The 113458-nt window shown below is 33.8% G+C and overlaps 2 protein-coding genes across 5 annotated transcripts; one reads left to right on the top strand and one right to left on the bottom strand.

Moving 5' to 3' along the window:
- Positions 1 to 11590: 11590 nt before the first annotated feature.
- LOC123563193 (fibrillin-1-like) lies at positions 11591 to 54014 on the bottom strand. 4 transcript variants are annotated; one of them, XM_053530006.1, is made up of 31 exons: positions 53848 to 54014; positions 49166 to 49282; positions 46809 to 46888; positions 45925 to 46023; positions 45218 to 45316; positions 44628 to 44726; positions 43528 to 43626; positions 42938 to 43036; positions 41742 to 41840; positions 40989 to 41087; positions 40125 to 40223; positions 38429 to 38527; positions 37519 to 37617; positions 37033 to 37131; positions 31456 to 31554; positions 30678 to 30800; positions 29832 to 29954; positions 28415 to 28537; positions 27422 to 27541; positions 26937 to 27059; positions 23338 to 23460; positions 20708 to 21811; positions 20011 to 20136; positions 18720 to 19826; positions 18262 to 18377; positions 17453 to 17514; positions 16301 to 16470; positions 15973 to 16078; positions 15686 to 15717; positions 14061 to 14184; positions 11591 to 13674 (listed from the first exon to the last, which is right to left on the bottom strand). In XM_053530006.1, the coding sequence occupies exons 1-31, from the start codon at positions 53883 to 53885 to the stop codon at positions 13347 to 13349; spliced, it is 5433 nt and encodes a 1810-aa protein (XP_053385981.1). In that variant the 5' UTR covers positions 53886 to 54014; the 3' UTR covers positions 11591 to 13346. The 4 variants fall into 4 exon arrangements, with proteins under 4 accessions (XP_053385981.1, XP_053385989.1, XP_053385983.1 ...); XM_053530014.1 differs by lacking the exon at positions 45925 to 46023; XM_053530008.1 differs by lacking the exon at positions 38429 to 38527.
- Positions 54015 to 57565: 3551 nt separating this feature from the next.
- Positions 57566 to 91141, top strand: LOC123563207 (uncharacterized). Its single transcript, XM_045355882.2, has 41 exons — positions 57566 to 57691; positions 58046 to 58059; positions 58669 to 58846; positions 59115 to 59290; positions 60464 to 60602; positions 62172 to 62350; positions 62611 to 62749; positions 63085 to 63257; positions 63643 to 63781; positions 64044 to 64222; positions 64511 to 64705; positions 64936 to 65058; positions 65739 to 66845; positions 68695 to 68810; positions 69099 to 69160; positions 69492 to 69667; positions 70671 to 70811; positions 71395 to 71494; positions 71753 to 71804; positions 72486 to 72705; positions 72948 to 73085; positions 73287 to 73385; positions 73677 to 73768; positions 74202 to 74381; positions 76496 to 76567; positions 76924 to 77032; positions 77324 to 77449; positions 77730 to 77808; positions 78089 to 78197; positions 78562 to 78608; positions 81082 to 81208; positions 81479 to 81582; positions 82122 to 82224; positions 82844 to 82994; positions 83500 to 83569; positions 84110 to 84176; positions 85326 to 85411; positions 85650 to 85776; positions 86537 to 86578; positions 87370 to 87453; positions 87829 to 91141. Exons 1-41 carry the CDS (start codon positions 57654 to 57656, stop codon positions 87868 to 87870), a joined length of 5700 nt encoding a protein of 1899 aa, XP_045211817.2. The 5' UTR covers positions 57566 to 57653; the 3' UTR covers positions 87871 to 91141.
- Positions 91142 to 113458: the final 22317 nt, after the last annotated feature.

Below are 113458 nucleotides of genomic sequence, written 5' to 3' on the forward strand. Positions count from 1 at the left end.
AAATGAGGCTTAAAGTGTTCTGATATGTACTCGAGGATTTTCCACCTTTATCTTAAGGTCGTGAAGAAGCATATTTTGTTATAATCTTTAAAAATTAGTATATGTGACTTGTGTGAAAAGGACCCTTATTAAAAGTAAAACATCGGAGCAAAACAAATTTGCATAATATAATATTACATCATAAAATGTCCGTAATGGAAAGAACGTTGCAAACGAGAACCTTAATATGCTCCAACCGTGTGGCAAGTAAATGTGTTTGGCCTGACATTGCACTGATATACAGCTTCGTGTAACTTTATTCAGTTGACAGCTTCTTGGACAAAGACGCATATCTACACTTCATACGTTGCAGTTGCTACCAGGTTTGTAGTATTTCTTGGAACGGAAACTTATCTTATACCAGAAAATGAAAAATATAATCCTATTATAGACACTTGCACAATTAGAACTGTGTATAAGGCCAACGTGAGTAAGGTAGGAATGCTTATTATACCTCTATACACCAGTTTTCTTGTCGTTGCAAATGTGACTGGCCTCTTTTTGTATTAGAATAAGTAGACGCAATATTGACCTAAATGCTCCATGTCGAAACCAGCAATAATTTTGAGAAATACCACCTGCTTCTGTGAACCGTGAATATGACCACTATTCAAGTACATCTAGCGGAGAGTATAATCAGCAGTATGCTCATGAACATACATCTGTATTTACGGCTGTTAAACACATCAAACAAAGAAAAGTTTCGTTCAAGTACGTCTTAACAGAATCAGAGATTTTAGCAATGTCTTTTGTATCTGAATATGCACAAGAAGTTTCTGTACCAAAAACAGGTTCTGAAAACAAGTATGAAGAGATATAAGTAAAAATGAAAGCGTTGCAAACCTGTCAACACCAACAAATAAAAAGGATTGCAACACGAATCGTTTAAAGCCCAAAAGAACAATACGTGAAATGATGGAAAATCGAGCTGTGATATCGCTTGTATGTGTTCTTTTTTCATAAATGTGTGCATGCTTCCATCATTTGTCTCTATATAACTGGTGGAAACCAAAGGGGTAACAATGCCACGATGTTGTTTTTTTTTTTAATTTGTAGCCTTAAGCTCGTTTCTTAACTCACTTTCAACCATTTTATTTCGTAACAGATATAAAAGCTTCCAGGCTTTTCATATGCGGTAATACATAGATGTTCTTTAAAATTTTATGACGTTGCGAAAGCATTCGGAGAGAAAGTATACTGTACTCCATGATTGTAGTGGAAGAAACATCATTATATTCTGTGCTAATGGCATAGCACTGTAAATGATAAAAATATTTTATATTTGAATGTTTCTCTGTTATAAAACAATTTCGACCGCCAATATGATGGATAATATCTAGGAATATTATTTATACAATGGAGAGGTATAGTTGGCCTTGTAAATGTTGAGTCCTGCTTAACCCAGGGCAAGAGGGCGTTGACGGTAGCTAACATTTCCACTGTCGTTAATGATCAGGCTCAATCAAAGTGAGCAATATTTTCATTTATGTCGTGTTGGGCGACCTGTGGTTTTCCACTTTCTATTCTATTGTATTAGTAACTTACTCTTTATAAATCTTGTTGTTTTGAACTGTTTTTGACCACTTACAGCACATATTTACAAATATTTCTGGTTAGCCGGTTGAATATTGCAATGGACCGAAACAGACTACACAATATCTTATTTATTCATATCCTGTACTTTGTAAATAAAGTTCCGGCATTTCTCTGACAGGATATTTTAACTTAATGTAGTTTTTAATAACCTTAAACATTATTTTTATTTTTACGTATTAACTATAGACTAAAATGAACAGGCTGTTGGAAGAAATGCATTATAATTATTTCAAATTGTTTTTTTCAAAATGAACGTATTGCTGTCATGTAATTCTGCTAATTGTTAATTATTTATATTTAAGCCATCATGTAATGTTACTTGAGAGAAAATATGTACATTCGTACTTAAAAATATATGTATAAATTGTTTTGTAGTTTGCAATATAAAATATCTGTAATTTGCTCTGGATGGCATCTATTTAATAGAACCCCGAATACTTTCTAGTGATTGTCTATTAACACGGACTAGTGATTTTTTCTTTATTCTATATTTGCTGTATAAGTGCACTTTTATTTTTAAATTGGGAAGTATATAAAGATTTAAACTGAAGTGATGGCAAGTCAAATACAATTTTGGCAAAATAACTTAAAAAAGTATACATGTTTATCTCAAATTCACTTTATTGGGGTTTGTACATCTATTTTACAGTGCAGAAGAGTATGACATATATTAAGATATAATGGATGGTATAATAGATGTGACATTCAATTATCAAGATATAGTTGCGAGAAAAAGGAAATATAATTTTGTGTAAATATAAATAGGTGTATTGGAAAGTTTTAATTTATCAAATGAAAGTATATATACTTTGATACTGCACTGTATACAAACTAATTCCATATAAATATACACGGCTACTCTAAACACCCTTGATTTCTATAATGAAATAACCGATATGAATAATCAGCCTAAGGTCAACCATCGCGGTCAAGTTGCGTCTACTATACTTGTGAAAATTTCCATCAAATAGGCCTGAGGGTCGTTATATCAATAGATTCCTACACCTATTGGATAAAAATTGGATATATTGGACAGATAGCAAGAAACATTTTCTATTCATATCTTGGAGGCTATTACCTCCCTTTATTATATAATTTTGCAAATAATTCTAATAGAAAGCTACACTTACATATAGGATTATTCAAAAACATAAGTAATTTTGAATATATAATAAATACGCTTCCTTCAAAAGAAAATAGTGGTAAAATATTTTAATTGTTGATCGGACGCGATGTTGAATAAAACAGTTTATATATATTCGCAAAACTGCTACCAGCTATACGCGTGAAATAAGATATATCAAATATCCTTCAAAGTTTCGAGCTTTCGATAGAAGTAAAATAGAAGGATAGACAGATTGTTTATATGCAACATAGTCTGTAAAGACGTAATAATAACTGATTTGTGTTACTTTAAACAATTTGTAAGAAAACATGTAGCAATCTTCGTAGTAACCAAAACCTGTACACAGTATGCAGGTATAAGTACTGATATTGACATTCGTATCATTTGTTTCTTTTTGTTTATTTGTCAAAATGATAGTTGATGTTTGCTGTATATAGATATATGTATATACATAATCAACGTTAATGTGGTTATATTTAATATACATAGTCTCTCGATTTTTTTTCTTCTTACTTTTGTGTCGGAAGAAGAAAAAAGAACATGGATTGACAACTTACAATTATATTTCCTTTTAAGCTTTGAATTGTAACCTTTCTCATTAGATGTATGTGTATTAGAAGTAGGTCTCTATGTTGTTGTTTTTCTGTATGATGACTAGAATTACGTCAGTAGTGATGAATATTCTCAGACACTTAATTAAGGTTGTATAGATTATGAAATTCTGATTGTTTTTAAACATTCATGTAGATATTTTTTTTCTAAAACTTAACACACGAGTATCCAATAAAATATGTAATTTACGTACTGTTAAAATGGCGACCGGATAATTTACTACTTTCTTATCCTTATAAGAAATTCTATCCTTTATTTTTGATAGTTTTTTTTTCTTCTTGCGTTTAGTCTCGCACTTGAAATCTTGCTTTAAAGGAACTGCTTTGGTAGTATAGGTTTATCTAAAAAGTCATTTGAATGACTAATACTACAGATTTTACATATAATGTAAATGGAATATCAGGTAAAGAGAAGAGAAATGCTGTTTTACAATGGTTAAAAACTCAAAACGTTGATATTTGTTTACTCCAAGAGGTACATTTTAGAGAAACAGAAAAAGAAAAATGGAAAAAAGAATGGGGTGGGACAATTATTTGCAGTGGAAACTCTAGTAACCAGGCAGGCGTGGCTATTTTGTTCAGGTGTGGTTTAAATGTTCAGTTGGTAAACACGTATGAAATTGAAATAGGACGAATATTAGCAGCGGAGGTAAAGATTGAAAATAAGGAGGTTGTAATTATAAATGTTTATGGACCAAATAAAGATGATGTTTTATTTTTTACAAAACTCGAAAAATTTATACAAGAGAGAAATGACCAGGTGTTTATAACAGGAGGCGATTTTAATGTTGTTATGGACCCTTATATTGACAAACAAGGTGGAAACACACAAACACATTTGAAATGTCGTAAAAAGATAAAAGATATAACTGAAACATATCATTTCTCAGATACATTCAGGATCCAGAACCCTGAAACAAAAAGATTTACTTGGCGTTCGAAAGTACGTTCAAATATGGCGTGTAGGTTAGATTATTTTCTTGTTTCAAATGATTTGATGAATCTCGTTAAAAAATCGGGTATAAGGTCAAGTTTTAAATCTGATCACTCGATTGCATACATTACTTTCAATTTCGATCCAGTAGAGAGAGGGCCAGGTGTTTTTAAAATGAATAGTTTACTTTTGGATACAGACTATAAGGAAAAGATCACAAAAACTATAACTGAAATACGTTTATTAAATCTAGACACAAATCCTCAAATTCGATGGGAAGTTATTAAAAGCACCATTCGTAATGAAACAATTAAATTCGCAAGACATAAAAAGAAAAGTGAAAAAGAACAAATTAACAAACTTGAAAGGGATATTGAAGAAATTGAAATTAAGTTAGCAAACAATTTTGACGAAAATCTTACAAGAAATCTAAATATGAAAAAAACAGAATTAGATCGATATTTCGATGAAAATATAAACGGTATAATAATGAGAACTAAAAGTAGTAAAGTAGAAAATGGTGAAAGGAATATCAAATTACTAAAACAATTAGAGAAAAGAAATGCTGAGAGCAAACTGATAAAGAACTTAAATGTAAATGGCTCGGTTACATCAAACCAAAACAAAATTTTATTGGAACAAAAGAAATACTATGAAAATCTCTATGAAAAAGAAAAACAAAGTACTTCAGAATATAACTTTTATGACGAAACAAAAATACCAAAGTTGAGCCAAGTTGAACAAACAATTTGCGAAGGAATAATTACAGAAAAAGAATGCGCAGAGGCAATTAAAGACATGAAAAATGGGAAAAGCCCAGGATCAGATGGTATAAATGTTGAGTTTTACAAAATATTTTGGAACGAAATAAAAAATGATGTCATTAATTCTTTCAACTACTCTTTCCAAAATAATTATTTAAGCCAATTGCAAGCACAAAGTTTGATAACATTAATTCCAAAACCAAATAAAGATTTATCTCTGTTGTCAAACTGGAGACCTATAAGCTTGTTAAATGTTGATTACAAAATATTAACTAAAGTAATTGCTAACAGAATAAAATTAGTGTTAAATAATTTAATTGATAACAGTCAAACGGGTTTTATCAAAGGAAGATACATCGGTGAAAACATAAGACTGATATATGACGTAATAGAGTATGCAGAAAAAAAATGATAAACCGGGCATTTTATTTTTTGCTGACTTTGAAAAAGCTTTTGATAGCCTAAATCACGCATTTATTGCTAAAACACTGGATCTTTTTAATTTTGGTCCAAATTTAAAAACTTGGGTAAATGTACTTTATAAAAACCCGACAAGTTGTATACTATATAACGGTTTCTTGTCTGATTCCTTTAATATTAAACGAGGAGTGAGACAAGGCTGTCCTTTGTCCCCTTACATATTTATTTTAGCTATTGAACTACTCTCTTTAGCCATTAGAGAAAATAAGAATATTAAAGGATTCAAGATATTTGATATAGAAGTTAAAAACAGCATGTTTGCAGACGATGCCACTCTGCTTTTAGACAGTTCTGAAAACACTTTTAAAGAAACGATAAACATCTTTGAACAATTTTCGTTTATCTCAGGCCTTAAACTAAACTATAATAAATGTACAGTTCTTAGGATAGGCTCGCTCCGAAATCAACATGACCTAGTATACTGTAGAAAAAAATATGAAAACATTACATGGACTTCAGAAAGTGTAAAAACCCTAGGTGTAACTTTTCATTCAAGTACTGATGAAATACTTAGACTAAATTATGATAATAGATTATCACAATTTCAATCGGACATTAATAGATGGAAAGCTAGACACCTTACAACTATAGGTAATATTTCAGTATTGAAATCACTAATTCTTCCAAAGTTAACTTTTTTGTTTTCTGTTCTACCTAATCCTTCGGATGAAATTATAAAACGAATTACTCAAAGTTGTTATGAATTCATATGGAACTCAAAAAGGGATAAAGTTAAAAGGGACATAATAATACAAGAATTTGAAAATGGGGGCCTGAATATGATCGACATACCAATATTTTTAAACTCCTTAAAATCAAGCTGGATTAAAAGAATAATAAGCGACTCAAATAATGGACTGTGGAAAGAAGTAATAAAGAAACACATGCAACACTTAGGAGGAATATCTTTATTCAAATGCAATATAAATACAAAAGACATATTAAAACTAAAGTTAAAAAACAAATTCATAAATGATATATTAATTGCATGGAGTAAAATAAATTTTATTGAAAATCCTCAAAACATATTAGAACAAATCGTTTGGCAAAATTCATATGTGAAGAATAATAACTCTCTACTTTTGTTCCCGCTATGGAAAATTAAAAACATAAACCGTATTAAAGATGTTTATGATACAGACACAAATAATTTCAAAACTTTCAATCAGTTACAAATAGAATACAATATTCCTAATAATGAGTTCTTAAACTATCACATACTTATTTCATCAGTTCCAAAAGAATGGAAACGAAAGTTAAAAAACATTATACCCCCTATAATATCTGACAAAACAAATACGTATGAAATTCTAGAAAAAACAGAGTCATACGTTTTAAACAAAAAATTAACGCAAATACAGAAACAAAAAAGGCTAATGATTCAAAATGTAAAACCAAAGTCCCAATTAAAATGGGAGAATTACTTCCCAAACAGATCCTTTAACTGGCACGAAATATATAAGAATGCGTTTGTTATCTGTCAAGATAACGTTCTACAAAATTTTCATTACAACTTTTTGCACAGAAATATTGCAACAAATAAGTTTCTTTTTAACTGCAGGTTAAATGAGTCCAGTCTTTGTGATTTTTGTAATATGGAAATAGAGAGTCAAGAACATCTATTTTGGAGTTGCCAAAAAACACAAATTTTTTGGAACGAATTGTTTCAATGGCTTATTGAAGTTGGTATAGATGTTACTCAAGATAAATTTATATCCTTTTTTCATTCAAGAAATAAAATAATATCATTCATTCTCATGTTTTCCAAATATTAAATATATAATTGTAAAACGAAGAAAACAATACCAAACATATCTATCTTTAAACAAAAACTGTCTAACAGATTAAAAATCGAAAAGTATAGAGCTTTTCAAAACTCCTCTCTTGACATTTTCAACAATGATTGGAGAAATTTTATACCAATGTTGAATATGTAATATGTACAAACGATGTTTACTACCAAGGCCGTTACTATTTTTTTTTTTCTTTACATTATTCCTGTTCATACTCTTCTTGTTTGTTTCCCTTTTTTCTAGCTATATAGTGCATTCAAAATTATAATATTGTATAAATTTCTGTATATGATGTATTGATGTATTGATGTACTTACGAAATAAACGGGCCTTAAAAGTGGTTCAAAAAAAAAAAAAAAAAAAAAATTTATAAAGATGTGTAACTCTACCCCTTCAGGTTAAGTAGTAAATTCACTTTGAACACCAAGAAAAAAAAAAAAGATATAGTTGCTAGATATAGCAATAAAGCAATCAATCAATTTTTTGCTTTGAACTGTAGACATCTAATTAAAGCACTTACCTAAATTAACAATTGTGTTGTTTTGTTTTTTTTATTTGATTTGAATTTATTCATATTATTCCATACACATTGATATCTATGAAATAGAAAAAGTGGAAACTCCACAGGTCGCTCAACGCGACAAAAACGAAGACATGTTTTCCTCAAATCTGTATAAAGTGGACGTACTTATTCATATTATAATCAGTTTCAACTTGATTTAGTGGAGGAGGATGGGGAACTCAACGGACGAGCCGCTGACTTCCATTCACTGCCCCCTCACCGCTGTTCGCTTTGGGTGTAGAATTATTTCATATGACGAGGCCGTCAAGCTGGCTTACGGACGGTGGAAGTACCTACTCAGGTGGTCGCTTGTGCCTGAAATAATGCATGAAAGGTCATCATATTCCATCAAAAGCAGGAATGTCGCCGTATAGCCTAACTTGTATTGATGTGGCGTTTAACCCAATACAAACAAAACCATAAACAACTTGATTTATATTACATTTGGGCCATAAACGTGAACGTCTTTCAGTATTTCTACGGTTAAATCAATCCTCCGTGATAAAATATTGATGAGAAGAATATTCAGAGGATGATAATGCTTCGCAATTTCCACAATGAATTTATTCCCTCTTAGGACCTTCTAATCAATAAAAAGATTAAATCGGCACTGCTGCAATGGTTAATATATCATATCGCAAGTAGTGTCATGTACATTTGAACTTTGCCGTTATCTAATGTCAGTGTTTATATTTATTTTGGATTACTGAAAAAAATCACTTAAATAAAAATATTTGTAGTGTCTAGTACCTTTGGAAAACAAATCAATAACATTGGCTTATGTCTGACATGTATGTACGGACTGGTAGAATCATGCTTATATATCATTACATCTTTGCTGTAATAGTCAAAGCAGTTATATCAATTAAATAATAAAATATAAACGTACAATGCAGACAAAACCTTTCGATCTTGATAAAAATTCCATTGTACGATCATTTGGAGCCAGTATATGTGAATGCCTTAACATCCTTTAATGGTACACGTTATTTCAGACTTGGTGAAAGGAATTTTGCTCACTAGATTCAAATTTCGTGCTACAGCATGTGTTGAAATCAAAATACATATATAAATTAGGATATTTAATATACCGTAATTTTTTGTAAGTTATATCCATAACAGCACGATATGAAGGTTATGAAAGATTCATCAAACAGCAAAATAATAGGTACTGAAATTAAATGCGTAACAACACTCACGGTTCCTTATGGTACCCTTTGAACAATTATATATTCGCGAAGAACTATTTGATCAAAGTATTGACAATAAAATCGATAAGAATATTCTTTGGAAGTATGGAACGCAACCAAGCGAAATAATACTGAACTTTGACTAATTGTGTTCATGTGTCAAAAAAAGTGAACGTTGGATAAGATGTTTACTAGCAAAAGATATTTTGATTTTACTTGTAAAGCAACGACTAGAGAAGAGCACGTGTGACTATTGCCTAAATCCGCAAGTTAGGTTCGTTTTTCCACATTTATATTTACACAGAATGGTCTGTAAAATGTTAGTTTACAGACTTTATTTTTCGTTATATTAGTCAGGAATCCGTACATTTTGTTATATTTAGGAAACATGAAGGCCCTAGCTACTGTGACGAACTGTGGGTTTTGTCCAATTTCTAGTGCAGTAATTGTGGAACACGTCAGTATAAACAAATGTCACAGGTAGCGAAGTAGCCCTCGTACACTTGCCATCAACTTAAATTTTAACTTGGGCTGTAATGTTTACAGTTTATTTTAGTTCACTAAATGGTTTACCCCTGAAACAATAATTTCTGTATGTGTAAATTATTTGTATTGTGTGTATTTGCTGTCACAATAGTTACCTCGATCACCCCTAGTGAAGAAATCGGAAATTGTCCCATAGGCTGACAATATGGTATTGTGATTACTTGCAATGCGACAGTTTAATATCGGATGTTAATGAATGTTGCAAATAATTATGTTAACATAATTTTGAAATTAGATATTTTGCATGCACATGGTGTAGTGATTCTCTACCAAATTCCCTGTGGTCAAAATTAGTACCACCCTGGGGTTTACTGGTTCTACATACACATAAATAGGAAAAACATTAAAAATCGTCTTGTCTAAATTCTCATGCTCGTTGAGACTTTGTCTATGGGGTAAAAAATGAGCCTGCAAATGGCGGTCAATTGTTTAGCAGATCCGTCTCAAAATTAAATACATAGCGATTTGTCTTATATTTTTTCACATAACCCTATGTTGTCTCAATTAATTTTTATTTATTTATTTGGGTTTTTCGGCGCACCAACACAGTATAGGTTAAATGGCGCCAAACAGGACTACAAATTTTGGTTCCACATCTCATTTACATCGAAATAAAAACATGAGGTATGGAATCAAAATTTGCATACCTGCTGGAATCACAGAGTTACTGCAAAACCAAGTGTTAAGACCCTATTAGTCGCCTCTTACGATCATGCAAGGGTAAGGCAGTGGTTCCAATTCTTTTCATACACAGATCGTCCCAGAACCACATGGGGCTGTCTCAATTAAGATTACGTTGAAACGCATATATTATACAGAATCACGTTTTATTTGCAAAAAATAATATATGCGTTTCAACGTAATGTCTGAATTAAGATTACGTTGAAACGCATATATTATTTTTGCAAATAAAACGTGATTCTGTATTATTAATGAGTTTCAGTGGTACATCATATTAAACTGATGAATATTTTAAGCGATTTATCGATATTCACATATCAGAAACGTCACAAATTAGAAAGCAGACAGCAGTAATAATATAATATAATGACCGATGCAGACCGGACAATAATATTATCATATAATAAAATAGAAGATGGTTTTTTTTGGTCAAAAAATATCTAATCAAGTTTTTTTGTGTTTCCTAGTTATGAAAGTAAAACCGTATAGCGTCTCAACAAAGATAATCTTCCACACAAAATAAACCCAGAAACAGTGCACTAAAGCATGTTTTCTTTTGCAAAGATATGGTATGCCCTTAAATGTGATTATTATTCAGCCAACAAAGGGGTATACGAAAAATTATAAGACAAATTGCTATATAGTTAACTTTTGAGACGGACCTGTATCAGAAAACTTATAAAAAGATTTTCTGTCTATAACATCAAGAGGTAGACCATATACATGTAGCATTGTAAGACGTCCTCTGCCGAGAAATCAAATACACATTTGAGTCACACGAGCAATATAGTGCCATCATGGCCCTCCTATTTAAAGTTAAATATGAATTGTACATATTTACACATTATGTAAGTACGGCATTCCGTGAGCAATGTACTTTGGTTTGGTTTAAGACTTCACGGTATTATTACTGAACGACAAAAAAATGCAGACTGAGAATGTGCAAATACGTTCTTCATGGTCCTAGTTGAATAAATTGGTGATTGAAACTAAAGGCTGCTCGATTGACAATGAAATGGCTATAATAATTATTTAATACGCTCAGCAAAAAACAATTTTCCTGTAGTTTTGATCTAGGAAGTAGGAACTTTTTAATGCAAATTTGATTCCTAATTTTGATAAAACATATTTGTCTATTTGTCTTTTTTTTCCCCTTTAGATTACACCCTTATCTAATATTTAAAATAAGAAAAAACAGAAGGGGGGATTAAACGGTGTGCTTCTGCTCGAAATAAATCATTTAATAGCAAAAGGAAACAAAACAAAACAATGGATTAAGATTTATTTCACAAAAGCTAGTAATTGTTATTGCTCAAACAATGTTTATTTTCTTATAGTTAATAACTGTTATTGCACAAAACTATACAAAACATGTTATATCGGATAAAAAGAATTTCAGTTACCAAAAAAAGAAAATATCACTTGCTAGTATGAAATTATGAGATAGTTTTGCTTTTGATCTGTTCTTATGTAAAATAATATCCATGAAACAACATTTACAAACTAGAGTACAAAGTGTTATGTATAACGCTCTCAGTAGTCCATTTGCCTCATAATTGTCTTCCTACTTTTGTATGAAACGAAAAACTATCATAAGAAAAACTGTCTCTATTCTGTTATGTTATTATTAATATAGATCTATATCATCATTATGCCTTTGGTTGACTTTGTTTTTCTACTTACTCAGCTTCACAGAATCTACTGTAGCCTACAGAGTGGAACATGAACAGTTGGATTGAAAGAATGCAATGTGATTGAATACTAAGAAATCAAACGATAACATTCGAGATTTACAATTTTGACTGTAGCTGAAATGTCTGTAAATAAAGTGGCACTGCTCAGCTCGGCATGCTTACTTCAAGCATATGATTCATTGTTGAGATAGCTCAAGCACAATATTAAAATGCCGGAACTTTTTCAAGAAAGATAAAAATTCATCAAAAAGTGTCTTATTTTTCATTCGGCAAGAAAGAAACAGTGACAGTCAAACTTGATCGAACATGGCCACCATCGTTTTATTCAGATACTTCATGACAAAGCAATATCAAAACAAATATAAAAAGTATAATGCAACAAAAATGACCTAAACATGCAGTTATATGTAGAACATAGTTATCTGAACTAAGCTAAATGAGGAATTGACCGCTCTGACCTCTGGCTTAAGCGGAATCCTGTTATATAGAGACATTGAATGGACTCAAAATGAATGTTACAACTCCACTATAAGACAGAACCAAGTTAACTAACGACTCTTATAAACTACAAACGATAACCGATTAGCATAATATAATGCAGTTGGTATTTAGTTTTTCCATCGAAACACGCGCGCGCGCGCGCACACACACACACACACACACACATACTGTAATTTCAAGAAGGTTGGGCCATTATAACCTCATCCAAACAGTAACACATGAACACGTTTATCGAAATCAGTTTGCGTCATTATATGAGCGGTTGACCTATATATATTTTTTCAATACAAATTTATTTAACGGCACCCTAAAGCGTATTACTTTTTACTTCAAATTATTCATGGTTTAACATTTAACACTTCATTTTGCTACTTAAAGGGGGCATATATTCACAAAAAGTGCTATACCAATAGGGGGAGCATCGAAGAAACGCTAAATCATTAAACGACCAGTTGTATTAAAAAGTAATAACTTACATAACACATCTACAAAAACATCGCAATTAATTCTTATATCATACTCGTAAAGTAATTCATACAGATTGATTATACTTTGGTTTATCTACAATTTGATATGAAACAATAGCATTAGTAAACACTCAAACCAAATTTATTAACAAATAAGAAAGCTTATAGTTTATTTAGCACAATCCTGCATCAGAGAGTACTTCATTTTTTCCCTGGTTATATTCTAAACGGAGTTAAATTGCTTTCTCTCATACCTCTCCGTATGTTTTATTAACAGCATGATACTTTTAGATATACGAGTACATTGTATATTTGTAACACTGAACTTTCATAGTAACATTTCGTCTGGTCACTTATGTTTGTTATGCATGCGACTCATGTAGTTCCTCTTTAAACAGAAGAATGGATTTGTCTTCTTTCTTGTCTTTGGTTGATTTTGTTTCCTTTACTTCTGATTGTGAGGAAACCCTTTTCATATTGTCACTTGAGATCTCTTTGGATGACCCCTTGACTTTATCATCGGATAGTTCTGAAGAGTTTCGTATCTCCTCGCCGCCTGCAAGATCCGACGTGATTGATGATGGCGCACTTGCGGAAAATCTTGATGTAGCCTCCTCTGTACATTTCATTTCTTGGCAGGTGTTCTCTCCTTCTGGAAGTTCGCTCAGTAGTGTTGCCGATCGTTCCCTTCTGAAATTAAAATCAAATACAACAAAATAAAAAACAATTCAGGATGTGTTAACTTGCGATATATTTGCTAACTCCCCGTGTTCACGAAATAAATACTCGTGCAGAAGTTTTATTGTTATAAACAGCTCTATATATATCACATATTGGCATTCATTGTGCATAGTGAATTAATTCAAATTGTAATCATAGCAAAACTGAGTCTTGCAAATATATCAGAATTTACAGCAGTAGCAAAACTGCCAAACTGTGATAATTCTTTTTAGCAGTTTAGTGCCTGGAAGAACATAAAATGCTACTGTATCATGATTCAGCTATTAAATTATTAATCTGTATCATGTATAAATATTCTCCATTTACCATTTTACTAAGACATAAATACAACGTACTTATATTTAACACCTGAATCACTAGTGTGTTTCCTTTTCTTCCTTATATACCAGAAGGCAATTATTCCAGCCGCTACCAATAATATAACAACCAGAACAGGAGCAATGTAGACAATGGATCCACCTGTTGTAAATATGATTGTATTTAATTATATCGTTTTTACTATAGCAGGAAAAGTGAACCTTTCATTAACTAATTATAGTGTGAAACAGCTCCAGATAAGTATCTGTGTTAACCCTGACCTATTGCTAATCTTAACTCAGTGTAGGGCTTAAGAAGAAGAAGAAGAAGCTTATCTTTAATATTTTAGTAGTCTTAGATTTAATAGAAATAAAAATTAAGTATGTAACATTTTAAGATCAAGTATTCATGAAATGGCAAGTATTATACATGTGACAATGTAACTGCCTAAACATAGAGGCAGTGCCTCTGTTTTCAAAACTAAGGCATGAAATTAAAAACTTTTAAAAATACATGCAATTGTTTATATATTTCTCGAAATAAAATTAGTTATGATATTTTAACAAATGGTGCATATGAACATTTAATACTTTTTGTATTTGAGAGAATTTTGTTATCAAAGAAATGTAACTTCTCCTCTTCAAAGTCATATAAACGAGAAACATAAAACGGACATAATATAGCTGATCATTTATATTTGGTTTTACATTCAACAGTGATCTGAACTGCTTAATAATGGCCAAATATACTGACCGCTACAAATATAGAACAGTTAAACAGTCCGATATACTTCACATGCATACTGTACTGTAACAGACTGCAACCGTTTAAGTCGTGTCCGGGACTCAAGCCTAGGACATCTCACATGTAAGGTGGACTCCCCATCACATCGCTATAACAACAGGTTCTATAGCTAGACAGTGTATGGTGTACCCTTACACTCTACCCGATATTACGTGAACTAGAGTAATATGTTTGGAGTACACTGAATCATCAATGTATTGACTATGTTAGCTGACGGCAATTTCCGTGTAAACCAAAAATATAATATAAAATAAAAATCAATATAATTTTAATCAGTCAAAACAGTTCAGATTTCTCAAATCTGTTTTAGAGTATGAACGTACTAATTGGCAGTGCCACTTAACATAATGCACTCAAATCTTTCATATTTTGCCCTTGTCGCAGTAGGAGAACGACGAAATCACAGAACTTTGTCCATTTTCAACTTTGATTTTATGAGTTTCAGTACTTTCAGTGTTCAACTTAATACCTCACTTCATCAAACGATTGTTTAGTATTCGCTGTCACTATCCCGACTGACCTTAATTCATTCCTAAAAGTCCATTGTTTACGCATACTCTTTACTGTTGCACAAAAAAATGAAATCACAAAAGTCAAAGTACGCGAAGAACTTTAAGTACGGTATCTACTTAATGCCAAGGTCTTGGCGAATCTTGTTCTGCTTATGATTTTAAGAAACTTTTCTATAGAACAAATTGCAATAGTAGATGAATTATTATGTTACAGTCTTAAATTCATTCCCTTTGTCAATGCATACATTTTTAATTGGACGAAACGATTTGTAAAACTGAAAACTGATTTTTTTAGTTTCGTTGGAAATTGAATGCGTAAGCATGCAAATGTACGTAATAAATCTTACCTTTTTGACGTGATTCTGTAGGCTGAGCTTTTCTAAAATTAAAAACAAAATGAAAGTAGTAATCATTTTGTTTAAGTAAACAAACAATGTGGTTGCTTATGCGCTTAAGTAATAACTTTGTTGTCTCAGCTTTTTGTAATGAACAACTGAAATTTTGCCGAATCTGACTAGATCTAACGATGTAGTCATTGTGTCGAACATCTTAATAACTAATATAAAACGCAGTTATTTCTACCATTCATAACAGCAAACAATAGTCTTAAAACGATAGCAAAATTATGACGTACACGCAGCGAGGGATGTTTCCTTTAATTCTGCAATCAAACCCTGGTTCACAGTTTCCATAAAGCATTTTGTGTACCTCACAAAGCCCACTTCTGTTCTCCGGCATATCTGTAAAGAACAATATCGATTTTATTTCAAGTCCGAATAAATACATGGAATAAGTATCACTAGCAATGTTTTCCAAAGACTTTGACATTATCTGCGCGTTTACAGTGGTGTCCACATCATATTTTTAATAATTAATAATCTAATGACATGTGTCCATTAGAAAAAAGTACGACTTTATTAACTGTGGAATGATACGAGCACTGCTAACTTTTGTCGTTGTACCTAATTTTGCGCGTACAGACTTTCCATTGTACAGCAAAGTAGTCCCGTCAACGAGATCAGTAGATCCACGAAGTAGTCTGTCTTTTTCTTTATTACTCATCCCGCTTTCGTTGTACCAAACCGTATAATTTGCTACAATAACAATTTTCCCATCTTTGTCCTGGAATTTTCTACAAACAACAACAAATTGAATATTAGGCAAATGTCAGTCGTGTATTTTTAATCGTAGGTGTGTGCGTGAGATCTGAAGGTATTCTGTTGTATTCTCATTACCGGTGCACACCCCCGATGAGGACTGGGAAACATTTTAAATGTACCCGCTACATATCAAAAATATTTTTTCACAAAATCTATGTTTTAGATCGAAGTCCGTTTTTTATATTTTGTTACCAATATTCAATTATGGCAGACCTTTAACGGCTTTTTATTTCAATTATAATCTATAGGAAGATACTTTAGAAGTAAAAAAACGCAACCTAGCAATATTAAAGGAAACATGGGTTGATTAATACGTTGAATGGTCTCCATGATTCTAAAGAACCAGAAAATATAACAATATCTTGATTACATTTATTTATAGTTTGATAAAGTCACATATACAAATTTTAAGAATAAAACTGTTTTGGGGCTTTATATCTTGTATTATTAGATTGTAATACAATGTTTTGTTATATCGCGAAATAGGGTGATGTTTCTGGGATCTTATACGGTATTTATACGATTGAATAATTTCTTCCTACATTTGATAAAGCCTCCTTTTTAAATGAAAACAATTTTCCACAGTGTTCATAACGAACATTTAAACTGATCTTAGGCCTTTTATCACTTTTAAAACAGAAGTTGCCATCACTTATTACACGGAATACGATCTCTTGTCTCACATAACATAAAGAAGTATTGCTATCGTTTTATTTCATATTTCCTATGTGGACAGTCTCATTTCAAAGATTAAAGTTAAGTTCAAAGAACGACACATGCACAAACCTTATATGAAGTATACATACCTAATCTGATGTATACATACCTTATCTGATGTATACATGTATACATACCTTATCTGATGTATACATACCTCATCTGATGTATACATACCTAATCTGATGTATACATACCTAATCTTATGTATACATACCTTATCTGATGTATACATACCTAATCTGGTGTACGGCCACAGTGATAGGATTCTTGATGAATTTCTTAAAGTATGTGTCAAGCTGCAAGGGACATTACAAAAGGGTTCGTATTTGTATTACAATAAGTCAAGATATTCATGCATGATAAATTGTTAATAGAAAACAAATTTTCTTTTATTGATTAGTAAAATTAAATAAACACTTTTTGTGCTATGTAACAGAACATATATATAGTATTCTTGTGTTATGTTCTTTGTTCCACTTTATGTTAGATATTTTATGAAAGCGCTCGAAAACAACTCGTCTTAAATGTCTGCCCCATTGAAAAGTGGTTTGTCAAACTTTGTGTACTAGTGTATTGCTACAACATCTTTTTGGTTCGTTTCATAAGTAACTTTTGCTACAAATGGATAAACAGACGATATTACATGAGTGTCTTTTCATAATGAATTTATTATACGATTACGAATTGACTAAAATGATAAAATTCGAGCCTCTGCCAGGCATTTTATTAATTTTATTCAACGAGTTTAATAAATTCAATGTGGAAATACGCAAATGTAATATTCTTTTAATCGCATTTACACTTTTCCTGCTGAAACATCAAAATATATTCTTTCTTTGCCTACCATAGACCAAGTCAATTCGAATAACATCGTACTTAAAACGACGTCAACTCACAAAGCTTTATTACACAAGTGAAATTCCAAATTAATGTAGTGGCTTTATTTCACTCCCACGACGTCAAACAAGTGATAAATATTAGTCTGTTACCTAAATCCATGGTAGGTCAATCTTGTTGCAAAAAAAAAACGAAAATGTACGTACTGACTCTTCCAATTTTTCAAAAATATTGTCATTTGCTGATTCATTGTGTAGTCCGTTTCCAAATGATTCTTCAATTACGAGTCTCAATGTTGAGGAAATTGAAGGGAGCTTTGTATCTGAAATTGCGGAACACTTTGTTTTTGGGGTAATCTGGTGTAAACTTCTAACGGACATTAAACGTTTCAAATAGAAATATAATACACGGAGGAATTCAGCCATGTATACAATTTTGTCCATGCGCCTATAACAGAATTTTTTTAATAATATAAATGTCCGAGAGAATGTCAAACTATTGTATAAAGTTGAACCTTGGGAATTATGGCAATGACTTGTCAGTATATATTACTAATTGTTTGAATATATTATTAGATGAACTAACAAGTTTTTTTAAATGATCGTGTTTTGCTGAGTAGTATGTTATTTCTTCTCTAAACATTACAAATTGGCAAATAACTTACTGTCACAGGTAAACCCATCATCATTTAGATTCTTGCCCGTGTCACAACCGCAGTGAAATGTACCTTCGAAATTCGTACACTTCTCCTGGCACCCTCCGTTACTTATTTCACATTCATCAATATCGAAGCATGTTTTCCCATCATCTAGGAGAAAATAGCCATCATGACATCCGCATGAGAAGGATCCGATTTCATTCACGCAGTTTTGGGTACAGGCACCGTTGTTGGCATTGCATTCATTTACGTCCTCGCATGTCAAATTATTCGCCATTAAAGAAAAGCCGGCTTTACATCCACAGTTGAAGGATCCATTTGAGTTGACACAAATCTGCCCACAACCACCATTCTCGGTGTTACATTCATCCACGTCTTCGCATGACTGGTTGTTTCCTTGTAGCAAGAAACCGTCTGAGCAAGAGCAATAATATGTTCCATCGGAATTGAAACAATGATGATCACAAAGTCCATTATTTGTTTCACATTCGTTTATGTCTTTGCATGTTCCATTTTCGGAATGTAAGGAAAATCCATTGGTGCAGCCGCAAATGAAAGATCCGTTTGTGTTCTGACAAGTTTGTTCGCATCCACCATTATAGTTTTTGCATTCATTGACGTCTGTACAAGTTGTGTTGTCACTTTCAAGCGAGAATCCATCTGAACAGACGCAAGAGAAACTCCCTTCTTCATTTCTACAAAGTTGTTCACAGGTTCTATTGTTTACCTCACACTCATCGACGTCATCGCAAGTATGAGCGTCATCATTCAATGAGTATCCAGTTGTACACACGCAAGTGTATGTTCCATTTTCGTTGGTACATATTTGATCACATCCACCATTATTAGCTTCACATTCGTTTAAGTCTTTGCAATTTACACTGTCATTCTCCAGGACAAACCCGTCAGAACAACTGCAAGAAAATGACCCGTCTGTGTTGATGCATAATTGGTCACAACTGCCGTTCTCGTCCGCACATTCATCAACATCTTTGCATGATGTCGAGTCGTTCTGTAAACTATATCCTTCGTTACAGCTACATTCAAATGTCCCTTTTATGTTGGTACAGTTATGATCGCATCCGCCATTATCGACCGAGCATTCATCAATATCTAAAATTAAGGATTTTTTACTGATACAGAACTCTCATTTTAGATTTCTCTTAGATAACTTTTCAATGTAACGTTTTAAAATGTTTTGAAATATAGACTACAATAGCATACAATAGAAATGTTTCATTGATAGTATATTTGACAGTGAAATCAATTCTTTTGATATAGTTAACTCAAAAGGTACCTGAGCAAGTTTTGTTGTTGGAGTCAAGAGAAAATCCAGCATTACAGAAGCAAACAAAGGAACCTGGTATGTTTGCACAGTTTTGGTTGCATCCGTGGATCTCAGCACTCTTACACTCATCGGTACCTGAAAATACCATGTGTTCTTTTAGATAATAAGCAAATACAGTAAAAGGCATAACAAATAATTGAAATTAAAGTAAAAAAAACATAACTATGATAAAAATAGTATTGGCGTTTTAATTTGTCGGTATGTCATCAAACAATAGTTCATTCACAACTATGTAAAGTATTTATAATCATGCTTCCAGTTTTCAATGTAACGAGATCAAACATTTTGCTGATGACGTATTTAAAGAGATTTTTTAAGCATTCTAAAACCTCGAACAAAAAGTACTGAAAGGGATTCGCAATAAACACCTCTATAGTAGGTTTACTATGCCATTTAAATCAGCAGACTGTTTAAATGAAAATAGCAACTGGCGTTTTGTTTTTACTTCCGTATATTTAGTTTAGATATATATAAAATACAAACAACACGTAAACAAGAGCAAAATGCGCCTTCGTCGGAATTCCTTAGAATACTTACTACTTAATATCATATTTGTTTACTTCCTGAAGAAGACTAATAAAAATAGTCGAAACGTTGAATGAAAATGGAGTTGGCTTTGTAATTCTCCTGTACTTAGAATACTTACTATCACACGTAAACCCATCTTTATTTAAAGTGTGATCCACATCGCAACTGCAGTAGAATGAGCCTTCGGTATTTGTACACTGCTCCTCACATCCTCCGTTGTTTACCACACATTCATTCACATCAAGGCATGTTATAGCATCATCTTGGAGAATATATCCATCCAAGCATCCACAAAAGAAAGATGCCTCTTCGTTTACGCAAATCTGGCTACAGTTGCCATTGTCATAGATGCATTCATTCACGTCTTCGCACGAAATGTTATCTTGCGATATCAAATACCCTTTGTTGCATTCGCATTTGAAAGATCCATTGACATTGACACAAGTCTGATTACAACCCCCATTTTGAATTTCACATTCATTTATATCTTCGCAAGTTTCATTGTCAATCTGTAGCGTGAAGCCTTCAGAACAGTAGCAGAAATAAGACCCTTCCGAATTATTGCAATTTTGATCGCAGCGTCCATTAAATATTTCGCATTCGTTTATGTCAGTGCATGTCATATTGTTAGACTGCAAGGCAAACCCTTCGAAACAGCTGCAAAAGTAAGATCCGTTCGTATTTGTGCAAACGTGTTCACAATCCCCATTGTTTGTGTCGCATTCATTTACCTCTTTACACGATCTTCTATCGCTTTCAGGTGAGAATCCAGTTGAACAAGAACAAGAAAATTTCCCAGCCTCATTTCTGCAAAACTGTTCACATCCCCCATTATCTGTTTCGCACTCATTTATATCAGCGCACGTTTTACTGTCATTCTGCAGAAAATATCCCTCTTCACACATACAGCTAAATGTCCCATTCTTATTTTCACAAATTTGCCCACAGCCGCCATTGTTGTTTTCGCATTCATCCAAGTCTTCACAAGTTATATTATCATTATCTAGAACGTATCCACCGGAACAACTGCAAGAAAAGGACCCTTCTGAGTTGTTACACTGTTGGTCACATCCTCCATTCTCGGTAGCACATTCATCTATATCATTGCACGACACTCCGTCCTTAGCTAACGCATATCCATCATTACAGCTACATTCGAATATACCCGTCTTATTCACACAACTATGCTCGCATCCTCCATTATCAATATCACAGTCGATTCCTAAAGTGAATATTTTGTATATGTATCATGCCTTTAATGAATATTTCACTTATCTAATGTACCACGTTATGTACAGTCCTTTTCAAGCTTTTACTACATAGCGATTTTTCTAAAAAAAAAAATCGCATTCCCCTATGACGTTTCAATAAAAAAAAATAGGCAAAGTCCCTAAAGATATCTGCATAGTTTATATTTGTTTGTATGTTTGTATATGGTTATAGATATTTTTAATCACATAGAAATTTTATACTGAATTAAAAGGTTTGATATTTTTTACTGAAACAGGCAAAACCTCAACTGTGCTAACCCGTCTTCAAGGTCATGTTATATCAAACTCATACAGCCGTTTTTAACACAAAGTGCACCGGCCGTTAAGAAATGCTTTGTAAGTCTATATAACCTGTTTTGTTGCAAAATAAAAAAAAGTGGAAAACCACAGGTCGCCTAACACGACATAAACGATTGAGCTTGTTCATGGACGGTAGTGGAAATACAAGCCACCGTCCCGGGCTGAGCAGAACTCAACATTTTCACATGTTATAAGTAATGCGTTTGAGAATATTACAGTGCAATAATACAAATAATACATATAAATTATTTTGTTTTAATTTAAAGACAATTTATAAGCAAAAAGCTAAAATTATCACTTTCTGATATATTTTCAGGCTTCGCTTGCTAATCATACTGGTACAATATCGTTGTCATAGTTTGCGTGAGAAAATATCTTTAGGGATTTTGACAAAATTTTCACTGCATCGTCATTGGGGCGGGCCTCCGTGGCCGAGTGGTTAAGGCCGCTGACTTCAAATCACTTGCCCCTCATCGATGTGGGTTCGAGCCTCACTTGGGGCGTTGAATTCTTCATGTGAGGAAGCCACCCAGCTGGCTTACGGAAGGTCGGTGGTTCTACCCAGGTGCCCGCTCGTGATGAAATAATGCACGGAGGGGCACCTGGAAAGCTGGAAAGTCGCCATATGACCTATCATGTGTCGGTGCGACGTTAAATCCAAAAAAAATCGTCATTGGGGTATGCGAAAAATTATGAGATCAATCGGTAAATAATAAGATTTTGAAACGGGCTTGAACATTATAAAGAAACATATTATGTTAAAAAGACATACGAGGTGAAATAGATGACAAAATTGTTTATTTCTTTAACGTCACACCAATACAGTTATAGGTCAAACGGTAACTTCCCAGCATTTACATAATATTCGTCGCCCGAGTAAATTATAAATAAATTCTTTGATAACAAATCAAAATTTCCTTATAGATTCCTTAAGTCGTACATAATATAATTGCTTTACAATAACTCTTGCTTATCAAGAGTAACACAAAGAGACGGCTTGACAAGATGACGTCTGACATCATTTCACGGTGCTAATGGTCCTTTAGAACTTGTGTAGTCTTATCTAGTTCTGCACATCTTATTGGGGAAAAAACAGAAACAACATGGATGAATTGCGACTGCTTAATATTATGGGACACAAATCTGATGAATTATTTGTAAAGTGAGAGTAACGTACCACCACACGTTCTGTTATCAGAGTCTATAGTAAATCCAGTATTGCAATAACAAGTGTAGGACTCCGGTGTGTTTTCGCAAATGTGCTCACATTCATGAATGTTGCTCTCACACTCATCGATATCTGTAAAAAGTAACATCAGTTAGAAAAATTTATTTTCAGCCAAGTACAAATGATTGCAGTTTAGTAGATTAGATTTGTTTAAAAATTGTAAAAGCCGAAAGTTTTCGGTAAAATAAATGAATCTAATAAGAAGACTTATTACATACTCAATTACAAACTCCCTTAAGTTGCAATGAAACCTGAAACGTCAATATTTTTCCATATTGACGTTCAAATTTCATATCGGGTGCGTGACGTCATCTGTGACGTCAGTTTCATGCGTGTCGTCGCGTTTGAAAGTACTTTATTGACGGTACTTTCAATTTTTATCAAGTTAAAAAACAAATTAATATCAGTTATATAATAATTGTATGGGTAGTATGTGTATGTAATAAAAAGATTATTAGATTTGCATCGAGAAATATGCACTTGTTCTTTCGCGGAAGAATATAGCGCTCCTAAAGTCGCGCAATATTTTCGCTGTAGAACTCGTGCATATTTCTCGATACAAATCCAATAACCTCTTATTATTGCATATGTTACTAAACACATTTGCACAAAATTTAAATGTATATGAACAGCGTGAGGCCGATATTAGTGTGTGCCTGATATCTGGCACACTTCCGGTGATATCAGGCACACTTCTGGCTACGCACAACATTCAGATTTTAATACTTTCACTGACAGGATGCCAAGTAAATACAAACTAACATTTATATTACCAAATAAAGCATGGTAAATCAACATGATTTCGCTAGCTTCAACTTCTATCGTGGTTGAGAAAGGCTGACAGGAAACTACGACGTTGAATGCATGGATTCATAACAAATGTTTAAAATGATATGACGTCAAAGTTATCAGACAACGTTGCCGTTCCCGCGTGAACATTCAACGACGCTGTGCAACATTATATTATTTAAATCACGTTTTCACTTTATAAATAGAGTGGAACATATGCAATAAAAAGGTTATAAAACAGGGCTGGTGTGCCTTAAGGCGATATTGGCATACTAGACCGGTATTAGGCCTCAGGCTAATACCTATTGTCAGGGACTCTAACTCATACACAAGCGAAATATGCGGCTTCTTCTATCATTTATTTTCTGACAATCGTGCATTCCTATAAATTTCGTAAATACCTTAAATGCCGATTCTCTACAATAAATTTGAAAACAGATATTCAAACAAACGTAAAAGAAATTCATACAAAACAGCATTCATACAAACATTCAAAATATTACATTTAATAAAAATAATAAAGCAGTTCTTTACTGCAAAAATGGAAGTTTTAAATAACAACAATAATTGCTTTATGATACCAATTAATTCTGAATAAGAAATAAAAACAAGAGCTGTCGGAGGACAGCAAATCTCGACAGTTCAACAACCTTGTCAATTGAATGAATAAAAAAAGTTGAAAAAAGGGGCATATTTTTTACACTTGTAAAACAGGGTTATGGAACCTGTACAATGCATATCAACTCATAACAATGGACAATTGTATGAAGTTCCAATCCATTCCCATTAGTAGGTACTGAGATACTAGTACCAGCTAGCTTACATACAAAAACTTAACCAAAAACTGCTATGTCAAAAAAGCGCATAATTTTGTAAAAATGCAAATTAGATTTATGAAAACTGTGCACTGCATATCAGATCATGACAGTGAACAAGTGTGTGAAGTTTCAATCCATTCCCATTAGTGGGTATTGGGATACCAGCTTACATACAAAAAAAATAACCAAGAACTGCTAAGTCGAAAAAGGGGCATAATTTTGTAAAAATGCAATGTAGAGTTATGGAACCTCTGCATTACATGTCAGATCATCGCAGTGAACGAGGTGTGAAGTTTCAATCCATTACCTTAGTTGGTACTGAGATACCAGCTTACATATAAAACCTTAACCAGAAATTTCTAAGTAGAAAAGGGGGGATAATTTTGTAAAAAAGCAAAATAGAGTTATGGAACCTGTGCAATGTAAGTCAGTTTATCACAATGAATAAGTGTATGAAGTTTCAATCCATTTCCACATGTGGTTACTGAGATACCAGCCTACATACAAAAACTTAACCAAATCGGGATGCCGACGCAGACGCAGACGCCGTCCAATAGCTCTACCTATTATTTGAATAGTCGAGCTAAAAACCTTACAAACTTTGGTATCTCAAATCAAATTTACTTTAACAAAGCAAATTACACCCAAGCTCCTTAACTCACGATTAAATGCATACGTACAATTAATAAAAAGCACCTGTATGTATAACGGACAGACGAACATGTAAGGACGGAACAAAGCGATTTCAATAAATCCCAGCCCCGACTCGTTTGTTCAGGGTAAATTTATGTCTGCAAATATATACATTTAAACCGCTAAATTTTATCTGACATATCCATTTTACTGAATGCAATTTGTATTTTGAGAATTTTTGAAAGTTATTCTGTAGAACGTGGATGTACAGAAAAATGTCTAGGTACTAATTAAAGAGCAGAGCCTACCAAAACATATAAAACATTTCTATGCATTCAAAAAGAACTACGCAATACCTTTGCTTTTTAATGGATTGCACACTGTTACTGTTTATATCAATCAGTTAGCATTGGTAATACTTCAAGATATGTTATATTTATTTATTATACCTCACTTTTGTCTACAATGATAAAATCCCAATACCAAAGAAAGAAATATTTTTACTATCAAAAACATTTTCAACCTTTTTGACACGTGACCAAGTGACTGTCAGGTCATGTGACTTCGCTGATAGTTTGAATGTCATATAAGAGCAAATAACTGCTTCAATGTTTTAGCCAAATCATGAAATGATTGCCTCCCTTGTACATATATGGTAGTGACGTCACTATTCAATGTGTATTTTGTTTATCTTATTGAATTTGTTAATGAGGATGTTGAAAAGATGAAACTGTTGAATTATATTAATTAAAACTATTTTGTTACTCGGCTTTCGCCTCGGGTGACATTCTGTCCTCGGGATGACAATATCAACGTCACACACGCTGCCATATGATATTTATATAATGTTCTAGCAACGCGATACGATCCATGGGAGGAAACGAATAAAACCATTAAAGGGAATATGTATCTCTTGTTATCATAGGACAGGTATGTTGTTTTGTTTACTGCAATGCGTACATTTTTGTCAACCGTCTAGACAAATAAAAGACAGCATCAGCTTTTGTTTACCTGTACACCTGTAATAATCAGTGGTGAGCTCATATCCGATATTGCAGGAAAGCTATGTAAAGATTTTACACTGTTTTTTTTTCTATTAATGTCAATTTATTAGAACTGACAATACTTCAAGACATGTCATGTTTCTATACTCCTGCAACACGATGCATGACATGAAAGGAATAAAACAATTACTGGGAATGTATTACTCTTGGTATCATAAGACAGATATGCTGTTTTGTTTACTGCGATGCGTACATTATAGTCAACCGTTTAGACAAATATATGATGATAGCATGTTTTGTTTACCTGTACACGTGTAATTATCAGTGGTGAGTTCATATCCGATATTACAGGAACAGCTATAGGAACCGATTGAGTTAAGGCAAATTTGCTGACATTCATGGGTACTGTTACTGCATTCATCCACGTCTACATGTATAAATAAAAGCATTTTAACTGTAAAACTGCAAAACAATATGCATTTAGTATGTTAGTAAATGATTTCTTCGGTGAATAAGATTTATTACAGCATGGAGTATAATATCTTGAGAAAAGATATGTAGTCTATACAGTCTATATATGTTCAAAGCTCAAACTAATATTTGTTCTTGATTTCAAATACGTCAAAAGTTATCATATGATATAAAACATACAAGTACAAGGCTTTGATAATATTTTACACAATCATTCTTGAAGAAATTCAAATGCGAGAAATGTTTCCTTATCTATCAAGGAACCATGCCTGAAGGAAAATATTAGTCATTTCCATTTCAACATATATTAGTACCTACCATTACATGACTTTTTGTCTTCATCCAGCGTGTACCCAAGTTCACATTCACAGACATAGGAACCTGGTATTTCTCGGCAATTTTGCTGACATCCATGGTCACTTTCACATTCCCTAATGTCTATATACATATTGTAAAATAGAAATTTGCTAAATAAACCGATTATCAAAATAGAATATATACAACACTAACATAAATAATATCCGTAAGTCCATAAAAAAATTTAAGTAAGCATGATTTAATTAATGAGAAAAAATATAGTTCTGTCAGCTTTAGTTGTTGCATTTACGTTAAATTTACTTGCTGAACACGTTTACCGTTTGTTTTGATAAAAGTAAATATCTTTACTTTTGCGTCCATGTAATAAAGATTCGCTCATTTAAAATTACTCGCGATTTCGTTTGCTATTGTGCAAATTCTTATATATTCATATGATATTGTAGTATCTCTGAGGTTTGGAAATAATAAAAGAAGTCAAATCCCATAATGATTTGTTGTTAAGCATACGCAAAAATTCATTTTATTCATCCTTTCAAATGTGCCTTGTGATAAGTTACACTTTCCTTTTTTCGTAAAATTTATCTCACATGTCTCTTTTTTTAAAAAAAAAACACAGTTTTAAACAAACGTTTAGATAACTTGATTTTTTTTCGCAATCTATTTTTTACGAATTTATTAAAATGGGTCCATGTAACTAAATCGTGTGATTGCATATTCAGTCGATTATGCTGTAATTTTGAAATGTTTTCAACACTAGGGTTGTTTTCTCTAAATTTAAAAGAAATTGGCAAACATTAAGTAAATGTTGTGAAGAAGATATTTTCAAGTGTAGTTCAAAGTCTTAAACTAAATTTACCCACACTACGAAAAAGTGCGATAAAAAGTTGAAACTTGTTACGCTATTGTGTCCATTTCTTTGAGAGAAAAAAATGGATTTGTACGCAACAAGAAATAAAGTTCTTAGTCACTCTCGTCTGTAGCCATAAAGCTTACCATTACACGTTTTGTTGTCAGAGTCCAGATAATATCCCCCATAACATGAGCAGAAATATGAGCCTGGCGTGTTTTGACATCGTTGTTTACATCCATGATTACTGTTTTTACATTCATCTATGTCTACAATTTGATTGCTTTTAAATTAGTTTCTACAAACTACAATAATTATGAAAGTAGGTCATTTATTTAAGGTTCAGAGTTTTACATGAAAAATAAACATCATCAAATCATCGTCATTTTCAAAAAAGTAGGGAATGCAACTTCTATTGATGATTATTATTACTATCAGAATACGGTACATCCATCAAGATAGTGTCCAAGAGTCAAGTGCTTGCACCTAAAGCTAGACGTTGCAGACACCTAAAGCTAGACGTTGCACCAATAGGCCCGGTAGCTGATTAATTCGATAAAATACCGTACTGTAACTCGAATTGATTAAGCAAGGCAAAGTCTTGTAATTTGTCTAACAGAGTTTATAACCCTTTTTATTCCACAATTGACGACCTCCGAAAACAAAACTTCCAACAGGCAAATTGGTTAAAAGCTAGATTTAACTTCATTTTGTGCAATTGTTCCAATTGAACATTATTGAAATACATCAAAGTAAGACGTGAGACAGTGTTAAGAACATTGTGAGATACAGAAGGTGTTGAACTATCCGTACTCGGAGCCTCTTCATAGGTCCCTATTAGTTAATACACTGGCATCACAAACAGATGACACTCTTTTAAGAAAGACATTCATGTTTTATATGATGTTAAATGTTTTTGTAAACAACATTTTCTTTACATGATTTAAACGAAGTTCATTTTCATGTGAAAAATATCCGTTTCATTATTTTAATGCGTTTTAATAACAAAAACGAGAATCCTAAAATAGTTTGTCAGTTAGGATAATATTCACGTAACCTTAAGCCTGCTTTGGCGGATAATGATTCTGCCTTAGCGATCAATGTAGACCGTGCATGGTGACTAGGCCAGCAATGTTTGCTATTCAGTCAACACCCCTTTGAATTATAAGTGACACTGCCCAAATTGAAACGCTGGACCATTCCATTTTAAAAATTTAGCAGGGTAAAGGATAAATATTGCACTTATGCGAATGTGAAGTAAAGTAAATAACCCAGTTATGAATGAACGCATTTGTATAAACAATTAGTCACCAGTTTCTTGCTGTGCTAAACTATGTACAGTACTAACAAAAACGCTTTACAAAAACTTTAAGGTATACAACAAAATATTAATCTGATACTACGATCTATAAAGTTTTTAAAAACAGCACATTTACGACAGCAAAATATATTTGTAAATACATATAAGATCTCCTACATTTAGCAAAAAAAAAACACGAGTACGAATAAACCAAAAACGGAGTATCTATGTTTTCAATAGAGTTTTATTTCTTACATACTTACCGAAACACGCCTCCTTATCCTTACCAAGAGAATACCCTGAGTTACAAAAGCAGTCGTATGAACCGGGTGTATTACGACAGTTTTGTTTACATTTATGGTCACCACTTTTACATTCGTCTATATCTAGCAACAAGAAATATCAAATCTCGAATAATAAAAAGTTTGAAATAAATTATATCAGTTTCGTAATAAAGTAAAGCTATTAGAAGCCAGTTTACATAGTGTGCACTTGTCGGGGTGAGGACATATTATGAACGCAAAGAAAGATATAAATTTAACAGAAGAATGCTGTCAACGTAGAATTACCACTTCCCCTGAAAAAAGGATTTAACAGCAGATGTATTGGGACATAAAACTCTTGCATACATGTAATGCTTATGTCCAAATGTGACCAGTTTCATTTGAATTGAATGTAAATTCTATGAGGAATTGTGTACATAAGGTACAGATATAGTTTAAATATTAGTAAATCTAAAGTTGGACATAGCTCGATACAGCTTAACGTCCGAACAATATGCACATGTCCGCTTAATGTTGATGATGTAGACTAACTATCATTTGAATTTGACGGAAACTGTAGAAGTAGTTGAGTACACAAGAACATTAAAACAATATATGCTTTCCTAGTCTTTGACACCAGGAGTATAAAAGCATTATTTACAGAATAAATATGTGTAAAACATGCTAACGACTTCGTTTATAACAGTTGTAGCTAAAATAATCTTAAAATCTAGTATGAAGATTAATGCCATCTTGTCGCATGTTTTAAATTTTATCATTTTTAAATGGGCTCTTTTACAAATACATTGTACTATCAAATTTATCACTACATGTCTACTAACGTACCTGTACACGTTTTCATGTTATTTTCAAGCAGGTAGCCATGATAGCAACTACACGTATACGATCCTTGTGTGTTTTGACATTTTTGTGTACAATTGTGTGTACCGTCTTTACATTCATCTATGTCTGAAGAAATGGTATAACGATATTTTAAACTTAGTTGACTAATACTCTTAAGAACATATAAACCAACTTGATAAAAACAAATAGGAAAGGTTTTTGGAAAGGAGTAACTGTTTGCTTTGGAAAGGTCAACTTACTTTGACTGACCATAATCTAAAAAAACTCTTTTCTTATAATTTTGTGTTTGGAATTCAGATTTTACTTACCCACGTATTACGGGCAACGAAAAAGAATAAACGTGTAACTTGGTGAAATATAATGAACTGATATAGTAAAACTGTAACTTGACCTACTTACGCACCTGATAATATAAAGAAAACTTACAATATACAAAATTTCAAAACTATATCTATTATAGTATTCAAGTGTAAAAGACATAAACAAAAAAAGAAAAACTAGTTTTCTGAGCTATTGTTCTTGCAAAAGCCTAGGGAGAGATGCGAAACCCAGCTTTTTACTCGCTTATTGATATAGTCACAGCTCACCAAATTTGTGAATACCATTACACCAGAAAAATAACAGGAATTAAAAGAATTATGGTTTAAAGGTTTTTCAAGACAGCTGAAACTAGTTATGATAATTAGAACTAATATTAACTGTAACCATTATATGTTCAATTTTATGTTTTGAAAGGATTACTTAAATACATAGATATTACCATCACATTTTGCTCCACTAAATCCTGATAGACATTGGCATTTGTCAGGAGATAAACATGTTCCTCCGTTTGGACAAGAATGTGATCCGTAACATACAGCTGTGAAATATAAAATAGGAAACATTTGTGTCCGAATGCGACTGCAGAAAATGTGTCCAAACAGTATAGAATCGCGTTGATTTTAAGGTAAGAATCTTTCTTAACTATCAGATCCAATGAATTAGCTTGAAAGTTTAGATGCTATTTATTCTGCTAAGTGGCGGAATATTTAAGCTTATTTACATTTTGCATTAGTTTGTAAAATTGCAGACAGGATATACCAACGGTCAATATCTGGTTAATTTCTTAAGCATATATTTCTTGCATAACATCAAAGAATATTTTGATAAACTTGAAAAATGCGGAAATTCTAATTGTACTGTGTCATGTGATAACTATTCAAATAATATTATAGCCGATAGTATATCAATATTTTGAAATTAGAAATCAATGGGGATAATAAGAACAGAGTTACCTCTGGTTATCTCCACAGAGGGCGCTGGTGAAATAAAGGGTAAACATCATCTCGCCTGACCTTAGATTTACTATGGAATATAGTAGAGATTCTGCATTATAAACACTAATTAATTTGTAATTTCCTAGGTATTTGACCCTAAACATTAATTAATTTGCAATTTCCTAGATATTTGACCCAGAACAAAATAAAGTCTTAGAAAATAGTCAAATGAATTACTTAAACACATTTATTTAAAGGATTGAATTTGATTATGGTTCAGTATTGTTGTGTACCTCTATGTAAGGGTTATGAAGGAATTCATTTTCCAAAAAAAACAACATTTAAAAGGATTGATGGAGAGTAGCAGTAAACTAGAAGATCCTGGGAATAAGACAAAACTGTGGCAACCTAGTAAACATGATATTGTTTCAAAATATTAAGATCTGACTTGCCAAAAACAAAACTTAATCTTGGGTCAAGGATTACATTTGTGTGCTTCAACATAGCTAATTTCCGCAGGTGTATTGTTGGCAAACTTGCATAACTATTATTGTTTTGCGCAGAAATACTAAGAAATATGAACTATTAATGCTGGGCTGTTATATATTTATTTCAACTACATACAATTATTTATCATAGAATGAACATCATATTGTACTGCAAATGTCTACATATATCATCATCAATGTTATTTCACAGATGATCAGCTATTTATTTCCGCAGATACTTTTTGTAGAACAGTTCTAGCTTTGTGTTACAGTACTCATGATCTAGTTCAATTTTTTGTACAAAAATATCCTTGAATATATACATAATGAAAAAGCAATATTGTCTTTTACTTATATACATCTGTCCCAGTATCTGATAATAGTAGTTTGAAGTTTTCTTTAGCTCAATTTCTCCGTCCGTATACTCCAAGTATGGAAACAATTTCCCAGGTTCGATCATTTCTTCTTTCCCAGCATATGGACATTTAACCTCAACTATTGCTTGTTCATTGATGACTCCGTCGGGTGTTGCAGCCAGATATGGTCTTTCTCTACATATGAATAAACTACAGTTGTTGACACTATATCCCGTTTGCTTTTCAAATTTCTTAACTGCTGTTTTGTTTTTTTTTCATATTGCTTCCCAATTTAGGGAAGTGGATCCTATGGTCTGCTTGCAGTTGATGAAACCCTTCAGTGGACCAGTCGGAATCCAGAGGTTCTGGTAGGAGAATATATGTTCATCCCTGAAGTCTTGATTTCTGTCATATGCTTAAAGTCTGAAAGTAAGAAAAAGATAGACACCATAAATTCCTCAAACAAGATATAGTGCTAGCATAAGTCATTAACCTGTAAAATGTTATTCAAAGGGCTACTCTCTGGTATTATTGCTTTGTATAAGCAACACTAAATCTACAAATAATAAGATGCAATAAAGAAAGCATCAATAAAACTTGCAATATACACCATGGCCTACATGTACTGGTTTCTCAAGGTTTGAATGGATTAATACTATTTTTCTGAGAATTATTTAATTATAACAACATAAAAACATACCTTGTTAACAAATCTTCCTTTCTGCCTTTGATTGATGCCCCTCTTTTTATTAATTTTCTCTGTAATTGTATAACTTTCCATCCAAAATATTTTGATTTCTTCTCAGAATCCATTGCAAAGTGTAGTGAGATAAGAATCTGGGTCAGCATTGTTTACCCCTTATTTTACTAGCGCCACCTAGCGAGTAGCTGGCTTATTATCCCCATTCTTAGACTTTATTTAATGTCTTTCGATCTTTTAGGTTCTATCTCTAACATCTGTCATCCTGTTTTTTTGTAGATATGGATATTAATAATGAAGTCATGTTTTTTTCGTTAGTAACTGTCCCTTTCTTCCAAGCTCTCATATGTGAATCCTTTTTTCTTTAAACCAGGTCTGATGTGTACTGGTTTGAGAAGGAGGGTTAATGAAGCAACACTATGGAGAAACACGGGAAAATAAAAGAAAAAGTAGCAGGTTATTTTCTTTTAATTTTGAATAGGAATGCAATGGGGGCGGGCTTCGGTAAAGGGTTATTAGCAAAAATTTAGAGATACGTCTGACAGCGAGAGGAATAATCATATAAATTACATTCACTGGGCTGAAGTTCGTAATGGGACTGGGTTTGAAATAATTAGAGTATTAAGAAACTTTATTGGAAAACATAATAAATTGAAAGAGGAAAGGCTATTGTAAAAATAAAATATTAATATAATACTTGCGGGAACATCTTAAATGATATATAATGACTTCCTTATTTACAAAAGTAACTAATACAAAAGTCAACAATAGGTCTTTGAGCGCTCTCCTGAGTTTTACAGTTTAAACAGCTTGCAACTGAAGTGAGAGGTCTCCAATAAATATTTAAAATATTTTCAAACTACTTTGACACTAATCAAACAAGATTTTCAAAGATGTCTTAACAGTCCTTAGTTCCGGAAATCATTTTTGACAAATAATTAATATGGCTTTATTAGTGCAGGGTCACCCTAGGAAGGTGTCTGTGGTATTATTTCAAAGCCTTGGCCAATAGTTCATGAGGATTTTAGCTCTGGTGGTTCTTTGACAAGAATACTTGGAATGTTCACATTACATACATTTATAGAAAAATTAACACACCCTACGGCTGCCAGTGTTTTGTACAAATACGGTTAATTCTAAAAGTCTTGTAGACAGACATCCTAGAAACATTTCTGTGAAATTATTTCGAAACCATGCCCATTAGCGGCCATGCAAATTTAAATTTTTAAACGGTATTGGTAGAAGTTCACAAATAACATTTCTGCGAAACTGTTTTTAAAAAATCGCCTAGCGGTTTATGAGAAAATGTCGCTGAAAGATTTTCATAAACAAATTAGAATAATAAAACACTACTGATAATGTATTAACAACAAACAAGCACTTTCTGGCATGATTTTGAAAGTTACCACTATATAAATGTTGCAAAAAGTGAACACGCCTTCTAGCGGCCTATATTGTTTCATATTTTTATACGCCCATTTTGTGCATCTGCCTGTCTGTGTGTCTGTCCGTCAGTCATAATTCGTGTCCGCAGTATAACTTTTTATAACTATTAAAGGTACTGACTTTAAAACTTTTTATATAGGTAGATGGCGATATGACAATGTGCAGAGCGCTTGAACCGGCTCTGTAGGTCAAAGGTCAAGGTCAAAAAATGTGCTAAAATGTCAAAATTGGCCATCATATTTCGTTTCCGGAGCATAACTAAATGTATTGATTTCAAACTTGGATTGTAGTTAGGTGGCGATGAGATGATGTGCAGAGCACATGAACCTGGTCTGTATGTTTAAGGTAAAGGTCACCAATTGAGCTTAGAGATCAAAACTTTTTATCATATTTAGTGTCAGGAGCATAACTTAATAAGCATTCAAGGTATTGACTTCCAACTTGGGATGTAGAAAGGTGGAGAAGAAGATGTACAGAGTGCATGGGCGGTAGTTTCAATGTCTAGGTCACAGCAAGGTCAAATCTGCCTATCATATTTCGTGTCCAGGGCAAAACTTAAAAGCTATTAAGGTATTGACTTGAAATTTGGAATATAGGCAGATTGTGATGAGACGACGTTAAGACTGCAACAGTCTTCATTACACCCCCTCCCGCCAATTAACTCCCCATAACCTCCCCCATCCCACCCCCAAAACATTGTTCAGTTTTTTACGCTTTAGTGTCCTGTCACCACCACCATTGCGCGCGCGCACACACACACCACACACACGCGCACATATACACACACTCGCACAAGCACACGCACACGCACACACACTGCTTCCTTCCCCCGATCACCACGGTCCCACCAGATATTTATTCATTTAGTTTTCTGCCCACGTACATATACTGCTTCCACCCTTCCCGCACCCATAAACCCCACCCCCCCCCCTACAGCCCCACCCACCCCTTTAGTAGCCTGTCACCACTGCACACACATTCACCCTGCTTCCTCCCCCTACACACACACGTACACCTCCCACCAACAAAAATTAAAAATTTAACTTTAAATATTGCTTTTTCTTAAATTTTGCTTCCGTCCTCTTCTGAAGTAACCCTTCAGCTAGGCGTTTATTGCCCCGCTTGGCGGAACTCTTGTTAAAAAAGGGACAATTTGAACAATCTTGGTAGACAGTCAACAGGTAAAAAGACTGTGTGAAGTCAGGCCGGTCGTTTCTGACAGGGCGAAATTTAATTTTCCTACTGGCTACATATAGGGAGAACACCCATGGTACCGTAGAGAATAACACTACAAATACTTCTGTAATAAGTCATTAATTCGAGAATAAATGTCATTTAAAGGTTTCAGCTATGGTGGCCGTATTTTTTAATTAAAATGATTTGAACATTTGGTGATGGATATCAAGAAAAAGAAAAACACTGTGTTAAAACTGAGCGAGCTTTTCCTGACAAGAAAGTCAATTTTATACATATAGGAAACAACGTCCGTAAGTTGCCCTGCCTTTTGAGGAATTGGGCAATATTTTTTAGGGTAACCCAAAGAACATTTCTGTAAATTTAAATAAAATTGGTCCGGGAGTTCAGGTTCAAGTGTTGTTCTTTTAGTTCTTTTAGTTCTTCTGTTGCGGTAAAGAAGGTCCGCATGAACAACTGTGACAGGGGATCATCGAAAGAAGATGCAGTACAAGTATCAACTTCCGTCATATAGTTTGAGGAGATGTTGTTTGAAGAAAAATGGCTAACGGACGTCGGACTGAATTTTCTCAACAGGTTATCTCGTTTCTAATACATTTGTTAGTTATAACTTACATTCCCACTATCGTCTATTAACAGGCTGTAGCAAACCGAGCCAGAAACATATTCAAGTATTAATAGTTGCCAAAACAATCAAGGACAACGATAAAATAGGAGCAAAGCATATTCGACGATATCACAAATTGATATCTATATTTACAAGGCAACCGAAATCTAACACTTCGCCTGGGATTTTGATACATGTTATTGGCTGAGTTCTTGAAATACATAACCTTTAAACAAATAAGACGTAATTTTTATTATTGTGTATGTGCTTTTTCTGTAAATAGAACTCACGAGAACATCTTGATCCAGCGTAACCTGAACGACACTGACATTTGTTCGGAGAGATACACGTACCACCGTTCGGACAAGATGTTGAGCCCTGACATACAGCTGTAATACATTTATCAAAATAGAAGCATAAATTATCCATTTAATTCATCATCTTAAATTGTTCAAGCATCGCACATCATTTTATCAATTAAAGCTAAAGAATAGGTGTTAAATATGCGGCAATTCACATTATTTGATAACAAAACAACCCTAAGAGTATTGATAGAATTTATGGGAACAAAGTACATTGGTGCGATAACAATGTTTCAATAGCTCTTAGACATGTTTATAAATTTTGATGCCAATTAATCCGAACTTTTCAACTGTGTTTTGGACACAGATTTATGCACTGTGGATTCTCCTGTAATTAATAAAATACTTGTCATAAATTAGAATTTTCTAAGCAGAGTATTTGTACTACTAGAAAAACAAAAACAAAAAACTCACGGGAACATTTTGATCCAGTATATCCTGAACGACATTGACAATTGTTCGGAGAGACACACGTGCCACCGTTTGGGCAGGATGTTGATCCGTAACATACAGCTGTTTTCAAGGATTAAATATTATTTGGTATGTAAAAGTACCATTAAGGCTTTAGACAAAGCAATTTATATAAAAGCAGTACATTATTTGGATAGAAAGGCAAATAAGATCCAACCACTTTAAATTATTATACGTCTTCCGAAAAGACATTCCCTGATTTAAAGGTGGTCAACCAATGTTAATTTACACTTGTTTTTATTCACAGATTTCTTAATACATGTCAGATTTACACTGAAGGTACCCTTAAAATTTCCCTATCCTGGTGGCGTAAGTATAACTTAAATAAACATATTTTGCCTACGGAATAATAAGAGGATTAGCACTACTGTATTAAAGTTGCCAAAGATTTGCATTAACAAGTACATATTTGCGAAACGTAATTAGAAATGCAAGTTTATTAAATTATTATTACCCCCCTTTGCCTATCACGTTGGGCGATCAAGACAGATTGAAAATAGATAAAGCTATACGATGTTTTAAAACTTGCCTTTTGTTTCAAATTGTTGAAATATCCCATTATTGATCAAAGGCAAATGTAACTGAAAATTGTATTGAAATCAAAGGAAAGAATTTTTTAAATACTGTTTTTTTTAACAGGGAGATAATTACCAAATTTTATTACAAGTTATAAGATATACATTTCCAATATGTAATTGGTCGTTTTGTTACACCTCTTACAGAATTTATGGAAACTGAAAAATGTAATAAGATGTTGCTCAAAATTGACCAATCTTATGTTTACAATATCATTCAATCGATTAAATCACATAGTTGTAATATAACTTTCTTTTCATGAAAAAAACGTACTCACGGGAACATTTTGATCCAGTATAACCTGAACGACATTGACACCTGTTCGGAGAGATACACGTACCACCGTTAGGGCAGGATGTTGAACCGTAACATACAGCTGTAAAACGTTTATTGAAATTAGAGCTTAAATTGTCCTACACACTGTCCCAAGAAAGAATTACCAAACCAAAGCGGGTACTTTTGTAATTACGACATAATAAGAAACTTACAAATTTTTGACAAACATATATTTTCATTGAAAATGTATTTGATTTAAAACGGCAAAAGACTGTACCATGCCCAGAGCATTTAATATGTCAAACGAAAACTGTGTGCATAAAGGTATAACTGAAACGACACACCTAGAGAAGCTAGTACAAAAAATGTAATATTAATTTATAAAATATCATCTCTTTATCACAGTCCATCACAATATTCTAAATTACAACATTAAAATAAAACACCTTTATGTGGTATTCTCTTCACTGTGTCAAAAATAGACGAGTTTAAAACACTGACCTCCAGTTTTGGGCGTAAAATGATTTACAATTAAGATTGAAGTTTTGTCATATAATGAACATCAGAACAAGGTTTTGTTTCTAAACTGTCTTAAAAATGCAAAAAAAACATACCCGCCTTGGCTATAAAAACTTCCCTACTTTCTTGGCCAATACACCACGAAAGAATTTATTCTTCGCAACCGTTAAATATTAAGCTTTATAATTAAGACAGTTTCCCTCCGGTACCCCGTTATAAACGCTTTTCAATAATAAATGGAAAATTAATAAAAAAGCTGTTCTCATGTGTTTCCATAACATATACTGTGTCAGAAACTAAGTTTCAAAGCCTTCTTAAGAAATATATAAATAATTATTTCCTTATACCGAAAATAAATCTCTCTTTTGTGTCTGTTATCGCACGATCTAGATGTCAGTGCCTTAAAGATTTGAAAACAAATCTGGTTTTGAATAAAGATTTGGCTAAGATATGATGTAAATTCTTCACAGTTGATGTCTTTGCTGAGGGTAGTTTTGTTTGGGCAAGATGTTGATCCGTAACATACAGCTGTATTATATTAATTAAAATAAATGTAAAAATTGTTCTTATATAAACTCTTATTTTTTCATATATCACACATCACTGCATCATTTAAAACTAAAATAGTGATTAAAATATGGAAGTTTTTATTGTTTGAAAACACATCAACCCTTAGAGTACTGATAAATGGTTATGGGAATAAAGTAAATTGGCTATGAGATAATTAAGTTTCAGTAGCAGTCTTTTCTTAGATATGTTAGTATATTTTAATATAAATTAAATTCGAATGTTTCATATGTATTAATTATCTTTCTTCATGTAATTGCTGACCCCTTAAAGTAGAATTATCTAATATTTTGTTTAGTGTCTAAAGATAATGTTGAAGGGACCTTTGTGGCCGAGTAGTTAAATTTGCTAACTTCAATTCCCTTGCCCCTCATTGATGCGGATTCGAGCCTCACTCGGGGCGTTGAATTCTTCATGTTAGGAAGCCATCCCGCTGACTTACGGAAGGTCGGTGGTTCTACCCAGATGCCTGCTCATGATGAAATAATGCACGGAGGGACACTAGGGGTCTTCCTCACCAACAAAGCTGGTGTGTCACCATATGACCTATAATTGTGTCGGTGTGACGTTAAACCCAACAAACCAAAAAAAAAAGATAATATTGAACTCACGGGAACATTTTGCTCCAGTATATCCTGTACGACACTGACACCTGTTCGGAGATATACACGTGCCACCGTTTGGGCAGGATGTTGATCCGTAACATACAGCTGTAAAACGTTTATTGAAATTAGAGCTTAGATTGTCCTTCAATAAAATGTCACAAGTCAAGGGTTCAAGGGTTGAATATTATTTTGTATGTAGAAACATGATTTAGACTTCTAGCAAATCAATTAATATTTAATGTAACTTTATACAAAAATAGGGCGATACTTTCCACCAGTATCAAAACATAACAAATGCTACACTATTGATCTTTACAACATCATCATAGAACACCCAATTAGACTGTCGACGTTAAATTGTTACCCGCCTCCAGTTCCTGATTTGAATTATTTTTTTCCTTAAATTCAATCACAAGTCAAAAAGCCGTACGTAATGTTCTCTATAATTGAATCATCTTTTTAAATATGATTTGCCAGTTGTAAAACAAAAATTCGAACGACAACATTTTGTTTAAGTTTTAATAAATGTCGTCAGATCTCGCATGCAGTGCGAAGGAAAGGGTTGTCCTGAATGCAGTTGTACCAGCTTTGTTTGAATGAAAATAACTTTTTCTATAAAAATGAATTAATATATTAAAGTAAAACATTAATTACAAATATACCAACAAAATTGTTTCACACAAAACTGCAATTTTTAAGAGTCTAACATATGTATTTTATGTGGGTCAATGACCCGTACTAAGATATGATGAAATTTCTTCATAACTGTGGTCTTCTTACAGGAAGATTTATTGCGAGTAATGATGTCAATGGAATAAATAATTTCTAAATGTTAATGCAATATTTTCTTAAATGTTAAAATGGACTCACGGGAACATCTTGGTCCAGTATATCCGGAACGACACTGGCATTTGTTCGGGGAGAGACACGTACCACCATTTGGGCAAGATGTTGATCCGTAACATACAGCTGTAAAATATTTATTTCAGTAAAAGCATAAACTCTCCAGATATCAGCTATGTTTTTCACACATCACACAACACTGTTATCATTAATATATATTAAATATTGGCATCTGTTCCTTGCGTGTATCAGTGCTATACACTGGACAAGTTAAAGAACCAGGCTGTCTATTCGAAACGAGCTAGGCTAAGTTAGCCGGACAAGCCTGTATCTGATTTCTGATCTCTCTGTCGTGGGGGCTTTGTCTCACTCTGTCCTTCTGGTCAGATCGCTCTGTGTCTGTACTAGTAGAGGATGAATTATGCGCTCTGTGTTGTTGCATTTGAACTATGTAAAGCGCCTTTGAACGTGAAATTGATCATAAAAAGGGCGCTATATAAATCTGGTATGATAATAATAATAAATATAAGGCAATTTCCAGCAGCCATTATAGAGTATTGATTAGATTTACGATAATATAGTACATTAGCGAAATAACAATATTTCAGTAGTTCTTAGACATATTAATATATTTTGCTACTCATTAAATCCGAACCTTTCAATTGTGTTTTGGTCATAGATATATTCATTGCTGATTATCTTATTCCATGTAATCGATGACCTATAAAGGTAAAAATATCTAGTATTTTGTTTAGTGTGCAAAGATAATAATGAACTCACGGGAACATTTTGATCCAGTATATCCTGTACGACATTGACACCTGTTCGGAGAGATACACGTACCACCGTTTGGGCAAGATGTTGAACCGTAACATACAGCTGTAAACATTTGTTTAAGAATTGAATGTTATTTTTATGTATCAACACGATTGAGATTTCTGGCAAATTAATTAATCTTTTCTGCAGCTTGCTTCCAAAATAGGGCATTACTTACTGTTCTCGGTGCTTCCGAGGGATCTACTTTCCAGATTATATTTCCATATGTATAAAACATTACAAATGTTAGCCTATTTATCTTTACAAGGTTTAGGTAGAATATTTTATACGACCCGCCTACGTTAAATTGTTTGTTTGTTTGCTTGTTTTGGGTTTAACGCCATTTTCAACAGTATTTAATATGTTATTTAACGGTGGGCCGTTACCTAACGTAACCTTCTGTACCAGTTCTCTGTCAGTCATTGCCAACTTTCCGAAATGAATCAGAAGTGGAGGACGAAAGATTTTAGACACAATGTCTTTTATCACATCGTCACGGAGAACATGCGCCTCACCAGGGGATCAAACTTACAACCCAGTAATCCGTCGATCTGCGCTCTCCCTATTTAGCTTAGCGGACAGGCTGACGTTAAATGGTACTTCGCTAACAGTTGTTGTTCTAATGAAATTTTCCTTAAATCCGATCACAAATTAAAAAGTCGTACTGGTTCAACATCGATCTTCATTTTCAAAAAGTAATTAGTCTTCGTTATAATTCAACCATCTTTTTAATTATTGATATATGATTTGCAAGTTTCAGAAAAAAGATATTTTGCGAAAACGCCATTTATTTAAGTTTTAATAAATGGCGTCAAATCGCGCATGCAATCCAACGGAAAGGGTTGCCCTTAATATAACTGTTCAAGCGTTGTTTATACGAAAATGTCTTTTTTCTGAATGAATAAATTAAGGTATAATCATCAATCATTATTATTTCAACTAAAAATTTTCATCATTTAAGCGTCAAACATACGACTTACATGTCATTCAATGATTGCAAAACAAATACAGCTTTAGATAAAGACTCGTACTAAGATATGGTGAAATGTCTTCCAAGTGACGTCTTTCTATAGGAATATTCACTCTGAGTAATGTTGTTGATGAAATAAATGACTCCTAAATGGTATTTTTTATTTTCACAACGGTAAAAATGAACTTACGGGAACATCTTGATCCAGTATATCCGGAACGACATTGGCATATGTTCGGAGAGATACATGTACCACCATTTGGGCAGGACGTTGATCCGTAGCAAACAGCTATAAAACGTTGATTGAAACAAAAGCTTAAATATTCCTTCTTTAAACTGTCACATGTCAAGATTACCAAATTGGATACTCGTAGATGAACTATAATTGTATCATTGTAATAATGGCTGGCGTAATACAAAATTCAAATTTTACACGAACTTACTTTCCATTTTGATATTTTGAGAGCGCACCATTGCTAGAGCATTTGATGTTTCAAAAACACTGCTGACTTAATGTTAGTCATATAATTATCAAAACTCAATACTTTTTCACACCCAGTAAATGTTAGTCATATTTATAAATGAACAGTCATCTCTCCAACCATGTTTGATTCAGTTACTAATCCTACCGACCATTCAGACCTAATAGCAACAATAAAATAAATTCAGCATTTATGTGTACTTAACACAGATACATCAACTGCGAGTAGTTTTTATACCGACTTTTTTATACACTTAAAGTATAATTTTCTATTTCTATAAAGGTTAACATGAACTCACGGGAACATCGTGATCCAGTATATCCTGAACGGCACTTGCAAGTGTTTGGAGAGGTACACGTACCGCCGTTTGGGCAGGATGTTGATCCATAACAAACAGCTTGAAATAAAAGCTTAAATTACTCTTCAAATAAAATATCTTACATGATATCTAATGAAATATATGTCAGTAGCTACTGACTCAAATACAACAAACTGGACTCTCATTAATCAACGTTTAAATTTGAAATTTCGACTTTTACTTTTGATGTGCAAATATTCAATTTGCCATAACTTTGTATGTAACAAATTCATTTTGGTAAAACTTTTTGAGCTGTCTGCTGCTGCCAGTTGAGCACTCGTGCAAGGTTTCATTGCATCAACGCAAATTTACCAGAGACAAATTTAGCAATTGAAGCACGAAAGATTTTAGACACAATGTCTTTTATCACATCGTCACGGAGAACATGCGCCTCACCAGGGGATCAAACTTACAACCCAGTAATCCGTCGATCTGCGCTCTCCCTATTTAGCTTAGCTGTCATGCTGACGTTAAATGGTACTTCGCTAACAGTTGTTATTCTAATGAAATTTTCCTTAAATCCGATCACAAATTAAAAAGTCGTACTGGTTCAACATCGATCTTCATTTTCAAAAAGTAATTAGTTTTCGTTATAATTGAATCATCTTTTTAATTATTGATATATGATTTGCAAGTTTCAGAAAAAGATATTTTGCGAAAACGCCATTTATTTAAGTTTTAACAAATGGCGTCAAATCGCGCATGCAATCCAACGGAAAGGGTTGCCCTTAATATAACTGTTCAAGCGTTGTTTATACGAAAATGTCTTTTTTCTGAATGAATATATTAAGGTATAATCATCAATCATTATTATTTCAACTAAAAATTTTCATCATTTAAGCGTCAAACATACGACTTACATGTCATTTAATGATTGCAAAACAAATACAGCTTTAGATAAAGACTCGTACTAAGATATGGTGAAATGTCTTCCAAGTGACGTCTTTCTATAGGAATATTCACTCTGAGTAATGTTGTTGATGAAATAAATGACTCCTAAATGGTATTTTTTATTTTTACAACGGTAAAAATGAACTCACGGGAACATCTTGATCCAGTATATCCGGAACGACATTGGCATTTGTTCGGAGAGATACATGTACCACCATTTGGGCAGGACGTTGATCCGTAGCAAACAGCTATAAAACGTTGATTGAAACAAAAGCTTAAATATTCCTTCTTTAAACTGTCACATGTCAAGATTACCAAATTGGATACTAGTAGATGAACTATAATTGTATCATTGTAATAATGGCTGGCGTAATACAAAATTCATATTTTACACGAACTTACTTTCCATTTTGATATTTTGAGAGCGCACCATTGCTAGAGCATTTGATGTTTCAAAAACACTGCTGACTTAATGTTAGTCATATAATTATCAAAACTCAATACTTTTTCACACCCAGTAAATGTCAGTCATATTTATAAATGAAAAGTCATCTCTCCAACCATGTTTGATTCAGTTACTAATCCTACCGACAATTCAGACCTAATAGCAACAATAAAATAAATTCAGCATTTATGTGTACTTAACACAGATACATCAACTGCGAGTAGTTTTTATACCGACTTTTTTATACATTTAAAGTATAATTTTCTATTTCTATAAAGGTTAACATGAACTCACGGGAACATCGTGATCCAGTATATCCTGAACGGCACTTGCAAGTGTTTGGAGAGGTACACGTACCGCCGTTTGGGCAGGATGTTGATCCATAACAAACAGCTTGAAATAAAAGCTTAAATTACTCTTCAAATAAAATATTTTACATGATATCTAATGACATATATGTCAGTAGCTACTGACTCAAATACAACAAACTGGACTCTCATTAATCAACGTTTAAATTTGAAACTTCGACTTTTACTTTTGATGTGCAAATATTCAATTTGCCATAACTTTGTATGTAACAAATTCATTTTGGTAAAACTTTTTGAGCTGTCTGCTGCTGCCAGTTGAGCACTCGTGCAAGGTTTCATTGCAATCCACGCAAATTTACCAGAGACAAATTTAGCAATTCGAAGTGAAAATTTCAGAATTTAAACATTGTTGAATATGAGACCTGAATATATTGGTGAGTGTTTACGGTTAACTAAGTATTGTAATGATCATGATTCAGAGTTTCTTAGATTTGTTAAGAAATCTTACATTTTTATCAGAGGTTATGACAATGTCATTGATGAATCGCTAAAACAATGATGAATATCTAAATGACAATCCTACTGTTGATTTGACACATAACATGTATATGTACCTCTGATGGGCTTTTCTCATGAAATAAAATGACCTCTGAGTACATAATTATTGGTGTAAAAGTATAAGCATGAACTCAAGGGAACATCTTGATCCAGTATATCCTGACCGACACCTACATTTGTTCGGAGAGATACACGTACCACCGTTTGGACAGGATGCTGATCCGTAGCATAAAGCTGCATAAAATTTGATAAAAAGACCTATGTTCATATTCTTTAAACATAAATTGTTTTATCCACAAAATAGACCATAGAAGGATAAAGTTTTTGGTATTAGTTCTAAATATTCAGAAGACAACACATCTTACTTCTTTTGGACTCAAAGAATTATAAATCATGAGAAGCAAAGACCTATAACATGAAACTTCTCTCGGTGGAAGGAAACTTAAAGCATAAAATGAAATTCTATCCTGTATACATGAAATATGTGATGTTGATTTGCTATCGATAGACTGAAACGCAGCACTCTGAATATTCTTATTCGTAAAGAAAAATATTTTTTTATCTAAAAATACAGAAACTCGCAATTTATAGAATAACTAGTGTCTGATTTCCTACAATAATATTCGCGATTTGTTCCCTGTTTTATAATGATTAGTAAGTAGTATAAGACATCAGCAGGGCTTCAAGAAAACTTATATTTTTTAATGTTTAATATAACTTTGAAGTACACAATAATTAACATCAATTATGTGGAACAAACTCTTTCAGATTAATGCAATTGCAATTCTTATAAATTGATATTAACAATACAAATTACATCAGTCGATTTCATTTTTAATCAATGAGTTCAAGTCCCAAAGCCAACCCTTGAGGGTTTGTTTTAGAAAAATTAGCAAACTATCTCCGTAATAGGATAAAGTATAAATTACATGCATAAGAACTACATAAAATACTTTTGTGTAATATAATGAGATCATACACAAGTTCTTTTCATAAAATATTAACTTAACTTCACGTACCGGTTGTGCATGACGATCCTGTCCAGCCTGAGCAGCAGTATGAAACACTACATTTCTTTGTACAACTGTAGTTTCTAGAACTGAAATTTTGATATACCATACAATAATTACAATAATAGTTCAAACCTGTTGGCCTGCTACCACGAATAGAAAACAAATCATCGTCACATTAAGATAGGTTTGTTGATAAGCGACCATATCTAGTTAGAAGGTATTCCTGACTTGGACTTACTTCTTCTCAAACCAACAGCCCCGAAGTTTTCTCATGACTCTTTATATAATATTCAAAAGAGTAAGGTCTTTGTCACGGGAGGGAAAATATAACATATCTAAAATCATTGCTGTTCTTTTTGTGTTAACTGACAGACTGTAAAAGAATATTATTTACAAATTGATATAATCAAAGGAAGTAATTACTTATACATGAACGGGTTATCCTTCTGCAAAGGTAATTAAGCACCTGCGTATTAAGCTGATCATTTTAACATTTGAGGTTGAACTAATTAAAAAATGAACTTGAAATAAGTAGTTTGTAAGGAAATGAAACACATAAAAGATCCTTAAAAATATCATGGCACATGTTTGAGAAATTCGCTTCTGGAATTCTGAAGTCTCTTACGTCTCTTATATGTATTGTAGCCTTTACTGTGGACCATTTGCTGTATTGTTCTACTACTGGTATACTGTAGCATTCAGGTATCGTAAATAAATATTTAAGATTTCTAGCAATACTGGTCGGCTACGTTTAGTATTTTGCAATTTTTGTCAAAAAGCGTCGAGGTGTCAAAATTCAAAACATAGATGTCAAAAGTCAGAAAATATAATTTCTAACCAAAAGTATACATAAAAATATCTAAAACAAACTCAGAATTTAAAGGGGTTGACCAAACATGTTTAGCTCAAAGTCAAATACAAGAAAACATTAGGGGATTTGTAAAACAAAATGTATTTACAACGTTACTGCAGATGGGTGGAGTACTTGATAACATCAATATTTTCTCGAAAATATTCAACAGTTACAACAATTATGTAGAAAATGCTTCTTCGGCTGCTTTATTATGTAATGTATGCATGTGCATAAGGATACTAATACATGTATTTTGTTTTAGATAAATTTGCAATACCTTGTTTAATTAAAATTTAATGGAAGCTACACAGAAATATCTCCTAATTCTTAGAGTTTGGCTTGGATTTCTTTTGAGGAAATTTTGCCTGTATTGCACAAGTAGCTATAAATTATAATTCATCAATAAAACCCTACATGTATTTACCACCATTGATTTTTAATGAGGATGCACTATTAAGCTAAATTCCGAATTCATTCAAACGAAGTTATTCTTTGAAGTCCGTGCTACTTCATTTTAGTCATTCTTTTTACCAATCAACAGATCATTCTGCATATAGTTGATCGCACAATTGGTGCGTGTGAATCAGCGCTCATGTGCATGAATTCTAATGACTAGAACTGCATAAATATGATATACTAAAGAATAAATCTATCTACCAGGGTGAGCATTAATGAACCCCTAACGTGTTCTAGTTATCTTTTGCCAACAGGTTTCTATGATATTTAAATGATCAAAAATATCAACAGGAACATATATTTATTGATACTGAAGACAGATTTCCGCCCCCATTAACTCAGCAGATTACTCGGATTAACTCGGCATTTTACTATGGATCGAGTAAATTCAGGCAGTTGGCGTATGTTCTCCACGGGCTTGGCGTGAGTTCTCTGACAGATTATACAACAAATGACACAACTATTTCTGATGTCATTCGTCTTTTTTCTATTACTTAGAATAAATAAATAAGTTTAAAATATTTTTACAGTTTGAATATTTACAAAGATACTTTCGTCTCATTCTTCACTTCTAAGTTGCGGTACTGTAGGATAAAAATACATTTCGCTGTTCCAACGACTATTGAATAGCATAGTTAACAATTCTGTAGACGGAATGCAATTATTATTTACAGTACCGACACATGAATATTCGTCCAGCCACTAACTATGAAATTTAGGGTTTGTCATGTAAAATGGCGGATAATTCAATAAACACGTATGAAAGAAGCACTGAATAGCCGAAGAGTATAAGAGACTCAAATTTCTGCCTAGAAATCACACCCTTCTTATCATAGTAATAATAGCTTTCTGATGTATTAAAAAGTTATCAGTTGTATGGCCTTGACTTGACGATCTTGAAATACGTCTTTTTTCATTTGTGTATATCCTCTTTAAAGATATCCATATATCGAAGCAACAGAAAATTATTTTCTGAGAAATGTCTAGCTAATTAGGATCGTTGAACACTAAGCATAACGCATAAAAGCAATTTTAAAATAAATAAAAACTTTACTGGCGTCTTGCACAGCGATCCCGCCAAAGCCACCCACATTTAGTGTAAGTTGTCCAGGTGCTTGTGCATGTTTCGTAGCAAGTCTTGTACCTATAACACGTAGAACCATATGCTGATCTGTAATAAAATATCAACAGCTACGTTAACATGGTCAATCACATTTAAGCAACTCTTGATGATTCGTATATTCTGTTTGAGATTTATTTAAGTAACAAATAAACCTATTACACAGAGTTATATCCCTATATTAAAATGTATGTCTTATTGTTTTTCATTTAAGTGTTTTGTAATTACCACCCTTTGATAGAAAGTTTTATAAAAGCTGAGTATTTCTTATTTTTTAATATAATATCTCGTTTGCTAGATATCGGAATATTCAAACAACCTGAACCAAAATGCAAATTTTAAATTGTGTGAACCTTTCAAACAAGAAATTTCCATCTATCTTAGTTGCGCAATCACGATCGACCAATGATGGTTTTAATACTTTTTATTTTCGCATTTTTATCATTTTTAGCTAAATATGCAGTTGTTATACAAATCTTTAACATATATGATTTGACAGTGCTTGTATCTATACTCATGCTAAATTAATTCTATCTTGGTTAGGTAATCAGAATAGGGTAATGAAAATTAAAAAAAAAACTCAAATAAAACTATAGCTTGTACAAGTGCTAAATGAACACAACTACGTGTAAATAATCGAATATTAGGGTTTCAAACAAATCCGTTGCTTGATAAACCACCTTTAAGGGTTTCAAAAAAAACCTTTTTACAACAACCTGAACAATTTAGTCATACAACAGATATACAGATATAGTGTACTTAAAATGGTACAACATAACTACTTGCACGTATCTAGCGTCTAGTTAAATGAATGTCTTGACGTCACGACATGTATGTAGAACAATTGTGTAATAGTTCTACGAAGTTTTCAGATTTATTTTACATTTCTTTAAGGCGGAGAATACGTGTAGGTATTTAAATAATACATCCATATCTATACTGAAGTTTATCTTGCAAAGGATTTTTAACAATTAACAATTCATGTTTTCTTTCACATTCAAGTGTAGTTCCGTACCAGTGAAAAATAAAAAATATAACTTTTTCACCTAAAAAGATAAAATTAAAAAGGTCGTTGGTTTTACATGTAAAATTATAAGATTCTTTCACTGGTTGTAGGTGCAGATGGGAATTTCCTGTCTCGAGGGTAACTCTTTAGACGGTAACGAGGCTCCTGCCGAGTTACCGCGTAAACAGTTACCCGAGAGCCGGATATGCCCATCTGCACCTACAGCCAATGATAGAATCTGTTTCTTGCATACAATATTCAACAAATAATAGTAAAAATAAATTCAAACAAATGATTTTCTTATAGCACTTCTTATAGTAGCGTATTAACAAATCGCGGGAACTTTACGTCCGTAAACAGGAAGTACGACATGACGTTACAAAGATGAAAACAACGTAATAGTTCCGGTTTCGTTTTATCATCTGCAGTGAAACTATATGTTATTTCCGTAAAATGACGTTTTTTGAATCGAGAAATATGTTATAAGGAACAAAGAGGAACTATCAAGGTATTTGAATTTTATCCCGTTTTACGTAAAACATTATTATTACAACACACTTCTTCTGTACATATGTAGTTCGTTATACGTCATTCACAGCACGAGAGTCATCTTACAACCGTGGTGTAAGATGGAGTTTTCCAGCACCGGTGAACTCTTCAGAAATCCCAGTCTGGTATGCAAGAAAAACATTTCTTTAACTCCTGAACACCATATCTTAAATTTTCACTCGTGGCTATGCCACTCGTGTCTTGCATCTGGTGTTCACTCGTGAAAGCTATTTCAATCTTTCACTGAAGCAAAAAAATCTTCTATGTCATATATTTGATACTACACTACTTTACAACGTTTAAAATACAGAATACAGTGGTCGAATGGACATTGTCTATAACATGTAAAGAAAAATAAGACAATTCGATGTTTCAGCAGAAACAAGGCAATATGTGACAAAAAGAATATTACAGTGCAATGGCAAAGCGCGACGGTACGATGGTAACAGTCCATCGTACTGTCGCGCTGTCGTGTTATCGCCAACATACTGTTGCGCTTCGATATCGCATTGTCGCGCTTCGACATCGTACTGTCGTGTTTCGAGATCGTACCATCGTACCTTCGAGCTTCGCGTTCCTAGGGAGCAGATGCTGGCCCTAACGGAACACCGTAAAATACAACAATTCTCTTTCTCTAATCTTCAATCCTAACCCATTACGTAGACCTGCACGTTTGGATTTAACACTTCCTGCAATGTACTTTGGTCAAATCTTCAGAGACGACTTTGAAAATTCGACAAACGAAAGAAAGGGTCATTTTTTTTTTATTTTTTGCTTGATTAATTTGAAAATGTTTTACAAAAAGTACGTTATCGTATATGGGGGTGCATTGGAAAATCTCACTTCTGATCAAATTACGCAAATAAAATTTTTCCTGTTGATTTTAATGAAATACTTCACAATTATAATTGAATTTAGTATATATTATACGGTCAAATAAGATTTACAGGGCTTGTGCTTTTTTTTGGTTTATGTGAACACCCGTTGCGGAAGGGCGGGCGGTCGGCATGTCCGCTTTCTAAGTCGAACAGCTTTCATCCGATCTTTACCAAACTTGCTGATAATGTTTGTGGGCATAATACCTCGGCCAAGTTCGATAACCAGTCAAATCGCCACAAGCACTCTTAGATAATGGCCCTTGAGTTACTCGGAAAACTGCGTATTTAGCCTTGTCCGGTCTCTAAATCGCACAGTTTCATCCGATCTTCACCAAACTTGGTGACAATGTTTGTGGGCATTATATCACGGCCAAGTTCGATAACCACCCAAATCGCCTTAGGCACTCTTGGATTATGGCCATAGAATTACTCGAAATCTGCCAAATTAGCCTTGTCCAGTCAAACAGTTTAGATCCGATTGTCAATTTCATCCCACATGGAACCTACCAAAAACCTTGATTCCATCTTACTCTTTTTTGGATTAACAAGGCATACAACATCAACATTATAACCTTTATGATACGTAACTGAATATTTAGACGGGCGTATTTTGTGACAGTCTGGCACTTTTGCTAAGATATTTGCCCTATCTGGCGATTAAGAAGATTAACAAATTTCGAGCGGTTTTAAGGACATAATTTAGAAATACTTTTCGTGTATTACAATTCATCATATATCACTTTCAGAAAGAAAGTAACATTGCCGTTTGCGTTAATTTAAACACGGGTTGACATTTATTGGTACGAAGATATTTGATTACGCTTCCAGGATCCAGCCTTAATTCTATGTAATCCGGATAAAAAAACGTTTCGCCAGCACTTCCGGTTCAACATCAGACGTGCAGAACTTCTTTAAGGCTGATCACTATTAAATCAAACGTAAGCCTTTGCAGCTCTAGTCACAACTAGTCCTATCTTCATCTCTATTTCCCCTTTCTCAAAAGTATTTTGTTTTTCATTTATTTAATTAAAGGATGTGTTTGTAGCATTTTATTGAACTCTGCATTTTCTAATCATACGTTAGATGGAAATGGCGGCATAGGAATTTTAACTTGCGAAATATGACATTGAAACAAACGTAAAAGAGCTGATGTAGAGGGTTTTAATTAATGAGGCGTGGCTTTCTTCCATAAAAGCCATTGTCTTTTTCTGTGTATCTAGTATAGACACAGTTCTATAGTTCTTGAAGGAAATATAGATTTCTAATAAGAATTGACATATTTGTTACTCAGCAGTTTGTTGTAGGATCATTTAATCTACGTGCAAGATAAATGATTTAACAGAAAACGGGATGGAGGCCGAAGTATCAAGACATTTATGACATCGTGGAATCCGGTAACTTTCGAAGGGATGGAACAAGAAGTTTTTAGTGTTTCTGATCTAAACCAGTTCATAACCTGTGTAAATGAGCTTTTGTGTTTTGTAATTTAACCAAAACACAGGTCATTGTGCATTTTATGGCTGGTGTAAATCAACTATAAACAAAACGTGATGACCAAACAAATGATTGTAGGATTCCAGTCTGCACTGTAAGTAGCTTTGTTAATTTACAAAATGTGTTGATTATAGCATGTAAGTAAAGGGTAGTCGGCAAGATAAAATCGTTACACTGCTTGTTGGTAACAGGATACGGGATATACGCTGTCTCGAAAATCCATATCAGGCTCGAGCTTCGCTCTCGCCTGATATGGATTTCCTCGACAGTGTATATCCCGTATCATGTCACCAACAAGCAGTGTACCTAATAATATTTGTAATCATTAACATTTATAAATGTGTTATAAAATGAAAAACACATTATATATTACCCGAGAAGCAAGCAAACTAAGGTATTAATAATTGTAATGATAAACGATTATAAATATGTTATGTAACGAAATATACATATATTACCCGAAAAGCAAACCCAATCGGTAATGATTAACTATTAAAGATGGATTATGAAATGAAATATACATATAAAGTACCTGAAAATAAACACACTACGGTAATTGATATCAATTATGATGAACGATTATAGATATGCTATGTAACGAAATATACGTATATTACCTGGAAAAAAAACTACAATGATAAACGATTATATATTAGTATGTTATAAAATGAAATATACGTATATTTTACCCGAAAAGCAAACACAATAAGGTTATCCTTAGGATCATTTTGACACTTCCTATTTAAGTTTGCCACTTTTACAAGTTCAACCTAAATGGTAATAAGTGATTATCTTTAGTCGCATTATATACATGGATAACATAAGGCAAAATGGTTGAAGCATTTTAAACTTTGTCTTTATGAATATCCTGCTGTTTAGTAGGACCAATGTTCAGCCAATCGCGTGTGTTGTGTACAACGTTTGACCTCTGACAACTTGAAGGCCGATGATCAGGAAATAAAATACATGGCCTAAACAAAAGCAGCTCAAGTGTTACTGGCAATGATGAAGTAGTATAAGGTAACATCTGTAATAATGTTTCAAAATCAAATGTTATTACAAACTTCATTGTACATGAGATGATCAAACTCTTTCAATATTATATTTATTTTTCAAATCCTCGAATACACTGGTACTAGGTCATCGGATAAAAGAATAGATGGCTTTAGTGTTAAGCAGGCCGGTCAAACAAAATGCATCAGATTTTCAAAAGGACACGGTGGAGAAAGTTACAATTTAAATATAGATTTCAAAGTAGTTTGCTGTTAACCTACGACCTATGTACTATACAAATGCTTTATGTCTATGCGTTCGAATCACTTGCTCTTCCAATCTGTTTGAAGAAGTCCCAAGCATGCAAATGAAAGTGAAAATAATGTCATTTATTACGTACTTTATAAACATGTTTATTGTCTGTAACATTTGTATTAAGGTTATTCTCAGTTTCACATATTTTAGACATTTGTTAGTACAGGGTATCCTGTCGAAATAATAGGATTGCCCTCCTTCAAAATAATTTATCGCGCTGGTACATCTGATACTTTGGAAGCAAGATTTTTATTTTGTTTTTGTTTGTAGGGTTTAACGTCACACCAATACAATTAAAGGTCATACGGCGATTTTCCAGTTTCGGTGTTGGAGGTAGACCCCAATTACCCTTCCGTGCATCACGGTCGGGCACCTTGGTAGAACCATCGACCTTCTGTAAGCCAGTAGGATGTTTCCCTCACATGAAGAATTCAACGCCCCAAGCGAGGCTCGAACCCACATCGTTGAAGGGCTAGTGATTTACGGCTTTACACATTCGGCCATGTTAGCCCCTTACAAGAATTTGAAAGGAATCAAGGTCAAAGTATAATAGTTTACATATATCGTTGATATCACAGAATTCAAATAAATTGATACGGATGCCTCAGATTAGAGTGTGAGTGAGTGAGTAAGTGGGTGAGTTGGATTTGACGGTGGGAAGTTATACTGGATGCGTACATTGAAAACTATTTCTAAAAGCATTTATTTAAACATATCACTAGAGTTAAAATATGTGTTGTAAACATAATAAAATCACAATAGATGTCATTTTCAGATTTTATGATACATGTCTGTCTCTTTATAAAGGACAGAACATTCGTGATAGATTTTTTTTTCAAACGTAAAAGTATGTACTGCGCTTTGAACTATTTCTTTTTTTAACAATTTTTATATGGTAATGGCATCCAACATTCTTACAGTTTTCCTTGTTGAAACATGTTGACAGTTTTTATTTCTCTTCTGTTTACCAGTTTTACATACAAAGATGTTTTTATCTTTCTGACGAGTCAGAAGATAAATATACAAAACGACAAAACATGTATAAAAGGTGACGTGCCAGGTCTTCTACCATCCTGTAAACAAGTATCAAGGACATAGCCGGGGTGGTTAATCTAGGTTACTTTTCTATTCTTACCTGATCGTGGCATAAGTATATGACATAACAAAACAGGTAAAACGATTGTTTTAACAGTGTCATTATTTTACTCCCAGCAAAATACTTTATTGTCACTATCAAGGCAAGACAACGTAATTTCAGCACATGTCGATTGTGCATTTCATAACAATTGTCTGTCATAAGTAATGTAAATAAAATCTGTCTTTCGTAAATATGTCAAATTTTGCAGAAACCATTCCCATATAGTTATAAAATTGTTGGATGACGATTTGAAGTTTTGTAACTTTTCTTGACCACAATGTTAGAGATTCTGATATATAAGAAATCAAAATATCTATCTGATATTGACAGAAGAATCAAAATGCATGAATCCAAACCAGACGACAAAAACAATTACAAAAAATGTTTCGCCTGGTACAAAATAATATATGTGTTTTTTTTATTTATTCTTCCTTCTTCCTTGTCAATGAATAAACTGCGGCTATCTAAAAACTTTGTTTTTACGAAAATGTTTATACTTCAAACATATTAATGAATAAGGTAGTTTAAACCAAATAGGATGAGTCAATCAGGAGTGTTAGTGTGAAACTTTTGCCCGTTTAACTTTAAAAAAGAAGATTTATTAGATTTTGTTTGAAATGACAAAACGTGAACAAGAAAAGAAATATAAAGCTTTGTTTCGTTGAGAAGTAATAAAATGTGTTTCACTCTATCTCTGGCTTAAATATATACTCTAAAGTAAAACTGAACAGACTCCATGGTCCTAAAGGGCATGAAGTTACGGTGAGACAACTATATTTTTATAAGGTCTCCACAACATACGTAAGACCGTTGTTGTAAATGTTAATCGAATCTAAATCCGGCTATATTATAGCAGACTAAGTTTGAATGCACGGTTTTGCTGCATTTGTCGCTAGAGAGTAACAGAAAGGGGTCAGTCGTGAGTGTCTAATTGGGGGTCATGAGACGTAATGCCCCATGTCTTCAGAAGACAAAATTCTTCTTCTTTTTTTCATAATATTGTGGCAGAGATATGCATGCTTTGTGATAGATAGATACAATATACATAAATACCTAAGTGTCGTATAAAATGAAGTTCACGGAAAGGAGATACTAGTTATTTATAGTTCATAGACAGGCAAGCAGACCGTGGTCACCAGTACAAATAGAAGGTCTATAAAGATAATAAAAAATGTTTATATTACTTCTACATTTTATTCCGTTCGTAAAGAAATCATTAACTGACAATAATGTTTCTGTATATTATGTCACCTATTTGCAGCTATTTTCACCCATAACATGTAATACCAAGTGTATGTCTGAAATTCTTTTCGGGTCGAGTAAGGAGAATACATAGAGGATTTAACTTTCCGGCAGAGAAAGATTTGTGCTAAATTTATTGAACTACTTGGCTACTTTTTGGATTTTCATTATTTCTGATGGCATCGCTGTGTCAGTAGAATCAATCGATATAGATATATTTTGACCTATAGCTAACTTTAAAAGAGCCTTGAATTCAAATAAAAATCTTTGTTCATTTAATTAAATAAAATACCACCCACATTCGATATTACATTGTCATTTTTTGATATATTTTACAACTGACAGGTTTGTCTAGTAATTGAAAATAATATATTTTAACAATGCCTTAAAGTTTTTATTATATTATATTTTATTCATTAAAACTACAGGTTTTTTTTACCGCGGATCAAAATTAAAACAGAACTTTTAAAAACTTATTTCTTAAAAGCGAAGGCCCCTATGTTTGATTTTTCTTAAGTTTTATAAATCTTTTAAGTCATGCAAGGGCATTTGTCCGCATAAGTTTTTATTTTTATGTTTTCAAACTGCTACGTACATATTGACACTAGTGTCTTCAATGTGTTGCACATGTTCACCTAGATGTAAGATAATATAATACTTAGATGGAGATTACATATTCAGATCAACAAGATAGTTTTTTGTTTATGTTAAAAAGAAGAAAAATACACCAAACCACAGGTGACATTTTAATGGACGACGTTACTTTTCTAAAAACGGAAGTATCAGATGCAGTGAAACTCTGAAGCCATGTTTATCCGGACAATTATAGTTTACATTTTTCTGAGGTAATCATTGTTTATAGTTTTATTTACTTTTGCAATATAAATTCAATAAACGCCTTAAATACATACCTAGCTTATTTTCTGTCTCAGAAAGTTAAATAGGTATTTTCCGAATATTGAAGATTTGGATCAAAACGCGTATGCAGTTTGCGACAAACGCAATGTTAGTTTATATCGGTAGTCTGTTTATGTTCATTTAACTAGTATTTATTAAAAGTCACTATTTAACTCAGTTTTATTTCTTGATTTCTCAGTACAGACGTTACAGACAGATATGCTCAAATGATAAATCAAACTTTCCATTATTTTATTGTTTATTTATATAACTCTATAACTATAATTTTCTTATATTTCTAGTGCAGAATACAGTGGTAAGTAAAATCGTACAAAAGAAGTTTCTAGTAATGAATACGTCTGATGATTCAAGTGACTTTTCAATATCTTACTAACACTTTCATGACCTATCTCTATTCACACACCTGATGTGTGGCGGTGTGTTTGAATTCAGTGTTGTTATATTTTCTGGTCCTTTGGGATCATGGATCGCATTCATTAACTTTGTAATAGAGTTCCACTTAACCCGGTGATAGTGGGGCGTGAGGGGTGTTGCGCTTTCCATTACCTCTCATGAACAGACTCAATCAAACCGAGTCTGCTATTATTCTATTTGGTTGTATCATATACTTCGAAAGGCTCTCCTTACAAATTTTATTCATACAATAACTTTATTTAATACATTTTAACGGTATCATGATAAGAGTCATTTAGAGGGTACTTTAGTAAATACATAGTGGAATTAATCGCACAGATTAACTTTTAGTCTTGTAACACTAATTATTTAACAATATTTACAATTATAAATGAATCAAATTATTTATTTGTGTATGAACGAGAGGTAAGAGTATGAGACACAGCAAGATTAGACATACCGGGCTGGTTTGTATTATTTAAATAAAAGTAAGAAAAGCAATACTTTCTAGGGTTACTGCCGAGAGTTCTTCCTTTCATTTCTGGAACTAAAGTGAAATTGGTTGGTGGGAATTCAAACCTTGAGGGTCGGGTAGAAGTCTACCATAACAACGTGTGGGGAACTATTTGTGACGATGGATTTGGTAACCTTGATGCTCAAGTCCTCTGTTTTATGCTCGGATATAATAGGTAATGCCTACTTTCTCTTTTGACATGTTGTTTGTTCTGTCAATCAGTTTTGTGATGATGAAAGAGTAAGTACTTATGCGCTAGCATAAAATGATGTCAACTTGAGTGAACTGAATCATTTCCTGATAAAGATCATTTATCTGGATGGCAAACAACAGAATTAACACATTTTTTTATTGAAAAAAACTTTGAAATTCAGATTTTATTACGAATTTTAATCACAATCTTGTATAGCTCGGTAATCATGATGCCGCTTATGCTTTTACAGAACTGGTGCCAGGGCCGTGCCCGAAGGTTTCTATGGTTCGGGAAATGGCACTATATGGTTAGATGATCTAGGGTGTAATGGAACAGAATTGTCGGTAGACGAATGTGGCAAAAATGGTGAATGGGGCTCTCATAACTGCAGGCATTCTGAAGATGCCGGGATAACTTGCCAGCCTAGTAAGTGTAAAACCATTTTTCGCATAATAACAATAGGTTTGTTTGAGGAACTGTTAAGTAACGTTTTCATTATGAAAAAAAATATAACAGGTCGCAGCGTATATAACTCTGAACGACGTCCTATATTTAAAACTTTCTTGAATGTTAATCATTTAATTCTGCGGTAAATTGCCGACCCGAAGACGAGATGATTGACTTTCAGAGAATAAGCAAGCTAAATGTGTATGTTGCAGTCAAAAATTACCCTGGCTTATTGGTTTTGTCCTGCTCATATGAGTTCGAGACACGGGAAAGGGAATACGGGTCTGTAAATATACAAATACTCGCCTATATAAATATTTTGTTGTCAGCGACAAAAACTGTGGCCTTCGCCATCAATTTCTCATTCCAAGTGTACATGCGTTATGCAAATAAGCCGTGAAATCGGAAATTAAAAGAGAGGCCCATCCATGTGGTTAGTATTTATGGTATTTGCATTATGAATGTGTAATATGGGTAAAGGCTGGACTATTGGATACGGTTTATATGGTGTGTCTTAGATGAAGAATAATGCCTAAACATTACTGTATACAAAGACGATTTCGACCTAAATACAATAATACGACTTAGGACGACAATACGGGATATATATAACATAAACATATCGAAAACATAAACTACGGGACGACAATGCGGGATATACATAACATAAACATATCGAAAACATAAACTACGGGACGACAATACGGGATATACATAACATAAACATATCGAAAACATAAACTATGGGACGACAATACGGGATATACATAACATAAACATATCGAAAACATAACTACGGCCAGGGTATACTTGACCATGTGACATGTAAAAACGTTAAGGCAATACTCTTTGGAGACTGTTATTAATGTTTTTCATCGATGCAACAAAACTAGATTTTAAAATGATACATTGTATGATACTTAGCGAAGGAGAAATCGTATAATAACATTAATAGTACAACCGTCACTAATCTGTATCATATGCTGCCAGTACTTGCGTTAATTTCCATATTTATGTTCGACCTACAAGGTGCTTAATGAGTAACTTTATAAACTGCGAATTGATGCATTTAAGCTGGTTTTATTTAAAGCTCATACGAGTGGAATTTACTACTGACCAAGCATAACGTTTAATTTTGAAATTATTCTTTAGAAATTCGTTTAGCTGGAGGCAACACATCATACGATGGCCGTATTGAAGTGAATTACTCTTCAACTTGGGGAACAGTGTGCGATAATGGATTCGATAATGCCGACGCTCAAGTGTTTTGCCAAATGTTAGGATATGAGAGGCATGTTATTTCAAGCGCCTATAATGACTAATTATAAAGTTCTAAATAGCTAATATGTACTGGTTATATGGTTTGTAGTGGCGCAATATTCTGTTAAAAACGATTGGATACTATTAGTTACACAGCTTGTTGGTGACAGGATACGGGATATACGCTGTCGAGGAAATCCATATCAAGCTCTCGCCTGATATGGATTTCCTCGACAGCGTATATCCCGTATCCTGTCACCAACAAGCTGTATAACGAATTTATCTTGCCGACTACCCTTTACTTACATGCTATAATCAACACATTTTGTAAATTAACAAAGCTATCTACAGTGCAGACTGGAATCCTACAATCATTTGTTTAGTCATCATGTTTTGTTTATAGTTTATTTACACCAGTCATAAAATGCACAATGACCTGTGTTTTGGTTAAAACACAAAAGCTCATTTACACAGGTTATGAACTGGTTTAGATCAGAAGCACTAAAAAAACTTTTTGTTCCATCCCTTCGAAAGTCACCAGATTTCACGATGTCACAAATGTCTTGATACTTCGGCTTTCATCCCGTTTCCTGTTAAATAATTTATCTTGCACGTAGATTAAATGATCCTACAACAAACTGCTAACAAATATGTCAATTCCTTTATTTTACGATGATTTAACTTAAAACAAGATATCAACGTCCGTGTATCCCATACAGAGTTATTCCGCTTTTACGGCTAACTTTTGTCAAACTTCATGAGCCTCAACTTAAGTAGAATGTAATCGACAAGAAAACACTAAATTTACTCTCGGAAACGATACTATCGCTGGAGCTAATGAATAATCTGACTTGATTCAATTACGCCAGCAGTGTGGCAGCCATTTTGTTTTAATCAAAATTCATATCTGAAATATACTAGCAGGATATGGAATATATCCTGTCTCCACGTGACGTCTATTCACCAATAGAAATGTAAGAAACTTGTAGGAGGCAAGATAATTCTCGATACAAAGCTAATAATCTTTTTATAACACATGACATACGTATCTACGTACATGAATATGATGTAAATGTCATTTAACAAATAATAACGCCTTCGAGTGGTTTATCGTCTGATTTATCACGGTTTAGAGTTCAGATGCGTAGGAATTGAACCACGAGGAGTAATGTATCGGACGTCATGCGGCAATTTGACGTCATAATTGACGTCATAATGCTCTCTTAGCGGTCCGTGCGTCAACCGTTGTTTATCGCAGAATATACAGAGCTTGATTTCCTTCTCTGTTTAACTGGAAATCAAAGCGAGTCATGTTAGAATATATGTTCAATACTAGTAGTCTGAATGAAATTGACGTCACGCATCATATATTACATTCAGACGTAAATACGCAAAAATTATTGACGTTTACAGTGTCACTGTAACTTAACAGAGAATAAAAAGATCAGTATGTCTTAAGCATAATTTGCAGTTATTACGAGGTTGACTGCTTTGAAGTTTTCAGATCTTTAATTAAACGTAAAGTGGCAAAAGAAGAATGAACGCATATGCAGTCATAATTGACTTTTCCTCTTTTTATATTTACTTTGGTCGATAACAGATTAGGTGCAGAAGCACTTGGAAATTCCTATTTTGGGCGTGGTAATGGACAAATTGTGCTCGATAATTTAGACTGTTCAGGCAACGAAACGTCTTTGAATGATTGTAACAAGCTGGTTTGGGAGTCCAAAACATGCACCCAAAATACAGTCGCAGGAATTAGATGTTTACCCAAACTAGGTATCTTGTGTTCATTTTCATTATCAATTGTACAATCCTGTACTGATATCATCTTTTAAGGTTTAGTATGAGTCCTAAATAGAAAGATCATAATAAACCAAAGGATTACTTTAAGCATTTCAAATGTTAGAAAAAAAATCATTCGTTTAATTTGTATTTATTGTATATTTTATTGTGTGGCTCTTTATTCAAAATAAATATTCCAAAGTTATGAGCTATGTTATAGTAACTTGTCTCTTGACTATCTTATAATGTTACAGGTGTTCGCCTTAGCGGAGGTTTGACAGAGTACGAAGGTCTTGTTCAAATACACTACTCTAACAGTTGGGGAAGTATTTGTACTGTTGATTTTAGTGAAGCCGATGCCCAAGTTCTTTGTCATATGTTAGGATATCCTAGGTACGACAAATCAGTTCAAACATACAAATAAATTAGAGATTTGATATACAAGTGAAATAAATGTAGCCATCATGTTAAAATAAATTCATCGTAAAGTTTATTTTGCATGTTTTGACTTTTGTGATAAAATGAAATTATGTCTTAAAAGGTTATTTTTGTAGTAACTCAGTTTGACTAAAATATCACAATTATGTTTTTAAAATATCATTTTAATATGAAAAACAGTTTTAAAATGTTCCCCTCATGTAATATCATATCATGAACATATTGACTTACTATCATGTTTAAAATATCGATATGTCTGTGTTTGATTTATTCATTTTCTTGTGATTAAGGGAAGGTGCAGTTGCATACGCCAATGCTTATTTTGGACAGGGAGCTGGGACAAGCTGGTTAAATAATCTGGGTTGTGATGGACAGGAACTATCTATCATTGATTGTAGACACACATCGTTGGTATACACTAACTGCAGTCGCAAAAATGACGTAGGAATAAGATGTAACCCAAGTATGTATATTTGTTTACCTCTGTTATATTTAATATTTAATATAAATTTTCAGTCTTCCATAAAATATTGGAGTTTTGCGTATAGGCTTTTCAAAAGAGACTTAACAAACATGTGCCTTGGTATATAAATCAGAAGCATAACTGAGCGACAATGTCTATAAATTATCATCATCATTTCAGCGTCTCGTATCTGTTTTTCATATACAAATTGAGTAACACCGGCTGCTAATAGTGAATAACGAATTTATTCTTGACAACGCAGCAATGATTTCATAACCATGAAAACACATGCTAATTTCGTTATAAATATGTGTAAGACAGTGAATAAACAACAACTACATGTAAGTATATTCATTAATGTAATGTTTACATGTATGCACTGCAGATGTTCGTTTAGTTGGCGGCAGTTCAGAGTACGAAGGTCGTGTTGAAGTTTATCACTCCGAAGAGTGGGGAACTGTTTGCGATGATGGTTTCGATTCCCTCGATGCCAAAGTGTTTTGTTATATGCTGGGATATGAAAGGTTGGTGGTGCTGTTGTTATTAGTATGTGTGTGGTGACAACGTTTATAGTACATGAATTAAATGCTAGCGATGTTAGATGAAGTTGGATGTGTTTTGGACCTTGCGGTGTAGATGTTTGTCAGCGTTTGTTTTCCCATTGATTTAGTATTTCATTCCTTCCTTACTGGTATAGATTCAAAGTGCCTGATAATATTTGTATAATTGTTCAACATGTGAGAGTATGTTTGTACTGTGTACAACTAAGCTTTCTTAATTCATCAGGAATGGTGCGGAAGTATTGCCGGGAGAATACTTTTATCCCGGTAAAGGCAGAGTATGGCTAGACGAACTGCAATGCACTGGAAAGGAAGCTTCTGTAGATGACTGTAATAAAAATGAAAATACTTGGGGAACTCATAATTGTGCGCATTCTGAAGATGCTGGTGTAAAATGCCAACCAAGTATGTTGTATTCATTCAGAAACGCGCTATTACACCTATTATTTTTCCTCACTAACAATATGTGAAGTCTGTGAATGTATAATTAATTACGTTAAAAGCACTAAGGTATGAAAAGACAAACAAAAACATAAGTATTTATATTTAAATAGATGGGTAGGTTATAGATATTATCAAGTTTGATTTATTGATACTTATGCATATAAGCAACATCACCGATAACAAATCTGTATAATTTGTGTATTCAAATGTGTAAATATTGAACAAAAAACCTTTTCAATAATACATCAGAATCTGGTTGTCCTGGATTGGTACCACTGGAAAATGGAAATTATTCGCATTCTTCTTGCACATCCTTAACATCGCCCACTGGTTTGAACTGCACAATACTATGTGAAAATGGTTTCAAGCCTCTCAGCTTTCGAAGAACTACGTGTTTAGGAAGTGGTATTTGGAATATATCTGATGCATTTTTGACTTGCTCAGGTACTGAAATATAAGCATCTGAAACCAACATAAAGCTTAACCATAAGTGTTTTCAATATAACACAAAAATCATCATTTGAAAAAAAAACTTGATCTTTATTTCATACTAAGGATAGACAGTTTTGTTTTTCAAACTTCAACTCAGAAAGCTAGAATTAAACAGATGATTATGTTCTCTGTCCATATTTGCGTACAGTTTAGAAAGAGCACTTTTCTTTCTCTCTTTATAGATATAGATGAATGTAACGACAAATCACATCAATGTGATCAGAACTGTCGAAATACACTTGGGGAACATGCCTGCTATTGTAACGAAGGGTACATCTTAGACTCAGACAACAAAACTTGCAATGGTATGGCTATTTTCAGTTTCATTTGTGTTGTTAATATACATACCTTGATGATTTGAAGTATTTTAGTGGGTTTTTTTTGTTTTAATAGTCGTTTTTTAGACAATGAGATAAATGTAAGATATATATATCGTATTCTTTGAAGAAATATTACATCAAAATACACTTGGTTGCAATACTAAACCGTGGTAGTTAGTAATTGTCTTTGACGGTGGTCTGTTTCTGTTGAAGCTTTTCAAGGACACAATATACCGATAACTTTAACCAGAAAACCTTATCCTTGTTATATCTAAATAAGTCTGCGCCAGACACAAAAGGTATCTTGAATATAACGAGTCCGTTATAACATAACCGTTTACACCTTCTATCCGACCCCCCCCCCCCCCCCCACACACACACACTTTTAATTCAGGCCATCCAGTTGTGTACACTAGCAGTTATACTAGCAGATTTAATGACTCATTTAAAACTTTTCCAACCTGTAAAAGTAAAACTAATTGGATTAATACACATTGAAACGTTCTAAAACAGTCACTGAAAATTTGCAACATGATTTTCTACACGTTAATCTACCTGTAGTGCATTGCCAATGACTTAATTGACACGATATAGTTATAATTAGGCTTTATCTTTTTTGTTTGTTGAAAGTTGTATTTCTTTTTCCTTTCTTTTTCTTTAACCAGATGTAGATGAATGCGGCATTAACAACGGTGGGTGCAGCCATAATTGCACAAACGAGATAGGATCATTTCTATGTGGATGTATTGATGGCTATTCTCTCCAAAATGACAGTCGTTCGTGTGTGGATCTGAATGAATGCGATATCGGTAATGGTAACTGTGATCAGATATGTTTAAATACAGAAGGATCGTACTCTTGCAACTGTACTGATGGTTATTATTTGATGACGGACGGTTTGACGTGCGAAGATGTAAATGAATGTGCATTTGATAATGGCGGCTGCGACCACGTGTGCAACAATACTGACGGTTATTTCTTCTGCAAATGCTTTTCTGGATATTTTTTGAACAACGATACTATGTCATGTGAAGATGTGAATGAATGTAAAATGAACAATGGGGGTTGTGGTCATATATGTGAAAACGCAAATGGAACATTCTCCTGTTCCTGTTTGCCCGGCTTCGTACTTCTGAATGACAGTGCCGCGTGTGAGGATGTGAATGAGTGTGAAGTCAATAATGGTGGATGTGAACATGACTGCGTAAATGACAATGGCTCATTTTCCTGTGATTGCTACCGAGGTTATGCCATGCAAACTGACAATAGCTCCTGTGTTGATATCAACGAATGTGGCTCCAACAATGGAGGGTGTGAACATGTTTGCATAAATACGAACGGCACATACGGATGTAGTTGTATCGATGGCTTTGCATTGCAAAATGACACGTTCTCATGCGAAGATATAAATGAATGCGATATCCAAAATGGTGGCTGCGCACAAATTTGCACTAATGCTGTAGGCAACTACTCATGCCTGTGTGAAACGGGATACGCATTACAGAGCAACAGGTTTTCATGCAGTGATATAAATGAGTGTGATACGACCAACGGAGGCTGTGAACAGCGTTGCATCAACACTCTAGGGTCATTTTCATGTGGTTGTGAAGATGGTTTTCTCTTAGATAGTAACGATTATGCGTGTGAAGATATCATAGAGTGTAACACGGACAATGGCGGATGTCAACAGCAATGTATAAACCTTGAGGGGTCTTTTTCTTGCAGTTGCAATGACAGATATATTCTTAAAGAAGATGGCTTTACATGCAAAAGTAAGAAAATGATAATTATATTATTATTACTAACTTGTTTCTTCTTGCCTTCTGTTTGTCCGTTTTACAATAATGGAAAGTTAGATATCGGGCATCATCTTTATTAGTCCCCTACTGGTTGAAAACCAGTTTCGGGGACTATAGGAATGCACTTTTCCGTCCGTCCGTCATTCTGTCCGTCCGTCCGCAATTTCGTGTCCGGTCCATAACTCTGTCATCCATGAAGGGATTTTAATATTACTTGGCACAAATGTTCCCTATGATGAGATGACGTGTCATGCGCAAAACCCGGACCCCTAGCTTAAGGGTCAAGGTCACAATTTGAGGTCAAGGTCACAATTTGAAGTCAAAGGTCAACAGGGCTTTTTTCCTGTTCGGTCCATAACTCTGCCATCCATGAAGGGATAATAAGACGATGTGTCATGCACAACTTTCAGACCCCTAGCTTAAAGGTCAAGGTCACACTTGACAGTGAAATGTTAACATGGTATGAACAGGGTCTGTTTCATGTCCGGTCCATAACTCTGTCATCCATGAAGGGATTTTAATATTACTTGGCACAAATGTTCCCTATGATAAGATGACGTGTCATGCGCAAAAACCCGGACCCCTAGCTTAAAGGTCAAGGTCACAATTTGAGGTCAAATGTCAACAGGGCTTTTTTCCTGTCCGGTCCATAACTCTGCCATCCATGAAGGGATTTTAATATTACTTGGCAAAAATGTTCCCCATGATGAGGTGACGTGTCATGCACAGAACCCCGACCCCTAGCTCAAAGGTCAAGGTCACAATTGGAGGTCAAAGGTCAATAGGGTTTTTTTCCTGTCCGGTCCAGAACTCTGACATCCATCAAGGGATTTTAATACTGCTTGGCATAAATGTTCCCCATGATGAAACGACGTGTCATGTGCAACACCCAGAACCCTAAAGGTCAAGGTCACACTTAGAGATCAAAGGTTAATGGGAGATACTTCCTGTCCGGTGTATAACTTTGTCGTGCAAAACAGCATTTGAACATTACTTGGCACCAATGTTCACCACTATGAGAGGGGGTATAATGCACAAGAACCTGGTCCCTAGGTCAAAGGTCAAGGTCACACACAGATGCCAACGATCTGATACAAGAATGACTTTGTCTGGAACACTTCTTTTTCATGCATGGAGGGATTTTGATGTAACTTGTCAGAAATGTTCACTATCATGAGACAGATTGTTGTGCGCAAGAACCAGGTCCCTAGGTCTAAGGTCAAGGTCACGCTTAGAGGTCAAATGCCAAATTCAAGAATGACTTTGTCCGGAGCATTTTTTCTTTATGCATGGAGGGATTTTGATGTAACTTGACACAAATGTTCACCACCATGAGACACTCCTGTTGTTTAGAATTATGTCCCGTTGTTATTACTATAAATAACTTATATTGTAACTTACTTATTACAGGCCGTAGGGAAAAATCGATACCAGTTTTCTGTGGTACAACATGCATGTTACATCCAGTTTTAGGTGTATCTCTACCTGGTAAAGAGTTTTGTGTGGACTTATATGGATTTTTTTTACTATAAATAACGTTACCTTTTTGATAATCGGCCAAAAAGGCTATATGAAAACAACTATAGGGTTTTATATATACAAATTTTAATCCAAGTCTTTTGTTTATAACATACTGTATATATAGTACAATATTCATTGACAGATATCAGTTCATTATGCTATACTGCAGTAGAGAGAATTAGGTGCCTTCCAGTAGGGGACTTTGTATTGCATGGCAATACTTCATTCACTTTTTTTTCTATTTTTGTTTAGTATAAGCACGCATGCGATATATTGTTAGATTGTACATTGAATGTTGCAGATGTGTCTCAAAGGTCCGAGTCTTCTTCCTTAAGAGTCAGAATCGGTGAGCAGGCAGTCATACATCTGATGAAACCTGCGACATACAGATATATTACAGAGCAAATTGGAAAATCAGTACATATATAAATATTTTATCATACAGTAACAGCTACAGTTCTGTTTTTCATTTACAACACTATTTACATGTAAACAACTATTATCAATACATTTGATATAAAGGGCTCCTTTACAAAATGTTTTGAAATAACTACCTCAAATCATAACTGCTTAACATGTACATACTATAAAAAACTAGACTTACCACGAGTTGATTTTACACGAGACTTCCGAACATTTTTTTTATTAAAGGAGGCTTATTGACATCTTTGCACGAAGTTGTACGATTTATTCTTTGCCTTTCAGCTTCAGACTTATTTCAAGAATTTCACAAGCCTATCATTTTCCGTTGTTATACGACGAATAGGGTTTGTTTCTCATCTTTTATTTTATAATATGCATTTCATATTAATTTTGCATTTGTACTGATAATAATAATGTTTTTTTTACAGTTTTGTAATTAGATATCACGAATTAAATTGCAATACAATTTTAGGAATGGTACCGCATCACCTGTTTTACTTTTATTATTTATAAAATTCACGTCTTTAAATGGTTTAGTTATTTCAATTGTGAATATAATATTCAATTAATATAATAAGTGAGATGCATTAAAACGAAATATCATCATATATATTTATTAGCTTTCATATATACTAGTACTTCACTGTAATTGCAATTCTTGTTTATCATCCACAGCAAATTTGCGAATATCCATGACACAAACAGGAAAGACAGTATCGTGGTTAATTACACAATTGTTTATGATGCTGAAAACAAACTTTCGATACGACGCAGTTTGATTCGCGGCATCCTGGGTTTCTACGACTGGACATTATTACTTTACGATGGTCAATTTGTATCTGCAATATTGGGTTAGTATTTTGCAGCTTAAAACATATACACATTGTAATATTTATTCATGAAAATGGTTGAAGATTTTGTTTTCAAATTTTAAATTAGTTATAAATAATTCTATATAAGTTAGCAATAGAGTATAAAATGCATTTTCCAAAATTACAATAATACTTTTGATGATTATATACATTTTTGTATACTGGTTTATATCATGAAACATTTTTTGTAAAAAGTGTTTAAATCGTAAAATGAAATGAGATATACAAATATTATGAATATCATCGTCTATCACTCATTTCGGAGTCACTGCTGCATTATATATAGAAAACCAAGTTAAGCAGGTTTCCATGCAGTGATGTAAATGAGTGTGATACGACCAATGGAGGTTGAGAACAGCGTTGCATAAACATAGGATCATAAATGACTGTTTAGGCCTAAAAAAAACATTCTTTGTTTCCGGTAACATGCTCAAACAAATTAGGGTAGGTAGGTCGGAAAAAATTTTTTTTTATTAAGGGAGACTTTTCGGAAATTATTTTTGTGTCAAAAAATTAATACAAATAAGGGGGTTATGCCTTTAGAGCATCAGGAAGTTGATTTTTAACATCACTGACCATGTTTAAAGCATAAAAAGTGCAGTTTGGCAACTTGATGTCAAAAAGTTGAAAAAATTATTCTCCAAGGCCATAAAAACATTTAGGGTCGGGCCAAAAATTTAGGGTAGGTCGGGATACCGGGAACAAACAAATTTTTTTTTACGCCTTATGAACCAGTAACTAAACTAGAATGAAAATAAGACAAATATAAGTCACAATATCGAAAATATTACATGTTGACTAATGATTCAGAAAGAGGCATTTGTAATTATTATCAAAATAAATTGCAGGATGGTATTGTCATTTAATTAAACTTTGAATGTAAAGCCTCCAGTTTAAGCAAGCAGATGGAGGTTATTTTATGTTCGCATCTACCAAACACTCCTTAAGAGATTATATATATTACACACACTGCTTTCTTCAGTGAACTCACCGCCGACTATATTTCCGCCTGACTGGTCTGTCCGTTTATCGGAAGACACTTCTATTGGGACTTTAGTTGGAGAATTTACAGTGTATGATCCTGATGATGATATACGAGGAGACATCCGTGTTTACAGTGATGGTAACATTGGTTTTTATAGTTAAGATTTGTAAGTCAACACAAATGTAGTTTTTTTTCAAATACATTAATATCTAAACAAAAAAGCAATTTGAAATTGCACGAAGTTCCGACGTAAATATTATAGATAATAATTATTATAGATAATAATTATATGTATAAAAGAGGATAAAATGTAACATTTTAGATAAATATTTTGCAGGAGGATATTTCAACTGTGATAATCTATTTGTGTATCCTTTGTTAGCATAGATAGCAACAAAGCAAAATACTATGTATTAGGTTGATAGAGTCTGTTCATGAGAGTTGCGTGTAACTGCAATATTGCAACTTCCCTCACCTCCTTAAGTACCGGCTTAAGTGTACCTTAATAATAAATAAAAATTAAATGGATCATTTGACCCTGAAGAACCAGAAGTAATTACACTTCTGAATCAAAGTAAGGGGCGAATTATCATTGCGAACACACAGACTGTTGAAGACAGTAAATGAGATTTTACCTCCAGTCAATACAGAATAGTTTGCTTCCACGAAAGTGAAGCATAACTTTGTTGCCTGATATATCTCTTCTTTGAAAATTACACAGATAAACCGGGAGAAATCAAAATAGGACCAATTGTTGACAATAAAGTTCAGCTTGTTGTTGAAGAAACGTTAGATGCAGACAAATACAAGAGAAGTAAAAAGTATACCTTTCATTTTCATGATTCTTATTTAGGTCATTAAGGAAATTTTTTAAGATAACCTCTATTTCATAATGATAGAATATACTCTTATAACCCTTAAAATTGTTTTACAGAAAATCTTAAATTTCTGCTTATTTGTATGCTGAATATTACATGTAAAAGATATTATACATTTTGTGGAAAAGATATATGTAAGTGTGTCTGCCATTTTTATTTGAAACGACTGTAAATTTTCGTAAAACGACAAATTTATTGCAGACATGGGACTCTGGGTGCCATTGTTGGACATGTAGTAAATTTTACTGTTGTGGTAAGTCTTACTATTGATTCTACAACCAGAAGCATCACCCACCCGCACAAATGATTTGCACTCCCTTGTTTTGAAGTCACACGAACAAAATCTTCTCAGACTTTTCAGCTCATGACGTTGGAAGAACACCAAAGATGTCCACCCGGGCATTACATCTAAATCAAATGGGTACCTAAGTTAAACTACCGACCTTCCAAGTTCCCTTGTGCCATATTAATGTCGAATAAACTTGCATTAACATTATTTTTGTTTAGTCGAGGTCAAAGGTACTTTTACATATCCTTCTCCTGGCTTCGAATGTATTTTATTGTCCTGTGTGACTCTGACTGTTTTTGCTGTGCTCAGTTTTTCCATAGAGTCGACGCTTAGCTTTTATTTTTTGTTATGAAAATAAAACATTTGAATGTGTAAGTAATATTTATGTCATGGCTTTAAAAAGTTATGTAGATGAAATGAATGTGTGTCTGCAAATACATGTAAGAATAAACATAGTCTACAACGATAGTGTCTAAAAACCTATAGCTGCATGTGTAATATTGTAATAACTGTAATTATGTCAATAAATATTGTTTAAATCAGTGCTTTACAGAATAAATGGTCCCGCTTCCTTTCAGAAATATAATTGGTTTTTCATGTTTTAATTACTATAAAATGCTTACGTTTAGACAAATCTACAATTAGGTAAAAGACAAACCAGGTCTACAAGCGACAGCGCACGTCTCTTTGACTATTATTGATGCCAATGACAACGCTCCTGTCTGTAGACCGGAAGAAGTAGTTGTAAAGATACCTAGAGATACAAGTATTGGTGCTGATGTCTATAATCTGAAAACTGTCTGCAAAGATGACGATTATGTTTATAATAACGTTGCTTTCACTATAGAAGAGGATAGCTGTAACGGTACTTGTTTTCATTGATAAGTTATTTTTGAAGTATGTGAATGATGCGCCTTCAGTTTATTTATGTTACAGTAATTGATTTTCGCAGCATTTATATAGAATATCTGCGGTATGTAAAGCCTACAATTTGTTCAGGCCAGTTTTTTTTTTTTTTTTTTTTTTTTTTTTTTTGCTTCTGTTCAAAGCGTTGCTAAACAAACTTTTAATTGCTAATCTGTAAAGTAAATATGTTTCGTCTTTCAGCTTTCACAGTAAACACACCAGCTTCACTGGCTCTGAAGTCAAACATTTTGGACCAATTTCCATCCTGCACGATAACTGTAAATGTAACAGATCTGGACAATCCTCTGTTTCACACGAAACTTACCGTGAAAATCAAATGTAACGAACTGTTTTGTTCCTGACCTTTATTAACAACATACCTATTTGCAATAACAATTATATAAAAATAAACGTGAATTCTAATGGCCTTGAATAGTGTTTGCTTTTAAAACGAATTATTAAACATATAGTTATTTCAAAACATAGGATAAGATTCAATTTTCATGTACCAATTTTATTTCACAATCATTTGCATCTCAGTTCAGGAATGCCCATCTGATGTGGATCACCTCAACAAAGCTTGGAAAAGGGGTAGTCCGGGAAAATATACATTTGGTTCATGTCCAGACGGCTATACAGGTAGATAAGTCATTATACATGTGATTATTTGATTATAGCATCAGTTGCCAAAATATATGCATTTTTATCCTTGTGAAGAAAACAAGAACAATCTTAAATGTGAAACACAATATACCTATTAGCTCTGCAGTGTACTAAACACAATGAAAATTAAATTACTAGTACTTCGTTCAAATTAATATTTTTACCAAATAACAAAACATTGTATTAATTACGCTATGCTCTCCAATTCCTATTTCTAATACACTGATAGCAGGGGAGTAAGCAACCATTTAATTATTTACATATTAGGTGAGGTGAAAAGATTCTGCAACACAAATGCTGTTTATCAAGAACCAGTGTACAACTGTACAAGTGCCGCTATTGCTGAGATTTTTGAAAAGGTACATATAACGTTTATCAAAGCTATCTAGAAAAAAAAACAACATTTCAATGGTTTATACTTGCGCAAAATCATTTTATTGGTTTAAAAGTCGTCAAATTTTAGCATGTGTGTGCAAATGGTCTGAAATTGATAATCGAATTATGGTGTTTGTAAATGGTATACTAATGGTGAATTTGATGGGCCTTACTTCTTTGAGTTTACTGATTTCGTGATTTGATTTAACTTTGTTTATCAAAATAAACAGACTTAATCAATTCGTTTATTTATTTAGTGAATTAGTTAAACAGTATCTTTTCAAATAAACGAACTAAACATAAAACTAAGATTTTTATCGCAAACAGATATTATCTTCAAACGTAAAAAATAGCTGTAGTTGAGGTATGAATGCAGTCTTAATGTGTTTACTATTTAAAACCATAAACAATCTACAGGTCCTGAATGAAAACACAAGCATGAGTGATGTTTTAGATGACCTTGCTAACGTAACATCTCCAGCTACGGGTAACAATAACAGTTTATTGATTGGAGACCTAGAAGCTGTCAACAAAGTAATGTCTAAAATTACAGAAGTTATTGAAGTCAACCCAGTTAATGTAAAAAGTGTCACTGATGTAAGTTGTCCGTATGATATTTTTTTTCTTTTGTATTTGTACTTGACTCCAAATATGAACAAACTTCCTTATAGATAATGTTTATATTTAGCTACCTAAATTGTGCATAAATACTTTAATATTCTATTGCTTTATTTACGTGATATCCATTGGGGTTTTGTCCTTCACCTGTATTTCATGAATAGAAATTACCAGTTAGGTCTTAAAGTGTTGCCGAGTGACAAATATACGATGAGATAATTGCTTTAAGGGTTGCCTTCCTTGTTCATATATTTCCACATGATGTCCGCCCGCTTAGCTCAGAAGGTAGAGCGTTGGTCTACGGATCGCGGGGTCGTGAGTTCGATCCTCGGGCTGGGCGTATGTTCTCCGTGACTATTTGATAAACGACATTGTGTCTGAAATCATTAGTCCTCCACCTCTGATTCATGTGGGGAAGTTGGCAGGTACTTGCGGAGAACAGGTTTGTGCTGGTACAGAATCCAGGAACACTGGTTAGGTGAAAAACGGCGTTAAACCCAAAACAAACAAACAAACGAATAACAGGGACGTATAGTGAAAACATGTTTATCATTTATTTCAGTGATATTTCAAATTCCAAGTATAATATTTGTTTTGAATATGTTATATAACAATAGTTTTGGCCTAATAAAACTATATGATAAAGAACAATAGGCTAACGAAAGTGATAATAGTAATGTATAATAAAGGTACAAATGCACAAACATGCACACACCGTTTTAATAATTGCAGCCACGTTTACGATATTATTAAGTCCATAATAATATGTTTGTCATCCGGGTGCCCGATCTTAGTACTACAGCATGAGGAATGGTACTTACGCATAACAAAAAAGACAGCATAACGTTAAACCTGATGCCTAAGAAAAAAAATTTTACTAACTGTTTGAAACAATGGGAACATAGAAAACTTAAATTACTTGGAATAGTAACTGTTATAAAATCATTAGCCTTTCCAAAACTAATTTACATTCTTACAGCGTAACCAAATCCATCAAATGAAGTAATGAAATATTTTAAAACACAGATGTTTGAATTCCGGTGGGATAATGAACCTGTCCAGATAAAATTAATAGAGACTGTTATATTGGACAACAGAATAGGTGAAATTAAAATGATGAACCTAGATTACTTCATAAATGCTGGATCAGAAGGATAATAGATAAAAGTAACCAAGAACAATTGAAGATTTTTTATAATACATTCTTATCTAATGTTGGAGGAGAATATATGTTTAAATGCAATTAATTCACACAGAGAAATTGATACTATATGTTATTTGAAAGATTTATTTGTGGCTTGGGTAGATATAAATACACAAGACAATAATAAAAGTATATATAAACAGGTAATATGGAAAAACACATACATAAAGCTTGAAAATAAAACGTATTTTTCTACAAATACTGGTACGAAAAGGGAATAGAACATTTATATGATTACAGAACAAGAGCATTTTATAAGTTTGACGAATTCAATTTCTTTATATAATATAGAAACTAGAAAAGGTTTGAAGTACTACAATCTTATATCAAGCATTCAGAATACAAAATGTTTTGCGTGATTGTAGCAGCAATAACCATTGCAACTGCTGATATTTATATGAATTTGGAACCGATTTGAACATCCCATACATCCAGCTTTTTTACATTATACATCTCTTTAATTTTTCTAATTTTCCTATTTACTTTTTTAAAAATCTACATTGACATCTAGGTAACACAAATGGTTGTTTAATTTGATAACCATTAAATATATGTTCATTTCTAATGTTAAAAATATTTTTTCATGTCATCGTATTTGTAAATGTTCGAAGATTGAAAAATAAATTATAAAAAAGTACTAAAATATATTAAATTTATAAGTTTTCTATCAAAATGGCTAACTTCTGTTTTCGATGTGCCCTTCAACTAGTACTTAACTAACGAAAACAAATATTGGCGGCGTTTTTATTCTTTACAGCAGCTTACAAATTGACATTAATACAGGAGTTACTGTAGCAATTTAATTGCCGAATGGCTTGAACTTCTCTCTGTATGTATCTCGATGTGACTTTTGTGTCTTTCAACTGACAACGAATACTGACTTTTCCAGTCCTTTATAGAAACTGCAAATAACATACTAGATGAAAACACAACATCAACATGGACAAGCATGATGAACGAGGTAAAAACTCATACATATAGAATCACAATTTAAATGATAGTAAAGTAGATTGTTCTCTGCTATCGCGAACACAAAGCTGGTTTCAGACCTCTTCATAATATCTCCATATTTGCTTGTTTTCTCTAGCAAGCCTATATGAAGTTGTTCAATAACGTAATTATATCAGCTGCAACTGAGTTCATTTATATTATCATAACCTTTATAAGCTTTCTCCTTTGCGAAGTTTGCAATTTATGTTGAGTTTAGTTTTTCATATATACTTTAGAACACGTTAATGTGGGAAACGAGGTCGTGGTTAAATGAGGTCATATCAAGTGTTGCTCATTGTATCAAGAGAATCTTTAATTGTTATTTAGACAGGTTCTGGGGCAGACACTGTTCTTGAAAATCTTGATCGTTTCGCTGAGAAGATCGCTAATGTAAGCAAAACAACAGGAGAAATAAAAGTTGCAAAAACTAATCTTTGTAAGTACTTTTTGTTTTGGGCACCTAACTGTTCCATGGCATTAAATAAAGAAAACAGATTACATTTTGTACTTCATTTGACTGACACTAAACCACATTTTACAACGATTAGAACATGCTTGATATCAAGCTTCGTAATAAGTCTAACACTTCCACACAATTCCACATACATAAAGTGAACTGTATTCAAACGATTTGTTTTCAAGACAATGAGCCGAATAATTTTGTTATTTCAAAGCCTAGGAAAGAAATACACTTTCTTGTTGATCTGTGTAAATCATTTTCTTACAGTTCTAAAGGTAGGATCAACAGACGCTTGCGATGGTCAAGAAATACAGTTTCCAGACAGAAAGGATGGGGATGTTCCATCCTGGGCAGGGAAAACGTTAGATAAAGTACAAATTGGTTGCGGTGGCAGTAAGCATGCTTTCCAAAGATTTCTGTGACATTATTTGGTATATTCCCAAACAAGAATATAAGTTTATAACAATAATTTTCATAATGATAGACTTAAGCAGAAATATGAACAAGTAATACTATAACCGATTTAAGATAGTGACGTGGAAGAAAATTATCATGTTTATGATGAAAATTTATAACTAACATAACGTCAATGAATACCACCTTACATAGCATTTAAAAAGATGCATCCTTTTATTTTCCCTTCAACAAGTCACCTCTCAGGCATCAATTACAGATTTGTCTGCACAGTCATACAGTAGTGTCATGTATAGAAACCTTTCACAGATTCTTCCCTCAAAAGCTGTCGGCAACAGGTAACTGAATCGCGTAATTAATGCAGAAACAACCGTAGTAAAAGCTCATTGAACCCATTAAATGGTATTGAGACAACCTATAACACATTAAGTATCGACATTTTTATTACAATCAGTAAACATGTTACTGATCTTTACCTGAACTTTAACCAGATTAATTTAGGAGTTTTGTTATTTAGTGTAATGTGGTTTTTCACTGCCGATGAATAGAAATTAAAATATGCACATTTATATATAACCATTTTAGTCAAAATCCATTTTTGGTTTTTCATGTTATCAGCACTAGCGAAGACAAGAAGCTGAGTGCACCAGTGATGTCATTTTCCTATTTTCCAAAGGTTGAAGGAAAATTAGTTAAACCAGTGGAGATAACTTTCCAGTTGTACAGTGTAAGTAACTTTTGGACATTTGGAAGTTTAATACAGCTTACTTCTTTTCTATGAAAACGGTTAAACATATAAATCAGTAGCATTTCTTAGAAAAAGGGTAAACATATCAATCAATATTGATATGTCTATGAAAACGGGTAAACATATCGATGTCTGAATGCGAATAAAGTCTAAATGCTTCCTTATCTATATGTACTTACATTTCTTTCGCATTCATCCCTCGATGTAAATTAATATAATTTCTTTGAACACGGATAAACATTTATAAATCAATATAATATCTGATACATGTTGTCTTATTAATTATATGTATTTGGTTAATAGTTTGTTCAGCATCTTAATGAGAAACGTTTATACTTTTCAGGGGTTATTAGAGCACCCATCATGCTCGTTTTGGAGTAAAAGCGACAGGTATTGCAGAATTCTGCTATTATCACTGAGTTATGAAATAAAGTGTCATTTAATAATTATTCTTTGAATTGTCATGACTACCCAATGTTGCAACCAGGATATATATTTGTCCTCGAGGGCAATGCTATGGAATATAGAGATTTGCTTTCACCAATGTGGCCTTTAACTCCTGCAAGAAACACGCATTGAAACTTTCAGATAGGGTTTATTATACCTTTTTCTTACGGGCCTCCGTGCCCGCCGGGTGGTTAAGGTCGCTGGCCCAAAATCACTTGCCCCTCACAGTTGTGGGTTCAAGTCTCGCTCGAGGCTTTGAACTCTTCATGTGAGGAAGTTATCCATCTGGTTGACGGAAGGTCGGAGATTCTACCCAAGTGCCTGCCCGTGATGAAATGTTGCACGGAGGAGCATCTGTGGACTTTCTCAATCATCAGAAGCTGGAAAGTCGCCACATGACCTATAATCCCCGTGATGCAATAATGTACTGAGGGGCAACCTCAACCATGTAAAGCTTGAAAACCGCCTTATGACCTGAAATTGTGTCGGTGTGACGTGCAACCTAACAATACAAAGTCTTAGCACAGTATACTACTGTTTGCAGATCAAATTGCCCCTTCAACTTTTTTCAAATCGATAGAGTTGCACGTTTACGTCACAAAAACTGTGAAGCTGAAACTATTTTTGGAGTAACCCTGACAGGTTAACCCCGCTCATCCACAGTAAATTATTCATTCACCTTGTCGTGAAACTTTTTTTCTTTATCTTGACGTACACAAAGCGCGCGCTCTGACTCTATCTTTGAAGTATCGCCGTACTTACATACATTGTAAAGTGCAATAAGGTGATAATGGAATTTTTTTTAATAAGTAGAATATAGAATACATCTATTTCAACTACGTTCAAATGAAAACAGCGTTTTTTTTTTTTTTTTTTTTTTTTGTTATGACAATTATTATCGACGAAATTTCCAACCACGCAAGGTATACAAGGTTTTGTAGAAAGGTATCATTGAACCTTCAAGCTACGTAACACTTGTAGATCTAATTGTCATATCCATGAAAACTGATTTATTTGATATTCAAACTTTTGCAGAGTCTTCTGTAGCTTAACTATCGCAAAGCTATCTCCATTAGAGATCTAGTTTTTTATTTTATTTTTGGTGGGGTTTACGTGTATGTGAATTTATCTACTATTTATTTGAAGTCGTTTAAACACTTTTTCAGTTATTTACATACATGCAGTTGATAAGCCTTGCATTCGTTCATGGAAAAAACCAGATATAGACTCGCATAAGTCAAAATAATTCGATGTTTAGTTTGTTTTATATTTGTGACAGTCACTCTAAAATGACCAAAGTAATTGAGGATAAATAACAGCACACCGTCATGTAAAGTTATTGGTTTTATCACTTGCACTTTATGTGTAACGTTACTCGTGTTAAGGGGAATTATGATAACTTTTACATAAATTGATGAAGAATTGAATCCCCCTTTCGATTAGTCTAAATAATGAGACCTCGGGAAGACCGATTTTACATTTTGATATTTTACGTTGTCTACCTAAAGGGGATATCGACCAGTAAAAAAAATAAACGATATTCAACTCTTGAGTACAATTATTTGGACTACCTTTTGATACGTGTAAGTTTTATTTGAATTTATCTCATATTCGCAACAAAATCAGCATTTAAACCCAAATCTAGCGATGACAATTTCTTTCGAGTGGAGAAAATAACTCGTAACAGTTTCCTAGAATCGCGTCAAATTAGTTAGACTAAGACTCACATATTCCATAAGAAATTGCCGACTTTTTTTCAACTAAAGAGTCATGGTCGGTTCCGGGATTCGAACTTATGCCCTTCAATCAATGATGAGCGAATCCAACAACTCGATTCAGGCACGTTTTATAATTAAAGTGAAAACTAAACACGAGATACATTATTTAAAAGAAAATTATGAAGCAAAAGGTACTGAAATTTAGGCAGAAAAAGGCCTGTAATGTATAAGAGGGTGTCTTTTTTTTCACATCCACGCTACCTTAATGTAGTGTGCATTGTGGCAAGATTCATTGAAGATTAGATTTGGTACATCTGTTACAATCCGGTTAAACACCCGTTCCAACAGTATTTATGAGTATTTAAATCATCATTTCTCGGTGATGCAGCCGATATAAACAAGTTCATTCAGTATTTTGTACTCGTATCGGAAAGGCGGAGTTACCTGTATAGACGAGATCCAAAAATAGCTTCAGCATCCTTTCTTTTGTGACGTAAAGGTACAAGTCTATCGATTTAAGAAAAGGCGAACTGCGAACAGTAGTAAGTTCAGCTTTCATTATCTTTTCATTTGTTTGTAAGAATGGTATTTTAATATGAAGTTCATATCTGTAACTTACATTTTGTTATTTAGTTAGTTAATTTTGTCAGAATATTCATATTGTTGATACACAAAAGAATGTTGTGTTTCATATATAGCTCAGCAGGTGGCTGGTCATCGTATGGATGCTGGCTTGAGCGGTTTGACAAAGAGAAGAAAATAGTTGTCTGCAAATGTGATCATTTGACTAATTTTGCAGTTCTCATGAGTCCATCGTCAATTGTGGTTTGTAACTGTTTTAGAATTAACGTACTCTATACATTGAATGTTTAAAATTATTGATAAATTTTCTTTCCTCTTCGTAATGAGCAATAACTTAAAACAGTGACTTCTAAAGCATAATAATGCTGATCTGTATAGTGTATAATATGCTTTTTTTAAGATCCAAAAATTCATGTTTGCAATATATGTATGTATTTGCTCAATTAAATCAAATGGATGTTTTCTTTCGCCGTAAATTCTATGAATAAACTGATTATTATCATATTTATTCAGAGTGAGGGCCACCATGTTGCATTGAGTACTATATCAATGATAGGATGTATACTGTCTATGTTATGTCTTTTATTAACTATCGCCATTTACGGCTATTTCTGGAGGTGAGTATCTCGAACTTTCAGAATTCTGCTTTATTATCAATATCTACTTGGAAATTCACATGCATAAATGAGCCATGCCATGGGAAAACCAACATAGTGGGTATGCGACCAGCATGGATCCAGACCAGCCTGCGCATCCGCGCAGTCTGGTCAGGCTCCATGCTGTTCGCTAACAGTTTCTCCAATTCCAATAGGCTTTAAAAGCGAACAGCATGGAGCCTGACCAGACTGCGCGGATGCGCAGGCTGGTCTGGATCCATGCTGGTCGCATACCCACTATGTTGGTTTTCTCATGGCACGGCTCAAATCTTATTTTTAACCTTCACTTTGAATTAACGTAGTCTCAACATCTGAAAGTGTTTGGACATGTCTGGATATACTGTGTTATACAGTACCTAACCGCTATACATTGGTTTACAGAAATTATTCCTCAGTATCGTCTGTGTGTGTTTTATTTGATACTAGCGTATTAATATCAGTAGGGTAAAAGTTTGGAAAAAAACTTTTTGTTACTGACTTTTTGTTGTTATTGTATTTAGAGCCGTCAAATCCGAAAAATCGATCATCAACATAAATCTGTCTTGTGCATTATTTGTGGCTTACCTGTTGTTTCTAGCCGGTGTCAGTCAGACCGACAATCAGGTCAGTAAGATTATATAATGCAGTTTTAATCAGACCATTTTTGTGTTTAGTTGATTTGCATCGTTTTCTATATGGACCGCAAAAATGTACAAGTTTTCGGAAGTTCTCTAAAGTGTCTTTATATTATTCTAATGATTCGTGAATATGAGATAACAGGATATTATAGTAACCGTTATATGGAAAACAGAAATTTTTATTCATAGTAAGGTTCGATATTCAGCTATATAAAACATACATTTAAACATGAGCAAAATAGCGTCTTTGACTTAAATAATGACGTTTCAGCTGTCATTTAATACGTTTCGAAATATCTAAATTGTATATAAAGGTAAGCAAGTCGGTGTCTGTAGTATTGATTACATCATTGCATAGTGACGTTTCACTTATAGTTATGTCAATTTTAATGACAATTCCAAATTTCTGATATTTTTTCGAAATAATTGTTACTATCGCAAATGGCCAGAATCTCGCCGTGGTCAGATTCGTTCACCAAACTTCAATTTGGGCTATTCATGTTAAATCCGGTTTTGTTTCAAATATACATGTGTGCTTTTAGAATTCTTACTTGAAATAAGCAGCTTGTGACCGACAATAACACTGTAATATTATTTGTAAACAGAGTGCATGTACCGCAATGGCAGTGCTTCTCCATCTAGTTTACCTGGTGGTGTTTTTCATCATGCTCAGTGAAGGCTTGTTGTTAGCTAACACAGTTCTCTACCCCTTCAGTACACGCAAACCTGGCATGCCTCTTCTAATTGCATCATACGGTAATTTGTTAGTTTTGTGTTGTTTGCTTCCGGTTCAACACTATTTCAGTTACGTAACGGTGGGCTGTAAACCTAATCAGTTTTACTATATTCGCAATGTCATTTATCAACTAGTCACGCAGAACATACGTCTCGCCCGGGGATCGAACTCACGACCCCGCGATCCATAGATCTGCGCTCTTCCAGTTGAGCTTATAGCGGGCGGGCTTTGTACGATAATATGAATTCTTTTTTTATTAAGAAGGAAATCAGTTTGTAATAAGCGCCATAACTGTATATTAAACACAAACTTATTATAATGACAAGCATAACGTCTGTGGTTTTTATTTGCAACAAGATACCTTTCTCCACTCAAATATATTCATGCTCTCAAACTCTTTTATTGCTATTGTTTGTACACAATGTTTTAATACCCAACTTTAATCATGCTCTCAAATGTTTGGCTCTTTTATAAAAAAAACATAACACAGTCGCTGAGCTATAGGCCATAGCGTTTACATTTCAGTATGTCCGGTCGTCATTGTGGCAATATCAATGGGAGCAGTGGAGCTTGATGGTTATGGAGATGAGAAATCGTAAAATGTTTTATTTCATTCCGGTTTTGACACGCAAAACTCACGTTACTTATTAGTGAAAACGACATGTATCCAGTTTATGTAATTTTCCACGTAAACTTAAAATGGTTTTCAGAACTTTCTCAATGGACACCATCGAACTAAGAAATCAACCCGTTTCATATATACTTGTAGGTTTTTGTCTCGTGAATCAAACATCTAATTATGTATATATTTATCATATCTGGTCAAATTACATATATTACTTCAAAATCTGATAGATCAAAGGACAAATATACAAATTTCACTTTAACTCGAAGACGTAACAAACGCATGTTCAGTATTGGGTAAAGAATGTGGCCGGCAAGTATCGGCATTGCATTCACTGGTATTAGTGTTCATATTTGCGTTTACTGCCATTGAGAAAATTTTTTGTTTTATAAAACATGCTTTATAAGAATAATGTAATCAGTTTGTTTTCTCTCAACAGTGTTATATATTTATAAAACTGATGTATCGTTCCAGTTTTTTTTATTACATGTGATATCACGCTTGTTTTAGGTGTTGGTTGTCAACAAAGACAGGCTTAATCTGGGCATTCCTTGTTCCTGTTCTCATAATCATTGTGGTATGTTCAATTTCAATATTAAATGGCACATCTGTGTAAAGTTCGAACCTGTCTGTTATCACGACCATATCTCGTCTTTAGCTTAAATTCGCTGTGGAATGATTGAAATAACCTACTTTAGTCACAATCGATCTTTCAACTTACAAGCCACTTCTTTATCTGGGGACCATACGCAGCTTTTCATTGAATTGCACTCTGTGCAACATTGAAGGATCCATGTGCACCGACGTATGAATACATCTGCGGATGTCTCTAAATTTTATTCTCAGATTGGTACTTATTACATGTGTTGAGTTCTGCTCAACCCGGAACTAGAGGCATTGACGGTAGCTTGCATTTCCACTACCGTCCATGAACAGGCGGAATCAAACTTTCGTTATGTCGTGTTGGGCGACCTGTGGTTTTCCACGTTCTTTTATTTTACAACGTAATTAGATATGATGCGTTATAATTGATCATGAAATATATACACTTATAAGTTTTCTGACTTAGCACTTCGTATTTACCAATACCTTTAAATTTTAGAATGATTAAACACTTTCTACTTGTTTGATTTACACATACTATTAGACCGATATATTGAAAATCACATTTCGAAATTTCAACAGAATCGAAATATTTCATCAAATAATTTTCTTCATTTTACAATACAATCCCAGTTTTACAAAATACATAAAAGTGTGTAGGATTACTCTTTCGAGCAAATTTGATTGGGTCTATTGGTTGACATTTTGCAGGAAAGTGCTCACTGAACTGGCAAAATCTAAACTTTATTCTTGATACATTTATGCATTTCTGTGACTTTAAGACAAAATGTTAAGGTCGTTAAAAGAATGAAATGATATGACAGCGTTATCGACTTTGTTGAAACCTCAAAACGGCATCAGTAATAATAGGTATGCTAAATAATTGATATTGTGTAACGTTTTTTTCTGACAGTGGTAAAATATCAAGTGTTGCGTTAGAGGATTTGTTAAGCATGTAGTGTGACATTGAATAAGATTTAGTTAGATTATTGGTCAGTAACTGATCATTTACTGATTATTAAGACATTTTTCTAAGAGAAATTGAACTAAAATTAAATAGAGTAGTCTTTAATAACAAATTCATTAGTATGTCTATACCAAAATAAAACTGAAACCATTGCAGATAAATTTGACAATCATTACTTTGGTGATCAGAGCAATGTTTAGCACTGCCGCACTTTCAAGAAAGTCAGACAAAGAGAAAGCAATGTAAGTACTTCATTTTTAATTCAAAAGCTGAGGTGATACGTTAGTTGAATGACTGTTTACTGACAGAATCTGTACATTTCTATCGGAGGCTTGACGTAATACATCCGTTAATTACTAGAAGCCAAATCTGTTGAATAGCACTTCGTATGCATAAAATACTTTTGATACACAAAATATTAATCTTATTTGATATTGATAAGAAGCTTTTCTAACTTCTAAATTTAATGTATTACTACAGGGCTGGCGTACGGAGCATTGTAATTCTTATGCCAATCATGGGTCTTACATGGGTTTTGGGGATCTTCTCTGTCAACGAGGATACAGTGGTCTTCCAGTATCTCTTCGCCTTGTTTAACAGTATACAGGTATTACACCTTTTCGGCTCAGTTTTCTGTTAGAAAATAAAATCTGTGAAAAGATCTTTCGGAAGCAGAGAATGCAACCTAGCAACATAATAGCAGAGTTTGAGTTTGTGCATGAGAGGTTATGAAATGTGCAACACTCCTAACGCCATCTAGCACCGGCTGTTTTTGGTACGTGGCATTCCCTGTTTGATATTTGTCTTTGTTTTTTAAGCTGAATACTATTAAAGTGAAACTGAATGTTCTCCATAATGCCAGAGGACCAGTAAATATATCAGCACTGAGTCTAAGTAAGACGAGATCATTTACAGCCGCCACGCTGCTGTTTTGATAGTTGATACAATGCGTGAAAAGATCATTCGGAAGCATAAAACGCATCCAAGCAACATAATAACAGACTCGATTTGATTGAGTCTGTTCATGAGAGGTAATGAAATAAGCAACACCCCTCACGCCCCCTAGATCAGCTTAAGCAGAATTCTATCAATGTTAAACTGAATGTGCTTCGGGATCCCATATGCCAGAAAACACTGAGTCGAAAGTCGAAGGATATCATAGAAATTTCATTTATACCGCCATTGCTGCGACACTTATCAGTTTTCCAGGTTGCTCTAAATGCTTGTACTGCTTAAATATGTATTAGTATTAAATAATAACTAATTTGTTTTTGGCACTCTTAGTCCTTACTGTTGGTACGAAAATACTGTTGTTCGACATGCCTGTGCCTACATAATGATATGTAATTATATATCTCTTTTTACAGGGAGTACTCATCTTCGTGTTTCACTGTGTCATGAACAAAAAGGTGGGTAGTAACAAAATGAACAATAAACCTATTTGTTATATAATGGTTTATATTTATTATATTATGTTTCAGCAATTTTCAGCGAATTTCCATTTTTGGATATCAATTTAGAGCTTTTGATAAAAAAAACTCTGATTATTTTAATCATACAAAGTTATAATTTATTTTACAATTATTGTTTGCTTTTTATGTAAAAATTTACGTGAGACAATTTTTCAAGGTTTTTTTATTGAACAAACATTTTCAATTTGAAAAATATGTTTTGCCATAAGAGTAAAACAAACAAGATATCATTGATATTCAAACATTCACTTCAAAAGAGTTTTTTGAAAGTTTTATGGTTAGGAGATAAGATATCTCAAACAGTACTCTGTCGAGAAATGAAAAACAAATCATTGTTTTGGCGTTTAGATGCGAAGGAATTATTTCACGAAGGCACGGCCTGAGTGATAAGTAAATACGCATCTGGACGACAATGATTTTATTCAAGAGCAGATGTATAAATTCGATGTTAAAGCAACATGCTCGTTCTCATTAACCACATTTTGCCTGTTTTGATTGTATTAATTTTCAGCGCGCCGCTATAAATGTTTGACGCAGTAATCGTGATGTACAAACTTTGAATTTGTTGCATGATATTGACTCTTAGTCTTCTTTGTAACACACTGCGTCATTTTAAGATTGCAACTTTTCACATAAAGCATTTACACAGCATTAGTGACTATGATGAATAATCTTTAAAATTAATTTATCGTATACATTTTGTACTCCTGGCTTGTAAAATAATTTAGATCCAGGTGGCGTTCAGGAAGCAACGGTCTAAATGGCAGTCACTACGAAGCTATGACCTGAACAAGTCTTTCACAACCAGCACGGTATTCAATAAAATATTTTAATCTCTTTCTCTCTCTTCAAACCAGTAACTTTATGTTCATTTCATAAAATATCCGATGAAAAGTGAAATATTTTCTGTTTAACAGTAGTAGCCTAATGGTTAAAGGATCGGCCGCTCTATCCGAAGGTCATGGGTTGAGGTAGTACCGATTGTTTTTCATGAAATCGACTCGACAAATATTCAAGGAAGCTGATAGCTTTCATTACAATCGAGTTACAACAAATTAGTATAAACTAAACCAAATTATTAAATATAGATTCTTACTCGAAATGTCCAGAGGATATGTCCTACTTTTTTCCTCCTTGCAAAGAAATTGTTAGAAAAGTGCACCCTTATATTGATTAATACATTACAGAAATCAACGAGAGTTACCGAAGAGAGTACATCAATAATGTGAAGTAAATCATGAACGTTATTCGCAAAATATTGCCAAGAAGGAAGGTGATCAACAATTTGTACCATATCATATGACTATATATATCTAATATACTCTGTAAATAGGATGTGTTATTATTTAATGGATTCTTTCCTTATGTCGTAAGCTTTTTATTGGTATTGTTTGTGTTCTTGTTTTATATATGTTGCATTTTCGATTTTATAATCACTGTGAGTGCAACTGACGTTCTTGTTATGCGTATACATGCTGTCGAATCCAAACTAAAACGTTCATAATCGTTAAAAAAATAATTAGTTAGATGCGATTAGGCGATGTCAGTGTGTTATTCTGTGTGTCTAATCGTCGATACATAGCGTGTGAATTAAGTGTAACACCATTCTTTTTTATCGTGTTTTAATGAAAATATGCATGTTTTATTCGAATTAGAATTGTTCGTTGCAAACTTTACATTTAAAAGGACTAACATATTTTAACGCGTGGTCATACGAATGATATGTATCATATATCGGTAACCCAATGTTGTTATCATCCAGAATTATAGGGGGCACGAACTTCATTGATTTTATATAGCAAATAACTCTTCGAAAAGGATCTATTGATAATCAATACCAAAACTCAAAGTAAAGAAAATTAAGTACATGTATAAGTAATAACTGCTTAGTATCCATAAAACGTGAGTTATTCAGATTGATGTTATAGGAATAGTATATTTAAAACTTGAGTATGACACTAGAATAACTTCTCCTGGACAATCTTTTCATATGAATTACTTTATAGATGGATATGGTATACTAAAAACTAAAAGCACTTTTTTATAATGCTACAAATTGATTTTTTAAGGTTTGTTTAACACATATAAGAGCATATTTAGATTTTTTAAAGATCATTTTTATTTCAAAATTGATACATTCATTTGAAAATGCATGTATATTCTTCTATTAAACTGGTTTTGTATTAATGTCATGTCTATCTTTCATTTTGTAATAACGACAAGTAAAGTTTATAATGCTTGTACCATTTCTTAAAAAAAAGATATGCGACAGAACTTTTTCGTCATTTCATTACATCCGATTCCATTAGCTGTATGACGAAACCATCGTTTGCAGTTTCCACCTGGGAAAAGGGAGATAATCATGAAACTAGAAACATGCTAATTGTAAATAGAACTTGCGGATTTCTTGAAAAACTGTATACCTTTACAAAGATTTTGAACTGTGAGCACCATACAGCTCTATGTTTACAAGTATTTTATCTATTTATTTTACAATGATTTCACTAAATCAGTGTCATTTCATGTCTGTTTTTTATGATGTTACATGAAAATTATTTGTTCAAATTATCCATAATTATGATAAAAAATAATTATAATTAAAATGTATGGTGTGATGTTATATCGTTTTCTTGTATATCGATGTCCTTGTATAGCAATACAAGAGAAAACAGCAATGTTATATTTATTTAACGTAATGATTAATGTTGTTGTTAAAGTCTTTTTCCACAAAACCATTTTTATATTTCATTTTACAGTAACTTTATACTTTTAGTCAGCTGTTTTCACAACGAATAAAAACGAACAATTCAGATCTACTTTGATGCTGTTATTTATTTTATATTTGATTTAACGTATTAAATTACAAGTACACATAGAGTCTGGAGCATAATTATATATCTACTTTTAGTAATAATGTGTATCATTTATTCAAACTTTCAAATTTTTAAATTTCGGATGTGTTGTTCTGGTCACAGGTAATTAATTGAATTATAAAATATATGGTCAGACTTTCTTCAAATAGTATAGCCATGCAGTGCTTTCTTATTAATTATACCATTGACCGTATCAATAGCACATTGTCTGGCTGTGAATATGAACTGTTGTTCATCAAATCAAGTTAAGTTACATGCATGGCGCTACTGGGAACTAGAGAATTTCTCTGAACTTCGGAGAAAAATTACTAACTTATATTGAAGATGAACAAACAGAATACAATTGGCTATATAACTGGCTATAATTATGGAAAGCCTGGGCGCAATGATTTTTGCTAAATGCTTTTTACGAAATGCTTTTTGCGAAATGCTTTTTGCTTGTACTTGTACATAGAGACTTATACAGTATACTTGTAATGTGAAATGCCCAATGACGAAAACCAGTTTTTAGGATTGTCTAATTTTTTCTTTTTGTTTCTGAAATAATGTTTATAAAAATATCTTTACATTAATAAATTAATAAACCAACTGAAGTGATCGGTAATGAATTATTTGTTGAACAGTCTTTGTTTAATAAGAATGCAAACTTCATTGCAACTAGCCAATGTTTTATTTCAAACAAATAAAGATATGTAAAATTTCGTGTAAATAAATTATTATTTGCATTATATTAAACTACAATTAGGAATTTGTTGAGTATACTATACAAGTACTGTATGTTGTATGACCATCTATGTACAAGCAAAAAGCATTTCTCATAAAACATTTAGCAATAAGCATTTCGCATTTTGCAAAAAGCAATTTCGCAAAAAGCATTGCGCCCAGGTATATAATAGAAACAAATTTCATTAAACATTAGTCATGACAGTATAAACATACATATAATTCGGTTTTGAGGTCAGCGATGTTTTTGTACTTTAATTTTGGAACGGTCCGTTATTAAGGTAGTGTTATTCAGTATGATAAGATGTTCTTACCTAAATAAGGCAAGGTAAATCATTCTGATTTCCCTAATCAGCAGACGAGTCTATAAATGGACCTCTCTCGTGAAAATCAAACTATAGTGTAATACGAGTGCAGATGTCTAAATTTAACAGAAATTCCTATCAGTTTCTGCCAGCGTTTCCTTAATAGAAGTCCAGTCGTAAAGTGACAGCAATGCGGAACTTATTCACGTTTTTCCATTGGCTGCTTCTTGCACATTGTGCAGGGGTACATTATGGTATACAGATATCTGGAATTTCATCTACATTAGATCTAAATAAACTGGACATAAAGGAAGTAAATCATATACAAGAACACTTTCTTTACGCACTACGCTCGGATACTAGTTAGCTATACATCCATTTATATATATTGAGTTTTCATGGGTGTATAGGCTATCAGTAAGAAAGTGTTAGGGAAAGGCGCATAGTAGGAAAATCTGAAAAAAGTGTATTTACCTTGTTAATATTTGTTGTTTTGTTTAGAAGTAGTTTTTATTTTTGTCTTGTTGTTAAATGCCTTCGTTTATGTCAAGAAAGATGTTACAGATATAGAAACTAATAATAAATAGTTGTTTTATCAACACCTTGTTGTTTTTGTCTTGCCTGATAAGTAGTTTTCGAAAACTGATTAAGGCGCTAAACATAGATCCAGTATTGTTTCACCATCGGTGCTCAACCTCTTTAGCATTTGGCACTGCGCCACCATTTATTATTGTGTGTAACAGGATAAAAGGTGGACTCCATGATATCCATTTCATAAACTTTGACTGAGCTTTGGTGTTTGTCTACTACCCTGTTTTATCTGGACCCTTTAGGGTATTTCCCTTGTTGATCTGGCCTTTGACACGCGTATATAGTTCTTTAGGTATTTTACACTACCATTTCTGTGGCTTGCATGTTGTGCCTTTTGTTACAATATGTCATACCGTATACGGCTCTGTCTGGAGACTGACCATTATTGTACCATGAGGAGTTTTATTGGTATGTTTATTGTTATTGAGAGCTATTATATGTAGCGATAGAGGAGCTGTATACGAATGCAAGCATATATTCATACGTTCCTGCCTGTTCTTATTTTGACAAGTTTCATAATTCAGGTACATCTTATAAAGATATTATAATACTAGCAATAAATTAGCAATAATGGCAATAGATAAAAGTCAATATTAACAGTAGAATATGTTTGGAAAAAATCGTTTTTATAGAAAATTAATAATAAAATGAGGATTGCTACTGGGAAAATTTTTAAAATATAAACTGCCTAAATTGATCGACATAACGAGGCTTTTGCTAAACTTGTTTTGAAAGTTTATTGTTCGCAAGAAGAAGATATCTTATTTAGGTAACGTTCGGTTGCATTTCTAGGCAGAACATTGCGTGCGTGTAGAAGCAGCGATTTTGTAAAAACATACCTTATTATCTTTCATCAGGATTTACAGATAGATGTTAGTATTCAATAATCAAGATACATACTTTAAAAAGAGCTTACTCATTCAAAAGGGGTGGGGGGAGGGGGCGAATGGGTGCTCAAAAAAAAGTGCAACTCTTCGATATAAAATAGCAATAAAAATGTTAAAATCGACATTTTGGCGATAGAATGTCCCTTAAAGATTGAATAAAAAGTGATGGCCCTGTAGTTCAACACGACACACAATAGTCTTTATAGAGCATCATAAAATGTACCAAGAATGATATATGGCAAGCACCTACTGACTCACATGTACAGAATTTGTTTGCACGAGTATACTGCGGAAGAAGAAACAGGATTTGGTAAAATGAGACAACATTCAGCCTGTAGAACGGAGGTGGGCAGTAAAGAATGAAAATAACCTGCTTGTTATTGCCAACAGTACTCAGAAAGTATATTTAAAGAAGAAGAGATCAGTATGGTCAGTCATGTGGGTGACAATGGCGTTTTATACGATAGTTGGAATAATATTATATTGCAAACAGTTAATGGTTACTTTGAGTTTCGTAACAAATATCGACAAAATTATAAAGTATCAAAGATATCTCCAGCGTAAAATTATTATCTGGGCCCGGTTGTTCGAAACTTTTATCGGCTGTTAAACTAACCGCCGGTTAAATTTTGATTCAAAATACTAGACTTGATGGGAAACACTAGACTGATATTTTGATTTCATTGTAAAGATTTTTCAGTGTTCATAATTCTTACCTCATACATTTGTTTTTCTAAGTCTTCTGAAATGTCGAAAAATAACCCTAAAAGTTAATCAACCGTTAGCTTAATCGACGGTTAAAAGTTTCGAACAACTGGGCCCTGGTTGTAGTATTTTCTAGAAAACATTCAACAATAAAGCGATAAGTAAATCCTTTCGAACGCAATTCAGCAAAATACTGTAAAAGCAGAAATTTTCGCGAGAGTTTAATTTTCGCTATATTCGTGAGGACATACATCTCACGAAAATTAATCCTCGCGTAAATATTCACCATTATTATAATTCAAATTCAAGAAGGATACCAAATTTACAATTTCGCGAATATTAAACCTCGCGAACATACACAAAATTTCAAATTCGCGAAATTCTGACCCGGGTGAAATATGTGTTTCTACAGTAATAGAAGACTTTGTTTGATCTAGTCTGAAATGTGCTACATCGATGTTTTTGACCAAGCTGTATAAATATGGAGACAAATTGTGTTTTGCCGGGCTAAATTGAAAGGGTCTAGACAAAAAAGAAAGCAACCACGTGGTGGCTTGATAGCCGGCCAAGGCATAGGCCTTGAGCTGCGCACAGCCTGTGAAGAAAAGAAGGAGGCAGACAATTATGAAATGCAAAATGGTTTATATGTGTTAGACTGAAATTAGTTAGCTCTGTCAGTTAGAAGTTATACTATTGGTGACGGAAAATAGAAACGAAACAATGTATAAAGTTACAGAGCTACTGAGATGATCTGACTGGTTATCGATCTTGGCCGAGATATAATGCAAATCAGCATACTGACCAAGTTTGGTGGGTATTGGATAAGAACTGCTAAAGTTAAAGAGCAGACGCTGTCAATACTCGAAATTTTGAGCAATTAAAGGGGCGTACATCCAGAACTACTGGAACGATCCGGCTGATTATCGAACTTGCCCGAGATGTTAACATTCTAACCAAGTTTGGTGAACACTGGATAAGAATTGCTTAAGTTAGATAGCGAACAGCTTTTGGAGTCGACCGCCCGCAGATGTTCTGATAATACGTCGTACACAAATGAAGAAAAAAGTCAAAATCTGCGATAAATATTAGAGAAAATCATTCGCATTTATATATGTAGGGTAAAATGGGGTAACTGGGACACTTAAAGAAACACTGTTGAGTAATATGTTAGTAAGACAAAATATGTACTTGATTTATTGATATTTCAGTATGCGCAACCTATATAATATATGACGAATATAAACTTTTACAAATACCTGATAACCTGTGATTAACTATAAATTAATTAAACATTGGTCAAGTGTCCCAAGTTACCCCACCCAGTTGGGGTAACTTGGGACATTTTAGTTTTATTAGAATTTATGTATGTTACAGTCGCATTTATGACAAATGAAACCATTCATGTCCACAGATCAAAAACGAATTCTAAACTGAAAATACAGCTCAGTATTAATTACAATTTATGACTGTTTTGCAAAACAAGGATGCATAAAGAATCAATATGTCCAAGTTTTACCTAAATTATGTCATTATTTGTTTCCATATATGCTTATTATATAAATCGTTTAAAATAGAAAAATGTTGTAAGTGTAAATAACTATATATGAATTAAACATACACTTGACATAATCCATTATGTACTTATATATGTGATTTTTACACTTGAAACTGATCAAAATTTTAAACAGTCTTAAAACATAGATTTTATCAAATATTAACGGGACAATTAAAATGTGTGTCTTTTTCACAAAGAAATAAGGACATTAACTAGATTTTTGCATACAGGAAGACTCGGGGAGGAGGGGATGAAATGTGAGGGGAATGAAGGCAGGGTTAAGGAGATCTAGAGGGACACATGGGCATACGCTCTCGGAAACTATTGGCAACTGTACCTAAAATGTGTTGTCTGGCCAATATTTGGTGTTTGCTTTAGCCTGAATATTTGACACAACGTCATCTTTTAAAGGAGTAATTAACTAAAAGAACTAATATGTTGGCTTGACTGTCAGTTGGTTCCTGCGCTTCACCTAGTATAAATACTACTTATTAATAAAGATTTGCCGACAGTTTCTTTAAACATGATAGAAAATCAGTATTAGCCTATTAGACTATCAAAAATTCTAAACTCACCAGATTTTACGCGGAATGAGTGGGAGGGGTTCACGGTACGATCTCCCTTTAAATAAACGTATGTGACTAAAAAGTGACTTAGATCATCTAAACTTGGTATCGGGTAGAAAATTCAGTAGTTGCACCAGAGTTAAGCTAATATATATTATGACCACGCCTGTGAAATAGTGGTATACTTACAAAATATCAGAGTTTCGTCATTACTAGACTTTCTTTCCTATTTTCATTTCATTTGTGGAAAAAGATTAAAAGTTGACAATTTATAGTGGTTATGTCCAGTTATGTACAACATTTTATGTACTGTCCATTGGAGCATATCCCCATTTTCTTCCAGCATCCAGTTTGTTCAAAAATAAAATCATGGAGAATTTTGTTCTTAACGACAGTGTCCCACTTGCCCCAATACATTAGGGTAAGTGGGACACTTTTGAAAAGGAACGTTCAAAAATAAAGTATGTTGTAATTTCTCAAAAACAAATCTCATTGTATGAAATAGTAATGTGATACCTACAGCTTTGCAACTCTTCCCATAACTGAAGGTATCCATGATTACGTACCAATATAAATATTTTGGACATGCCATATTTCACAAACAAGCACCTGTTTTATAACGTTGTTGTCTGACGTCAACGCAACGGTTCATGACAGGCCACTTTATTATTCAAAATGAAAGTCAATAAAACAAAATCATTATACATTTTTATAGAATTGTAAAAAAATAATGCCATGTCCTTGATTTGCAATGGTACATAATATGCTTCAATATTTCAAACAAGTTAAATGGGATATAAGATGTATCGGAGAACCAGTTTCTTGCGTCAAAATTGACGTCACATTTAGGATCAAGCCGTTACGGTACCGAAATTAAATATCTTTAAGATCTTATTGATATACCGACCACATATAAGCAAATATATCTAGAAAGTCAGACGACTATTTCCACTGTGCGTTTCACTAGACAGGAACATAACGAGAATATTTTAATGCACCATCTGAAAAAAGTAGGCATAATTATTTACAGCGTGTAATTTTATGTTTTCTTATTTTTATTTAATTAGTAATATTCTCAACATATGTCTAAGGAAATCGATTCTTAAAATATTTTCCAATCTATCGGCAGAAAAGTTTTGTCATAATAGGCTTTAACACTGAATGTTCTTTTTCAACATATGATCTTATTTAGGGAACGTAACCAATATTTACCCCAATTTACTGAAAAGTGTAAAGTGTCCCAGTTTCCCCATTGTCCCAGTTACCCCATTTTACCCTATGTTTAGTGTTTGAAATTATTCTTTGTCCAACGGCATTGCAGTACTTTTCAAATTTTCGGGAAATTTATTTTAGTAAAACTTGCAGTCGTTTATTAATCAGGTTAGTCATATGTATACATTGTAGAAGGGACAAAAGGTGAGTTATTGATTTTATTCGCTCTGACGTCATCCAGAAACAAAACATATTTTCAAACACTAAATAGGTTAGTGTTTATTAATGTACACTTACAAAACTTAATCAGCCTCGCGGCTGCGCCGTTTGTAACTGATTAAACTTTGTAAATACACATTAATAAACACTAACCTATACTTAAGATACATGACATTGTATACCTTATTGCGGAGGAAGCTTCATTTCTGAGTAAATGATATATTTCTTACCCATCTAAACACACAGAACCCACCATTTCCATGCGTTGTCCGAGGAGGACCCCGAAATGCCACTCGCATGTATACACCAAACTAAATATCTAAATCTAACGACGGAGAATTTAGTTTTTTCAAAATTGTTCGAGTAAGCCTAACGCCCACATTTTTACCATTTTTTTACGTTGTGTTTCAAAGATATCTGTGGCAGGCTCTCTAAACCCCTCGCCTTTAAAGAGAAAAAAAGCTTTTTTGCCGGAAATATTTATCTAAGACTCCTAAAACACGCACATATTTCACCATTTATGTTTAAGTGTGATGTTTAAAAAATAACTAGGTGGAGGACCCACGTGCCATCCTCACATATGTCCTTCAATTTATAGAATTCAGCACCTTCGTGCTTTAAAAAATCTCGGTGGACTATCCCCCCGACAAGACTAGCACATTAAAACAACAAAACAATAAAATGTTATTGCAAAGGAAGCGTCGTTTGAGACCGCTTTCACGCGCTCAGGAATTTTCATTTTTTGGTTGTTTTTATACGAAAACTATATCTCGGGAAGGGGAACTCCGAACCCCCTCCCCCACCATTTTTTTAGGAGACATTCCCTCCTTTGTGCGTAATGTAAAAATGAGCACAGCCCCTTATGTAGGAAAAAACTAACAAAATACGTTCCACCCCATGATTCTTAACACATCATAATTATGTACCCTAGCAACGCACTTTGTCGCTACCAAAACTCGGCCAAATTTTGGTAGCGACTACCAAAATGCGTTGCTACCATTTTGAGGTGTAACATAGCTCAATTGTACGAACGTATATCTTTTATTCATTTATGTAGTTTCACTTTCTTAGTATCAGTTTTCACATTCATCTTTCTTGTTAAACATTATTCTTGCACACCGGACTGGCGTTTCCGGTGATTAATGCCGGCAAATCCCATTTGGCATTTCCCTTACAAGATGACTCTCATGCTGTTATTGACAACTAGCGATTCATGCATTGAATATGTAACATACGAAAAAATCAGGTACCTTGATAGTTTCGACTCAAAATACGTTATTTTACGGTAAGAACATACCGTAACGCTATAAACGATAAAACTAAAGGGGAACTTTGTTATTGTGCGTGACTGAAACGTCATGACGTCACTTCTGCTTAAGGACGTTAATTTCCCGCGCTTTGTGTAAATACTCTACTACAGGAAAGAGTGCGATTCTATTAGCTTTAATTATTCTATATTTTGTGAAATACGGTATGCAACAAAAAAACTGTCCGATTCGTAAACACATGACAGATATTATTCTTTTATTTCTTCTATTATCTTTCTTGTTTTACATTATTATTTGTTAGTTGCCACTTGTTCGTACTGTACCTTTCTTAGAACAAGATTTTGCTTCAAATCCAATTTGCATTGTTCAAACGGAGAATACATACATTGCATACATTCCTATTGTTCATATAGGCCTACACATGTTGCATTTTCTGAACATATATAACAATAGCATATCTGTAGATGCAGTAAAGTTTCTATAGGCTTAAGTTACAAATAAATCCGAACAATGATCGATATCAGCAAGTCTAAATATCCATGTGTCATTTTCTCTTAGCAACACAGAAACAGTCGCTGGAAATAGGCCTACTTGCTCCTGATATCTCGGAAATGAATTTCATAATTTTACTTTTGTTAACAGTGTCGTTCATGTATTCAAGTAAGTCATTAAATCTTTATTTGTTTTGAAACTTACCATTTCAGTTCCGATTAACCTCTTTTTGCGAATGCCAACTGATGGATTTTTTGATATAACCACTATTGAGTGAGGTCAGTAGAAATTCATATTTTTTTCTTTTCAGATTGGCAGGTCGAATGTGATTTGTTACACATGTATATATACTGAACAACACGTCATTTGTTATTTTACCAGTATCTAAAAAAATGACTGCGAATACTTTCTTGAAATTTAGTGTACTCTTAGAACAGTTCTAGTATGTCGTTGATAATGTTGTCGCACACTATCGAAAAAGTTCCTTTGATATTTATGTATGGGTAACGAATGTAACACGAAATGAACATGCGCTAAGTCTATTGTAGCACAAAACGTGAAAAAAAGCTAGAAAATGAATATACTGTCCATCTGCATCGTTGAATGTTCGTGAAATGCGCGGAATGTCGTTGTTGTTTTATCGTGTTGACGTCATCCAATTTTGTATTATCCGTTATGAGGCTGCAATACGTTTATGCTTTGCCATGAAACGCACATACGTCAAATGTGTGTTTGCAGCGCGTGAACGCAATAATCTGTCTGTTAACTATAAGATCCGTTCACTGGTTGTAGGTGCAATTGGGAATATCCGGCTCAAGGGTAACTGTTTAACGAGGGCTATGCTGAGTAACAGCTTAAACAGCTATCCAAGAGTCGGATATTCCAATCTGCACCTATAACAAGTGATAAAATCTCTTTCTTGCATTCCATAACCAAACGAACGACTTCTTTTAACAACTATTTTCTTGTTTTTAAACAAAGCGCGGGATATCAACAGTCATGACGTTTCAAAGACAATTCTAACATGGCTCGATTTGATTGCCAGTTAAACAAAGACGTTCAAGCTCTGTATATTCTACGATAATCAACGGTTGACGCGCGGAGCGGTAAGAGAACATTATGCCTGATGACGTAATTACTACTCGAATAAATGAAGCCCAGCATTACTGTTATCAAAATGTTCAAATGAACATATAAGAATGAAGTTTATCAAGGCCCTCTTGTGGCTTCTTCTAAATACGTCATTTACAGCATGAAAGCCATCTTACATCCCCGGGTGTGAGATGGAGTTTTCTTGCAGACCGGACTGGCGATTCGGGTGATTTTACCCATGCCAGCAAAACAAGTCTTGCACCCCCATGCCAGATGACTCTCGTGCTGTTAATGACAACTAACAATTCATGCACTGAACTAACAATACATGCACTGATTATATATCGTTAATGTAAAATACGAAAACAAATCAGGTACCTTAATAGTTTTTCTCCGTTCCTATAGTATATTCCCGTTCAATATACGTTATTTTACGGTAAGAGCAAATCGTTGCGCTACAAACGATAAAACTAAAGTGGAATTTTGTTATTGTGCGTCACTTAAACGTCATGACGTCACTTTTATTCACGGACGTTAATTACTATTGTATCATGGTTTACCTGCAGTGTCATTATAACTGTTGACTACTATCTGTAATATTCTTCAGCTGAAGAGGCGTGGCTATAAGCTGTACTCTAACTAAGTAAGAGAACATGTCATAGGTCCCGCCTACAAACTGAATACTGTAGGGAAATGTTGAACTTTCTGAAACCGTTCTCTATTTCAGTTAGAGTACGCTTGTCACGTGATAGTACCAATGCTTAAAATGGAATGTTAACTTGTCAATCAAAATTAGTAGCCGAATGCGTTGTTCATATTGGCGGACCATGATACAAAACAGAAAGCGTAGGGGCCACTCGAATAATGAGGTTATTTCTCGAAGGCTACGTCTTCTCGAAATAACCTAATTATTCTCGTGAACCCCTACTCTTTCTATTACCTATAAGAAAGAGAGCTATTTCTATTTGCTTTATTTATTCTATTATTTCTAAGATACGGTATGCAAGAAAGATAATCTGTCAGAATAAAAAGCTTATATGTATACGATATGCAAGAAGAAAATACCAGTCATGTGTTTAAGAATCGGATAAAAATATCCGCCCCTCGGCCACTTGCGCATTGGCGGTAACTCGGCGAGCCTCGTTACCGCCCAATGGGCAGCTGCCCTCTGGATGGATATTTTTATCCAATTCGTAAAAACATGACAGATATTATTATTCCAGTACCGTGAAAATACCGGAAATCCCAGTCAGGTATGCAAGAAACACCTTTACTCTCTTGTAAAAAACTAACCTGAAAACGGCAAAACAGCAATAATGCTAGAATATGATATTTAAAACTCGATATTCTTATAAATGTTATAACTGAACTTTTTATGTGTATTTCTGTGACTTTAATAAAAGTGGGATAAGGCAGTAAAATTAATGAAATAAATGTTTGCATAATTTGATAATTTTGAAATTTTGTAAGTTATCAAATATATTTTAACTGTATGTATGATGTCAAAAAAGTTCATTCAGAAGTATTTATAATATTGGCAAAAGACAGGTTAATCGTTTTGTTCAGTACACATTACTTTCTAGCAGCTGCGCATGGACCATACTAAAGGCCTAGTCAATAAATGCATGTGTTCGAGTAAATCATAAGTAAGTAAAAAAAAATTTAAAAAATACAGGAATCAAAATTTTGTGATTGATAAGTTTGTCTGAGGCAATAAGAGCCACCCCGACTCTATTTACGAATGTTTTTTTTTTCCTTATGTATTAAGCTTAATCGTAGACATGTCTATGCGGCTATCGATATGTACTATAGATAAAAGATACTATCTACGGTGTACTGCCCAACAACCAGTGCGAATTAGAGGTCCTTTGTCTGCGAAAAAGATGAAAAGCCCATTAGGTGCAAGGTTAACAGAACTACCAATGCTACGATTAGATTAAAAAGTAACAGTTGACAGCCGCTCAGAGAGTTAAATCAAACTTTGGTTTGACAATATGCACATGGGAAGACCATTCCAAGAACGTATTATTCTCTGAAGGCAGAAGAGTTTGATTAAAATTGCGTATGATATAGTGGGATCAAGTAATTCTGGTTTCTTGGAATTAAAAGATGGTTATCGTCAACCTAACCCTAGCCTTTAGACGTCTAACTATAGTAAAGGAACCAACATGGGAGCCATCTGGTCTAGTCGCGTAATGGCGGACAGGTTTTTTCTCTTGGCATGGCAACAGAGGTCTAAATTAAAGCTAGTTTCTGGTTAAATGTCATTGTGGATGTATTTTTGACATTTTGATAGGAAAAATGGGAGAGGAGGTTGTATTTGGTGAAGTGAAACTCCGTTATAGTACGAGTAGGACTTCCAGGTCACAGCAGTGTGATTTTGATGTGATTTTACTGTAAGCAAATGTGACAAGAGAAATCTCTCTTAGAAGATACATGACCCCTACTTTTCTCTTCATTTTATATCAGTTTTATCATAACTCTTTAAAATGAGGTAAGGATTTGTTCTCGAAAATGGGTCTAGCTATGTTTGGTAGCTCTTTAAAAAATGTCAGTTTTATATAGAATATAGGGAAAACTATTTACTTGTTTGTGACCTAGACAGGATATTGTACACTCAATACGTGCTAGCCCGTTTATTTTCAGTTTTGAATGGCGAACATACATGCTTATTTCAACGTTTTTGTTTCATGGACGACAAGTAAAGTCTTGTTTTTTTTCCTCGTCATTTTCCACTTCTTGTTTCTCTGTGATTCATCAGGCATCTGAATGAAAACATGTACAGAAAATTGACCAATACAGCCTAAAATAACCTCAGTGGGAAGGATGCAGTCATATTTTGTTTAAATAAGGTTGTTTTATTATTATTATTATTATTATTATTATTATTGTCGTTATTATTACTGTTATTATTATCATTAATTACAACGCCATTGAGTATGCCATTGTATAGAAATAGGCGTTTAATTAAATTTCAGTTTCAGCCTGAATGCACAATACAGCAGCCATGAAATAGCAATGCATTGTTTTAAGGGAGTAAAAATGAACGAAATGTAACTATACTGGTTTAAAAAGTTAACCCGCATGTGATTGTTTTGGTACGCTGTTCAGTACCATACGTGTTGGAGTTACATCCGTTAACTTTTTTTACCAACTAATATTTAGATTTTATTCCGATATTCATTTTTGCTTTAAATTGTTTTGTTTTACAATGTCCGCAAAAATGCCTAATGTTAAGGGAAAATAAAAATGTGAAAATGCAATATGTTAGAGATGGCGGGATAAGAAAAATGATATAAAACGTTCTAAAGTTATTATGTGCGAGGTTCTTTTGACTTTTTATGACGTATAAGACTTTGCAAGTGAGACACAGAACGATATCCAGTGGACTGCGTTGCGTAGCGACCCACTCGAAACTGCGTAAGGTTTTAGGTCTATTTTTCTGAAACAAAGACGAATAATTCTATGAAAATACACATGTTTTGATTTAAGAGGTAGCCCTTTTACAAGAAGTGTTTTAATAATTACTTATTTTGATATGCACTCTACTTAATATGATGCGATATTGTCAAAAACAGACAAATTTCCTTCCCCCGCCGGAATGTACGTAAGTCTTTGAATAAACGGCACAAATCTTAGCTAAATGGACACCTGCTAACAACGGAGACACTTGCGCTCAAGGTGCACCTATCGTTTTCATTTAATTCGTTATTAAAAGGGTAGAAATTACTTTAAATCACAAAACCGCTTTACACAAACGACCATATTTCACCATCTGTTCTGCGTAAAATTCGCCGCTCAAACAACGTTGGAACCACTTGATCTGATAAAGCTATAGCCAGTTAGTTTTCAAGAAAATTGGTGATATCACCTATTCCTAGGTGATATAATGCAGTCCATTTCAGTACATGATATCATCTTTTGGAATACGTGATAACACCATGGAACTGTTCAAGGTAGCTTAGTAGAGGTGACTTCCCAGATGGATTAGATTCGAGAGGAGACTTCCAAGATAGCTTAGTAGATAGGTAACTTCCAGAGAGGGGTCTTACCAGATAGCTTAGTAGAGAGGCGACTTCCCAGATAGCTAACTAGAGTGGTGACTTCCCAGATTGCTTAGTAGAGAGGTGATTTCCCAGATAGCTTAGTAGAGAAAAGACTACCCACGTATCTTAGTAGAGTGGTGATTTCCCAGATAGCTTACTAGCGAGGTGACTTCTCACATAGCTTAGAAAAGGTGACTTTCCAGATAGCGTAGTAGAGGTGACTTCCAAGATAGCCTTGTAGCAACAGAAGTTTCAAAATAGCATAATATAGAGATGACTTTCCAGATAGCTTAGTAGAGAGGTGATTTACAAGATAGCTTAGTAGAGAGGTTAATGTCGAGATAGATTAGTAGAGAGGTGAATTCCAAGATAGCGTAGTAGAGACGGAAGTTCCCTGATAGCTTAGAATAGAGATGACTTCCAAGATAGCTAAGTAGAGAGGTTTGCCGAGAGGTGAATTCCCAAATAGCTAAGTAGAGAGGTGTCTTCCCAGACAGCTTAGTAGAGAGGTGACATCCCAGACAGCTAGGTAGAGTGGATTTTCCAGACCGCTTATGAGAGGTGACTTCTCAGATAGCTTAGTAGAGGTGACTTTCCAGAAAGCTTAGTAGATAGGCGACTTCCCAGATATCATAGGTAAGAAAAGAAGTGTCTTCCCAGATAGCTTAGTAGAAAGGTGATTTCCCAGACAGCTTAGTAGAAGGATCCCTTCCTAGATAGATTAATAGATGACTTCCTGGATAGCTTAGTAGAGAGGTTAGTTCCCAGATAACTTAGTAGAGAGGTGACTTCCCAGACAGCTTGATAGAGAGGGGATTTCCCATATAGCTTAGAAGATAGGTGTCTTCTCAGATAATTAAGAAGAGTTGTGACTTCCCAGACAGCTTAGTAGAGAATGGACTTCCCATACAGCTTAGTAGAAAGGTGGTCTCCGAGATAGCTTTGTAGAGGTGACATCCAAGATAACTTAATAGAGAGATGACTCCCAGAAAGCTTAGTATAGAATGGACTTCCCAGATAGCTTGGTAGAGAAGTTAAGACCCGGATAGCTTAGTAGAGAGGTCACTTCCAATATGGCTTAAAAGACAGCTGACTTCCCAGATAGTTATGTAGAGAATGAACTTCCAATACAGCTTAGCAGAGGTGACTTCCCAGATATCTTTGTAGAGATGACTTCCCAGATAGCTTTAAAGGGAGGTGACTTCAAAGATAGTTTAGTAGATAGGTGATTTCCCAGATAGCTTAGTTCCCAGGTAGGTTAGTAGAGAGGTGACTTCCCAGGTAGCTTAGTACAGGTGACTTTCGAGATGGCTTAATACAGGTAACAGGTAGCTTTATAGAGGTAACTTCCAAGATAGCTAAGTAGATATATCTTAGTAGATTGGCGACTATCCAGGCAGCTTAGTAGGTATGAAACCTAATTCAACCGAAACTCCGAAATACTGGAAAACCCTTCAAAATTAACAAATTGTACTGTCAGGTAATTTTCCATTTTATTCAATTAAATACACACCTGTTTATCGAAACCCTTTATCAATAACCCCAACAACTTTTCCGGCAACCCATAACTACCGCTTAAACCGAATATACTTTCCCGGGAAAACCAAAGATATCTTAAAGGCAATTAATCTGACATTCAAAACTTGCGAAGTATAATGATTAACCAAGGTGTCTCCAAGATCCGGAATTGAAATGTATCAGATTTCAAAGGAATTATTTAACTGTTTTATGCTATGTAGCATATGTAACATACATTCTACTGACCAAAAATCTTCTAATCTAAAAACTCCTTCAGACCGAACTAAAACTCTGGACCGGATGATTGCCAGTTTTGGAGTTGTTCCTCAATATTATTTAAGTACTTCTACTGCCTATACATTTATTCAAGTACTTTATCTATTGAAAAGGTGCAGCTACAGCTGGAAGTAAAGGCACTGTCATTGCAGCACAGCGTAATCCTAGCCCTCCTGCATTTGAATTCCCATAAACTGAAGGACAGCAGATGAAAGATAATGTAAGTACGTAGAGGGTATGTAATGACATAAAAGCTACCTTCAGCTAAAACACAGTTTTAAAATATTTGTTGAGCAACTGTTAGTTTAATATTTATATTCGTGCCGAAAGAATAATGTAGATGTTAACTTTTTTGGTGAAACCCCAGCACTCAAGAAAGGCACATCAAAACTTCTCTTCACGCAAGTATATATACAATTTTTCAGTAAAATGAATATATGTCTCAATAAGAGACCTCTACTTTAAAAGGAAAATACACCATGTGGCATAATTTTGTAAAAAAGCTAAATAGAGTTATGGAACCTGTGCAATGTAGGTCAGTTTATCACAGTGAATATATGAAGATCATCAAGATTAAATTCTGACCAAGTTTCATTAAGATACGGTCATAAATGTGGCCTCTAGAGTGTTAACTAGCTTTTCCTATGATTTGACCTGTTGACCTAGTTTTTGACCCCACATGACCCAGATTCGAACCTGACCTAAAGATCATCAAGATTAACATTCTGACCAAGTTCCATTAAGATAGGATCATAAATGTGGCCTCTACAGTGTTAACAAGCTTTTCCTTTGATTTGACTTGGTGACCTAGTTTTTGACCCCAACCCAGATTCAAACTTGACCTATAGATCATCAAGATTAACATTCTGACCAAATTTTATGAAGGTATGCTTATAAATGTGTCCTCTAAGAGTTTAACTAGCTTTTCCTTTGATTTGACCTGGTGACCAAGTTTTTGACCCCACATGAACCATTCATGATTCAAACTTTACCTAAAGATCATAAAGATTAACATTCTGACCAGGTTTCATGAAAATACAATCATACATGTGGCCTCTAGTGTGTTAACAAGCTTTTCCTTTGATTTGACCTGGTGACCTAGTTTTTCAACCCACCTGACCCAAATTTAAACTTGACCTAAGGATCATCAAGATTAACATTTTGACCAAGTTTCATAGAGGTAATATCATAAATGTGGCATTTAGTGTATTAACAAGCTTTTCCTTTGATTTGACCTGGTGAATTAGTTTTTGACCCCAGATGACCAAATATAAAACTTGTCAAAGATTTTATTAAGGGTAAAATTCTGACCAAGTTTCATTAAAATTGGGCCAAAATTATGACCTCTAGAGTGTGAACAGTCAAATTGTTGACGACGGACAACTGACGACAGACACAGGGCGGTCACAAAAGCTTACCTTGAGCACTTTGTGCTCAGGTGAGCTAACAATACGTTTATGGGGAAGACATAATGACATAGTAACAGATGTGCATTAATTTTGGAATACTTTTTCATTTGTAGGTCCTTCTTAAAGCTCAAGTTGATGGACCCGAGAACTGAGCATAACCAGCAAATAACTACCAACATTCGTTAGTACCCCGGAAACTGGATATAATCATGCACACCTATGAACTTTGACAGATTATTACAGAATTGTTACATGAAATAACTAACAAAGTTTGCTTATTTGTCTTTTTTCTGTCGAAATCTAAAATATTTTGTACAATTTTTTATAACTACCCCTAAATTTACATATTAACATGAAAAGCCATGGGGATCTATATACATAGCCTTTTTTTTAAACTATATGCGTGTCCATATGAAACAGGTGTGCCCCCACCCCCACTCCTGTCACTATGCATGGTTTTATGACTCAAGGTGAAACATTTTTTTTAAGATTTTTGCAACACTAACTTTTAAGAACTTTGTGTATTTTTCACCTAGTGAAGGACCATAACTCTGGCATAGCCAAGTAGAATCCTAGAGAACATTGGATGCAAAACTTCATAGGCTATAAAACAATTCTCTAATGTTTTATGACTTCAGCTCAAGTACATTTTGACATATATGGGGCACAAACTTTTATTTTTTGACTAAGTCAAGGGCCATATCTCTGGTCTTGCAAATTGATAAACCAACAAGAGGGCCAAGATGGCCCTAGGTCGCTCAACTGAGAAACACACCATAACAGTGTCTAGTGATTTCATGGAAAACAATATTCTGACAAATTATCATTAGAAATTGGAGCAAAAGTCTTGAGTATAAACAAATATTTTCTTTGATTTGACTTAGTGACCAAGTTTTTGACCCTAGATGACCCATATTTGAAATTGACCTAGATGTAATCAAGGCTATCATTCTGACCAAATTTCATGGAGATCAATTGAAAAATACAGGCTCTATTGCATACACAAGGTTTTTCTTTGATTTGACCTAGTGACCTAGTTTTTGACCCCAGACTTCCCATATTCGAATCTGACCTAGATTTCATCAAGGCAACCATTCTGACCAAATTTTATGAAAATCCAGTGTAAAATGCAGCCCCTATTGCATACACAAGGTTTTTTCCTTGATTTGACCTAGTGACCTACTTTTTGAACCCAGACGACCCATATTCGAACTTGACCTAGATTTCACCAAAGCTATCATTCTGACAAAATTTCATGATCAGTTGAAAAATACAGCCTCTATCAAATATACGAGGTTTTTCTTTGATTTAACCTAGTGACCTACTTTTTGATCCTAGATGAGCAATATTCAAATTCTACCTAGATTTCATCAAGGCAATTATTCTGACCAAAATTCATGAAGATCAATTGAAAAATACAGCCTCTATTGCATACACAAAGTTTTTCTTTGATTTGACCTAGTGACCTACTTTTGACCAGGACCATATTCAATTGACCTAGATTTCCCCAAGCATCATTCTGACAAAATTCAGATCAGTTGAAAATACAGCCTATCAATATACGAGTTTTCTTTGATTAACCTAGTGACCTATTTTGATCCAGATGACAATTCAATTCTACTAGATTTCATCAAGGCATATTCTGACTTAATTCAGAAGATCAATTGAAAAATACAGCCTCTATTGCATACACAAGGTTTTCCTTTGATTTGACCTAGTGACCTAGTTTTTGATCCCAGATGACCCGTTTTCAAACTTGGCCTAGATTTCATTTAGGTTATCATTCTGACCAAAATTCATGAAGGCCAATTGAAAAATACAGCCTCTATTGCATACACAAGGTTTTTATTTTATTTGACCTAGTGACCTAGTTTTTGATCCAAGATGACCCATTTTCAAACAAGGCCTAGATTTTATCAAGGTCATCATTCTGACCAACATTCATGAAGATCAATTGAAAAATACAGCCTCTATCGCATACACAAGGTTTTTCTTTGATTTGACCTAGTGACCTAGTTTTTGACCCCAGATGACCCGTTTTCGAACTCTGCCTAGATTTCATCAAGAAAATCACTCTGACTAAAATTCATGAAGAACAATTGACAAATACAGCCTCTATCGCATACACAATGTTTTTCTTTGATGTGACCTAGTTTTTGACCCCAGATGATCCATTTTCGAACTTGCCTAGATTTCATCAAGGTTATCATTCTGACAGAATTTCATGAAGATCAGTTGAAAAATACAGCCTCTATCGCATACACAAGCTAAATGTTGACAGACGACAGACAGACGCCGGACATGGAGAGATCACAAAAACTCACCTGAGCAAGAACTCAGGTGCACATACTCACATGCTGAATAATATTCCTGCAATCATTTCATGATTCAGGTGAACTTTTTTTTAAGATATATGCAACACAAGCACTATGTGTAATTTCACCAAGTCAAGGACCATACCTCCAATCTGGCTGAGTGAAATCCCAAACAGAACACCAGGTGTGCAACTTCACATGCTACATAACAATCTCCTAATGTTTTATTACTCTAAGTCAAACACTTTTAGAGATTTTGGGAAGCACAAAAATGATTTCAAGCTTTGCTTAAATACATCAATTGACAGTAAATACCTCCAGTTATGGTAGATATCATTAATGTTCCATTTAACTAGATGACGTTAAGGTGACGCCGTAGAAAATGGTAATTAATTCAGGTTAATGGAAATAGCATGGTAATAAAATTCATAAGAGGTATTTCTTCTTTGCTTTGTAAATATTTCAGTACAAAATTTAATATTTCTACCTCCTTTGGAGCTATTTTCAGTCACCTACTGGCTGAAACCTAGTTGTTTTGGGACTATTGGATTGCTTTCTTTCTGACCATCATTCCATCCGTCCATCAAATGTTCATGTCCGGTCCATAACTCTCATACATCAAGATATTTTAATATTACTTGGCTGAAATGTTTCCCACAATTTGATTTTGGGATTTTTCGGCACACCGACACAGTATAGGTTATATGGCGCCAAACAGGACTACAAATTTTGATTCCACACCTCATTTACATCGAAATAAAAACATGAGGTATGGAATCAAACTTTGTATACCAGCTGGAATCACAGAGTTACAGCAAAACCAAGTGTTAAGACCCTATTAGTCGCCCCTTACGATCATGCAAGGGTAAGACAGTGGTTCAAATTCTTTTCAAGGGACGGCATGACCTGTGCAATGTACATCTAGATTCCTGGCTCAAAGTCAAAGGCCAAAAGGGTTTTTTCCTGTCCAGCATTTAACTCAACCATACACCAAGGGATTTCCATATCATTTTCAGGGGCTTCTCGAGCTAAAAATAGAAATGCCTTTATACGACTTCTCATGAAATGCTTGATGGATCTTGATCAAACTTGGTCTGTAGCATTATTATTTGGTCCTCTCCAAATTTTGTTCTAATGGGCGCACTTAGCCCCTTTTAGGGGCCGCTAGAGGGAAAAATAGAAATACCTATAAAAAAAAATGTTTCTTATCAAATTTCACACCATTTTCATCTCTATTTCCAAGAAAGATGTAATACCAAACATATTGCCAAGTTTCATTGTGAAATTTCGAGATTTTAGAGAAATACAAAAAATTAATAGATGCCACCCCCTACCCATTTACAGGGCTAAATTTTGGCCTTATGGTCCTTTTGTTGTATATTTTGGTAAAAGTTTCACTTTTTTGCATTATTTTTCACTGGGATTCTGAAATATCATTCATTCCGTCATGAATAAGACCCAGAAGGATGCATTTTGTGCATTTTCTGACATTCTGGAGACAAAGTATTGGCTTTTTAATCCCAGAAATTGCTGCTGAAATAGGCGCATCTACATAACATAAGGTCAAAATTCAAAATTTTTCAAATTTCATTATTATTTTGCATTGGAAACACTCTTTTATATCATATACAACCGATTTATGACTATAAAAACTAATTGCGATGTGCTTCGAGAAGAGTCTTATTTCAGCTCTTATAGGTTAAAGGTCGGTAATTCAAATCCTTCTTTGTTTCATATAAAAAACGACAACTTCATGTTGTCTTTACGTATCTTTAGAGAACATCACTTTTTCCTACACCAATTTTTCATGAAAGTTCTATCACAAATTCACGAAAAAATGAATAGTACCTTTTGAAATGCCAGTCAGTTGTAGTCTGCTACCCTAAAAATGGCACATATTTGCTCTCCTCCGTGCAATAAATACCTACTTCCGGTTTCGATCTGCAAAACTTGCCATGTGGGTTGTATGAAAATGAAAACCGTCTCATTTCATGCAGAATGTATTCTAGTAGCGAAAAAGTGTGATTAAAGCACTCGTTCTACACGAATTTGCGCAGAAAATGAGAAATTTAGGATCTATTTATTATGGACTTCCTTCGATACACCATGGAAGCACATTTTCGAGCGAATTACTGACCTTATTCCTTTAAACAACTTCACAAATACCTTTAAATGACTTCTAGTCATGAATCGCTTGATTGATCTCCATCAAACTTGGTCTGTAGCATCATTATATGGTCCTCTCCCAAGTTTGTTCAAATGTGGGCACTAGGCCCCTTTTAGGAGCCGCTAGAGCTAAAAATAGAAATGGATTTAAACAACTTCTTCTCATGAGCCACTTGAAGAATTGATATCAAACTTGATCTGTATCATCATTATAAGATCCTCTCCCAAATTTCTTCAAATGGGCTTAGTAAGCCCCTTTTAAAGGCCACTAGAGCTAAAAATAGCGTGAAAATTGCATCAGAGCTTTAATTTATTAAGTAAAAAGAGGTTATAGTATACTGGTGTCAGAGTTATGCGTGTTGTATCATGTGATGTGGTTGATGATGAGAAACAACATTGTTTCAAGCAAATCCATTGACTGGTTTAATAGTTAGAGTGGATGTTAATTAAAACCTTAACCAAAATTTGTGTATGTTCTCTTGTGCAATGGTGGGTAAGATAGCTCTACATTATATGTTGCACAACAGAGCTACCAAAGGTGTGTTGCATTCACATATAGGCGTTTGGTTTTTGTCTGTCCTTTGTGTCTGTATATAATGTCACCTTTAATTTCTTTTCACTTTTGCGAGTTGTGTTTAAGCTTATTCATAGTCGCCACCTGTAACCGATATGGAGGACTCTTTCAGAAGGCTGCAACTAAATTTAGTTTAAGGGACCATAACTCTTCAACCCAAGATGGGATCTGGCCAGTTTTCGAAAGGAACCGAGATATTATGCCAATACAAATTGTATGCAAGTTTGATTAAAGTTGATTGCAAAATGTTGTATCTATCGTGTTCTCAAAGCCAAAAATAGCAAATTCTGGCCCTGCAAGGGACCATAACTCTGTAACCCATGATGGGATCTGGCCTGATTTTGAAAGGAACCAAGATATTATGCCAATACAAGTTATGGGAACTAAGATATTATGCCAATACAAGTCATGTGCAAGTTTGATTAAAGTTGATAGCAAAATGTGGTCTCTATCCTATTCACAAGCCAAAAATAGCAAATTTTGGCTCTTTAAGGGGCCATAACTCTGCAACCCATGACGGGATCTAGCCAGTTTTTGAAAGGAACCAAGATATTATGCCAATACAAGTTGTTTGCAAGTTTTATTAAAGCTGATTGCAAAATGTGGTCAGGTGTTCACAAGCCAAAAATGGCAAATTTTGGCCCTTTAAAGGGGCCATAACTCTGGAACCCATGACTGGATCTGGCCAGTTTTCGAAAGGAACCGAGATATTATGCCCATACAAGTTGTGTGCAAGTTTGATTAAAAATGTGGTCTCTATCATGTTCACAAGGAAATTATGAATGGCCGGATGACGGACAAAGGGCGATCACAAAAGCTTACCCTGTCACTATGTGACAGGTGAGCTAAAAACGCATAACCATCAGAAGAAATCATTCAAAAGTATTTCTATTTTAGTGGCCCTGTGACCCCATTTGAACAAATTCGAGATAAGACCTTATAATGATGTTACAGACCAAGTTTGATGAAGATCCATCAAGTGGTTCATTGGAAGAAGTACTTTTAGGTATTTCTATTTCAAGCTCTAATGGCCCTAAAAGAGGCCAAGTGTCCTAAATTGAACCAAACATGGTAAAGGACCTTGTAATGATGCTACAGACCAAGTTTATTGAAAATCCATAAAGCAGTTCATGAGATTTCGTTTAAAGGTATTTCTAATTTTAGCTCTAGCAGCCCCTAAAAGGGGCCCCGAGATATCCCATTTGAACAAATTGGGTGAGGACCATATGACGCTACTGACAAAGGTTGATGAAGATCCATCAAGTGATTCATAAGAAGAAACTGTTAATCCTTAAAAGCTATTGCTATATTCAGAGATATTGGCCCCTACAAGGAGCAGACTTCCCCCCAGTTGATCAAATTTGAGAGAGGACTTTTTAATGATGCTACAAACCACGTTTGATTAAGATCTATCCAGCAGTACATAGAAGAAGTTGTTTAAAAATATTTCTTATTTTAGCTCTAGAAGCCCCTAAAAGGGGGTTCTCCCATATGTATAAAATAGGGAGAGGACATTATAATGATGCTGCAGACCAAGTTTCTAGAGATCCATCAAGCAGTTCATGAGAAGTTGTTTAAAGGTATTTCCATTTTTTTTTTAGTTCTTGTGGCCCAAAAGTGTGCTAAGGGCCCCCATTTGAACAAATTTAAGAGAGGACCATGCTATGGACCAGGTTTGATGAAAATCCATCAAGCGGTTTATGAGTAGAAGTCTTAAAAAGGTATTTCTAATTCTAGCTTTAACAGCCCCTAAAAGGGGCCCAAAGTGCCCCCATTGAACAAAATTAGGCGATCTTATAATGATGCTACAGACCAAGTTTGATGAAAATCTATAGTGTGGTTCATTAGATGAAGTCTTGCAACAGTATTTCAATTTTTAGACTTGGGAGAGGTCCTTATAACAATACTACAGACCAAGTTTACTAAAGATCCATCAAGCAGTTCATGAGTAAAGATCTTTAAAGGTTGTTCTATTTTTACGTCTGACAGCCCTTAAATGGGGTCAAGGTGAACCATTTGAACAAA

The sequence above is a fragment of the Mercenaria mercenaria genome, chromosome 2, assembly GCF_021730395.1.
Source record: "Mercenaria mercenaria strain notata chromosome 2, MADL_Memer_1, whole genome shotgun sequence".
Lineage (NCBI taxonomy): Eukaryota > Metazoa > Mollusca > Bivalvia > Venerida > Veneridae > Mercenaria > Mercenaria mercenaria.

Bases quoted from the DNA above. Each gene is read 5' to 3' on its own strand.
- LOC123563193 (XM_053530006.1), bottom strand. From the start codon at position 53,885: ATGATCCTAAGGATAACCTTATTGTGTTTGCTTTTCGG. The intron at 46,889-49,165 runs GTAAAGTTTTTA...TCAAAATTTCAG, and splicing joins GATCGCTGTGCAAGACGCCA to TTCTAGAAACTACAGTTGTA. The intron at 16,079-16,300 runs GTACAACGACAA...TGTTCTTTACAG, and splicing joins GTCTGTACGCGCAAAATTAG to ATATGCCGGAGAACAGAAGT.
- LOC123563207 (XM_045355882.2), top strand. From the start codon at position 57,654: ATGTTTATCCGGACAATTATAGTTTACATTTTTCTGAG. The intron at 72,706-72,947 runs GTACTTGTTTTC...TTCGTCTTTCAG, and splicing joins AGAAGAGGATAGCTGTAACG to CTTTCACAGTAAACACACCA. The intron at 85,777-86,536 runs GTATTACACCTT...CTCTTTTTACAG, and splicing joins CCTTGTTTAACAGTATACAG to GGAGTACTCATCTTCGTGTT.